Source organism: Podarcis liolepis (genome assembly GCF_965112155.1).
Source record: "Podarcis liolepis genome assembly, chromosome: 7".
Classification (NCBI taxonomy): domain Eukaryota; kingdom Metazoa; phylum Chordata; class Lepidosauria; order Squamata; family Lacertidae; genus Podarcis; species Podarcis liolepis.
This window is the reverse complement of record NC_139561.1, coordinates 84,290,302-84,431,791: the sequence shown is the minus strand read 5'-3', so window position 1 is coordinate 84,431,791 and position 141,490 is coordinate 84,290,302. Positions and strand designations below refer to the sequence as shown.

Sequence of the window (141,490 nt, the reverse complement as noted above, 5' to 3'; positions counted from 1 at the left end):
CTGGCAGACTAGGATTCTGATCCGCACTCCAGCAGTTCACTGGGTGACCTTGAACCAGACACAGCCTCTTAGCCTAGCCTATCTCACAGGGGCATAAAGGATCAGTACCACTAATGGCTTTTAAATCAGTACTGGACATTCAGACAGTGGGTCACCCCAGTCTCTCTCTCTTAGCTCTATAGGTAAAGGTAAAGGGACCCCTGACCATTAGGTCCAGTTGTGGACGACTCTGGGGTTGCGGCACTCATCTCACTTTATTGGCCAAGGGAGCCGGCGTACAGCTTCTGGCTCATGTGGCCAGCATGACTAAGCCGCTTTTGGCGAAACACAGCAGCGCACGGAAATGCCATTTACCTTCCCGCCGGAGCGGTACCTATTTATCTATTTGCACTTTGACGTGCTTTCAAACTGCTAGGTTGGCAGGAGCAGGGACCGAGCAACGGAAGCTCACCCTGTCATGGGGATTCGAACTGCCGTGAGAATAAAATGGGTTTAAGCAGGAAAACCAGTTGTGCCACCTTGAGCTCCATGCAGGAAAGGTGTAATATAAATGTAATAATAAATAAAGTAAATATGCACCTAGCTGGTGTGGAAAGTTTTACAGTCAAAACACAACTGCATGCTTGCTAGTTGGTATATGAAGGGGTTAAGGACCACAGAGTTTGAATTGATGGAGTAGGCTCAGTCGGGTAGGGAGGAAGTGAGGGAGGAAGTGATGTATTCCTTCTCTTCCTTTCCTCATTCTCCTCTTAGCAATGTGAGCCACGGAGGGAGGACATTCCTCACTATAAGCTCCCAACTTCAGACTCATGTCAGAAACTACATTGCTGTATTTCTACCCAATAATATTTTTGACTGCATTTTCTAGTGTTGCTCATAGGACAATGCATGATTGATAATCTTGCATTGCGGGGGGGTTGGACTAGATGACCCCCTTCCAGCTGTACAATTTCTATGAGACCTTAAATCTGCAAGTAAATCATTTTTAAACATACTTCAGTGTGTGGTCTATTCATGCAGAAGGGGTAGAAGGAACCTGACACAGGATAAAGAAAGGCCTATTCCTATGCCTCACGAAACTGCCTGATGATGAGAATTAAATTCTGCTGGGGCGCAGAGAGTCTGCTAAGCTCCATGCTTTGAATACAGGCTTGCAGCCATATTCCTTTGCTCATTGTTCCACACACATGGGCCTATAGAGGAGGAACTATAATGAATATATCTTCTTTCCAACTCCCATCAGTTGGGCCTATGGGTTACAAGATCAGACGGGCCTTTGGTCTGATCTCACAGAACCCTTCCAAAGTTTGTGTGTGGTTTTTAAATTCCTTCATTTTGTTTTAGCAACCCGCCTGCTGTCCTTGGCAAACTGAAGTTCAAGCTCTTTCAAATGTTACCTCTTCCTTTTCGTGCCAGTTGGACGTTGGGGCAATGACTCGAGGTGATGGAACAGGAAGCTCACCCAGCGCCCTGTGTTAATGAATTACAGAAGCCGAGGATGGAAGCAATAATTTATTCCCCTCAGAGCACCCCCTGCTCAGATAGTGAGCCCCTGCCTTCACCCTAGCAAGAGGAGACTCAGGACCCTCCGCCGAGCCACTATGAAGTTAATTGTCATCACACTGGTCTTGTACCTCTTCACAGGTGAGTGGGTGGTTACCTCAGTCTAGAGGGAAACTCTTAAGTCTCTTTTTTTTTGAGTGGGTGAGCTCCCTGCTTTCTCACGGACTTGGAACATGGAGGTATTATGATTTGGAAGAGCTAAAAGGAGTTGTGTCATGTTTTGGAACAATTTTGCTTAGCCCAAAGTTGCCTGGTTGGTTCTTCAAAGACTTTGGGCACATTCCAAATTGGTCCAGAGCTTACCTATCTCTTCTCGGATCAATAATATTGGCAGAAGTCTCAGGCTTTTGGGTTGCACAGGCTCTCTGAAGAACATGGTCCAACTCTGAAACCTGCCACAAACAAACAATATACTGAAAAACCAATGAGATGGAGACTATGGAGTTAGCTTCAGAAAGCTTGAGTGGGTTATCAGTTTGCATTCCCTTACTCAATAGGCAACCAGGAGAATAGCAAATAAACCTTTATAGGATTATTCCATTTTGTCTTTCCAATAAGGTATGTTAGGCTGAGAAACTGTGACGTGGCTAAGACCATTCCATGAACTTCATAGCTTAGAGAGGGGTTTGAAGTCCAATATATTACCCACTATAGCATGGGTGGGTGGTGCTGTGGTCTAAACCACAGAGCCTAGGGCTTGCCGATCAGAAGGTCGGCAGTTCGAATCCCCGTGACAGGGTGAGCTCCCATTGTTTGGTCCCAGATCCTGCCCGCCCAGCAGTTCAAAAGCACGTCAAAGTGCAAGTAGATAAATAGGTACCACTCCGGCAGGAAGGTAAACGGCATTTCCGTGCGCTGCTCTGGTTCGCCAGAAGCGGCTTAGTCATGCTGGCCACATGACCTGGAAGCTGTTTGTGGACAAACACCAGCTCCCTCGGCCTATAGAGCAAGATGAGTGCGCAACCCCAGAGTCATCCGCGACTGGACCTTACAGTCAGGGGTCCCTTTACCTTTATAGCATGGGCAAATATAGACATAATCTCCACACTCATGCCAGCACCATACCCAGTAGAAGCCACAGTGATCTATTTCCACTTTTCATTATTAGATATCTATTTCACGTGCAAAGGGTTCAAACAGCTACAGCGTAAGCAAGCCAGCCATTATGATCTCACTCCTTCATGTACCTGTGTTCAAATGAACATATGAAATGTGCTGAAATCTTCTTTTAACCTTAAGACTGGAGATACAGATCAGATCTGGGCCGAGGTGCAGAATAAGGTTATGCTGTTTTCAAGCATATCCCTTGTAATGTGTTGTTTGGCCTTGAGAGTAACTCACTTACGCAACTCAGAGTTCCTGGAAGGGAGGAAGAGGCACCAATATAGTGGTACCTCGGGTTACATACGCTTCAGGTTACACCCTCCACTAACCTAGAAACAGTGCTTCAGGTTAAGAACAGAAATCGGACTCCGGTGGTGCGGCGGCAGCAGGAGGCACCATTAGCTAAAGTGGTGCTTCAGGTTAAGAACAGTTTCAGGTTAAGTAGGGACCTCCGGAACGAATTAAGTACTTAACCCGAGGTACCACTGTATAAGAAAATGAGGAAACAATGTCAGCTTTGTAACACCACAACATTGCATCAGATGCAGAACACACAAGCTGATTAAAATAAATACTATTTTACGGTTGTCAACAGCTTTGTCTCATGCACCACAAAACAAATCCTTAAGCTGCTGGTCTAAGTCTGCATATATAGATGTTTAAAAACACAGGAATGTGGTGTGCGTTCAAAATCTGAAACATTACCAAGACAGATACAAAGATCCACTTCTCAGCATCAAGCAACAAATAATGCAGGAGATCCATAAGTCCTGAGTTTTTATAGAAGGCTAAAAAGTAGCTGAGAAGGGGGTTTGGTGAACTGGATCAGGGCCATGGCACTGGAAAGAAGGTGGGGTTAACAACAACAACAACCCCCACAACATATTAGCCCGGGGGGAGGGGGCTGAGGAGAGGCAGGCACAATATTTTAATTATGTTTTCTCAAATTAGGTAAAGGGAAAGGGTAAAGGGACCCCTGACAATTAAGTCCAGTCATGAACGACTCTGGAGTTGTGGTGCTCATCTCGCTTTACTGGCCGAGGGAGCCGGCGTACAGCTTCTGGGTCATGTGGCCAGCATGACTAAGCCGCTTCTGGCGAAACCAGAGCAGCGCATGGAAACGCCATTTACCTTCCCACCAGAGCGGTACCTATTTATCTACTTGCACTGGTGTGCTTTCGAACAGCTACGTTGGCAGGAGCTGGGACCGAACAACGGGAGCTCACCCCGTCGCAGGGATTCGAACCGCCGACTTTTCGATCGGCAAGCCCAAGCAGCACAGTGGTTTAACCCACAGCATAAATTGGGCCCCAAACTCATCACCTGAGGGTAGGTCTCCAACTCACCTCATGATCAAGCCAGGATTGCCCATTTCCTTCTTGCTGCTCCAGGCTCCAAAATTCTAGATTTGGGTTTGCTGAAGCAGAGTCCATTCTGTAAATCACGTTGTGTTTTTTTTAGGGTCAATAGCCTGGGCCTGTGTAGATCTAATCTCTTCCTTTGATGCTTTGGCAGCACAACTGTGTGAGGATGGCTGGTGGGGAAATAATCATGACGTCTTCGGTAGTAGTTATCTTGGTAACCTAAAGTACCCTTTCAGCTTAAATTTCTCTTAAGAAGAGCAGATTCCCCACAGGCCTGGATTCCTGTATGAATTCTGCAGCACACAGCAGGAACCACAGGCAAAATATTCAGAAAAAGCACAGGAACCTTTTTTTGATGTGACCTATGACAAAAGTCAAGGGACGCGGGTGGCGCTGTGGGTTAAACCACAGAGTCTAGGACTTGACGATCAGAAGGTCGGCGGTTCGAATCCCCGCGACAGGGTGAGCTCCCGTTGCTCGGTCCCTGCTCCTGCCAACCTAGCAGTTCGAAAGCACGTCAAAGTGCAAGTAGATAAATAGGTACCGCTCCGGCAGGAAGGTAAACGGCATTTCCGTGCACTGCTCTGGTTTCTCCAGAAGCAGCTTAGTCGTGCTGGCCACATGACCCGGAAGCTGTACACCGGCTCCCTCGGCCAGTAATGCGAGATGAGCGCCGCAACCCCAGAGTCGGTCACGGCTGGACCTAATGGTCAGGGGTCCCTTTACCTTATGCCAAAAGTCTAGTTACCCAGCCATTCCCACCCCCCACCCCTTGCAATGGGACTAGGAATTTGATTTGAAATAGTACCGTGTTAAAATAATATCACCATATGAGTTCTGGCTAACAGCTTGTATGCTTCTTTGAATCAGGCAATGAGAACGCATATGATTGGAGGAAATTGTAATGCTTTGTGTAAGAAACCTATAAAGAAACCCCCTCCCAGGGCGTTTGGGTGGGGTTCAGCCTTTGTAGAGCGATCCTCCTGGAACTCTTTACTGCAGTAAGCAAGTTTTTGGGATTCTTTCTTCAACCCAACTCACTAGCAGTTAATGGTGCAAGTTGTGGCAGCAGATTTGCCTTGCCACATTTTGGCGACCGCGGCAGGACAGAGGGGCCCAGGCAGCTACCTCCTTGGGCCACGAGGGTCGCAATCAGCCAAACGGCCGATATCTCAGATAGCCCAGGCCGTGCCATAGTTTACCAGAACCAAGGCTACCCCACCTTACTTCCTGCGCAACAAGACATGATGCAGATGTTCTGTTTCTTTCCCCAGGCCATCCGACTTTTGCCCAAACGGATAAACAGGTCTCCAAGTTGGAACAGTTAAAGCACGACCTCACTAAACTCCTGGGAAAGGTCAGCGAGAAAGCGTGGGATAAATTGAACTTTGTCAGAAGATCGAGGCTCGGACAAGAACTGAGGTAAGCAGATCCGCCTCCTTCCCCCCAATTTAGGGGATTGGGGACATTAACTAGGGACTTCACGGACTGCAGCTTTGAGAAGGCTGACAGGATTTCTTCTTTGCTAGATTTTCCTTTGCAAGGATGTGAAGCCTGGGAGCTAACTGTGGCCCTCCATACCTCTCTATCTGGCCCTTGGGGCACACTCTCTAGGTCACGTGTCTGCCCCAGTTACACCCTTTCCCCACAGGCCATACACTTCACCAACTTTGCATTGCTTCCTCCTGGTTGGAGAGCTTTTGCATGGCTGGAATAAGTGTCCTTGACTCTGCTAATGCCTCTTGCTTGCATTGCTGGGATATAGACCGCAAAGTCTGAGTGTGTGTAGAAATGGTAGCCTATTGCACAAAAGGGAAAATTTACATTCGTAGTTGGCACAAACTTTTGCCTCTGCCTCTGGCCACCACTGACAGGTGGTCCCAGAAAATTTGCCCAGAATGAAGCATATAGCTTTGGGGGCTGAAAAGGTTACCCCCACCCCACCTCCCCACTCTTACTTCCTCTTCTACTTTGTTAATTTTTTCATTCTAGGAATTTATGAAATGTGCTTAAAAGTGTAACATGAAGGCTGGCTCCCCAATTCTGGAATATCTCGCCCAGTGAGGGAAGTTTGCCTCCTTTGTTTGTTTGTTTATTATGCCAAACTTTCCTCTGAAGTGCAACTTCATGTGTGTAACTTTAATCCCACAACAATCTTGCGAGGTGGATTGGGTCCTTGTCTGGCCCAAGGTTACCCAGTGAGCTTCATGGCTGACTGGGGTTCTGACTCCTTGTGGAATAAATGAATGAAAATGAGTTTTATTCTTAGAGAAGGAATGGTGAGGATGACCATGCCTGTCTTAAGTCCGATTCTGTGAACAAAGAGGTTCAAAAACAGCCCAAAGGAAAGGCCCCTTTGCAGAACTGTTTTATCTGCACATTTTACATTGCTGGAAAAACTACAAATGAGACAAAGCAAATGTTTGACATGCTAGAACCCTCCCTATGAGGTTTCTTTCTGCTAGAAGGTACAATTAAGTAAGGAATGTATTAGAAGCAGATAGCCTATGCCAGGGGTGCTGAAAGAAACTCAGAGTCGCAAAGTGATTTCATGCTCTTTATTCAGCTCATAGTGGTGAGGAGGAATGAATGAATGTCCCCTCAAAGTATCTGCTTTATATGCATTATTTACACAATGGGCTGCACATGATTGGTTAATTCTGGAATTCTACTGTAAGCCAATCAGGTTGTGGATTCACTTATATCTGGAGCATGATTGGGTGGTTCCTGCCAACCAATCATACTGCTGCATTCTGAATCCTATTGTTCTAGGACCAATCAGACTGCTGCAATTTGGATCATATTGTTCTAGGACCAATCAGACTGCTGCAGTTTGGATCCTATTCAACTCAGTACATAACAGGTGCCTAAACATTTTTCAAAGGGGGCCAGATTTGATGAAGAGAACATGTATGAGGGCCGACCAAAGTTGTTGACCTTTTTTTAGGTTTTACCTCAGGAAATGAACTGCCGCCACACATGGGCCAGATTGAACCAACCGGCAGGCCGCATTAGGCCCCCAATACGGACTTTGGACTTACCTGCCTCCTGATTTATGAGGGCTGGATGACTTGAAAACACACCCCTGTTGACGAAACTGCTAATTTAGATGGGCGTGGGATGTATGTAAAGGAGGGGGGACATATTAGGGTAATATTAGGGAGTAGGCATGAAATGGGTGTTTAGGGAAACCTGTAAACTACAATTTCTTAACCAATACGGATATTCGAAGGGTTTTAGGGTATAAATTGTCTGTGATGAGAACTGGAATACGCAATCCCCTCTTTACAGCATGAGCTGGGGGCGGTTGTTGCCCACAGTAGTGTCGACCAGCTTATGCCTGATTGTGGTGTAGACTCCTTCTTTCAAAGAGAAATTTGAATCCATCTGGGAAAGGTCCCTGGGACAGATTTGTCCAACACTCCCCCCTCCCCGATCCTAATCCAGTATTCTAAACCAGGGGTCCCCAAACTAAGGCCTGCGGGACAGATAAGGCCCAAGGGACTCGTTTATCTGGCCCATGGCGACCCCCGCTGCCACCGCCCACTCTTACTGGCGCTGCGCGGCTGCCCACTTCTGGGTTGGAGGAGCACCGGAAATAGCTTGTGAGCATGCGCGTTATTTGCGCATGTGCAAGCATTATTCCCAATGCACATCCAGGTTGGAGGAGGCCCGTGCACATGCGCACAAGCTATTTCTGGTGCTCCTTCGACCCGGAAGTGCGCCAGAAATAGCATGTGTGCACACAGGCCCAAGGCGCAGTAAGTTTGCTGACCCCTGTTATAAACACTCTACCACACTGGCTCTGTATCCCACTCACAACGCTCTATGCCTTCTGAACCCCCACAGAATCTTGTTTCGTGATGATGTTGCAAAACTGCGCAAGTACATCCAGGACCTGCAGGCTGAGCTGCCCCCCGAAATCACACAGGCCTACCACGCGGCAGTTCAGTTGTCTGGGCACGCTCTGGTGGGTGCCAGCTGTAACCTAGCCGTGTTACGGTCTGCCACAGAAGAGCTCTACGAGGGGCTGGAATCCCTAGTGACTTTCTACACCAGCCCCGTCGCGGAGAAGTTGAGACCGCACACGCAGGTCCTGAAAAATATGGTCGTCCCCAAGGTGCAGGAGCTGGAGGAGAAGCTGAAGCAGCAAGTGGAAGAAAAGGGGCCTGAGCTGATCCCTTACGCGCGGAAGCTTCACCGCCAGTTGCACGAATACCAGAGGTCCCTAGAGCCTTATGCCAACCAGGCCCAGGAGAAGATCAAGCTGGGCATAGAGACATTCAGCCAGACCATGCAGCGCTACGTCACCCCACTTATGGAGGCAATCAAAAAACGCATCGCAGACTCTTAAGAGGTGGGGCTGACATACCCCCAGTGCTTTCCCCAGATCTCTGAAGCTTCTCATAAGCAATGGAGGGTGGAACCTTGGCCAAACTCTTTGAAACAGAAAAGGTCAAAAAAAGGGAAGCGACTGGATTGAGTGTTCTCAGCAATTTGGGGTGGGGAGCAGAGGCTGTTGGTGATATCTTCCCTCCCCCAAACCATGTAATAAAGGAGCTGTCCCTAAAGATGCTGATTTAGGGCTGTGTTTATGTCTTAATGTTTTCTGAAAATAATCTTATTGCATTTGTATATAATAATATAAATGGAGAAAATGTTGTTACTTGTTATAATATAAAATCATATTATAATATAATCAGGCTCAGCGATGCATGTAAAGTTCAATAAAATGGTCTTAATCCAGACTACTTAGCCCTAAATATGTCTTGGTGGGCTATGGCTATTTTGTTCTTAAGAGGCAAAGGTAATGAAGATGCCCTGTGTATCTTGAAATTTGTCCAATCCAGACCCTTTCCTCAGGATTCTCAAGTTTATGCATTAACTTTTCCTTTAGTGTTGTGTTCCAGACCTCTTGAAAAAGGTAAGGTGAGGACTATTTCCAATTTTGGGCATTCGCAAAGGCATGCTACAACAAGAAGGAAAGCCACAGGCTATTTGTGTAATACATTTCTTGGTTGTTCATCACAGATTAAGTGAGAAGATGAATAGTGGATCAAGGATTAAAGCCTGGGAAGTGATTTTACAAATCTCTTGAAAAACTGACATCCCACCCCCCACAATGATGTAATATCTGGGCACAACCACCACACATGGACTAAAGTACTCCACAATCTTTTTTTAACATAACGGTGGCAGCATGTGCTTTATTCTATGGAGGGTGCAGGGCATGAAAAATTATTTTAATAGCATTCTCTCTTTTTCTGGCAGAAGCAGATCAAAATGGTGCTTACTCCACAGAGCATTGCAGGATATGTGACAATGGTTGAACTACATGTTCTGTTAGCTACCTAGCTGTGCCTTTTAAGTGTAGAGTTTTCTTCCGCTTTTCCACAAAATTGCAAAAGCAGGGGGTGGCTGATTGGTTCAGGAACCAAGAATGGCAAGGCAAGTGGTGGTTTAACTCTTCTCCCCTCCCATAATCCTGAATTTCTGTTTGCTGCCTTGAGAGATTCAGCAGAAAGATGCCCTAGAAAACTTTAAATGATGCTATTCAGTCTATTGTGTATAAAGTACAGCCATACCTTGGGTACAGAAGCTTCGGGTTGTGTGTTTTCGGGTTGTGCACCATGCCGAACCCGGAAGTACCGGAAAAGGTTACCGTATTTTTCACTCCATAAGACACACCTGACCATAAGGCGCACCTAGTTTTTAGAGGGGGAATGCAAGAAAAAAATATTCTTTAAAGGGAGTGCTGAGCAGAGCCTGTTTGCATCCCAGGCGCTGCTCAGTGCTCCCTTTCACGCTCTGCGTGGCTCTTGCGGGCTTTTCCGGGAGGTGGGGGATGGGACAGAGCGCGGCTAAGCCAGAAGCTAGAACAGCAAGAGGGAGCGCAGTGATCCCTCTTGCTGTTCTGGCTTCTGGGATAGCTGTGCAGCCTCTTCAGGGCAGTGGGATGAAGGCTCCCCACTGCCCTGCGGAGGCTTTGCGCAGCTAAGCCAGAAGCTAGAACAGTGAGAGGGAGCACTGCGCAGCAATCCCTCTCGCTGTTCTGGCTTCTGGCTTAGCTGCGAGAAGCCTGCATTCACTCCATAAGACGTACACACATCTCCCCTTACTTTTTAGGAGGGAAAAGGTGTGTCTTATAGAGCGAAAAATATGGTACTTTTGGATTTTGGCGCTTGTGCATGTGCAGAAGCGCCGAATTGCAACCCGCACGTGTGCAGAACGCTGCGGGTTGCGAATGTGCCTCCCGCACGGATCACGTTCGCAACCCGAGCGTCCACTGTAGTGCAGAAATTCAGATATCTCATCCCTACCTCAGTTTAATGTCCATACTCCTTCCCTGCCTCTCCAACACACACACACACAATCCCCATGAAATTCACAAAGATAACAAGGGTAATTGAAGGCTAGGTCTTTTATTGCTCCATTAAGGGGATGTTTACAGGCATAAGGAGTCGTTGCGTCAGGAAGAGTGTGGCTCTTCGGCTGCTTCAACCTTTGCTAGGCGCCTGTCTGAGAATTTCTAGCACAAAGGCCAGACTCCCTCCATCCTTATCCTGCTGCTCACCCCCTCTTGGTTGCTAGACCGGGTTCTCACTCGGGCGGCAGCATAAACTTGGCCAGGCAACCCGGGAAGTCTTCAGCGCAGTCTTGCAAGCTTTTGTAGGTCTGCCTGAGATTGCCGTGAAGTCGCTGGATGACGGGGCGGAGCTCCTGGGTCTGCTGTTGGATTTTGGTCTGCAGGTCCTTCACAAGAGGCTCCAGCTGGGATCGAATAACCTCCACGTTCTGTGTCAGCTTCTCTCTGCCGGAGGCCAGGGTCTGCTGCAAGGTCTCCATCCGTTGCTCTGCCTGCTCCTGCAGCTTCTCGGTGTAAGGGGCTACGCGCTCCTGCACTTTGGTGATGCCACTCCGCAACTTCTCGTCCAGAGCTTCTGCGAAAGGTTGCACCTTCCGGTTCAGCTCCTGAAGGTCCTCTGTCACCTTTTGGAGGGCCGGAAGAAGCTGTTCCTTCAGTTCCGCCAGGTGGCCTTGGACTCTGTTGAATTTGTCGGCAGCCTGGGTGCTGCAGAGGAGAAATAGTTTATATATATATATATATATATATATATATATATATATATATATATGCAGGTTTTGGTGTCTTCGGGTGTCTTCCCGTGTAAGAGTTGGGGTGTCTAGGCGACGTTTCGACGAGGTCTCACTCGTCATCTTCAGGCTGGTGCTTTCGGCTTCTTGTTACTGGAACAGAGCAGGATCTCAGTGTTTGAGTTCCTATAAATACTGTTGAGGGGGTGTGGTGTATGGCCTCCAACGTTCTGGGCAGAGAGGAAGTTCCCAGGTTAGTGTGCCTTTTCTTCTTTTGTTCCTTAATTACTTGAGGGATATCTTGAGTGATTTCTTGAGTGATATTCTGAGTACCACTTAGGTGATCCACTTAGGAGATCCTGCTCTGTTCCAGTAACAAGAAGCCGAAAGCACCAGCCTGAAGATGACGAGTGAGACCTCGTCGAAACGTCGCCTAGACACCCCAACTCTTACACGGGAAGACACCCGAAGACACCAAAACCTGCATTCCTGTACCCGTGAAAATCTACGAAAGCATATATATATATATATATATATAAGTTTTTAACATATCATTTTCAACAGTAATTAAACATACTTTTACATCTTATTCAATATTTTTTTTACCTCCATCAGTCCTGTCTGAAAATTTTCCAATCTAATCTCTTAGTATGCATTTCTTATTTTCCGTATTACATTTCAAACTCATAACCAGTATCTCTATCTTTTTCTGCTTTGTAACACTTCTTATCTTTCTCCTTACAAAACTTATTGTAGTCCTACTAGCGTAATTTGTTGATTACAGTTGCTCTTCAAACAATTCATATGCTTCTTCCAACCTTCTGTAAATCTCTGGTCCCGCAGGTTTCGAACCCTTCCTGTCATTTTGTCCAATTCTACATAGTCCATTAATTTCGTCTGCCATTCTTCTTTCGTCAGAAGCAGAGGAGAAATAGTTTAGCCTGGGAGAAACCTACAGGCCAGTTGTCCTTCAAGGAGCATGTCGTATTGAGGCCAGTTATTCAAGCTGGCTTCTCTTTCTCCTTTTCAGGAGGAAAAGGCAAAAAAAAGCACTTAACACAACACACAGGTGAAACCTACCGCAAGCTGCGCTGATGCCTACCAACTAAGATAGCTTCAAAAGGGACTAGGCAAATTCATGGAATACGAGGGTAATTTTATTTATTTGCTTAACAACATTTATACCCTGTTTAATTGTAATAAAACCTCAAAGGGGTTTACAAAAATACTATTCTCAGGTAAAAGCAACTAAGAACGAGCAATGAAAGCCTTTTAAATATAGTTAAAATCAGCAGTAAGCTAAAAAGTAATAATATTTAAACACATTTGACATGTCTGGACAGGCTTGCGAAAACAAAAATGTTTTAAGCAGGTGTCAAAAAAGAAATACAGCGAACACGCCTGCCTGCGGTCAATAGGCAAAGATTGCCACTGTGTAGATGCTGTTACAATAATTATATGTGAAAATGGATGTTGTATGTGTCAGCTGTAACAGTTCCAGTGCCAGAAATCAAAGTGATCAAGTGGGCACTTGTGGGGTAAGGCAATCCCCACACGTAAAGTATTCCCATGCTGTTAAGGGCTTTATATACTTTTGCTTTTGCTATAAACTTGTTCTGAACATTTACTGGCAATTGTAATGTATATTATATATATACTTTTGTAAACCACATAGAGGCTTCATGGACAGTTAAGCAGCATACAAACGTTGATCAATAAATAGCAGGAGGGGAAATCCAGCTGGGCTCTTGCACTGACCATGTGCGTCTTTGCTTCGCTCTGCCACTGGTGTTCTGGCCTCCTTTGGGAGATAAATGTCACATCCCAAAGGAACCCTAAGTACATTTTAAACCTGCAGTTCCAAGGAAAGAGATGTACCTATGTCCCAGGATGCCCATTCTAAATTCCAGCTTCTTAGAGGATGTTGAAAGACCCTCGTCTCTGTGAAGCCCCTTTGAGTGAACCACGTTTGTATCTGCTGCATCGTAAGTCTAGTCACAGGGTAGAGATTTCAAATCACCCATGGAGATTTCTCTTATCAAATTCAACGTGGCATCCCGTGATGTCAGCCCTTGTCTGGGTCAGTACAACCTGTGCTTGGGAGGGTGATGTGGTTTGTGTGTTTATATAAAGATATTGTGTCACCTGATCTCCTCGGGTAGCTTGAAACTTTCAAAGGGGCTGAGGATCTGCTTCCAAGTCAGGACGGTGCTGACAGGTTCATCGCTTGAAGCAGAACCTGTGAGAAGGAAGGAAGGAAGGAAGGAAGGAAGGAAGGAAGGAAGGAAGGAAGGAAGGAAGGAAGGAAGCCACATATTATAGGGTTGCCATCAAAAAGTGAAAATCCAGAAACAAAAGTTGTTGAGCGTCTCCCTCCCCATTTTTTTTTGCAAAATCTCCAAAACAGGTAAAGTTTTTTAAAGCTATTTTATTGGGATAAAATAGCCTATAATTAAACATTTTTGATACGGGAAGCATTTTGGACTCGCAGCTGTCCATGGAGGCACAGGTCAAATCTGTGTCCAGGGCAGCTGTTTATCAGCTCCATCTGGTATGCAGGATGAGACCCTATCTGCTTGCGGACTGCCTCGCCAGAGTGGTGCATGCTCTGGTTATCTCCCGCATGGACTACTGCTATGTGCTCTACGTGGGGCTACCTTTGAAGGTGACCCGGAAACTACAACTAATCCAGAATGCGGCAGCTAGACTGGTGACTGGGAGCGGCCACCGGGACCACATAACACCGGTCTTAAAAGACCTACATTGGCTCCCAGTTTCCGGGCACAATTCAAAGTGTTGGTGCTGACCTTTAAAGCCGTAAACGGCCTCGGTCCAGTATACCTGAAGGAGCGTCTCCACCCCCATCGTTCAGCCCGAACACTGAGGTCCAGCTCCGAGGGCCTTCTGGCGGTTCCCTCATTGCGAGAAGCCAAGTTACAGGGAACCAGGCAGAGGGCCTTCTTGGTAGTGGCGCCCTCCCTGTGGAACGCCCTTCCAGCAGATGTCAAAGAGAACAACAACTACCAGAGTCAAAATTAAAAAATTCCTTCCAGTAGCACCTTAAAGACCAACTAAGTTAGTTCTTGGTATGAGCTTCTTCAGATATGGTATCTGAAGAAGTGTGCATGCACACGAAACCTCATACCAAGAACTAACTTAGTTGGTCTTTAAGGTGCTACTGGAAGGAATTTTTTTATTTTGACTATGGCAGACCAACACGGCTACCTATCTACAACAACAACTACCAGACTTTTAGAAGACATCTGAAGGCAGCCCTGTTCAGGGAAGCTTTTAATGTTTGATGTATTAGAGTATTTTAATATATATTTTTGGAAGCCGGCCAGAGTGGCTGGGGAAACCCAGCCAGATGGGCGGGGTACAAATAAATTTATTATTATTATTATTATTATTATTATTATTATTATTATTATTATTATTATATGCCTGGCTTTTCCCAGCCATTATAACCGATTTCTGAAAATTCCACCTGGACACCATTTTTGGATGGATGGATCCCGGACACATGGCAGCCCTAACTTTATAAGAATGTATCCTCACTATGGAATCGGCTTTGAGGCTCTCCTGCCTTGACACAAGTGTGAATTCTTTTACCTCAGAAAAACAGAGCGTGCCCACATTCACAGCACATTTCTACAGCACCGCTTTAAATCCTCCCAAAGAATCCTGGGAGCTGTAGTTTGTTAAGGGTGCAGAGCATTGTTAGGAGACCCCTATTCCCCTCGCAGAGCTACAGTTCCCAGAGTTTGCTGGAAATAAAGACTGGCCATTAAAGCTTTCAGGGAGAGGAATACCGGGGGGGGGGGCTCCTAACAGCTTTCAGCACCCTTAGCAAACTACAGCTCCCAGAATTCTTTTTTTTAATAACCTTTTTATTCAAAATTAAAACAAAACGTATTATCCAGAAACATATCATCCTTATTTTCCCCCATTTTTCCTCCCTCCCCCCACAGAACCCACCCACCCCCAACTTCCCTCAGTTCCGGTCTTTGATTTCTCTAAAAATGCTGTTTTCTGCACGTTACACAGTTGTATAGATCCTCAAACTATTTAGCTGATTATTATCAATAAAAAGTTTGTGAGTGTTTATTCAAAGCCAGCCTAGGAGTCCAGTTCGCTTTGTTGCCTCTTCAGATACTTTGTAAAGGGTTCCCATTCATCTTTAACGTCACAGTTATCCTTGTCCCGTAGCTTGTATGTCAGTTTTGCCAGAGCTCCCAGAATTCTTGGGGGGGAAGCCACAACTATTTGACGTGGCCTGTTTGGGCATCTCTGCGGTCTTTTGATTTTGGCAGGTCTCAAAGGATCACGAGGATCAGTGACCTTTGTGCCTGGTTATCACGAACATCTTCAGGGGTATGCCTTCTGAGGGAAAGAGGACGCCAGCCAGAAATGGTATTTTCAGTGGTTACTGCCCTGCCTATGGAACTGCAAGTCTCTCCTCACTCCAGAGAGGTTTGCCCAACGCCAAGTGAGGAACGGCTAAGGGAGCTGGGCATGTTTAGCCTGGAGAAGAGGAGGTTAAGGGGTGATATGATAGCCATGTTCAAATATATAAAAGGATGTCACATAGAGGAGGGAGAAAGGTTGTTTTCTGCTGCTCCAGAGAAGCGGACACGGAGCAATGGATCCAAACTACAAGAAAGAAGATTCCACCTAAACATTAGGAAGAACTTCCTGACAGTAAGAGCTGTTCGACAGTGGAATTTGCTGCCAAGGAGTGTGGTGGAGTCTCCTCCTTTGGAGGTCTTTAAGCAGAGGCTTGACAACCATATGTCAGGAGTGCTCTGATGGTGTTTCCTGCTTGGCAGGGGGTTGGACTCGATGGCCCTTGTGGTCTCTTCCAACTCTATGATTCTATGATTCTATGATTCTAAGTCCTTTATTATTTCCGTGCCAGGCAAGGGGTCTTTTTATTTTTCCACGCCTTCGCATTTTCCATCCTTTTACCTTCGCTCTTAGATCTGTTAATGCTGGGGATCTCCCCTGTTCCCCTTTTTACTGGCTTGCTGTTTTTAGTTATTGTTAGTCTATTGTAATTTTTAATATTTCATAGTCTTGTGGTTAGGTGCCCTGGGTGCCCTAGTTGAACTGAAGGGGCACATTTCATGAAATTGGGGAGGAAAGAGAGTTAAGCCACCATGTGATGGGTGAAGACCACCCAGGGACAACTGCAGGCACGATTCCTGCATTGCAGGGGGTTGAACTAGATGACCCTCAGGATCCCTTTCCAACTCTATAATTCTGTGATCTGGTGAAGATTCACATCAGTAATAATAAAATAATAATAACATTTTTATTTATATCCCGCCCTCCCCAGCCAAAGCCGGGCTCAGAGCAGTTAACAACAGTAAAAGTGACACAGTTTGCATAAAATCACAATCGATTACCGTATTTTTCGCTCTATAAGATGCATCAGACCACAGGACGCACCTAGTTTTTGGAGGAGGAAAGCAAGAAAAAAAATATTCTGAATTTCAGAAGCCGGAACAGCAAGAAGGATCACTGCGCAGTGAAAGCAGCAACCCCTCTTGCTGTTCTGGCTTCTGGGATAGCTGTGCAGCCTGCATTCGCTCCATAAGATGCACACACATTTCCCCTTACTTTTTAGGAGAGAAAAAGTGAGTCTTATAAAGCAAAAAATACGGTAATTGAAATGCATTCTAAAATCAACTCATTCTAAAATCAATTCATAATCAAATTAATCAAATTAATGGCAACCGTTCGGATGGAGTTCTATCAAGAGCTCCAGAAGACAAATGCTGAGGATAATTTTTACCAGAGACTTGTTTCTCATCTCTGTGAAACAGAACAGGGTGGGATATACCTTTATTACAGGCAGATGGGCCTTTTCTGCCTTTGGAATTGCCCAAACTGACATCAGCATTACACAGGCTTGCAAATCAAACTGCTGCTATTATTATTGGGTGGAATTCAATGCAGCGCTAAGGAGATAGTTCTGTCAACACAAGAATTTCTGCTTGCCCTGCGGAACAGCCTACCCTCTCCCCAGGAGCTGTTCTGGGGAGTTCACCTGAACCTCCGGAGATTTGGGGGAGGCATGGGGGTCCATGGGGGGAGAAAGCCCATTGTACCAGCTTCTGCCAGTGGGGTGGGTTAGCTGAATCCAGCCTGCCACTATTCACCTCCTGACTGAAGCGTGGCATCTTTCATTAATACACGACAGGTCAAAATACAACAGATAACATCTCACCCACTTTCTATGTGCCAGGAAGAGCCGCACCTGTGGGATTTCTGCTCCCAACGCAGCTGTTAAAAACCACAGGCCCTGTGTAGCGCCAGGTAAGAGGGGAATCAGGCAGGTCAGAGCCTAAACAGAGGGAACCCCACTTACCTATGATGGCGGCCAAGCTGAGGAAAACAGCAAGAAGCTTCATGGTGCAGTGGGCCCAGGGAGGCACTGGAAAGGCAGAATAATGGGGAATGTCAGAAAAGAGATGAAAGGCATCCATTTATGGGGTGGCAGGGCAGGCTGACCACTCTGACCCTGTCACTCATTAACTCGGGGCTCCAAAGCGGTTTGGCAAGAGAAGGGTCCGCTGGCCTCTCTCCCTCTCGCTACCCATCACCCTGCCCTCAAAAACACGGGGGGTGGGCAATAGCCCAGGAGAGGGTATTCTCTGGGGCAGCCCCTAAGTTGTGGAACCCCCCTTCCCACAGACGTGTGCCTGGTGTCTTCGTCAGACAGCTTTCTGCAAACGAGGAGGAGGCACCTCTTTAACTTTGGACCCCTTCTGTTTCAGTGGTTGCAAGCTGCCCTGGTTCCTCAGGGTGAAGGGTGTGAATGTCATCATATAAAAGGATTTGACTCCAGAACCAAAAGGTGGATGGGGGAATACTAGTAGTATTTTCCAGGGGGGTTCGGGCCTAAAGTTTAGGAATTTCTTTTAATTGCACAAAGTTAAAAGGTCATCAAGTTCCTACAGGGTTGCTCACTTTCCCTCTAGCTTTTGCTCCTGCACCTCACGAAGCAACTTGATCCACAGACATAGCCAGGCAGTTATGATGCAGATGGGACGCGGGTGCCGCTGTGGGTTAAACCACAGAGCCTAGGACTTGCCAGTCAGAAGGTTGGCGGTTCGAATCCCCGCAACGGGGTGAGCTCCCGCTGCTCGGTCCCTGCTCCTGCCAACTTAGCAGTTCAAAAGCACGTCAAAGTGCAAGTAGATAAATAGGTACCACTCCAGCGGGAAGGTAAATGGCGTTTCCATGCGCTGCTCTGGTTCGCCAGAAGCGGCTTAGTCATGCTGGCCACATGACCCAGAAGCTGTACACCGGCTCCCTCGGCCAATAAAGCAAGATGAGCGCCGCAACCCCAGAGTCAATCACGACTGGACCTAATGGCCAGGGGTCCCTTTACCTTTATGATGCAGATCCTCGCCTGCATTTTTCTTTTTAAGCTGATTTCTGCAGATCAGCTGTTGCTAGAGGCATGGGGCAGCTATCCATAACCTGGTGCCCTCCTGATTCTATGGGAATCCAACACTCATCAGCTCCCAGCCAGCATGGTCAATAATTAGCTGCCCATCCCTGACCGAAACTTTACAGCTTGATCCTATCACCAGCCAACCCCCACCTGCCTGCCTTCTTGCTTACAACCAGGGGGTGGCGCTGCCAGTCAGCTTCCTCCTTATTAGTCTCAGTGCTGCTCCTGAAGCAGGGATTAGGGCAGGGGCAAAACTAGAAAACGTTGGCTCTGCCAGTCATCGGCTCTGGCGCCACCTACTGTTGGCCTCCAGCCCTACATGCCTCAGTGGGCGCCAGGCCCTACTAGCAACAGTGATTTAACAGCCTGTGTGCCCCTAGGTCCTCTGTTCATGTGGCTTCAGTATTCCACTGCATTATTTGCCTGTGTGGGATTAGGGCAAAACTGCCATCCCCTCTAGAAATCTGCTTGTGTTAGTCTGAAATCCGCCACCTGACTTGAGGCAGGATCATCAACTCACTTCTTCAAACATTTGCACCGCTATTAAGAAACTGTTTACGAAGTTTGGTTACAAGTGACTTAAAACTTCTGAAACAATTCTAAGTATATGGATTATCTCTCCTCCCCCCGCCCCATTTGTCACTATAAATTGAAATGGCTATACTGTACACACACACATATATTTACCTCAGATGGCAGAGAAATCAGCAACCAGAGGAAATTTGAATTCTATCTGAGCAAACTCTGCTTCTATCCAGTTCCACACTGGTCTCAAACCCCACCCAAGCGGCTGCTCTCCTTACCTAGCTCTGCAGGCTATTGGCTCCTCTTGAGTAGGCCAGCTTCTCTGCCTGTGTCTATATTTATAGTTGGATCAGCAGGAGATAAGGATTTGGGAATCGCATCTGCAGACCTGGTGGCACGACTGCCACCCCACCAGGCCCCTCCCAGAGCCAGGGCACTGTCCCTGAATTACCTCCTGGGTGCTCAGTGAGCTAGGAAGGGTAGAGGTCATAGCATTAAAGCACGGTGGAATTGCAAGGGACACCGAAGGGTCATCTAGCCCAACCCTCTGGGGTTGAATGTTTGTGGACAGGAGCAAAAGGACAGCACAGGGTCCAAATGGTTGTTAGTTTCACAACCAGGCTGCCTCTTTTGATTCATTCCTCATGGCACAACAGCCATGACTCTGTGGTAGAACATGGGCTTTGTGTGCAGGTCACAGGTTCGATTCCTGAGTCTCTGGGCAGAGCTGGGAGAGTCCCTTGCCTGAACCCGCCCCCCCCCCCCGGAGAGCTGCCGGCAGTCGGTGCGGACAGTGCCGAACCAGGTGAATAGGATCGGTAGAAGGTAGTTTGCCACGTTCGTGCTGTGACCAAATTGAGCATACAGAGTTTTACCAGAGCAGAAGCAGGCCTAGTCTGGACTCTCTGGCGGTCCTTGTCTTCCCACCTTCATACACTGCCTTGCAGGTTTCAAATTTGCAAGATGACACAAGGGAAGGCATTAGGATGGAGCATCACTCCATCAATCTCAGTGTGGCCTCACCTGGTTAAAAAGTAAAGGGACCCCTGACCGTTAGGTCCAGTCATGGCCCACTCTGGGGTTGCGGTGCTCATCTCGCTTTATTGGCTGAGGTCATGTGAGGTCATGTGAGGTACAGCTTCTGGGTCATGTGGCCAGCATGACTAAGCCGCTTCTGGCGAACCAGAGCAGCACACGGAACGCCGTTTACCTTCCCACTGGAGCGGTACCTATTTATCTACTTGCACTTTGACGTGCTTTCGAACTGCTAGGTTGGCAGGAGCAGGGACCGAACAACGGGAGCTTACTCCGTCGTGGGGATTTGAACCACTGACCTTCTGATCGGCAAGTCCTAGGCTCTGTGGTTTAACCCACAGCACCACCCGCATCCCTGGTTACCTCCCTACATAAGCACCAGCCCAGGGCCTGTCGAATTCCTCCTCCTCCATCTCCTTGTTGCCCTTCCTTAGGGAAAAAGGAATTCCAGAAAACACGATTATTCCTTTAACATTTTATCACTACCACCTTCTCTGAGGGCTTCAAAGTATCATGTGTCCTAGCACTTGGCTTGCATCCCATGGCTCATCAGGGTGTTTTTTTAAATATAAAAATGTGACCAGCTGTCAGCCCAGATTTAGACTGCACCCCTCTTACCAAACTCTCCACCTGGAGTGGCCTCTGCCAGGAGTACACAAGGTCAGCTGCCTGGCCCACTTTTAACCATCCACGGTTGGCCACCTTTGAGCGGATCAATTCTTGCATCAGGTGGGAAAGGAGTGCTCAGGCACCTCTGCCGAGCCAGCGGGGAGATGAGTGAGCAAAGGAGAGGGCCCCCAGCAGCCCCTATTTTCAGGTGAGGAGGTGAAAGGCAGGAGGGCTCTCTAGACAGAGAGGTCTAGACTCTCCACAATCAGCCGTTTGGCTGCATCCCTCTTCCAACAGCTACTCCTCTTGCAAATCAGTCTTCATGTGCAAGGAGCGCAAAAGTCACGCTTACTCTCAGCCCGAGTCGGGTCACCCTGAGTGACTGGCTAGCCCCATTACTTTGGAAATGGAGCTTGCCTTTTTAAAAGCTCGTCCCCCACCAAATCGCTAGGGAATCTGCATGCGAGCCATACCAATGCAGCGTGCAGGAACCTCAGCGTTCCAATGAAACCTCCATTATTTGACAGATTTTACAGTTGGGGTGGGTAGGGGTACTTCTATTGGTCATCGAGGTTGCCCCAAATGCCCAGAGTGGCTGGGGCAACCCAGTCAGAGGGGTGTGGTAGAAATAATAAAATTACCATTACTGTATTATGGAAAAACCCAGCACAGCCCTTTGACCCTCCCAAATTCTGAACAATGCATTTTTTGCTGCTTGGGAAGCAGCCTTGCCGAATTGTAAATCATATTCAGCTAGACATCAGAGCTGGAAAATTGCTTATGATCTATATATTGCGCTTAATTCTCTACTCTGTCCCTGCACAATATTCTGTCCAGGCAAAGAGCTTTTTAATAATCTGTCCTCTTTTTCAAGCTGCCCTTTAAGCCATCGTCTTACAGATGAGCACCACTTCCAAGTGCGGAGGAAACCATAAAGTTACTGGACATGCCACTAAGCGTTAATTAAAACTTGTTATAAGTGGCCCTGATTGCTTTCAGGTGAAATGGCTGCATTTCATACACAGATGAGTCCCAGACCACCAGGGGACGGAGGCTCTGTGCTTCAGATTGCAAAGGTATACTTGCCCACCATTTTCATGTTCTGCCTTTTGAGTAATCCGAACTGCTTCACACTGCTCATCTCAGCAGCCCTTTCATGAGCTACTTGTGAAGCAGGTTAGAATCAAGTCTGTAGTTCAAACAGAAGACCAACACTGGCCTGGGTCTCACACCACTTTAAATCAAGGGTGGGGAACCTGTGACCCTGCAGATGTTGGGGAGCCAAAAACTGGTATCAGCTGCAGACAGCACGTCCCATGGCCTGGCCTGGGGGCATGCTATGTTGGCAATACCTGCATTAAACTTAAAGGTAAAGGGCCCCTGACCATTAGGTCCAGTCATGGCAGACTTTGTGGTTGCGGCGCTCATCTCGCTTTATTGGCTGAGGGAGCCGACGTACAGCTTCCGGGTCATGTGGCCAGCATGACTAAGCCGCTTCTGGCGAACCAGAGCAGCACACGGAAACGCCGTTTACCTTCCCGCTGGAGCGGTACCTATTTATCTACTTGCACTTTGATGTGCTTTCGAACTGCTAGGTTGGCAGGAGCAGGGACCGAGCAACGAAAGCTCACCCGTCACGGCGATTCGAACCGCCGACCTTCTGATCGGCAAGTCCTAGGCTCTGTGGTTTAACCCACAGCACCACCCGCATCCCTTCATTCAACTTAGAATTAAATGAATACACACTTTGCTGCTCAGCACACTGGCAAGGAAACAAAGCAGAGACTGGCTTCAGTGATACTTGCAAAGCAGCACACATATTTTGTTTTATCAAAACAAACCACAAGTTTCTTCTTGGCTCCATTGGTTTGGAGGTAACAACCCACCAATGTTAGTTTGCATGTATCATGGAGCCAGCCTTTGGTTCATCTCCTCTCTGGTGTGCTGCAGGAAGGAGCAGCAAAGTATACACTCACTTTTAAACCAAGTTATTTTATGTGGTTAAAGAGTGACATGCAAACAAGGCCACGGAAAGGAGCTCGTGGAATTCCCATCACCTCTTTAGTTTTTGTTCTCACGACAACCCTGCAAGGTAGGTTGGGACAGGCTCAGTTTAAGGGCAAGCAGAGAATTTTGTTGGCCGAGTGGGTGGGTATGTGAGCCCAGGTCAAAGTTCATTTATCTGTCCACTGCACTCCCACCAACTGACTTCCTGGCAGAGATGCACACTGACTGGGGACTTTCTAGCGCCCAGCTCAGGCCATGGTCATTGGACTCCACCACTGCCAATTCACAGGACTTATCACACTCCTGGGACCACACCAAGCGAGCACCGAAAAGCCTCAGTCGCGGATCTCCAACAGCTCCCTCCTCTATAATAATTTATTATTTATACCCTGCCCATCTGGCTGGGTTTCCCCAGCCACTCTGGGCGGCTTCCAACAGAACACTAAAATACAATAACCTATTAAACATTAAAAGCTTTCCTAAACAGGGCTGCCTTCAGATGTCTTCTAAATGTCAGGCAGTTGTTTATCTCTTTGACATCTGGTGGGAGGGCGTTCCACAGGGCGGGTGCCACTACCGAGAAGGCCCTCTGCCTGGTTCCCTATAACTTGGCTTCTCGCAGTGAGGGAACCGCCAGAAGGCCCTCAGCGCTGGACCTCAGCGTCCAGGCAGAACAGTGGAGGTGGAGACGCTCCTTCAGGTATACTGGACCAAGGCCGTTTAGGGCTTTAAAGGTCAGCACCAACGCTTTGAATTGTGCTCGGAAACCTACTGGGAGCCAGTGTAGGTCTTTCAAGACCGGTGGTGTTATGTGGTCTATGAGATCGGAAAGGGGGGGGGGGGGAGGAAAAGGAAGACAAACAGGAAGAGTGGCTGATGTTGGTTTTTTTTTGTTTTTTGTTTTAATAGGAACCAGATATTCCCAACTTTGCAGTGGAGGGAGGCAGCTTTTGCCTTGCAGATTCTTCTTCTTCTTCTGTAAAAGATCCTCTCATTCCCATTAACTTATAAACATGATTTACACTCAGTCTCTGGCGGCAGGAGGGGAGGAGGGCATGCAGAGATTTTCCCCGCCACCTCCGCAGAGGGCAGCAGCGGGAGGCACGTGGGGCAGGCGTCTTTCTCTCTCTCTTGCTATGGTCCCGTGGAGCTTCTCCGCGCAGAGGAGGCGAGGTTTGGGATGGCGAGGGGCAAGCGGCGCCGTGACATCCAGCAGACGCAGAAGCCATCAGAGGGCATTCTTCTTGCAAAACCCTTGATGGCAGGTGGAGAGGTGGAGGTGGAGGGAGGGAGGGGAGACTGAATGAGAAGCAGAAGGCAGCAGAACAAAAATGAAATCCTGGACTTTTAGGAGACTCGATTTGGGGGGTGGAATAATGTTAATAATAAAAAAGGGGGACAGCTTGTGAGCTCCCAAACATTCCCCAGACGCACTGCAGAAAAGTTTGAGGGAGTCCTGGTGGTGGGTTTTTAAAAGCCCTGAAGGCTAAAGACTAGGATACACTGACATTTTTTATATATAAAAAAATCTTCAAAAGTCCTGCCTCTGCGCTTCCAGGCTTTGGGGGGGTCAGGAAGAATTCTCGGAATAGAAAGGAAAAGCAGGGAAGGCAAAGGGGGAGAGAACTATCGCAAAGCACCCCGTCCTGGGTGCAGGAACCGTTGTGCCCCCCTCTTGCCGCGCCAGCAGCCGCAGATCCCCTTAGAAAGAAGAAGAGGCCTCCCCCCCCCATCCCCGAAGCAGCACCCCCCTCTAGTGGCAGCAGGCAGGCAGAGCAGCGATTGCAGCTGCTTATGTCACGGGCGCCTTTGGCTCTTGCAAAAAAACCGTACCTTGGGGGCAGAAGCCCAGAGGGGGAGCAGGGAAGAAGCCCCCCAAGCCCCACGCAGACCCCTGCCCCCAAGTTCCCTGAGAACCAGCTAGCTGCACCCTGACGCGTCCTGCTCCATCCCCTCGCGCCCATGCTCCCCGGGCCCCCCACGCCCACGGAGGCGACCCCTAGCCGAAGGAGGATGCAGGTGGCGGGGCAAAGTGGGTGCGAGCTGCACTGAATCGGTGGGGGTTGGAGGAGGAGGAGGAAGAGGAGGAGGAGGAAGGGCTGGCGGGCTTAGCCAATGGTCAGGCCGAAACCACACTGGAATTTGTTCTTGCGGTGGTTGAGGAAGGCGCCCATCGCCAACGTGAGGGGCAGGGGGAGGAGCTTCTTCTCCAGGGCTGCTCCTACGATCCAGTTGCTGTCAACGGAGCCTGAAGGGAGAAGGGGGAAAGCCGTGGTCAGAAGCGATGGAGGCTGGCTGGCAGAACGAGGCGGGCCTAAACTGTATTTTGTCTGCGTGGATTTGTGTGTCCCTCCCTCGCTCTCTCTGGTATCATATTCATACATTTATTTGCAGTCAGAGGCTGCCTGGGGTCCTTTCTGCCCAGAGCCATGCCATAATAATAATAATAATAATTTATACCCTGGCCATCTGGCTAGGTTTCCCCAGTCACTCTGGGCAGATCCCAACAGAATATGATAAAACCTCAAATATTAAAAACCTCCCTAAACAGGGCTGCCTTCAGAAGTCTTCTAAAAGTCGTATAATTGTTTATCTCCTTGACATCCGATGGGAGGGCGTTCCACACGTCGGGTGCCAGCTAGCCAGGAATCAGCATATTCAAAACGGAAGCAAAAAGGGAAACTCTCAAGAGGCAGGTCTCCCCACCACGCCTCATTATCCCTGGGTAGAAACATGCGGTCTAAACCGGGATGGAGACGGATGCCGTACCTCTGAAAAGCAGGTTGGCTTTGGGGAGGTCCAGCTGGTAGCCAAACGTCACGCTCGTGTCCTGCATGCGGGTGCTGGCTTCAAACTCCACCCCTACTTGCAACTGGAAGGACACAGAAAGGGAGGAGGATGAGGAGGTGGTCCAAGGAAGGAAGACTTCGTGGCAAGAGGTATTTCCTTGCTTTATTCTTGGCCCCACAAACCATCTCCAAGCGGCCACTAACCTGATCGCTGGCTTTGTGGTAATACGTGGCGTGTGCTCCAGCCTGCCCTAGCGTCAGAGTCCCAATCCAGTTAGGTGCTGAGGGGGGGGAAAGAGAGAAAGAATCGCTGAGAACCCAGGAACCCAGCCTCTCCTTCGGAAAACATCAGGCCTGTTCCTCCATGGATCTGTCACTGGTCCTTAGCAGCTGGAAAAACAGGAGTGGCAGGCCTGTGATCTCGTAGGTCATGGGTCGGCAAACTAAGTCCCATGGGCCGGATCAGGCCCAATTGCCTTCTGGATCTGGCCCACGGACAGTCCGGGAATCCCTGTGTGGATTGCCAGCGCGCGCTCTCTTTCCCTCTCCCTCAAACGATGATGGCGGCACCTCGTCCCTCCCTCCTCCTGCTTTCTCCCCGCCCTGCCTAGAGGAGGAAGGGGGCTGGGCTTTGTTGGTGCCGGCAGCAGCAGCGCTCGAGCAGCCGCCGCCATTTTAAGCAGCCCCTCTCCGGAGCCCTTTCACGTGCCGCTCATCATCCCACCGCCGTCAGCCTCTGCTGCTCGCAAGACACAGGTAAGTAGCCACCGGGGCTCATTGTGCTCTTGTATCATTCCCCCCCCCCAATATAGTCTGGCCCCACACAAGGTCTGAGGGTCAGTGGATCGGCCCCCTGCTGAAAAAGTTTGCTGACCCCTGTTGTAGGTGCTGCTGGGAGTAATTGGCCCCCAGCAGCACGGCCAAGTCAGGAATGGGGATCGGAATTGTGGTCTAGCAACACCCGGACGGCCAGAGGTTCCCCACCTCCAAGCTACAGGGAGCCACCATAGAATTGCAGAGTTGGAAGGGACCCCGTTGATCTTCTAGTCCACTGTTTCCCAAACTTGGGTCTCCGGATGTTTTCGGACTACAACTCCCATCATCCCTAGCTGGCAGGACCAGTCATCACGGATGATGGGAATTGTAGTCTGAAAACAGCTGGTGACCCAAGTCTGGGAAATACCAATCTAGTTTAACCCCCCTGCAACGCAGGAATACGCAGCTGTCCCATGCGGGGATCGAACCTGCAAACCTTGGCATTATCAGCACCACACTCTTTAACCAGAAAATAATGAGCCCTCTTGCCTTTGCACCCTGCTTATGGGCTTCCTGGCAGCGTTTGGTTTGTCACTGTTGGAAATAGGATACTAGACCTGGTGGGCGAGCAGAGTTCATCTGTCCTGACCCCGCCCTGACCCACAGCAAGATTAAAGACTTTGAGCATTAGGGGCCCAACAAGGCAGAAAGGGGGCATTTCAAATACATGATGCAGCATATTATGTTTTTTAAGCAACTGCATCAAAGCCACAGAGAGCACAATTTTCCTGCATTTGATCTCTCGGCATCATTCATGTAATAACTCCAAGGAAAAGCGTGGTGGACATAGTCTGGTTTTTATTTTCCAGTGCCCAGAATGTCAAAGGCTGAAGTCCTATGAGCTCTCCGGGTATAGGGCGGTATATAAATTCAATAAATGAGTAAAATAATTTTTTTAAAAGCTCCACAAAAATCAAACGTGGCTTATCTCTTTAAGTAAACCTGCAAAGGCTTAGGTCTTCAAGCTACCACTGGTCACCCCACCCCCAATCGCATGTTGAGAATCAGGAACGTTATCTTTCTTCTTTAAAAGAGTTGAAAACTGCAGCCTAATCCTTCCTGCCTCTGTTTTTGAGAGACAACCCTGCTCCTCTGTGTGTACACTGGTGCCGAGGAGAGCCAAGCAGTGAGATACGCAGAACACAGTTCAAATCGGCCCTAAATTCTGTATACCATTCCGCATCTGTGCTGCTTTTACGTATGAAACTGTTTTTACAGTGAAACTGCTTTGAGATGCTTTGCGAGAACTGTTTCGCGGGCGGATCTGGCAGACTGTGTTGGTACCTGTATACTTCCCAGCAAGCGACATGACGGTTCCCTCCTCTCCCGGGCGGCGATGGTATACCAGCTCCCCACCCAGCGCCAGGCAAGGTGTGATGCTCTGTAGGTAATGCGCTACCAGGATCCCTGTGGGGCGGAGAGGAGAGGGGATTGGTCAGGACCTGATAGGTAGAAATACAGCCATGTGGCTCACGCCCTCAGGACAGAGGGACCCACGCCAAAGGCCAGTCTAATAAAGAGAGGAGAATAGGAGCTTTCTCACCTGAACCCACTAAGATATCGGGGTTCCCTAGCGTGACGGCTGCAGTGAAGTCTGCGCCCCGGTATTCCCCATCCACCTGCCAGTTCACGAATTTTGATTGTTGCGTCTGGATGGCCGGGGGGAAGAGAAAAGAAACATTTATTTGGCACAAGGAATTTGACATGCAAGGGCCACACTGAACCACCACGTGCTGGGGCAAGAAGTCAGTTGCCGGTAGCCACTGTCAAGGCATTAAGACATCTCAAGTACACGGCCTGGCCTTGCATGCAGAGACACCTTCTCCGAGGAGACGCCGAGAGGCTGAATCGCTATCTAGTCATACAACAAGGAATCCCAGAGCCAATCCCTTCCCCATCCTTGCAAATCCCCAAATCAAAGAGGGACCGTGGAGAGAGCAGACTAAGAGGGGGAGACGCTGCAATTAAAATACAGTGGTGCCTCGCAAGACGAAAAGAATCCATTCTGTGATTCTCTTCGTCTAGCGGTTTTTTCGTCTTGCGAAGCAAGCCCATTGACGGATTAGCGGCTTTTAGTGGCTTATCTGCTGATCGGATCAGCTGATAAGCGGCTTAGAAAAAGGGGGGGGGGAGAAAAAAAAACCAGCAGGAACTCGCAAGACATTGTCGTCTTGCGAAGCAAGCCCATAGGAGATTCATTTTGCGAAGCACCTCCAAAACGGAAAACTCTTTTGTCTAGCGAGTTTTCCGTCTTGCGAGGCATTCGTCTTGCGGGGCACCACTGTATAAAAATAAAGTAAGAAAGTCTCCTCAACCAATCCTAAGCAATGGACAGGGATTATTAGTCCATTAGTCAGTTGGCAGTCATAAATTAAATGGGAATCTAGTTTTGCAGTGCAGGGCACCTCCCTGGTCACCTGAAGGCAATTGTGCTCGCCGTAGGTGATCAGGAAAAGAGGGATATTTACAAGCCTCAATCACAGGCCAGCAACATACCCCGTGATCCAAAGGGCCCAGGGCATATTGCAAGGCCTGGATTGGCAAGAAGATGGCAGCAGCAGGAGGACCTGTGGGAACGGAGAAGAGGAGGAGGAGGAGCTCAGCCAACAACTCAGTACCTGGAAGGCCACCTTGGAGCGAACTTTGTTTGTGAGCTGGTGAATGATCTGTGCATTGAGGCTGCCGCTGTTGTCCATGTCCCCTACCAGAACGGGGAAGGCCTGAGACAGAGAGAGGAGCAAAGGCACGTTCAAAGGCTAACCAATAAGTAACTTGTTTAGGTAGAGCACTTATGCCAAAACATTCGGGAACTAAGCTGTTCGAATTCTGTTCCAAGGTACAGTCTAAAGGGAGGCTATCATAATTACATGAAATACAACTCTGAGAACAAAGTAAAGTAGAAAGAATAAGAACAACAGGCACAAATTGTAGGGGGTTGGACTAGATGACCCATAAGGTCCCTCCAACAATTCTATGATTCTATTATCAAGAACCCTCAAATTACCAATCAATGAGTACCCAAATACAACTATTTTAACTTGAGGTATACATTTTGTTTGATTTCATTTTGTTTCAACTTTATTTTATTAAAATATTTATAACCCGTTCTCTAACCTTGAGTAACAAAAGTTATGGCCAGAAGGATCTCAGATTCGTGTTTCTATGTCGTGTAAAAGTTGTTCGTGCTTTTGCACGCCATCCCAAAACCTTTTGCTGCGGGTGATTAAATGGTATTTTAAATAAATAAAATGGGAGAAAGTGATCCTGACTGAGACAGATGAGAGACAGTCAGGATGACCCAATTATTCAGCTGCCTAATATGCACAGAAACAGCACCTATTGTTTCTCCCCACCACAATGCTTGCAAACTTACCTCTGTGGGGCTCAGCTGCTTTGTCCCTACATACGTCACCCCAAAGTGGTAATTGGAGTCGCCAACCGTACTGAGAGCCACCGTGTGATTGACCTGAAGAAGGCAACAAATGTGTGAAACAGCAACGTGAAACTAAGATGTAGGAACACAGCAAGCCAATGTATACCAGGTAAGTCCATTTAGCCCAACATTGACTACACTGACTGGTAGCAGCTCTCAAGTATTTCAGACAGGGGTCTCTCCCTAGTCCTATCTGTGCGTGCCAATAAATGAACCTGGGTCCTTCTGCATCCAAAGCAGATACTCTAGCACTGAGCCCTCGGCAACCGCTGGCCAGATCGCCTGTGGTGAGCAGTGACTGCTTCCAGGTGACCACACTTTGAAGCCATTGTCAGTTCAGAGTGTTCTCTCTCTCTCTCTCTCTCTCTCTCTCTCTCATATATATATTTTAGGCTGATGCATAACGAATACCAAGAACAGATAGGACTGGATAGGCAGTTAAATCAACATTTGCACAGGTTAATGCAAAATATTGCTTGCAAAAATTACTAAGGGCTAAAAACAGGCTTGTGTGCTGCAAAGCATGGTTTACTGTTAAGGTAAAGGGACCCCTGACCATTAGGTCCAGTCGTGGCCGACTCTGGGGTTGCGGCGCTCATCTTGCTTTATTGGCCAAGGGAGCCGGTGTACAGTTTCTGGGTCATGTGGCCAGCATGACTAAGCTGCTTCTGGCAAACCAGAGCAGCGCACAGAAACACCGTTTACCTTCCCTCCAGAGCGGTACCTATTTATCTACTTGCACTTTGACGTGCTTTCGAACTGCTAGGTTGGCAGGAGCAGGGAGCGAGCAATGGGAGCTCACCCCGTCGTGGGGATTTGAACCGCCGACAATCTGATCGGCAAGTGCTAGGCTCTGTGCTTCAACCCACAGCGCCACCCACGTCCCTGGTTTACTGTCACAATAGTTTTTATCCAACTCATTCGCTGAGTAAGCCCACTGAAATCAATACTTAGTTAGATGCAACCCAAAATCTCTAGAGTGACTCTCTCAAACTGCCTGCAAATTCAAAGGAGTCACTCTTACCTGGAAGTGGTTGCTGAGACCTTTGTTCACAGTCAATTTCACGCCCTCCATCTGGATGGGGAATAATTCTGAAACGGTGAGAAAAGAGGGTGTCAGATCATCAACACATTTTGTCCTTTCAAGCTTCCCTTGCTCAAAACAAGAGCTATTAGGGCCTCTCCCAGAGATGCCCAGTGTCTGATTACAGGAAATGTGTTCAAATTCCCACTTGGCCGCACTCTGGGCCTAGCCTACCTCTCATTGCGAGGCTAATGAAAGAGAACGCAGCACCTGCAACCCTGAGCTGCTTGAATGAAAGGCAGGACATGCTACAGGCAATCGGGAGAAAGTGTGGAAGTGTTTTCCATACTGGGTGTCGGCACGACAAGCAGGTAAAAACAAAAAGGGGTAAGCAGGCAGAACCATGAGATCCAACCTTCAGGCCTCTGGCAAGAAAGCCAACAGCTTTTGGAAAACAGAAGGTCTGATCTGCACCAGCTGAAGTCTGGTCTAGTGTACAGAATGAATTGGTAGAATACGCTGCACCACCTTCAGGCTGTGTCTCTCTGTGGAAACTGCTATTTTTGAGTGCTTCCCTTGCATTAAGGGGGAGGGGGGAACCTCCTGCAAATTGAATAACGAAATTTGGGTAGCCAATGTGATAACCTCCAGGTGTTATTGGACTGCAACTCCCATCATCCCTGACAACTGGCTATACTGGCTGGGCCTGATGGGAGTTGGAGGATACTACATTGGCTGTCCCTGAACTACAGTGGTGCCTCGCAAGATGGAAATAATCCGTTCTGCGAGTCTCTTTGTCTAGCGGTTTTTTTGTCTTGCGAAGCACGGCTATTAGCGGCTTAGCGTATTAGCGCTATTAGCGGTTTTGCGGCTATTAAAGGCTTAGCGGCTAAAAGGCTATTAGCGGCTTAGCGGCTTAGAAAAAGGGGGGGAAAGCAAAAAAAAATCGCAAGACTTGCAAGATGTTTTCGTCTTGCGAAGCAAGCCCATAGGGAAATTCGTCTTGCGAAGCGCATCGAAAAACCCTTTCATCTAGCGGGTTTTTCGTCTTGCGAGGCATTCGTCTTGCGGGGCACCACTGTAAATTATCATGGCAGGAAGAAAGGTTCCAAGCTAGCCCCACTCCCGGAATGTGCTCGTTTCTCGCTTGCAAGTTTTCCATGCCAGGGGTACACACACACAAAGTGATTCCCACACACCCTCTAGCGCAGTCTGTGTTGCTCTAACCACCTCGTTCCACAGCATGGGTGAGACCAGGCCTTAGACTGTTTAAATGAAGAGTTGGCACTCGGCATGGAAGGAAGCAAGGGGACCATCAACATTGACACTACATAAATGAATGAAACTAGTACCGATACATTGTGCCTACTGTTAGCCTTTTTCACAAGAAGTCAAAAGGAAACGGTCTCCCTAACTCTGGGCTAGAATCATTTTTTTAAAAGCGCATGCGAAGATGGGAAGCAGATTTGGGAAAGTGACAGCCCCTCCGAAACCTTCTGCCTAAGGAATGGAATTTTATGGCCAAGCTATCCTTGGCCATATCACAAGTAATATACATCCTGTGCTAGGGAAGGGGAACCAAAGGCACAGGGGCAAAATACAGCCTGTCTCTGGCCCCTGGAACAGTGGTGCACTCTCAAAAAGTGTCTGCAAGGTTTTTGGAATAATTATATGATAGCTATTTATATAAGTACTCTGCACAGCCGGAGGACATGACAGATTACAGGTGGAGGCCGTTTAGGCGTGCCCAATTGACATGCAACTGCTGACATGCCGGTCTTTTTGATCTGGAAGAGGGCAGAACGGGGGTGGGATGGGGGGGCAGGGCATGCTTATGCACACTCCATTGATGCGCACGGGGGCTGGGAACAGAACCCTTGCATGAAACGGTCACTGCCTGTACAGAGCCACGCTCCGGTGTCTGGTGTGACACCATAGCATATAGCAGCCTTGCTGAAGCCAAGCCTAGGCCTCGTCAGTGGCTGGATGGGAGATCAGATGGGAAAGGCACAGAAAGCCTCACCAATGCTCCATCATGAAAGAAAGGCAAGAAATGAACGCAAGAGGTCTAATAAAAAGAATTAAGCATTTAGCACAAAATAAAGGATTGTTAAAAAGTGCAAAACGGCATGCCATCATTACCTTCACACTTATACGTATGTCACTTTAAGCTACTCAAGCTACCCCGCGCCATAATATCCTCAGAAAGACCCTACACGGTAGATTAGGATGGCACTGTAACTAGCCCAAGATCACCCAGGAAGTCTCACAGCTGAATGGTCTCCCAGGTCTCAGTCCCACACACTAAACACTCTACTGCACAGATATACAACTGACAGCCAGCAAGGAATTTTCAGTTCTTCTTAGAAGAAGTTTACAAATAATGCCAGCGCTGCTATCCCCATATTGCACATTGAAATAAGGCAGGCATGGCTAAGGTCACGTGGGAAGTTCATGGCCAGGGGTCAGCAAACTTTTTCAGCAGGGGGCCGGTCCACTGTCCCTCAGACCTTGTGGGGGGCCGGACTATATTTTTTTGGGGGGGAGGGGGGAAATGAACGAATTCCTATGCCCTACAAATAATCCAGAGATGCATTTTAAATAAAAGGACACATTCTATTCATGTAAAAACATGCTGATTCCCAGACCATCTGCGGGCTGGATTTAGAAGGCGATTGGGCTGGATCCGGCCCCCGGGCCTTAGTTTGCCTACCCATGTTCATGGCCAAGGGGAGATTTGAACTGGCGTCTGCCTTGGCAGCTCCCTCTTAGCCACTGAGAAGAGATAACAGATCAGGGTCTCTGCCCGCCTTCTGGCTAACCAAGTCTAGCATCGCTGCTAGGTTATCGTGAAAACGTAGCAATGCAGCTTTTGCTTTCAGAAAAGAAACTGGGGTTCTCACTGATTTCATGGGAGCACTCTCAGAGCATGTCTTACTTCCATGCTCCCGGGATCCAATCCAAAGGCGCGTAACAGATCTGGGTCTGCTCAGTGCCTGGATGAAACACCACGTGGGAAGCCCTAAAGATACAGCTTTTATTTTACATGATGGAACATGCAATACGCATGAAATATATAAAATTCAAGAGAGGATCCCAGAGTCTGCACAGACCAGAAACACGAGAGACATGCTCTAAACAGGCAACTTGCATGGCAAAATATGAGCTCAATAAGCTGGAAATCTGACAACACGGAGAAACATGAGCTTCTTTTGTTTTAGGAGTACAAGAGTCCCGTGAGGTGGATGCTGCCTTCCTTTGCCATGTGCTGGTGGAGCATTTTACCTTTGCATTTGCGGTGACACTCCTCGAAGGTGCCTGGGTTGGGAAGCTGGTCACACTTGTCTTCTGTGGCACGATCTGCTGCTGGGGGAACCAGCCCACTGACAGGGGGCATGGAGAATCCCGGTGGAACCGATACGAGGCCAGAACCCGGCCCTGGCACGGCAGCAGGGGGCGCTGGGGAGCTGGCAGCCAGGACATTACCCATGGCGAGGAGCTAGGGAGAAGGAAAGAACTGCTCAAGCGGAAGGTTTTGTTCAGGGCCTTCAGAAATGGCCATTCTTCAATGTGACAGCCTATGCTTTGCAATGAGCAAAGCTTGGAATATGGCCACCAATTCCTAGTATCAGGTTCAAAGAAGCAGACCGATGGCCTGGGTCAATCTGCTTCCGCTGGTTGCTGACCAATGGCAGGACTCATCGACAGAAGAGACAGAGCAGTATCCTGGCTTAATATAGGACAGGGTTGTAGCTCAGTGGTAAGCTACATGCTCCGCATCAAAGAGTCCCCAGCATCTCTAGGAAGCAGCGGGGAAAACTCCTGCCTGAAACCCTGGCAGATCTGATGTGCGTGTAGCTGTAGACCACTCTAAAAGACACACCAACATCACACTCAGAACAAGTCTAGAAACAATCTTCTCCATGCTTCCCCACTTCAGGCTATGGGGCTACAGGCTATGTGGCTGTAGTACATCTGGGGACCCACAGTTGGGGGAAGGGAGGTTGAGGAGTGAGTGGAGAAATATCAGCAGCACAACCCAGTATAAAGCTCTTATAATAGTGGCCTAAAAGCCTGAGAGTATTTAGCTCAATACAGTGGTACCTCGGGTTAAGTACTTAACTCGTTCCGGAGGTCTGTACTTAACCTGAAACTGTTCTTAACCTGAAGCACCACTTTAGTTAATGGGGCCTCCTGCTGCCGCTGCATCACGATTTCTGTTCTCATCCTGAAGCAAAGTTCTTAACCTGAAGCACTATTTCTGGGTTAGCGGAGTCTGTAACCTGAAGCGTATGTAACCTGAGGTACCACTGTACTGTGTACATTGACTCACAAAAGCTCTCCAGGCTTTCAGGCAGGGGGCATTGACAGCCCTACTAAGAGATGCAGATGACCAAAACTGGGACGTATGCCCTACCACTGAGCCCCCTTCTCCTAAAAAGGGAGCACTTCTGAAGGAGCAGAGTATGCATGCCAAAAACCACCTGGCCTGAAATGCTTATACAGTAGAGTAAGAGCAAAAGAAGGGGAAGCTTGCGATATTCAAGACTGCTGTCCTGTGCAAGTGTTTGAGCTGACATTCCCAGTACAGTGGTGCCTCGCAAGACGAAAAGAATCCGTTCTGTGATTCTCTTCGTCTAGCGGTTTTTTCGTCTTGCGAAGCAAGCCCATTGGCGGATTAGCGGCTTATCAGCTTATCGGATCAGCTGATAAGCGGCTTAGTGGCTTAGAAAAGGGGGGAGGGGGGAAAACCCGCAGGAACTCGCAAGACATTTTCGTCTTGCGAAGCAAGCCCATAGGAGATTCGTTTTGCGAAGCACCTCCAAAACGGAAAACTCTTTCGTCTAGCAAGTTTTCCGTCTTGCGAGGCATTCATCTTGCGGGGCACCACTGTACTTGCAGTTAGGCTGCAGTCATAGGAAGGTGCCTTATACCAAGTGTGACCACGGGGATCCACCCAGTTCAGTCCAGTTCATACTGGCTGACAGTGGCTCTCCAGGGTTTCAGAAGTGTGTGTGTTTTTCCCCAGCCGTACCTGCAGTTGCCGGGAGACTGAACCTGTCCCCTTCCACATCCAAAGCAGATACTCTAGCCACTGGGTAATCGCTCACCAGGTCACCTGTGGTGAGTGGTGAGCACTTCCAGGCAACCACGCAATGAAACATTTGTAAATTCAGAGTCCTCCCTTCTATCCTATTCCAGGCTGATACACCACAAAGCTGGCAACAGCCCTCCAAGTTTTCAGCCAGGGCGTGTGGGAATCTCTCCCAATCCTACCTAGAGTTTCCGGGAGACTGAACCTGTGCCCTTCGTCATCCAAAGCAGATGCTGTATTACTTAGCGCTCGCCAGATCACCATTGGTGCTCGTAGGGCACTTCCAGGTGGCCCTGCGATGAGGCTTTACCCAATTCAGAATTCTCCCCAGCATCTCCAGGAAGTGGTGGGGGAAACTCCTGCCTGAAACCCTGGCAGATCTGATGTGCATGTAGCTGTAAGGCAAAGGGACCCCTGACCATTGGGTCCAGCCATGGCCGACTCGAGTTGCAGCGCTCATCTCGCTTTACTGGCCGAGGGAGCCGGCGTACAGCTTCCGGGTCATGTGGCCAGCATGACTAAGCCGCTTCTGGCGAACCAGAGCAGCGCAAGGAAATGCCATTTACCTTCCCACCGGAGTGGTAGCTATTTATCTACTTGCACTGTTTGGTGTGCTTTCGAACTGCTAGGTTGGCAGGAGCAGGGACCGAGCAACGGGAGCTCACCCCGTGGCGGGGATTCGAACCGCCGACCTTCTGATCGGCAAGCCCTGAGTGTAGCTGTAGACCACTCTAAAAGACACACCAACATCGCACTCAGAACAAGTCTAGAAACAATCTTCTCCATGATCCCCCACTTCAGGCTATGGGGCTACAGGCTGCTGCACCACCAGGGGCTCTCCGGAGTTTGAGGCAGGAGCTTTATACCTGGGGGGAGCGATGCTGCAGCTTGAACCTGGGACCTCCTGAGCGGAAGCCACATGCTCTGCCGACGAGCTGCGGCCATTCCCGTGAAAGCGGGAACCGGTGGCTTGGGCCGAGGGAGATCCTCTCGCAGCAGGAGGGATTCCCACCCCCTGGGCCCACCCCACCCCCCCAGCAGCACCCCTGGGCCCCCCCCTCCCCCACCCTTGGGCCCACCCTCTCCCAGAGCTCCTCCCTCCCACTCCCCTCACTGCAGAGTCCATTTTGGTTCCCCCTCCTTCCCCCCTCGCGTGCCTGCCTGCCGCCCTCCCTGCCTGCTTAGCTGCCCTGCCCTGCTTCTCCGCCCCGCGCGGCCTCCCCTCCCCTCCCGCCCCGCCGGAGCCCCGCCGCCCTCCGGCCCCGGACTCTCCTGCCCCGCTCCCAACTCACGCGGTGGCGGCGGCGGCAGGAAGAGCAGCAGCAGCAGCAGAGAGAGCCGGAGCCGGGGGACACCCGAACCCGCCTGTCCACAAGCCCCGCCCCCCCGGCGCCGCCATTGGCCAGCGCCGCCCGTGCTCGCCCTCCGCCGCGGCGCGACTGGCTGCTGCGCACACAAGCCTCGCCCCCTCAGGCAACCCCCCCCCTCGTGGCTCGCAGGCATGGCCGTGTCCCGCCGCTTCCGCTCCAAGCACGGACTCCCTATTGGTTGAGCTCGCCGTGCCGTCCGCCCCGATTGGGCCGGTTATGGGAATGAATCCGGGCTCCTCTCGGCCATTGGTCTCTCTTTCCGCGGGGCCGCCGCGTCCCCATTGGTTGTTTTTCGAACGGCGCTGGGGATAGGGTTCCCTGCCGCCTTGTCACTGGCTGCTTTTCTTAATGGAGAGGCGGAGCGACCCCCGCTAAGCCAGCAAGGTCAGCTGCGGAGAACAGGAGCAAGGTCAGGTGGCCACAGAGCTGAAGGGGCAAGAGTGGCCCGCAAAAAAAACCCATAGAGTTTGATAGGTGGGAGGAACTAAAGGGAAAAACCTCACGGGCGGCGCCATCTTTGTGAGCGTCGTTGGGTTCCGCGCGCCAAAGGTTTCCATAGTTACCCACAAGGGAGGCTTGTAGGATACTCGTCTTTCCTCAGCGTCAGGCCAACGCCCAGAATGTTGATATATTCCATATATATATATATATGGAGATATATACAATTCCCAGCACCCTGAGCGCAAACGGCACTTCCCAAGTCTTTGTGAGGAAGCCTCGTGCTTTCTATATATGTTGTGGGTGTGATCCAAGGCTCATTATTTATCTAGGCGTCAAATCAGTGGACGTCTCCGAACCCTCCCCAGGACACCTAGCCCACGGCAAGATAACAAATCAGGAACTGTTCAGGCCCTCCTCACCCACAAAGCATGATGCTGTCATTACAGGGTTTGAAAAACATTTATTTTTAAGAAACAACATCAGTAAAAAGTTTGTTTATTTAAAAAAGAAGAAAGTCCATCTGTGTTCCCACTGAGATCTGTCCATTCAGCGTCAAGCAAAGGCACGAAAAGGGCATTGAGGGGAAAAGGCATCTTGTGTTTCAATCATTCCTTCCCTCAGACCCTGAGATTCATGGCATTAGTGTTAAGATCAGTGAAGTTAAGAGGAACAGGTAGTAAAAAACATTCGTAATCACAATAAAAAATCCTGCAGCGCCAATCTGTACCTGCGCCCAGCGGAAACAGCAGCAGTGGCAAAAAGGCAACAACTAAAAACAGCAAACCTACAAAACAACCCTTCACATTTTCAGATCAGGAGCCCGGAAACCCGAGTGGCTCCTGAGCTCTTGGGGAACAGATTCACAATTCAAGTAGCAACCGGAGCCTGAGCTATAGGAAAATCATGCCAGCGGGAGTTTGTGGCACCAACCTCCCCACTCAAAAGTGGAAACTCTGAAACATGGAAAGATCCCCATGTATCCTCTTATGTGTGGGGCTGGGAGACCAGGGGACCTCCAGGCATTGCTGGACTACAACTCCCATCACCACCCCTTAGCGCTAGCAATGCTGGTAGAAGCTGTTGGGAGGCCAACAACAACTAAAGGTCTACCAAACTTCTGGACAGTGACTAAATCTAGATGGGAGGTTGATTGACTTACTGACTGACTGACTGATTGATTGATTGCCAGATGTGCTGCAGACACCTGAAGGCTTCACAGTGACGTCATACTGCAACAGTCCCTGCCAGCCTAACTGGTCCTTGTTGGGGTAACAGGCGAGATCAGGCACAGCACTCCAAACTTGAGCTTGTGGACAAAAGTGGCCTCTTGCCAGCAACACAGCAACAGTAACCTGCGCCTGGCAGCTTTTATAGGGAGCTGCCACATGACCTACTTTGCCCAACTGATGTGAAGATCCTTCCTTGCTGTTCTCCCTGCAGTCCCCTCCCTTGGCCAGAGCCAAGGGAGCTGCCTTGCCACCCTTCAGGTTCCAGGATTTGGCATGGGGTCGAGTCCTGATGACGTGCCACAGACCCAACGAGAGATCGTTATGCACAGATACCTGCGCAAGTCCGTCCCGTTTGCAACCCCCTTGCTAAAAAGGCTGTCACAGCTCATATCCCTGGCCTAGTGCTAAATTGGAACCTTCAACACTGCAGTTGGGAGGTAGCCCAAGCAGGGATGTCCTAGCCCCTTTTTAAAAAGCTCTCATTGCAGAGACCTGCCCAGTCACCCCTTGAATACTGCCGTAGAAGGAGATGCCACTCGTCCTTGGCTCTCTGCAGGAAGGCTACGAGGCGTATTCTGTTGCAGCCGAAACCTCCCGGGGTGTGTGCATATGGTTGTTTGGGGAAGAGAGTTCAGCTTTCAACAGCAAGAGACCCTATCTTTTGCACTCATTCACATGGGGAACCCCCAACTCCCTGGGGCTGGGAGTGTATTAGGGCAAGGAGGAAGCAATACTCTTGGGTGCTTGGTGGGAGACGCCATGCGCAGTCGGGAGCACATGCCGAGATTGTTTCGAGGACACAATGAGAAGCGGAGTACCCGCGACAAGTTGCCCACCCTGTGGCTGAGGAATCTAGCACGTCAAACCCCAAAGGTGGCTAACACTGTGGTGGTGGTTGCCAGGCACCTGGCAGACATTTCTTGTGCCTTCTGGAAGGAGCCTAAACATTCACCAAGGCGTGATCATGTCATGTGAAGATCCAATCGTACCTCGGAGTCTGGTCTAGAGAGAAAAAGCTCTCGTCTGGTGTTGTTCCGTTCCAGAGTGCAGACGGAACTGCGCGACCGAATCTCCCCCACCCCGACACACATGGAAAACTCTCCACCCAGAGAAAACTAGATGCTGGGGGAGTCTAGCCAAGACTTCTTCCCAGCATGCCCATTTTTTCTGTGTAGGATTCTTTTCCCTTTTGAGGGTGGCGGGGAGCAATCGGGCAACCTCCATCTGCAATACGAAGTGGCAAAGCCCAGGAGTCGTCATTTTACCAGGTGCCAGGCATCCTCCAGGCAGGACAGGTTAATACAGGGGCACCAAGAGAATGGGGGGGTACCTAAGGAGGTATAAAATCCCCCTCCCCAACTGGCTTTGGCAGGAGTCAATAGCTAGCTCCATGGGGGGAGCAGCTGCAAGAGGTACTTGGCCCCTGTATCCACGCATGGGAAGTGGTTCTGAGGACTCTGGATTCTACTGTCAACGTAGCATTTGTCCGACAGCCAGATGGCTCAGGGTCAGGGAAATCTGGCTCAGGAAGGCACACTAGACTTTAGGGGAGGCTGGGAGGGTATAAGCCGCCACCAGGCCCATTTCAAAAGACAAAAGATGAAGGCACTACGTATGTCTGGCATGGTGGGACAGCTCTGGCCTTGCTGGAGAAGGAACAGAAGGAATGAGAAGGCCTGCTTGGAGCAGGATGTGCTCCTGCCCATCTAAGGCACACGAGAAACCCGGGATTTTCAAGGGAACCACGCTGGGCATCTAACGGGATATAGCGTCAAAAGAAGCAGCATCTCTTCAGGACCAGCGCGAGATACAGCATCCTCATCTCTGGGCCTTGGGTGGAAATCCAGCTTAGACATACATAGCCCTGGACATGATAAAGGCCTTGTCGGTGGACATGGGAGCCATGGCAGCTTCTTCCTCCGTGGCTGCAAAGGAGAGCGCGTCATAAATGGGGTTGATCTGGTCCAGATATTCGTCCTCCATGCTGGGGCCAGCACCTGCCACCGCCTCTCGCTCTTCCAGCGTCGGCAGCTCGTGGTATCGCGGGGCCTCCTGCAGAGGGAAGGAATGAATTGGTGGTTTGGAGGGGGGATATTTACTTAACTGCTGCCCCCCCCCACATCCCTTGTTGCATCCCACTGTGTTTACACTGAGGTGGGCAGTAGGTTGTGATGGTGGACCAGGGTTCCTGAATTCGGTTCCCGGAGCTGGAGGCTTGGCTTGGAGACGGGAGCAGCCAAATCTCGACTGAAGTGGAAACCATGCTGCTCTGATGACCAAGCCAGGGCCTGATGTCCATGTTATGGCTTCCCCCATGGAATTCTGGGAGCTGTAGTTCACTAAGGGTGCTGAGCGTTGCTAGGAGACCCCCTATTCCCCTCCCAGAGCTGCAATTCCCAGGGTGATTTGGCAACCAATCCCTCTGCAAAGGGAACTCTGGGAAGTACCTATATGTGATGGGGGGAAAGGTCTCCTAACTACTCTCAGGACCTTTAACAAACTACAGCTCCCAGAATTCTTTGGGGGAAGCCATGACAGTTTAAAGTGGTATCATAGCTCTTTAAATGTATGGTGTGATGGTGGCCAGGCCAGGCCAACCCAGGGGCATCATCCTGGCTGCCATTCACAGGGGTCAACATTGCATGTTCTCTCTGTGCTGAGCTCAGCTAACGTGGCCAGGCCCGAGCCCCAGACTAGGAGGGCCCTAGCTAAAGCTGTGGGGGCTGGATAAACACGCCCCCTAAGGAGCCGTGCCACAAGGAACTTGTGTCACAGACTATGTTACACCTATTTCTTGTTCTTTTTTGTAATCAGGGCTGGCCCAAGACATTTTGCTGCCTGAGGCAGAGCAACAAATGCTGCCCCTCCCTCGCAAGTCAAGGCCTCCAAAGCTCACCAAGATATTTTGGGACTTAATACAATAATAAAATAAATAGCAGTTCATGGCCCCTTCAAAACATCGCAATTCAGCTGTCTGAGGTGAACATTTGACACTGCCCAATGGTTGGGCTGGCACTCGGTGTTACCTGTTGGTGTGCACAGAATTAGTATATTGATTCTGAAGGTAAAATAAAGGTACCCCTGACCGTTAGGCCCAGTTGCAGACGACTCTGGGGTTGCGGCGCCCATCTCGCTCTATAGGCCGAGGGAGCAGGCATTTGTCTGCAGACAGCTTCCGAGTCATGTGGCCAGCATGACTAAGCCGCTTCTGGCGAACCAGAGCAGCGCACGGAAACGCCGTTTACCTTCCCGTCAGAGCAGTACCTATGTATCTACTTGCACTTTGACATGTTTTCGAATTGCTAGGTTGGCAGGAGCTGGGACTGAGCAACGGGAGCTTACCCCGTTGCGGGGATTCGAACTGCCAACCTTCTGATCGGCAAGCCCTAGGCTCTGAGGTTTAGACCACAGCGCCACCTGTGTCCCCTCTTGATTCTGAAGAGTACCTGGCAAACAAACATATCTGCAACTCGCCCAATTGTGTTGGAAACACAGGTCACCGTTTGTGGGAGCAGCTAGTTTGAAGGGCAGATCTGTTGTGACCAGCACTATGAAGCACTGTGCAATCCAAGAGGCAAACGCCAGGATCCTAAGCAATGCTACTGAGAACCCAGAAGCACAACCTCAGATTATAGGCAGTGTAACGCTTTTGTGTCTGCAAAAGTGTGTAGAAAGGAGGGGTGCTGAAGCAGCCCCTTGCCCTCTGCTCCCTACTCATCTTGCTTGGTCCCCCTTTCTACATTGTAGAAAACTCACCAAGCCTTGCCCACAAGTTTGCAAATTAATTGCTACGTTTTGCAGCCATAAGGACTAGAAACTTTGAGGATTTTAAAAACAAAAAGGAAGCCATGAGTCTCAGGATTCTCTGGTGTGCACTCAACAACCAAATCCCACGCTCTGAGAGGCGCGTTTGCTTTAGAAAATTGCTACAGTTACGTTGTACTGGAGCTCTATATAAGCAGGCTGACTGAACCCTTCAGTTCAGTTCTGTTCTGGCCTGTGAATAAACAAGAATCACTGTGTCGTCTGATATGTTCACCCACAACTTAACAGGCTAGGTTTTCTCTCCAAGGCAAACCCGAGAAGCTGAATCTCAGGGTGTCAGAGCGGATCCCGTTTCAGAGGGCTCAGTCTCCTTGATTGCACCCCTTGTGCTCAACGCGGGCTCTTCTCTAGAGAAAACTCCTTGGCACGGGCTCCCCCTCACCTCCATTGCGGTGGCAGCGACCCCGCCAAAGAGATCGTCTGTGGTGCTGGGTTCATAAAAGGGTGCTTTGAGCGGGATACTCTCAGCCTCACTGGGAGTGGGGACCTGGAATAAACCAGAGATGTGGGATGAAGACGGGAGGGGGCAGACTGAACTGCTGGAGGAAGCCAAGAGAGAGAAAAAGCTCCCTTCCCAGAGTCAGAATAAATTCCAGGATACTCTCAGCCAGAGAGGGAGAGAGCCGCCAGCACACACAGAATTGCAGGTAGTTCCCTCCCCATCCATCCCTGGTCGCCTTTGCCTGTCTGAAGAGCTTCTTAAGACTGAGCCAGCCACCTCCTATCCAACTGCAGGAAGAAACTGCTGCAAGCAACCCTGCCCAAAAGCTTCACCAAAGCCTCCGGCGTCTCTTCGTCCTCAGCCAGCCATGGCAGGGCCATGCGTATCCTGCCATTTCATGCAAGCACCGCACAGATATTTGCTCTGGGAGCCAACGTTCATTGGAGACTCCCAGCGTTCTGGTTTTTATTTTCTAAAAAGCAAGTTGCTAGGCCTTATGGTTTGCAAAGAGAGCTTTGCCCGAGAGTGGGCAACGCCTGCTGAAATCACAGCCTAAGAAGCCCTGCTGGGTTAGGTCAGAGGCCCACTGAATCCAGCATCCTGTTCACACCGTTGCCAGTCAGGTGGCAAGCCCAGAAGCAGGATCTGAGCACAAGAGCAGCCAGAGGGAGTAAATAAGGCTTCCAGCGACAGAGAGAACATGCATTGCCCCACTGAGCTCTTGGCCTGGCCCCAGGAAGAGCAGAAACAGAAGGGAATAAGCAAAAAGCAACAGATATTGCACACACTTCAACAGTGAACAGGTACATTAAAACCCAGCTTTTCTCACTTCAAGGATTATTATTATTCTTCTAACCCAGTCAGATGGGAGATGATGGTGATGATTAACAGCATCCTCTTTCAGCACAGAGTACAGACAGCCCTGGAAATTAGTAGGCTGATGATTGCTAAGCATGCGAGGGACGGGTCTTGCCTGCGCAGGGGTGGCTTGGCCAGCGCCAAGGACGACATTGCCAGCTAGCTTCTGCTGAGTTCTGCAAGCTCTGCTCCCTGCATTCTCTGGCCATTTCCCACCACACCTGGGAGGGATCTTGGCCAACTCCAGCTACAAAGGCAGCTTCTGTGGCTCAGGATGCCTAGAGGCCATCGAGGTAGGTAGGACATCGTTTTGGGCAGTCTTCAACAACCGGGCATCCTCCAGAGGTTCTGTGCTGCAATTCCTATCAGTCCCAGGCAGCAACACCCCACTTTGCCCTGCAGCTCTTTGGGGGCAGGGGGGGGGCGGTCTATGTTGGGCCAGCCAGTGTCTATTAGCCTAAAGTACCTCATGCAGTTGGCAGGTAGGGCCAGGGGTGGTGAAGGACCATTTGTAGATACAGGGAAATGTGAGCCAACATTAACCCCAGGGTCAAATAGACAGAGCCTCCCTTGCCCAATGGCACCCAGTGAGTTTGACGGCTGAGCTGGGAAGGATTTGACTCCATCTCCCTTTGGTACAGGTCCTACCCACTTTTGTCCCGGGCCCCAGCTCTGCCCTAGAAGTTATCACCTGGGACCTGCAATTCGCATGGGGACACTGTTATAATTTTGTCCCCCCAAAAACCAGTCCAAGAGACTGAAAAAATAACCCCGTGTGTCAGGAGCATATCCTGGCTACTTCAAGCCACAGATACTTACCGGTTCTGTTTCGTCAGACAACTGGCAGGGTGGGGGCGGCTTGTAGGCAGGTGGTCCTTCCTGGCTGCAAAGACGGCAGGAAGGAAGACGGTCAGGTGAGGATGTAAACTGCCAAACTACTGACTACCAGGGCTGGCTGGCTGGCTGGAGATAATGTGCTTTAGGTGGGTCAAGGGAGCCATGGACTCAGAAAGGTTGAATACCACTGCTCTACGTAGTGGGTGTTAATCATGAGTTCAGATTTGCACCCCAATGGGTAAAGAGATGCCAGTGAAAAGGGCCACCTACTCAAAAGATGGTAGGCCAGATTTAAAGGGTTTGTTGATACCCAACCTCTGGTTCTCCAGATGTTGCTGACCTGTGTCTCCCAAAACAGCCCACCCAGCGCGGGACAATGGTCAATGGCTGGTGGCAGCTGAAGTCCAACAACATCTGGCAGGCCAGAGAGCCCCTGCGATAGAGAATCAAAATGGTAGGCCCATGATAAAGGAATAGCAAGGGACCTAGGCAAACAATGCAGACGGGAAAAGTGCAGAAATAATTACATCCATCACCAACCTGGTGGCTTCCAGATGTTTTGGACCGCAAAACATCTGGAAGCCATCAGGTTGGCAAAGGCTAAGCCAATCCCCTAGAAATTTGGATCGCTGTTCCTGCATTGTAGACCCACCATATTGATTCTCTGTTGGGGCCTTCTGGCGGTTCCCTCACTGCGAGAAGCCAGGTTACAGGGAACCAGGCAGAGGGCCTTCTCAGTAGTGGCACCTGCCCTGTGGAACGCCCTCCCACCAGATGTCAAAGAGAGCAACAACCACCAGACTTTTAGAAGACCTCTGAAGGCAGCCCTGTTTAGGGAAGCTTTTAATGTTTGATGAATCACTGTATTTTAATATTTTGTAGGAAAGCTGCATGTATGTCTAAATAAATAAATAAATAAATAAATATTATGATGATGGTTATTATTAATGAACTAAACCATTTTCATTTGTTTCAGTTAGAGTTGTACGAGCCTGCGGTGTTTGTCGCCAGCGACACTTCACCTGCCCGATCTGAACCCAGACCAACTGTGGCAGGAGGAGGAGGAGAGCTTATCCCTTTCTTGCCATGCCCTGTTGCCCACCTCCCTGGCCACCTGCACTCTATCTGGAATCCTGGCCCTTAGCCTTGAGCAAATTGAGCCACTCACTCATCCTCCTCGCGATCCATCCGGTTCTTCTGCTGCTGGCGGCAGATCAGGATGCCAGTGGCCACCACGGCCACGGCCACGATGGCTGCAATGAGGCCACCAATGATCCCTCCTGTGGTGCCTGCCCCTTCCATGTTGGGCTTATCTGGACAAAAGAAAGAAAGCAATGCTGTGAATCAGAGGCCCATGTGAACATGTGTTGCGCATCAGGCTGCTTCAGGAGTGGGGGCGCTTCGTTCCTGTAGGTGTTGTTGGGTGGCATGGCCAAGATCAGGGGTGATGTCTGGAGCCAGAGTCAGTCGTATGTCAGGAAAAAAAATACCCAGTGTCATTGAAGTTAACTCTTTATTCAAAGAAACCAAAACAGTGCAGGGTCATGTTGTGCGGATGCCTGATGATCGTCTCCCAAAGCAGCTACTCTACTCCGAACTTACAAATGGAAAGTATAATGCTGGAGGTCAACAAAAGAGGTTTAAAGACTCTCTCAAGGCAAATCTAAAAAAAAGTAGGATAAACACAGACAACTGGGAAACACTGGCCTGCGAGTGCTCCAATTGGAGAACAGCCTTTACCAAAGGTGTCGTGGGTTTTGAAGACGCTCAAACTCAGGACGAAAGGGAGAAACGAGTTAAGGGGAAGGCACGCTTGGCAAATCCACACTGTGATCAACTCCCGCCTGGAAACCAATGTCCCCATTGTGGAAGGACGTGTGGATCCAGAATTGGCCTCCACAGTCACTTACGGACTCACTGTTTTAACTGTGTTTATGGAAGACAATCTTACTCGGTTACGAGAGATCACCAAAGAAGAAGAAGAAGAAGAATGATCCCAGCAACTCTTCCCAGTAGGTCTTGCCCCAATGAGGCAGCTCTGAGGACTAAAGGTCCCTACCTTCCCACTCCTCTCCAAGGTTCCTTTCCCTGGTTCCTTCCCCAACAGCCTAAGGCTCCATCGTCTTGTCTCTCTTTGCTCTGCCCTCTTCTTTTCTCTGCATGTTCTGGGAGATCAGGCGGGAGGGGAGCTGGCTGAAGCAGGACAGAGGGACTCCCTGGATTCTCCAGCAGCCGGCCTCAACTCTGTCTCTTGGCCCTCTTCCTCTCCCACCTCTGATTCTGCACTGCTCTCTGCCCCAGTCTCTTCCTGCTCACGAAACCCTGTTGCCTCTTCAGCTTTGGGCAGCTCCTCCTCCCAGTCTGCACCCTTTGACCAGACACTGCCATCCCGCCGTCAAAAACTGGCTCTGGGCCTTCTTCCCCCGGGGGTTCCCCTGGGGGTTGCCCAGCTGGTGCCTCCCACCACTCATCTACATCCAGCCATGACAGGCGAAGGAAGTTGTAGTTCCACAAAATGTAGCAGGCTACAAGTTCCCCATTTCTGACGTACGCAAGACATCAAAACCCTCCTCAAACATTCAGAAAATCCACCGCTGTGGCACCCAGGGGCAGAGAAGCTGTAGCTCTCCAGATTCCGTCAGGCCACTAGTCTGATCCTGCAGGGATCTTCTTATGTTCTTAGGATTGATGGGAGTTGTAGTCCGACAACATCAAGAGGGCTGCAGCTTCCCTCCTCCTGGGCTCCTTCCCAGGTCAAAGGATAAGTCTGCGTGGAGCTGGCACCAAAACACATTTTTAAAAGCAGGCCTGAGGGTGATGGCCCCACAACTGTCATCTGTACCTGGAGTCACCCAATTCCACCAAGCAGCTCTCACAGATGAAAATCATTTTTTAAAAAAATAATAAATCCTGCACCAAGGTAATCCAAACTGTGCAACAGGAAAAGGCGAATTCAGCGACCTGTGTAACTTATGCAAAAAAAAGGAGAGAGAGCGCATTTGCATGGGTTTTTTTTAAAAAAAATTTTATTCAAAATTAAAACAAGACATATTATCCAAGAACATATCATCCTTGTCCGTCCCCCCCATTTTTCCTCCCTCCCCCCTCCCACACAGAACCCCCCCCCCGCCCCCACCCCCCGACTTCCCTCAGTTCCAGTCTTTGGTTTCTCTGAGACTGCTGTTTTCTGCATGTTACAAAGTTGTATAGATCCTCAAACTATTTAGCTGATTATTATCAATAAAAAGTTTGTGAATGTTTATTCACAAGCCAAGGAGTTCAGTTCACTTTGTTGCGCCTTCAGATACTTTGTAAATGGTTCCCATTCATCCTTAAAGTCACAGTTATCCTTGTCCCATCGCTTATATGTCAGTTTTGCCAGTTCTGCATAGTCCATCACTTTTTCTTGCCATGCTTCTTTAGTTGGGGTTTCTTCAGTCTTCCATCCTTGTGCTACCAGAACTCTCGCGGCCGTTGTCACATACATGAAGATGTTTTCCAGCTTTTTTGGCAGGTCTTTCCCTACAACCCCCAACAAAAATGCCTCGTTTTTTTAAACAAATGTTAAATGGAACATTTTCTTCAAGCATGGTTTTCTTTCCTTTTCACAATTTCCTACAAACATGGGGATGGGGCAAGGCCTCTGGTTATTGGAAGTCTCTTTCAGCAACTGCTGCTTCTGAGATTTCAGTTGGCCAAGTGGGGCTCACCTGTTTGCAAGCCTCCCCTCCAAGCAACTGTGGCTAGAAAAGGAACTCTGAGGTTTTCAGAGAGCTGGGTTTGGCAGACGCACAGCTCAAGCCTGTTTGGCTGTGAACGGGCACAGTGGTTTTCTGCTTCCACTACAGGGGTCAAATCTACTCAACAAATGCCAGGATGAATGTGTGGTCTCCAATTACTGATGCTGCAAATGGTCACCGTGCTGATTTTGCACAGGTTTTAAGCCGTAATTTAGTTCCTGGCCTGTAAATTTTTCATTTAATGGCATTTCATAACCCTCTCATCATTCCTGGCCATTGGCTACGCTAAACTGAGTCTGCGAGGAAGCTGGAGCTCTGCAACATCTGGAAAGCCAGGGGATCCCCACCTCTGCCCCTGTGCCTATACAGTGGTACCTCAGGTTACATATGCTTCAGGTTACATATGCTTTAGTTTACAAACGCTTCAGGTTACAGACTCCGCTAACCCAGAAATAGTACCTCGGGTTAAGAACTTTGCTTCAGGATGAGAACAGAAATCGTGTGGCGGCGGTGGGGCGGCAGCAGGAGGCCCCATTAGCTAAAGTGGTCTTTCAGGTTAAGAACAGTTTCAGGTTAAGAACAGACCTTCAGAACGAATTAAGTACGTAACCAGAGGTACCACTGTATATATTCCTCTCATCCAAAGATAACAATTCATGCAATACAGTCATACCTCAGGATGAATACACTTCAGGTTGAGCGTTTTCGGGTTGCGCTCTGCGGCGGCCCAGAAGTAATGGAACGCGTTACTTTCGGGATTCGCCCCTCACGCATGCGCAGAGGCTCAAAATAACGTCATACGCATGCGTGGAAGCGGTGAAACGCCACATGTAGATGCGCAGTCGCGTGTTGCGTTTGCTTCAGGATACGAACAGGGCTCCAGAACAGATCCCGTTCGCATCAAGAGGTACCACTATAGATGATGTGGATTGTAGTCCGCAAACCACCATGCCCCCAATACATGTCTAAATCTTTAAGGTGCCGCAAGACCTGTTATTGTTTCTGCTGAATTGTGAGAGTAGAATCGTAGAGTTGGAAGGAAGCATGAGGGTCATTCGGTCCAACCCTCTGCAATGCAGGGATCTTTCTGGCCAACGTGGGCCTTGAACACGCAGCCCTGAGATTAAGAGTCTCATTGTTCTTATAAACACACAGCCCTGCACCTCCTAGAGGAGAGGGCTCTCAGTGGCTGCCAGATGCAATGGCTGTGCTCTGCTTCCACAGCCAGAGGAAGCAAAGCTTCCGAATACCAGTGGAAATCGCAGGAGGGAAGGCTCTCTCTTGGGCTCAGGTCATAGAGAATCATAGAATCATAGAATCATAGAGTTGGAAGAGACCACAAGGGCCATCGAGTCCAACCCCCTGCCAAGCAGGAAACACCATCAGAGCACTCCTGACATATGGTTGTCAAGCCTCTGCTTAAAGACCTCCAAAGGAGGAGACTCCACCACACTCCTCGGCAGCAAATTCCACTGTCGAACAGCTCTTACTGTCAGGAAGTTCTTCCTAATATTTAGGTGGAATCTTCTTTCTTGTAGTTTGGATCCATTGCTCCGTGTCCGCTTCTCTGGAGCAGCAGAAAACAACCTTTCTCCCTCCTCTATATGACATCGTTTTATATATTTTAACATGGCTATCATATCACCCCTTAACCTCCTCTTCTCCAGGCTAAACATGCCCAGCTCCCTTAGCCGTTCCTCATAAGGCATCGTTTCCAGGCCTTTGACCATTTTGGTTGCCCTCCTCTGGACACGTTCCAGTTTGTCAGTGTCCCTCTTGAACTGTGGTGCCCAGAACTGGACACAGTACTCCAGGTGAGGTCTGACCAGAGCAGAACACAGTGGCACTATTACTTCCCTTGATCTAGATGCTATACTCCTATTGATGAGGCCCAGAATTGCATTGGCTTTTTTAGCTGCCGCGTCACACTGTTGGCTCATGTCAAGTTTGTGGTCAACCAAGACTCCTAGATCCTTTTCACATGTACTGCTCTCAAGCCAGGTGTCCCCCATCTTGTATTTGTGCCTCTCATTTTTTTTGCCCAAGTGCAATACTTTACATTTCTCCCTGTTAAAAGCTTGCAGATTTCCCTGGGTGATCCCACGTGAGAATAGGATGCTGGATTATATGGGCTGCAGGCCTGATCCAGCAGACTCTTTTTATGTTTTCGTGTAAACCCAGAACAGGGCTTTAACTGGCCGGGATTCTACATCGTGTTTTTTATTATTATTATTTCTCTTACTCTCCAATCTTCCACCACTAGGTGGCACCTTAATTCTACGCTGCAGATTAGCAATTGCAGGGGGTTTGTACTGGCAGATAGGAAGGTTGAATGGACTGTGATTCACACCACAGAGGGAAAGCAAGCAGCCCGGTTTCTGCTCTCCCCTGGCGCCCCCACCGCACCCATCCCGCTGCAGTTTCAGGGACTGGACGTTTGGGAAAGGATGAGGGCAAAGCATTCTTCCAAGCTGGAATCCCCGGCCGTGGGAGGGAACACACAAGACGCTCCCCCAAGACCCAAGTCTAGTTCTAGGGATGGCAATCTATTGATTAGAGAGGGCTGCACTGTTATTTATTATTCTATTACTTATTAGATTTATGCACCGTCCTCATCGCAAGATCTCAGGGCGGCTCACGAGATAAAACGCCAAGTAAAAGCACAAACAAAACAGCTAAAGCAAAAACGTTCAGGCCGACGTCATCCATCGCACAACTGCCCTGTGCAAAATCAGGCACATCGGCACCAGAAGAATCTCAGCCATCGTAGTTTTCAGCAAATACATATCTGCCACTCCCGCCCTGAATTGTTTGCGACGCAACAAATGCCTGCAAGCAATCAATATTTACCCGCCAAGTTTCTAGCCCTCAACACTCGGAAGCGTAGGGGTGAACCGCCGACGAAATCTCGGAAGGCGCAGATCAGGATTCCCGCTAGCCAGGTTGCCTTCCTTTCGCCGCGGTTAGCAAGGAGCGATATAAATTATGCAAAATAGAGATGTATGGAGGCGAATGAGCTCAGCGTGCATAATTCATACGGCCTGTAATGCGCAGCTTTTCTTCGGCACACAATTGATGTTTTAAGCATAAGGGTGAAGGCAGCCCTGAGAGGGGATGAATGCCGGGATTTTGCCTTTCATCTCTCCTCAGCGCTTTGAAGAGAGCGAGGCCTGATGGCTACAGTGTGTGAGTGTGAGTCTCTCTCCCTCCCTCCCTCTCTCTCTCTCTCTCTCTCTCTCTCTCTCTCTCTGTGTGTGTGTGTGCGTAGAGGTGCATGGGAGGTTTCTGGGTTACAGGCCCGTTATGGAAAAAAAAATAAAGAATGAGGTCCAGTGGTTAAGCTAAGGTCACTGACCTTTGTGGCCAGTAGGCGCGTTTACGATTTCAAGAGAGTGTTCCAACAACCCTTTGCGCTGTTCTCCCACCCGCCCAACCGCACATGCGTACACAAACACACTTTGCTTTTCTACAGAGTCTGGGTAAAAAGCATACCCTCCAACTTTTCTCCGATGAAAATAAGGGTGTCCATGCCTGTGGCACTGTGGGTTAAACCACAGAGCCTAGGGCTTGCCGATCAGAAGGTCGGTGGTTCGAATCCCTGTGACTGGGTGAGGTCCCGTTGCTCAGTCCCTGCTCCTGCCATCCTAGCAGTTTGAAAGCACCTCAAAGTGCAAGTAGATAAATAGGTACTGCTCCGGCGGGAAGGTAAACCGTGTTTCCATGCACTGCTCTGGTTTGCCAGAAGCGGCTTAGTCATGCTGGCCACATGACCCGGAAACTGTACGCCGGCTCCCTCAGCCAGTAAAGCGAGATGAGCGCAGCAACCCCAGAGTCGGTCACAACTGGACCTAATGGTCAGCGGTCCCTTTACCTTTATGCCTGAAAGCATGGACAGTCACTGCCAGTCAGGGCAGACAATACTGACTGAGATGGGTAAAAAAAGTAAAGGACCCCTGGACGGTTAAGTCCAGTCAAAGGCGACTATGGGGTTGCGGTGCTCATCTCGCTTTCAGGCCAAGGGAGCCGGTGTTTGTCCACAGACAGCATTTCCGGGTCATGTGGCCAGCATGACTAAACCGCTTCTGGCGCAACGGGACACCGTGACGGAAGCCAGAGCACACGGAAACGCCGTTTACCTTCCTGCTGCAGTGGTACCTATTTATCTACTTGCACCGGCGTGCTTTCAGACTGCTAGGTTGGAAGGAGCTGGGACAGAGCAACGGGAGCTCGCCCCATCTTGGAGATTCGAACCACCGACCTTCCGATCAGCAAGTCCAAGAGGCTCGGTGGTTTAGACCGCAGCGCCACCCGCGTCTGAGATGGGGCATTGGCCTGACTCACCATGGGTTACGTTCTTATGTGTTGGGTCTCTGCGACCGCACCTTTTTTACTGGTCTACCAGGGAGAAATGAAGCAAATGAAGGCATGTGTGTTTGTGTGTGCTTGCAGCACTTTTCCTTGCCAGGCAAAGCGCCCACTGCTCAATTTCCGCCTGCTTAAGAAGGCGACAACCCCTGTCATTTGTCACTGCTGTCAGACGCTCTGGGGCATTTCATGGCACAGGGCATCCCAGCTCTGCCCGTCACATGCCAGAAGCTTGCGCAAGGCCCATCAGGAAAGGAAACACAGCAAAACACACATACACACCCTCAACCCACAGAGAAAGTGTGCTCCTGTCCCCTCCTTTGCAGTGGAAACTTCATCAGGACTATAACGTTTGTCCTGGCTACCTGGGGCTCAATTTTTTTGTATGTTTCTCTCCTTCTGGTTCAGACTTTGTGCATTCTTTCACTGGGCGGCCTTGCACAAAATCGGCGTCGGCTCCCTTCTGCATTATGAGGATAATAACTACTACTTCACAGAGCTGTTAGAATAATGTACATAGGGATAATGAGGCAACGCATGAGGAGCACTTTTAAATGAAATTAGAGTCGACAGCAGGCTTAAAAAAAAAAGAAAAAAGCCCTGACCCATCTTGCTGCTGTCCCTTTAATAGCATCCCAAAGTGCAGAAACCTGAAAGCAAAGCTTTTCACGGCAGGACGATCGGCAGAATCACTTCAAAAGCCAGCGGATCAAGTGGCACTCACAGGCGCAGGAGCAGAGGCAAGGGGAAAAGTTGGCAGTCTTCAGCACTAACTAAAGGAGGGGTGAGGAACCTGAAGTGTATTGGTGAAATATGGCCCTGCAAACCTCTCCGCTTGGCTCTCAAAATACAATGGTACCTCTGGTTAAGAACGTAATTTGTTCTGGAGGTCCGTTCTTAACCCGAAACTGTTCTTAACCTGAAGCACCACTTTAGCTAATGGGGCCTCCCGTTGCTGCCCTGCCACCACCGCGCAATTTCTGTTCTCATCCTGAAGCAAAGTTCTTAACCCGAGGTACTATTTCTGGGTTAGCGGAGTCTGTAACCTGAAGCGTCTGTAACCTGAGGTACCACTGTACTCCCTAGGCCAGGCATGTCCAAAGTCCGTTTTGGGGGCCTAATCCGGCCCCCGTGGCAGTATCTGTCCTGGGGTAAAATCCTAAAAAAAAGCACAACGACCTTGGTCGGCCCTCACACATGTTCACTTCATCAAATCTGGCCCTCTTTGAAAAAAGTTTGGGCATCCATAAGCCAAACTCCTCAGAGGCCCTGCCCCACATTTCCCTCCAGTGCTTTTGTCTGCTTGGGATGTATAGAATCACAGAATCGTAGAATTGTAGAGTTGGAAGGGACCCTGAGGGTCATCTAGTCCAAACTCTTGCAATGCAGGAATATGCAGATGTCCCATGCCGGGATCAAACCTGCAACCTTGGCGTTATTAGCACCATACTCTAACCAACTGAGCTATCCAGGTATCTTTGGATGGTGATAAATACTCTTCATTGCCTGGGTGGAGAGAGGAATGCATGGTTGCATGCAGAAAGCTCTTGTCTTCGGGTCAAGACTCTTCTATCTGGCTTCCTTCAGAAGGAAGGGTAGGATATAAATGGACGAAATAGCAATGATAACCTGTTGCTCCACCCAGTTTTGGAATGTGGCCCCCAGGAGGCTAACATGGCCCTCAGGCAGAAAAGGCTTCCCCACCCTTGATACTGTATATTATTGTTGTTGTTATATATTTATTTCTACCCCACCATTTTCCCTGCCAGGAACATAAGGCAGCTTGCAGATTTAAAAAAATAATAATCTCATTCCTTCTAGACCTGGGCTGGGGAACCTTTGCCCTTCCAGGCATGGCTGGACTCCAACTCCCATCAGCTCCAACCGACAGCTGAGGCTTATGGGAGTTGTAGTTCCGCAACAGCTGGAGAGTCGCAGGCTTCTCTGCCCCCGCCGTCCCAGATCCAGGGCAACTGCGGCCAACTCCTTCCTTCCCAGCAAAGGCCATCTGTCGCCTTCCCTCCGTGTCGGGAGGCAAAAGCACCAGAGGTGCGAGATTGAGAGGTGAAAGGCAGACCTCCGCGTGCCATCTTTTCGCTGCCAGCTTGGCGTGTTCATCCACTAACTGATCCCCTCCTCGGCTCTCCTGGGACGACCCATAATTACCCACAGCCCCATCCATTATGCATGGGCCAGCTTGGAGCAAGTGCCGGCGCATGGATTTCTCTCGCGGCGGCTCGAAATTACTATTTTCAAGCTGAGGAGCAGGTTTCCAAAGGAATCCTTTCGACGCCGGCCCTGCTGGCAAGGAGCTGGGCGCTGCCAAGGATGCCGAAATCCAGGAGGGGAAGGAGAGAATCTGCAACATCCTGGCGCGGGTACAAAGAGGAGGAAGCCAGCCTGCAAGATCGGGGTTGCCCTCCCTCCCTTGGACCAGGCTTGGTCAACCTGGCGCTCTCCTGATGTTTTGGAGGGCAGCTTCGAAACATCTAGGGGGCACTGGGTTCACCAAGGCTGTGTTTTAAGAGCGTGGGGAGGAAGCAAGAAAACGGAGGAGAGAGAAGACGTGGGAAGATGGTGAAAAGGAGGAAATGTTTTCTCTTACTCGGGGAGGCTTAAAGGATTAGACTGTTCCGAGCTTAGAAATGCCTATGACTGCGGGGGAATATGACAGCCACACATCCGGAATATGAAATCAGAGGATCACAAAAAGCAGGGAGAGAGAGAAGATGCAATTTGATCAAGCCCACTCATCCACTCCCACCCAGCCGAAAGAATCTGTCACAGGCGTCTTGGCCACAGCCCAGCCGTGCAGTGATAACAACAACAACAACAATTTATTATTTACACCCAGTCCATCTGGCTGGGTTTCCCCAGCCACTCTGGGCGGCTTCCAACAAAATATTAAAAATACAATAAGACAGCAGACATTAAAAACTTCCCCAAACAGGGCTGCCTTCAGATGTCTTCTAAAAGTCAGATACAGTGGTACCTCTGGTTGCGAACAGGATCCGTTCCGGACCCCCGTTCACAACATGAGCAGAACGCAACCCGCGTCTGCGCGTGCGCGGGTCGCGATTCGCTGCTTCTGCGCATGTGTGTGATGTCATTTTGAGCGTCTGTGCATGCGCGAGTGGTGAAACCCTGAAGTATCTCTTTCAGGTACAGTGGTACCTCAGGTTACAGACACTTCAGGTTACAGACGCTTCAGGTTACAGACTCCGTTAACCCAGAAATAGTACCTCGGGTTAAGAACTTTGCTTCAGGATGAGAACAGAAATCGCGCGGCGGCAACAGGAGGCCCATTAGCTAAAGTGGTACCTCAGGTTAAGAACAGTTTCAGGTTAAGAACGGACCTCCAGAACGAATTAAGTTCTTAACCTGAGGTACCTCCGGGTCGCCGCGGGACGCAACCTGAAAAGACATAACCTGAACCGAACATAACAAGAGGTATGACTGTAGTTGTTTATTTCCTTGGCATCTTACGGGAGGGCGTTCCACAGGGCGGGTGCCACTACTGAGAAGGCCCTCTGCCTGGTTCCCTGTAGCCTCACTTCTTGCAGTGAGGGAACCACCAGAAGGCCCTCGGTACTGATTTCAGTGAACGATGGGGGTTCACTGAACGATGGGGTGGAGACACTCCTTCAGAGAGCAGGGCTGAGGTTTTCAAGGAGCCACAAGCAACCTAGCCTGGGGTCCCCTAAAATGTGTCCAATCGATGAAGGGCAGGTGGAGGGGAGCTTTGCACTGCCTCTGCCCAGCTAGGCCAGAGATGGTCTGTCTTCTGTTGTTGGCAGAACAGGAGGCCCGCAAGTCATATGTCCACAGTAACTTGGAATATGAACAGCAGCAGAAAATTGATAATATTTGAAATAGAAGAATATTTGAAATTAGAAGAATTCTGATTTATTAGAATGCAGTATATAAATGGGATTGGATGGGATCAGGAACAGCAGAAAAAGGCAGGAAGATAAAGAGAAATGTCTAACAAATTTGGAATCTGGAATTCATATGTAAAGATTAAGTTTAATGGGGGGAATTGACTTGCAAAAATAAATTTAAAAAATGGTATGTCCACAGGAAGTGCCCACAAGTGAAACTATCACCTGCCCTGACCAATGTGTAAGAGCGAAATTTTGGTGAACAACTGTGCAGTCATTTTTTAACCCTTTCTCCTTGTCATCGCTCATCGTTTTTTAGAGAGCGCCCCGCCTATCTGACTGGCATCACAAGGCACTATTAAACAGGAAGAACTGTGTTCGTTGCGCAAGCTGTCGCTCTTGCGGTAGGCATGGCATGCTATTTCACCATCGTTTTCTGCCGGGCGATTCCCCTCGGTGTCCCAGTATGAAAAATGGGTCTGTGTCGCAGCGCTCGGTCAGCACAAAACCCTGGGATGCTGGGCGTGCCCAAGTCATGCTGAGCACCTGTCAGGTATGAATCTGATGCCTGTGGGAAACCTGCAAACAGAACAACTCATCCCACCCTGCCGTTTCCAGTAACTGCTTCCAGCTGTGGCGGCAGAGCACGGCTAGCAGCCCCTGATGGTCTTATCCTGCACAAATTTGTCCAAGCCTCCTTTAAAGCTACCCAAGTTGGTGGTCATCACTTCTTCCTGTGGCAGAGAGTTCCACAGTTTTCACTATGCGCCGCATGAAGGAGGACTTCCTTTTATCCCTCTGGTATCTTCCACTGAATGTCCACGAGTTCTAGCGTTATGAGAGAGGGAGAAAAACTTTCCCCCAACGCCTGGCATACTTTAATAGCCTTCTCTCATGTCACCTAACAACAACAATTATTATTATTTATACCCTACCCTTCTTATTTGCCGTTTCTCTGAACCAAAAACTCCCTTTCCTCATACAGGAGTTGCTCTACAGCAGGGTTTCCCAAACTTGGGTCTCCAGCTGTTCTTGGACTACAATTCCCATCATCCATGGCCACTGGTCCTGCTAGCTAGGGATGATGGGAGTTGTAGTCCAAAAACAGCTAAAGAGCCAAAGTTTGGGAAACACTGCTCTATGATATACAGAGGCAAACTGAATACAGTGGTACCTCGGGTTACAAACACCTCGGGTTACAAACTCTGCTAACCCAGAAGTAGTACCTCAGGTGAAGAACTTTACCTCAGGATGAGAACAGAAATCATGCCCCAGCGGCAGGAGGCCCCATTAGCTAAAGTGGTACCTCAGGTTAAGAACGGTTTCAGGTTAAGAACGGACCTCCGGAACGAATTCCGTTCGTAACCAGAGGTACCACTGTACTTAAAACTGATAATTTGTCAGCTACTCTGGGGAATCTTTGGTGCGGTGGAAGGGTTGCAGAACAAGATAAAGACCTCCAGATCTTCCTAGCGATTCAAGTAGCTGTCTCTGTTTGTGGACGCCAGCTGGGCACGGATGCCAACCATTTTCACCATCCTGGAAGTGAGCAGCGAGGTTCAGGGATTTTATACATCTCCTATTGCATTGCAAGACGAAGTTTTGGGCAGCCAGTTCTTTCCAGGACAGATCCTTGGTAAGCTGTGGTTCAGACAGTCTTGTGTCAGAGCCGAAAGCAGGAGAGAAGGCCCTAGTTTTACCAGCCAAGCAGGTACAGCTGGGGCGGATCATCCCCCTTATCAGATATTGATATATACGAACTGAGGAAACCGATGCTGAAGCTGTTCCAAAGGCACAGTCAGAAGGACCTGTCTGGGGAGCTTGCTCATTATGTGATGATGCAGGGCAGAGGCAAGGGAAAGGATGAGTGAGTCAGGGCTGAGCTGTGATTTTGAAACGGTCACCCAGGAGGGGGCAGGGAGGATAGCCTGCATGAGAGTGAAACTTAGCCATTCAAGGAAGGAGAGTGGTTTTGAGAGAAGAGATGTGGGAGGGAGAACGCAGGCGCTTTTTCTTTCTAGCTGAGCACGGGAGGTTTCAAATTCCAGAGGGATGACGGCACATCTGAGCCACTCGGTTCCCGCTCGTGCCCCCACCCCCCCACCCCCGCCGCCCACAAAGACCCGGGCATCAGCCCACACCTCACAAAAGCCTGTTGGAAGAGTCACCCTCCCACTCTCGCTCTCTCCCTGCCCCCACTTTCTCCCAGGCTCTCTCATGCTCCAAAGAACTGGGAACAAAAGTTTTATCTTATCTGTTCCACCCGCCCCCATGCAAAGTCCAGTTTCGCTCTCAGCCGCCCCTGCTCGCTGCAGAGAAAGCCTAGTGGCATGTGCCCATCCCGACTGAAGGCCACAGTTTAGCCTCAGTGACCGGAGCCTTAGGGCAGCCACGTCCCACAGGTAGATCGTGAACTACTGGTAGATCACTGGAAGTCTGTGGTAGATCACTGGCTCCCTCCAAAAAAGCTCAACAACTTTGACCTAACCCCCCAAAAAACGGGGCTTTCCTCCTCCCTAAAACAAGCTCAACTACTTTGACCCAAACCCCCCAAAAGTAGGTAAAAAGGTAAAGGGACCCCTGACCATTAGGTCCAGTCGTGACCGACTCTGGGGTTGCGGCGCTCATCTCGCTTTATTGGCTGAGGGAGCCAGCGTACAGCTTCCGGGTCATGTGACCAGCATGACTAAGCCGCTTCTGGCGAACCAGAGCTGTGCATGGAAACGCCGCTTACCTTCCCGCTGGAGCGGTACCTATTTATCTACTTGCACTTTGACGTGCTTTCGAACTGCTAGGTTGGCAGGAGCAGGGACCGAGCAATGAGAGCTCACCCCGTCGCGGGGATTCGAACTGCCGACCTTCTGATCAGCAAGTCCTAGGCTCTGTGGTTTAACCCACAGTGCCACCCGCACCTGCTTGGTAGATCACTGGCTCTCCCCAAAAAGCTCAACAACTTCGACCTGAAGCCCCCCCAAAACGGCAGTGGCGTAGCGTGGGTTGTCAGCACCCGGGGCAAGGCAAGTAATTTGTGCCTCCTAACCCGTGGATTTGCGCCCCCTAACCCTAACCCTCAGATGTTGCGCCCGGTGCGACTGGCCCCCCCTGCACCCCCCACGCTACGCCACTGCAAAACGGGGCTTTCCTCCTCCCTAAAACAAGCTCAACAACTTTGACCCGAACCCCCAAAAGGGGGGTAGATCACTGCCAGTTTTTAACTCTGTTAGTAGATCACAGTCTCTTGGGAGTTGGCAACCCCTGCCTTAGGGGAAGCCCAGAGAGACCTGGCACCAGGAATCGCAGGCGTGAGTCTGTTCCACCACGGTTAATTAAATGGCAGGGTGGATAAGCACCACCTTTTCGAATCTGCATGCCAGTTTTGTTTTGCTTTCCCCGCCCCTGCCCCCCCCCCAGTAGGATTCCTGTGTGGTTGGCAGCTGCACAAGCAGAAATTCAACAGGGAAGGTTTTTGCAGCCCCACAGGTGTAGCACTGCAGGAGAGTGCCCCCACACCATAGATTTTTGGCGGCTGAGGGGTTGTTAAGGCCACCTGCCCCACTCATGGCATTGCTCTTAGTGGTGGCCTGTTCAGGAGAAAAGCGCAGGGGCCACGGGGAAGGGCTGTGGCAGAGATCTCCCAGTGCAGATGGTGTCAAGAAAAGAGGAGAAGCTAGAGCAGTGGTTCTCCAAGGGTGCGGCATATCACGCTGCGGTGGGCCGGAGAGGATGGCAAGTGTGGCGGGGAGATTCAAGGACAATCAAGGGAATAGTTCTGCGAGTGATTTCTCTTCTTACGCAGCTGCTTTGTTTTATACTATCTGCACGCCCCATGCAGTGGCGTAGCTTGGGTTCTCAGCACCCGGGGCAAGGCAATTAATTTGCGCCCCCTAACCCGGGGCAAGGCAAGTAATTTGCGCCCCCTAATCCGTGGATTTTAGCACTCGAGTCTCTTCCGCGCCCCCCCCCAGATGTTGCGCCAGGTGCAGCAGGCCCCCCTGCACCCCCCATGCTACGCCACTGCTCCCACCACAAGTCTTCAGGACAGCCATGCAAAGGCTGGTGCGGGGAGAAGGTCTCTCCGCCCCACCGCCAGGCTTCGGAGCATCCTTCCGAAGCCTGGCGGCGGGAGGAGGTCTCTCCGCCCCACCGCCAGCCTTTGGAGGAGGTCCGAGGACAGTGGGGTTCCTGCTTCCTCGAGGAGGGCCGGCCAAACGCGCCCCCCAAATGTTGCGCCCGGTGCGGCCGGCACCCCTGGCACCCCCCACGCTACGCCACTGGCCCCATGGTCATATTATGAAGTAGTTGTGTTCTGTGTTCCCATTCAAGCACTGGAATCACAGAATTGTAGAGTTGGAAGGGACCACAAGGAACCGGAATCTTTCAACCAACGCAGCGCTCGAACCCACAACCCCGGGATTACATGTCTCATGCTCAACCAGCTGAGCTATCCAGCTTGTGGGGAGGGGAAATAAACTTGGCTAGATGCCACAAAGTAAGTGGTAACGCCTTAACCACATGCGTGTTGTACAGGTCACTAGTACCTCTTCCATCCATATCAAGGGGAGAGCTAACCTTCGCACTTTTCTTTTTATGTTCCAATGCATTCCTTACCAATAAAATTTGGGGGGGAGTGGAGTGAGCAAATTTTCATTCTGAAAGTGTGGCCCAGAGAAAAACAGTTTGAGAACCCATGAGCTAGAGCCTAAGACGAGCGGTGCAGGATCAGGCCATCTGGTGCAGAATCCTGTTCTCCCAGCGGCCAGCCAGATATCCGTGGGAAGCACACAAGAGGACCCGGGCGTAAGAGCAACTCTCCGCTGCTGTGGTTTCCAGAAACTGGCATTAAGGAGCAAACTGACTCTGGCCACCACAGAGCAATAGCGCAGCAATAGTGGTTAGCAGCCGCTGACAGCCTTAACCCTGGTGAATTTGTCCAAGACCCTTTTAAAGGCCTCAGAGTTGACCCTCACTGCCACCTGGGGGAGCAAACTCCACTGCTGCTCTATGTAAACAGCCCTGCTGCCCTGCCTCTGTTTTCCCCGCTCTCCTTATTACAGTTTTGCAAGCTCGTTTCCACGGGTATAAACCAAAAAGAAGAAAAGGAAAAGAGGTGGGGGAAAGGCAAGAACCCAACCCGTACAGAGGAGCTAGCCATCTGGGCTGAGCTGTTGTTTGGGTCACCGGCCGCACCCTTTCTGGGTACACTTTGCCCTTTAAATAAAATCCCTCTCAGCTGCATTTCCTTAACAGGAAGGGCTCCCTGAGTATCAACCCCACCCTTGGGAATCTCTCCGCTGGTGTTTACATGAAACTAGACAAAAGAGGAGACTTAGCCGCACTTTCAGTCTCAGAGGAGCAGAGTTCGTCTTACTTCCCCAGAGTCGGTGCCCACATCCCTAGCAGGTTGGCTGAAGGGCGCCGGAGTAGCATAATAGCTCAAGGGAAACCTGAATTTTGAGAGCCGGGAAGGCGAGGTTTAAAAGCCTTTGCCTGGCCTCGGGAAAGGCATTTTGAAAGCCTCAGGCTGCTCATTTGCAATATGGGAATACTTACCGCCCTGCCCCACAAGCTACTGTAAGGAGGACTGAGACAATATATATGCATACCGTTTCTCTCATTATCATTATGATGCTTGCATTCCTCCTCCTCCTTGACTGAAGTCCTGTGCCTGTAATAGCTGTGCCACAAGCCAGGAGTGGGGCAGAGGTAAGAATAATAGAATCAGAGAATTGCAGAGTTGGAAGGGACCCCGAGGGTCATCTAGTCCAACCCCCCTGAAATGCAGGAATATGCCACTGTCCCATGCGGGGATCGGACCTGCAACCTTGGCATTATCAGCACCATGCCCTAAGTAACTGAGCTATCCTGCGTTTTCTCCATCAGATACCTGTAGGAAACCTGGAAACAGGACCCAGGCACAAGAGGGCTGTCCTCTCCTGCTATCTCCAGCCTCTGGTACAGTGGTACCTCGGGTTAAGTACTTAATTCGTTCCGGAGGTCCGTTCTTAACCTGAAACTGTTCTTAACCTGGAGCACCACTTTAGCTAATGGGGGCCTCCTGCTGCCGCCGCGCCGCTAGAGCCCAATTTCTGTTCTTATCCTGAAGCAAAGTTGTTAACCTGAAGCACTATTTCTGGGTTAGCGGAGTGTGTAACATGAAGCGTATGTAACCCGAGGTACCACTGTACTCAGAAATATATCTATGCAGAGACGACACTGACACCACACATAGCAGGATTTATCGATGGAACAAGCTGCAAAGGATTTTGATCTGAAGCCAAGGCATCCATGGAAACTTTCCCGCGAAATATGTAACCTGCGGCCTTCTGGATGTTGCCGCAGATAAGGTTTCCATCACCCTAAACCTTCAGCCACGCTGGCTGCGGGTGACGGGAGCTGACAGCCAACAACATTTCAAGGGTCAGCTACCCCGGTGTGGTATAGGAGGGTATGCTAACTGGCCAGAAAAATAATAACTGCCTAGGCCACAGCAGTGTTCAGAAAACGGGCAAAGCTTTTTACAAGGAGATAAAGCGTCGGCACTGCTTATGGCTTCATGCACAGTTGCCGTCAAAGGCACAGCAGCAGTGGCTGCTACGAAAGTTGGCAACACTAGGTGTTCATCTTCCCTCCTCTGCTGGCAACTTTTCTCAATATAGTGGTACCTCAGGTTAGGAACTTAATTTGTTCTGGAGGTCTGTTCTTAACCTGAAACTGTTCTTAACCTGAGGTACCACTTTAGCTAATGGGGCCTCCTGCTGCCACCACTGCACGATTTCTGTTCTCATCCTGAAGCAAAGTTCTTAACCCGAGATACTATTTCTGGGTTAGCAGAGTCTATAAGCTGAAAGTGTATGTAACCTGAGGTACCACTGTACTGCTGTTCCCAGCCAGGAGGGAACAAAGGTTGGGAACAGAAACTCTGCCAACCCAAAGGAACCTAACCTATCCTCCAGCTGAGTTTTATTGCAATGGGAGAAGAAGCAACGATGTCGCTGATCATCTCTGACTGCTAGCTCTGCTGGCTGGGTGTTGATGGGAGCCCAGCAGCACCCAGAGAGCCACTGGATTTCCAACCCCTGTTTTAGAGACTGTGGGAAAAGGCTACCACCAACTTTAACACCATTATTATTATTATTTGAACACTAGTCCCAGTACCAATTTTAGATTCCAATGCAGGGCCCCCTCAGGCCTGACTTGTGCAACAAGAAAACCAATAGCACATTTGCAAAGCTAAGCAGGGTCTGGTCTGGTTTCAAACTGGATGGGGGGCTGTGTGTTCTTGCATTGCAGGGAGTTGGCCCTCATGACCCCTTTGAAATCTACAATTCTATGATAGGCCTAACCACGTTTTAATTTTTTTTTAACTCTGCACTCACAGCCTGCTTCATGGGAGTGTCTCTGAGCATGTGCAGAGAGTCTTTCTACAAAATAACCACCTGCTATGTTCTGGGCTTCTAGGTACCTCTCATTCTTACAGATGAAACACTGGTTCTAGTCCGTTTCATTTCGTCACCAAAGCCCGGCCACCATCTCCTCTTGTGTCAACTGAGCCCTTTGTTTGTACATTCTTTTCAGGTGAAGGAAGTAAAACTTTAACTTCAAGCTGTCCTTTCTGCCACTTGCACAAATGTTCTGTCACTTATCTCTCTATGCCAGAAAACATCCAACACAGCTGAATGTTGTAATATTCAGAAGAGACAAAGAATTTTTTTCCACACAGTGCATAGCTGGGCTGTGGAACTCACTCCCACAAGAGGTAGCACTGCCTGATAACATGGGTGTTTGTTTTTTTAAAAAAAGGGTTTGTCAAATCTGTGGGGGCTAAAGGCTCTCAATGGCTACTGCCAAAGTTTAGTGCTGCCGACTGGAATTAATGGCAAGGGAGCGGGCCCTGTTTGCTTCTTTTAAAACGCAGGCAAAATCTGCACCCAGCTGTGGGGTATTCAGTCCACAAAAGGACAAGCAGCCCAGACATACAACGGGTCAGTTTCAGTTCCCTGTGTGGAATTTTTCCTACAATATCTGATAAGTTGCCAGGTTCTGTGACCGCACAAGGTTAATTATACCCTGCTATCTTGAGTCGTCTATTAATATCCCAAAACACAGCTATAAGGAAAACTGCCTGATTTCTCGTAAGAGGGCTGAGCATTGACAGCGAATCGGAGCTGTACAAAGTTAGGCAACGCCCTCAAATTCCAATGGGTCTACTCAGAACATTGGATACAATGCCCTGTGCCTCTGCATGTTTTTAAACTTCCCATAGATGGTAGATCTAGGTAGTTGAGATTCCTACATTGCAGGGGGTTGGACTAGATGACTCTTAGGGTCCCATCCAACTCTATGATTCTATAATAGATCTATTTGGATCTACTGACATCAGGCAGCCGCCATCACCGTACTCTTTTTGACACCTGTTTAAAACATACATTATTTGCTTAGGTAAGCTCATCCAAACATGCAGAAGTTACGTGTGTGTTATTTCTTTTTCAGATGCTGTTGATTTCAGTCATCTTTTGAAAAGTTGCAATTACCTGTTTCAAATCAACCATTTTAATATTTTATTTCATTTTTTTAAAAACCACTTTGCTGTTTCCTTTCCTTTTTTTTTCCCTTGGAAAGAAAATATTAAACTGGTTTTGTGAATAGGCTTAGAGGTTTTCCTAGAAACAATTTGCGTATACATTTTGTTAAATAAATAAAAATAAGTATTTCCCAGAAAGCAGGGTTTGGCAGAGAGAAAACAGAGCATTTCATTAATTTCGATTCAGGTAATATCAGGACAGAGGTTTTACTGGCATATACTTTTCCAGGTACATCTATTAGTACAAATTAAGCAACTTTAACTGACACTCCCACCTGCATTTTAGGAACTGTAATCTAGCAAGTGTGCGACAAATTCTTCATTGAAAGCAGAGGCTGTGGAACCTGAGGTCCACTCACTCTTTTGTTCTGGATTATTATTTATATTGGTTTTTATACTTTCGAAGCAAAAAATCCCCACAAAGCGGCTTACAATATAGCTAAAGCTAGTCTGATTACAAATTTAAACACAGCTAAAATTTGATTTTTAACAAAACAAACCCAAACAATCTCACGAGCCTCTTTCAGCTCAATGATTAAGGGTTTTGGTAAACAGACGGACATGTTAGACAAGTTTAGGAGAGGTGGAATCCTGATTTACAACTGGGCTCCAACTCCCACCAGCCCCAACCAGTGTGACCAATGGCCAATGATGATGGGAATTGGAGTCACTGTCTAGATCAGGCACAGGAGGACCATTGGCCATCCAGATGTTCCCAAATTTGTTGTTGTTGTTTAGTCGTTTAGTCATGTCCGACTCTTCGTGACCCTATGGACCAGAGCACACCAAGCACTCCTGTCTTTCACTGCCTCCTGCAGTTTGGTCAAACTCATGCTGGTAGCTTCGAGAACACTGTGCAACCATCTCGTCCTCTGTCATCCCCTTCTCCTTGTGCCCTCCCATCTTTCCCGACATCAGGGTCTTTCCCAGGGAGTCTTCTCTTCTCATGAGGTGGCCAAAGTATTGGAGCCTCAGCTTCAGGATCTGTCCTTCCAGTGAGTACTCAGGGTTGATTTCCTTCAGAATGGATCGGTTTGATCTTCTTGCGGTCCATGGGATTCTCCAGAGTCTTCTCCAGCACCATAATTCAAAAGCATCAATTCTTTGGCGATCAGCCTTCTTTATGGTCCAGCTCTCACTTCCATACATCACTAGTGGGAAAACCATAGCTTTACCTATACGGACCTTTGTCGGCAAGGTGATGTCTCTGCTTTTTAAGATGCTGTCTAGGTTTGTCATTGCTTTTCTCCCAAGAAGCAGGCGTCTTTTAATTTCGTGGCTGCTGTCACCATCATGGAGCCCAAGAAAGTAAAATCTCTCACTGCCTCCATTTCTTCCCCTTCTATTTGCCAGGAGGTGATGGGACCAGTGGCCATGATCTTCGTTTTTTTTGATGCTGAGCTTCAGACCATGTTCCCAAACTACAAGTGGCAATTGGCCACAGATGTTGTTCAGCAAAATCTGGAGGGCCAAAGGATCCCCATACATGGTTTGGACTCGAAAAGACCAGAAGCTGTGCCCATGGGCAATTCATAGTACTGCACGGTGACTGTTTCATCTGCAGCTGCCAGATCAGTCTTTGCCAAGCTGGTGCCCTCCGTACCATTTGGACTACAACTCCAATGGGAGTGCTGGTCCAAAACAAGTATAGAGATACATGTCCTTGGCTGGCGGCTTTCAGAACGTGGTCGAAGGAAACTCCAGCATCCTATGGAAGTTTATCAACCATTTCCCCGCGATCCTAAACAAGCGTCCCTGGATTTTCCTTTGAAATGCAGATCTGGAGGAGAGCAATGGGTATAATCTAGAGCAGTGGCTTCCAACTGGTGGTCTGCAGACCTCAGAAGGTCCACGTCACCCACCCAGGAGGTTCGTGGCTCCATTCACATAACAAAAACTACAGTGGTGCCCCGCAAGACGAATGCTTCGCAAGACGGAAAACTCGCTAGACGAAAGGGTTTTTCGTTTTTGAGCTGCTTCGCAAGACGAATTTCCCTATAGGCTTGCTTTGCAAGACGAAAACGTCTTGCAAGTTTGTTTCCTTTTTCTTAACACCGTTAATACAGTTGCGACTTGACTTCGAGTCACATAGAACGCAGTGTACATAGTAGCCTTTTTTGAGGTTTTTAAAGACTTTGGTGATTTTTGAAGCTTTTCCAAAGCTTCTTTTGCAGCCATTTGGTAAGTTAAGCTTTTAAAACTTTGGGGGGGGGTGGATTTTGGGTTGGGGTGTTTGGAATTCAAGGACTTGGTGTTGGGGAGGGGTTTGCAAGAATCTGGAAGCTTGTGGTTTTTTTCCTGCATTTTTATGATTTTCTGTGACCATTGGGCCACTCTGCTGTTTTTTTAAAAAAATTCTGGGTTTGAATTTTGAAATGCTCTTTACAGTATGTGTGACTTTAAAGAGCACTTAGTAAACTCTTGTTGTACCAAATTTGGCTCTGTTTGGACTTTTTTTGACCATAGGAACGCATTAATTGATTTTCAATGCATTCCTATGGGAAACCGTGCTTCGTAAGACGAAAACTTCGCTAGACGAAAAAATTCACGGAACGAATCAATTTCGTCTTGCGAGGCACCAGTGTACCATAGATATATAAAAATCTTCAAAAGTGGGGGGCCCATGGCTTGGCTTTTGAAAAACAGAGGGTCTGCAACCAGTGACCTCTAAAGCATTTCTCGAGTTCAACATGGACTGATGGTTAGGTTCCATAAGACTGGCTATCACCCCCGATATCAACTCAGCTGTAGACATCTGAAGGCAGCCCTGTCCCGGGAAGTTTTTAATGTGTGATGATCTGTTGTGTTTTTGTATATTTTGTTGGAAGCTGCTCAGACTGGCTGGGGCAACTCAGTCAGATGGGCCCAAAAAATAAATTATGAGTACAGTGGTACCTCAGGTTAAGAACTTAATTTGTTCTGGAGGTCCGTTCTTAACCTGAAACTGTTCTTAAGCTGAAGCACCACTTTAGCTAATGGGGCCTCCTGCTGCTGCCGCGCCGCCGCCAGGTGATTTCTGTTCTCATCCTGAAGCAAAGTTCTTAACCCGAGGTACTATTTCTGGGTTAGCGGAGTCTGTAACCTGAAGTGTCTGTAACCTGAAGCGTCTGTAACCCGAGGTACCACTGTACTGTATTCTCAAAATCCTTCTCATCAACTAGAGCAGTGCTTCCTAAATTTGGGTCTCCAGCTGTTTTCAGACTACAATTCCCATCATCCCTGACCACTGGTGCTGCTAGCCAGGGATGATGGGAGTTGTAGTCCAGAAACAGCTGGAGACCCAAGTTTGGGAAATCGTGATCTAGAGGTTCCTCACCAGCAGGGAAGTCTGAAAGCCAGCGCCTGACACGGCTTAAACCTCTCAAATTCATAAACAGGGCCTTGCTGACAGCAAACACCCGTTCCGAAACTCGAATTACACTATTTCTTTCATTTTTTTAAAGGGCTTTGGGGGTTTCGTGTGCCCAGCGGGGCCACACCCCAAAGCAGCCAAGGATCAGGAGCCGTCTCCAAGTGGCCTTCCTTTGACCTTTCTCCACAGAGTCCGACACTTGAGCACTTTTTATTGCCTAAGCAAAAACAGCTGCCGCCTCCTTCTTTCCCAGGCTGCAGCCTGGGTGGCGAAGAACCGGGAGAATCCGTCACGGGCTTCGGCGGCAGGCCCTGTCGGCGTGGAAGGACTTAGCCCGATATTCACGCTAGGCTTTAAGTGGACCAGGCCCCACGGCGATCCGAAAGTGGGTTGGGGCAACCAGTGGGCGAGAGATGAAAGCTGAAACCTAGAGCAGGGCCTTGCCAGCGGGCAAGAGATTAAAACATAATCTGGAGAAGACTTCGGCCACACTTTTGGCAGCTACCTCAGCGCTGCTACCGACACTTGGGAAACATGAATACGTTCTGTTTGCTAACATTCAAGCCATATTTCGCAGCTTGCTTTGAAACAGCTGTTTGAGGGTGGTTCTGAACAAGTGCAAATTAATAATATTATTACTGCATGCGGAGTAACTGCTAGGGACCCCCTTTCCCACGCAGTGTGGGCTAACCAAAAATATTACACAGTAGAGAACCTATAGTACTTCAGACAACGTGGCCAACGTTTAGGGGTAATGGGAGTTGGGAATCTACCAACCTCTGGAGGGCCAGAGTTTGCCCACCCCTAAACTAGTGCCTCCCATAAAGCTCGAACCCCAACATTTAATTTCTATCGCACATTTAGCATTTGCCCCTAAGTGCTTCAGTGAGCCTTTATGGTGTCTCCAGCAATGTGTTACAGACAAGGCCAAGACAGTTTGCGCCTTAGCAAAGGCCAGGCCTGTGAACGTGCAGCGAAACTCGTCTGTTTGAAACCAAGGGCTCATAGCTCGGGCTCGTAACCACCGTGCAAGCGCCAGATGAAGCGCCAGGCTTGCAGGTGAGCGAAAACGAGGCCAATGGCAGGTGTCCAACAGCCATGCTCCAATGAAGGGTGAAATAAAGATTTATAGGAAAGTGACAGGGAAGCGAAATTTCAGAACCCTACCCCAGCCTCTCCTTTTTTTAAGTGTCAGGGCTCTCCCTGGGTGTGTCAATCATACACATCCTGGTGTTACAAGATTGGCAGAACCACACCAGGGGTGAGGAATCCTAGGCAACTGAGTCAAATGCGGCCTTCTAGTCTTCTCTATGTGGCCCTCAAGATTCTCCCCAGGAAACATCCCTCCCTGGCTGTGATTCACACACCCTTTGAGTGTTTCTGCTTGGCAAACAGATTTTTTAAAAACTAAATCACTGACATCCCTCACAAATACAGTGGTACCTCAGGTTAAGTACTTAATTCGTTCCAGAGGTCCGTACTTAACCTGAAGCACCACTTTAGCTAATGGGGCCTCCTGCTGCCGCCACACTGCCGGATTTCTGTTCTCATCCTGAAGCAAAGTTCTTAACCTGAAGCACTATTTCTAGGTTAGCGGAGTCTGTAACCTGAAGCGTATGTAACCTGAGGTACCACTGTATCAGACTGAGAACGAAGTATGCTATATGAGCATTTACGCAAAGTGAGAAAGTTTGCACCTATCGGGATGCATACATTAAAAGCCCAGTGCTTTGATTTCTTTTTTAAATGCAGAGCGGCGAACAGCCCTGCTGCTTTTGAACACAGTATCCAGAGAGAGATCAGAGTTACAAGTTCAAGGAGGCAGCTTGGAGGGAAATAAAGATGCCAGAATCCTTGGAAGTTCAAGTAGTTGGGCTGTCAAACCTACGAGAAGTTCAGGGGCCCAACTTGCTAAAAGCCACTATTTCCCACTGTGCTATATGTGAGAGACCTTTCCGTTGGTTCTGGATAGACAAAAGTACTTCAGTCACAACACATAATATGAGATTTGCTGCCAGAACATGATGCAATGGTACCTTCTACCTCAGTTGTTTTTTTTTAGAATGGGGTTGAGAAAAGGTTAGGCCCCAGGATGGGAACCTATGGCCCTCCAGATGTTTATTGATTTCAACTGCCATCAGCCCCAGACAGCAGGACCCAGTTGTCAGGGATGATGGGAACTGTAGTCCAGCAATATCTAGTCATAGGTTAGGCCAGTGTTTCCAGCAGATTTTGGACTACAATTCCCATCGTCCCCGACCAGTGGTCTTGCTAGCTAGGGATGATGGGAGTTGTAGTCCAAAAAAACCACAAACAGCTGGAGACCCAAGTTTGGGAAACACTCGAGGTAGACCAAACTTTGCCAACCTGGTGCCTTCCAGACTTGGTAGGACTTCAAGTCCCATCAGCCCCCTGCCCAGCACCTGCTGGCTGGGGACTGAGGGGAGTTGTAGTCCAACAAGCAGGTTCATAAAGGCTAGGTTCGACAATGGTCTGGTTTGCATGACACCCTAAGCCAACCTGAGGCGTATCGAGACTGTGTAGTTCCAGGAGAGCAGCTTCCAATTACTTTATGCTTTTATTTACTGGTGTGCCAAGCCGGGATAAGCCAAGGTTCGGCGTGCCATGCCGTGCAAACCAGGCCCGAATTCAGGAAAGGCAGGCCTGTCAACCACCACTAGGCCTGCCAGATAAACAGGACCTCTGTGGTTCAGAGGCAGATGACAACAAGAGGGGTGTTGGTTGCTTTTATGCCTTGCTTGTGAGCTCCGCCTGGGCACTAAGGCTGGGTGGGGCTTTAAATCCAATCCGGCAAGGCTCTTCCTTTTGAGCTTAAGACCTCCCTTGCCAAGAGGATTAACCTGGGGTGGAGTTGGGGATGTCATGCACCCCTAAGCCCTGCTTGCATTATAGGCGCTGTGAATGTACACATGGAGAAGGAAGCACCCACTCCACAAGGCCATGCCTTGTTCCCGTGCTGTTCTTTCATGCTTTACGTACTTGAGTAGACAACTGCAACAAAATGTTGCAGCAGGGAGCACTCCTGTTAAGGATTTTCGGCTGGCCGGCCATGCCTATTTTCAGGATACTCCATTTTAACACCTTCCTACTCTAACCCTCTTATCGAGCTGTGGTTTCAGCGCATTCCCCTCCACACATCCTTAACATTTTTGTACTTCTGCAAACCTTGGGGTGAGGGACGCGGGTGGCGCTGTGGGTTAAACCACAGAGCCTCTTGGGCTTGCCGATCAGAAGGTCGGCGGTTCGAATCCCCGCAAAAGGGTGAGCTCCCGTTGCTTGGTTCCTGCTCCTGCCCACCTAGCAGTTCGAAAGCACGTCAAGTGCAAGTAGATAAATAGATTCCACTCCGGCGGGAAGGTAAACGGAGTTTCTGTGCGCTGCTCTGGTTCGCCAGAAGCAGCTTAGTCATGCTGGCCACATGACCCAGAAGCTGTATGCCGGCTCCCTCGGCCTATAGAGCAAGATGAGCGCTGTAACCCCAGAGTTGGCCACGACTGGACCTAATGGTCAGGGGTCCCTTAAAAGCTTGGGATTACCCTAGCCTACCGCTACTTCTCTTTCGCAGAGACCCTGCCGCTGTTATTTAAAGGATCTACACTTGTGAGAACGAGTTTCCTCTTAGTAGAGATGTTGCTTGATACTGCACCTCATCTTGGACTACTGGCTTGGCCATCCCTGCCTGGGACTGATTGGAGTTGGGAGCCCAATAACACCAGGAAGGCTTCAGGCCCACCCACCCCACTCCTGTCTGAGATCATGCCAAGGAACGCGGGGATGTCACAAAACACTCCTCGGCCCGTTCAGAGAAAGCTGCTCTCTCTGTCGTTGGGCAGAGGAATCCTGGGAAAGGGAAGATCAGGCCCAACTCTGGCAACAACCTGAAGGAGCGTCTCCACTCCCATTGTTCTGCCCGGACACTGAGGTCCAGTGCCGAGAGCCTTCTGGCGGTTCCCTTGCTGTGAGAAGCCAAGTTACAGGGAACCAGGCAGAGGGCCTTCTCGGTGGTGGCACCCGCCCTGTGGAACACCCTCCCACCAGATGTCAAAGAGAACAACAACTACCAGACTTTTAGAAGACATCTGAAGGCAGCCCTGTTTAGGGAAGCTTTTAATGGCAGTCCAGAAGATTTACACCTGCTTTCGTCTGACTTCCAACTCATTTTATCCCTGAAATAAGAGATAAAGTGACGGTTTGGAAAACTGTGTTGGTCTTTATGGGCATTTTAGCCTCCAATGAAATATTTCACCTGAGAAAAACACATGTATCCCCCCCCTTTTTAAAAAAGGGGAAAAATCACTTCAGTAGCGGTGCTTGTATCAAAATGGTCCTTAAACTGAACTCTCTGTGAGGGGGGAAAAACCCCCAAGCTGCTTACAAAGATAAAATTTTAGCCCACTTCCCTACAGAACTGGAGAAAAGCATTACATCAATAGGTTGTTTTTTTTATTCATTGGCACAGCCTCCTGTTCCTCTATTAGCAGCCACAGATGTTTAACTGGTGAGGCTTTTTTCCTGGCATGAGGATAAAGTGACCGAGAAAAATTCACAGCTCATATTTCAATGCATCAGGCTGCTGTGGGAAAAACATTGGCAGGGTCTTCTTTCGATTTTTTTTTTTTTTAAACACAGAAATCCTGCCCCAGAAGTGAATGCTACCATCGCTGTGGCCTGTATTCAAAGCAGTCTTTTCACTGCCTGCACCTGCAGTCACAGGTGCCTGTATACAGTGCAAGGCACCGTAAACTGCCCTGTTTCTCCAAAACAGCACCTGGGCTATACCTGCTGTTCCTGCTTTGAAGGAAACCCGATCTCCCTCCTGGGGCCGACAGGTGGTCATGGAGACGTACAAAAAAAGTTGACAGATCAGACCGGTTCTAAACAGCAGGCGCCTGCTGCCAAAGAACACCCTCACCCTGTCCAAAAAAATGGGGTGGTATTTTAGAGGCTGGTTTTAACAGTGCAATAAGAGCGAGGAGGTGCAAAACCCATGCACACTAACCAAACTATTTTTTTTTATTTATAGCACCGTAACGTACCTTTCCTAGCTGAAGGAGCATAGCTGTTTACAAAAGAACAACAAGCAGAGCTACTGATGCTATTCTCTTTTCTCCTCAGAGCCGTGAGGCCTAGGCAGTGAGTTTTTTTGACCGAATTCAGAGAGGAAGAGGGGGAAAGTGTCGATTAATGGGAGGCCAAAATAGGCCACTGATGACGGCAACATTGCCAACCATATTGACATTCAACATTATTAAGGAGTATTATTATTGATAATAACAACAGCAGGCAGGCAGACACACCGCCAGGACCTACTCCTGTGTCATCCCATAGGGCCAACAGACACAATTCTGCCCTGTGGTAAAGAAGAGGGGCTGGGAGACAGGGTTATTTGGGTGGGAGAGCTCAGAAACTGTAAACCGTCTTGGTGAAACGGCAGTACAGTGGTACCTCAGGTTACATACGCTTCAGGTTACACACTCCGCTAACCCAGAAATAGTGCTTCAGGTTAAGAACTTTGCTTCAGGATGAGAACAGAGATCGTGCTCCGGTGGCGCGGCAGCAGCAAGAGGCCCCATTAGCTAAAGTGGTGCTTCTGGTTAAGAACAGTTTCAGGTTAAGTACGGACCTCCGGAACGAATTAAGTACTTAACCTGAGGTACCACTGTATATAAATCCAGTACCGGTAAATAGGAAAACATGTATAAATTCATCTGCAGAAACCATTTAGAGCATGGACACCCCACCCTCCAACCTAGACTACAACTCCTATCATTCCTGACCAAAGGCCATGCTCCCTAGGGATGATGGGAGTTGGAGTCTGACAGCATCCAGAGAGACTAGGGACCTAAGCCACTTTTTATGGCTGTATTTGGGAAACTGCTCACAGTACGACAAGCAATTGGTGCCTCCCACTCTACTCTTCCTTTGAAAATACCTCAGTGGTACCTCAGGTTAAGTACTTATTTCTGGGTTAGCGAAGTGTGTAACCAGAAGCGTATGTAACCTGAGGTACCACTGTATATCAGGAAGTACCTTTTGCCTCTGTAGCAACGTTTTTTTTTTAAAAAATCACAATAGACAGCACTTCACAATAAGGAAGAATCCAGAGTTTTGATGCCCCTCCAGGACTGGGGGTGGAGAACGCCAGCATTGCTCTTTCTTCTGCGGATCAAATTCGGCTACGCGAAACTTCCTTTCCCCAATGCGCACTTCCTCTCCTACTCAGAGGAGACAGCCCAGTCACTCAGCCCGAGCCTCTAAGACATTTCGCTTGCAATTAATTTTATACCGAGCAAGGTGGCTTTAAATATTCATGCGGCCGCAAGAAGGCGAGGGATTTGGTGTCACCGTGGCAAGGATCCCTTCTGCTTCAGCAACGTAAGGGGTTCCTCGCCGCCATCAACCCCCAAACCTCCCCTTGTCAGACAAACCCCCAAACAGGAAGGCAAGGAGAGTTCGGTTTCAATACATCTTTTAATTACACTCAAATGCGGAGACAGAGCCCACCGGGGACACACAAAAACAAACAAACCAAAAGTACGAAAATAACTCTGTGCCTTTTTCACAAAGGCGGGGGGTATTTACAGACATTTGTGGGTTATGTATGAAGGAGGGGGAAACCTGCTGGTCCTCATTAAGGCACAGCATGGGGTAGTGCAGAAGAGAGGGGAAGAGGGACCCATCTCCTGACCCTCCAAACAACTCCACAGGAACCCCCCCCACCCCACCGAAAACAACGCACACAATGATGGTGAACGATTATGGGGAGTTTATGGGGAGGGGACGTGGGGCAGGCCAAACCGGGGGACGGACAGACCCCCGGCAAACAGATGAGCAAGTCTTTTGGAATAAAGCAAGGCCCGGGGGCTGGCAGTGCGAGTGGTGCTGCGCCCCCTCTCTCCTTCCCCCACCCCTGGCCTTGTTCCCTGATGAAAGAAGGGGGGTGATCCGAAGAGCAGGAAGGCCTTTACCTGTTGAGACAGGCAGGGTGGAGGATATGCAGAGAAGGGGAAGGAAGAGACAGCACTTTTAGACAGGAGCCTGGTCTTTTCCTCCCAAGCACCAGGCTGGGGGGGTGGGATTCAGCACCAGCCAAGACCACCCAGTTAAGAGCACCAAAAAGAAACCAGAGAGCGCCATTGGGGGGGAGAGAGAGAGAGATTAAAGATGGCCAAAACCTGGGGGGTGTCACGCAAGGCATGCTGAGCCCAAAGGTCTTTTACACCAGCGCCAGGAGAAGCTAGGTGCGTTCCCTTCCCAAGCTGCCCCATGCCCAGTTTTCAGTCAGCTCTACATCTCCTCTAACACGTACTACAAAAAAAGGAAGAAGTCGAATCCTCTTAAGGCAGCAGCACGCAAAATGTCTCCTGGTGGTCGAAGAAGAGGGAAGTCTTCGGGGTAAAGAGTGTCCCGTCCCTGTCCCCCCCCCCCCTTGTTAAAAAAGAAAGCAAAAACAAGTTTCCCCTTTTCGGCAACCCCCAACTTCATGGGGCGCCGACAAATCTCCCCCTGGGATGTCTCTTGCGGCTGCCTCACCTCTCGAAGTCGAGGGAGGCTTCGCTGCCCCACCGACAGAGTCTGGCCACGCAGGGCCCATAAATTAAATCAAAAACCAGAACTTTGTAGAGTCTCTCTTAAGCGTGTCTTTTGCGAAGGCCAAAGTTCTCTTCCTGGCATCCTCCTGGCGACGACGCTGAGGCCGGGCTCACACATAGACAGCTGTCTTGGATATGATGGAACCGTCGTGCTGGGACTCCATGTCGTCGAAATCGTAGCCGTGGTGGGGAGAGCTGAGCCGCAACATGGGGCCCAACTGGTCGTACTGCTCCTCGTCGCCCTCCAGGCGGTGGGACGGGTAGCCGTAGGGCGGGAGGCGCTCCTCGCGTTCATCTTCCTCGTCGTACTCGTCATCGTCCTCCTGGCCCTTCCCCGGGGCGGCTTTGAGGGGCCGGTCGAGTTCGGTGAAGTCGCGGGCTGGGGGAGGAGCTGTCCCGTTGCCAAAGACCCGGGTCTTGGGGTCGTAAGAGCCTTTGGTGCCCCGGTGACGGCGGCGACGCACAGCAAAGAAGACTATGGCTCCCAGGAGAGCCAAGGCTAGGATCACCCCCACGATGGACCCGGCCAAAGCTCCAGCGCTGCTGCTCTGCCTCTTCGCCGGCTGGTCTGAGTAAAAAAAGGAAGACGAGGGGTGTCACTCAGAGAAAAGTGCATCACTAGGCTTTGCCAGCGCTGGGGAAGGGGCAGAGCTGCAGGTGGAGCCGTGGAAGAGCACACGGGCGGGGTCTCTGGGACCCCCCGCCTCCCCTATCCATCTGGAAGGGTCCTCCTGTAAAGGAGCCCCTTTGCTGTCCGAGGAGAATTGGGACATTAGAGGGTCCAGGGAGTGCCTCTTCCATGCAGGCCTGCCCGAGCATGACGCGGCCTAGCATGTCGCTTCTGTACCTAAAACACACCCAGCCGGAGGAACAGCCTGTGCCACAACTTACACCCACAATGTGCCCAGCCGATTAGGCCCCATGGCGCTCCTTGCTTTCCCGTTTCCACAATGCATTCGGCTTTCGGGACATGCACAGTAAGCCCGCAACTTACACAGGAGTTAACATCCCGCGGATCGCGCCTAAAGCCAAAATCGCGTGGGCTCAACCCTGGGTGGGATTGCCAAAGTTGTTTTTCCTGGAACCCTGACTCCTCTTTCCATCCTCTGTTTTTTGGCGGAATGCACACGGTTTAAATGCATGTAAGTTGCGGGCTTGCTGCATTCCCAAGACGTGAGCCATGTATCGAACCATTTACAATACCAGGAGAAGGACGTCATATGGTGTGGAGGCCCAGATTTGCGACTTCCACTTCTTGTTCAGCTCCACCCAGCACGGCCATGATAGGAGTTGCAGTCCAACAACATCTCAAATTTCAGCAAATCTGGTGTCCCCCACCCCGAGTCTAAAGATTTCTCCCTGACATGTTAGTATCATGTATACAAGGATTGGGGGTGGGAGGGGGGGGGACAGAAGCACTCTAAATATCACATCCTCCATCTCAAACTGAACATGGTGCAGCCCAGTAATCAAGTTCCAAAGAGTTTCAGCTCTCAGCCCAGAGAAGCACATATTGTATATAAACAGCTGGCCCCCAAAGCTGTTTTGCTTTTTGTTTGGGGTTTTTTTTTTAAAAAAGGCAGCAAGATTCCCCATATGTACAAAACACCAGGCCACCAGATCCAAGTCCTTTCACCCAAAAGCTCCACACACACTCAAGACCATCGACTCCCCACGATACTCACCTCGGACATAGACGGGTTGATCTGTCGAAACCTGTCCCACGCGATTGGTGGCCTGGCATCTGAAAGTGGTGTTCACTGAAGCATCCACGTTGCGCACTAAGAGTATGTCGCCCTGGACCTCCACAGTCTTTGGGAGAGGCCCATTGGCCCTAAATGGGAGCGAGAGAGAGAGAGAGAGAGAGAGAGAGAGAGAGAGAGAGAGAAGACTTAGCTAGGAAACAGAATCTGGGAGACTCCAATAGTCCCTTGTAAGAACCCATTACACATGCCGTGTCTTTTGAATTGAAGGATGCAAGACACCTGCGCGTATACAACAGTATACAAATTTAATAAATTATAATGATAATGATAATAAATGTATTCTGCTGCTGTGTGAGCTTTTCTCCACAAGCCACGACAATCAGAAACTTTTCTTTTTTAAAAAAGAAAGAAGAGAATGCTACAAATTTCATACTATACATACCATAGATTCCGGCGTATAAGATGACTTTTTAACCCTGGAAAAGAGGTTAAAAAGTCGGGGTATGGCTTCAGTGTGTGGTGGGCTCCGCTCTGTGCCAGGAGGAAGCTGCCTGGCAAAGCTGCCCAGTGATGCTAAGCTGGCTTCGCTGGGCGGCTTCCTCCCAGCACGGAACCCACTGCCCACTGCTGCTTCGGAAGCTGCCACCGCAGCAGCAATGGGCGGCGCGCTCCGCTTTGTGCCAGGAGGAAGCCACCCAGCGAAGCCGGCTTAGCATCACTGGACAGCTTCCTCCCGGCGTGGAGCCTGCCACCCACTGCCCAGCGAAGCTGCCAAAGCGTATAAGACGACCCCCACAAAATTGGCAGTGTCATCTTATACGCCCAGTCGCCTAATACGCCGGAATCTACGATAAGTGTTTCTTAACCTTGGGTCTCCGGCTGTTGTTGGACTACAACTCCCATCAACCCTAGCTAGCAGAACCAGTGGTCTAGGATGATGGGAGTTTTAGTCCAACAGCAGCTGGAGACCCAAGGCAGAGAAACCAGTCTGGGACAGTCTGAATGAATGGTACAGGGAAGGAGAAAAAGGGCCATACCAATGAAACTTAAATAGGAAATCATCCCAGAGAAGATAGATGAGGACCCTGCAGAGCCCCAGATATTGCTGGACTACAACTCCCATCAGCCTTGACCAATGGCTGGACTGCCCTGGGGCTGATGGGAGTACAAAAACGTCGATAATACCGCAGGCGCCTCATCCCTGCTATAAAGGTTTATATCATTTTATATGCATGTAAGCTGAAGACATGGAGTAGCAACACATGAGTGAACTTTTTCCTGGTGCCACTTTGAGCTTAATTTGGCACTCACTGTTTATAGTATCTTATCAGTACAAACAGGATACCCTTTTTTCCAATGCATGCCATGCCATGTGTACTGCTCTGGACTAAACCACAAACGTAAGCTCCCTCCTCTTTGCAACGCTTCTCTGCTTTGATCCCCTCGTCCCAAGGTGCTCTACAGAAGGTCAGGCAGAACTCGGGAGCCCTGTTTTCCTGGCCCTCCCCTGCCCATAGCCAGAGTCATCTGGGGAGGATTGTTTTTCCTTTGGCGAGCCAGAAGAACCGGCTCAGCCTCATTCTGTGCCGAAAGGGGAAGCCGTCTCCCACAGGCTGGAGGAAGAGGCTTAACACAGCCTACGAGTTCCTTGGAGCAGACTGTGCAACGTTCAACCCACTGAACTGAAAGAAAGCCACCAATCCCACACATTTTGAAAATGTTTTTGTCTTCTTGCAGCCCGAGGCAGGCAGAAAACCCCTGGTGGTTTTTCAAATTAATAATAATAATAATAATATTCCTAGGGGCAGATGGGGCTGGTCAACCTGGGAAGGTAAGCTCATCTAGAAGAAGGAAAACTCTGATCCTAAACCTCCGGCTGAGGAGTAAACCCTACACAAATCTGGAGTGGAGTTCCTAAGATGGTAGGATGGCGCCTTGCACGCCTCCTTCCGGAACTCTTACACCCAAGCCAATGCCAAATGTACTGTGGTACCTCGGGTTACATACGCTTCAGGTTACAGACGTCGCTAACCCAGAAATAGTGCTTCAGGTTAAGAACTTTGCTTCAGGATAAGAACAGAAATTGTGCTCCTGCAGCACGGCAGCAGCAGGAGGCCCCATTATCTAAAGTGGTGCTTCAGGTTAAGTATAGTTTCAGGTTAAGAACGGACCTCCGGAACGAATTAAGTACTTAACCTGAGGTACCACTGTATTGCTCTGCCTTCCTTTGGACCACATCAAAAAGGGCAAGAGTGGGGTCTTGTCATCTAGGCAGCCCAGGACCCCCATACACGCTGCCCAGTCTTGCACCCCGGGGAGGTCACTTTGCTACTGCAAATGCAGCAGTTAGACTTCACCCCCGGAGGCGCACTCCATTGTCTCTCAAGGCCAACAATAGGCTTCCATTCGTGGCTGCGTTTTGCTTAGTGGGTCACAAGCTATTCAGGCCTATCATAAAATACAATGGTACCTTGATTCTCAAATGCCTTGGTACTCAAACATCATGGAACCCTAACACTGCAAACCTGGAAGTAAGTGTTCCGGTTTGCAAACTTATTTTGGAAACCAAACGTGCTCCGTTTTGAGTTTTACGCTTCCATTTTGAGTGCCAGGCTTCCGTTTTGAGTGTTACACTGAGGTCTATCTGTTTTTGCCATTTATTTTGCGTTTTTGTTTTTGCGGCTCTTTCTGTTTCGTTTTCGTGACTGCGTGGAACCCAGTTCAGCTACTGATTGACTGACAGTGTGACTGCAGTGCATTGTTTATTGCTTTCATTGCATGCATCAATGGTCTCATTAGAGAGTAAAATTCATGTTAAATTGCTGTTTTAGGGGTTGTTTTCAAAAGTCTGGAACGGATTAATCCATTTTGCATTACTTTCTATGGGAAAGCGCGCCTTGGTTTTGGAACGCTTTGGTTTTGGAATGGACTTCCAGAACGGATTAAGTTTGAGAACCAAGGAACCACTGTAGATGTCATTGCCAGGAACAGCTTGCATTGAAAAACAAAAGGCGGCAAGTTTCTAGTTCTCGTGGACACAGAAGTGAAGCCTGGGGGGAGGGCGGGAAGCCAACATTCACTGGGCATCTTCTAAAGAAGGCTTCTCCAGCCAGGTGCTTTGGATCACAACTCCTTGCACACACACACACACACACACACACACCCCACCTGCTGGTGGTTGTGCTGGGTGGGGCTCAAAACATCTGGGGAGCTGAGATGACCCTCCCAGGCAGACTTTCAAATTCTGAACGTCCCAAACAGTGCCGAGAGAATGTAAGGTCACACAGTGCAGATCTTCCCTCTTCAAATCAGGAACTGCGGCACATGGAAAAGCCTTTCATCAGCACCACTCCTGAGAAAGTGCAGGGATGCACTTCAAAGCTCATCAAAGTGCAGAAGTCCTAATTGGCCGGCTTCAGGTGAATGCCTCCGCAGAAGGGCACACTCGAGGGGGGGGGCGTGTTTACTGGCTGATGGTGGGAGGGAAGAGAGAAAGAAAGAGGTGTCGGACTCACGTGCTCCAGATGAACTCGGTGGGCGGAGGGTTCCCCTTGGCGGTGCATTTGAGCATGGCCTCATTGCGGCTCAAATACCAGTTGTCGTCATATCCCTCTATGGTGACCTCAGGAGGATCTGCAAGGAGAAACCAGATAGGATACTCCTGTCTTTCTTGGTGGCAGGCACTGAGAAGACGCACAAATCCCTGCTTCTTCTTTCTCTCCCAGCCAACATTGCCTTCCTGCGAATATCCCCACAAGCTCTGCCTGAAACAGCATCTGCTATCTCCCCAGGTCCTTTTCTCAGTTTTTTCACCTCCCGAAGAGCCTTTTATTAGCTATAGCTCTTTCCCAACCTACTCCTGCATCAGAATTGCCTTTGGGCGTTTTAAATGGTTTCATCGTCTGCGGGTTTGCAGCTCTGGGCAGCTTGGGGAGAAAAGGTGGGATACAAAACACACCCTCCAGGTATCATTCCCCTACCCCCTTCAACGTGCCTCCAAACTTGTGCTCCAACCACTAGGCGCCACTCCGCTACCCAAAGCTAGTGATGGAACCCAGGCATCCTAGTTTCCCACAGCTTGCAAAGCAATGCCTAACTTCAACTGCTCCCCATTCCACCCCCCCACTCTCAGGGTGGTAGCGAATAATAACAAAAATAATTTCCAAGATTGTTCAAACCAGCATTCAAAGACCAATCCTCATTCACCTTCCCTTCCACATCCCAGGCCACTCAAAGCAGGCATAGGCCAACTCCGGCCCTCCAGATGTTTGGGACTACAATTCCCATGATCCCTGACCACTGGTCCTGTTAGCTAGGGATGATGGGAGTTGTAGTCCCCAAACATCTGGAGGGCTGAGTTTGCCTATGCCTGACTAAAAGTATAGGATTGTAAGTTTTCCCAGGGCCAGGAAATAAGAGCAGAGAAGCGAAGGCTGTGTACACACCAAACATTTAAAGCACATTCTGCACCCCCTCCAGAAAAAAGAACCCTGGGAACCACAGGTTACTGTCAGCATCGCCCTAGAGCCAGTGCACCAACTGGACTCATGCACCTCAACCCCGACTGGGCTAGGTGAGCTGGGTAGCACCGCCAGAGACCTCCTTTCCCCACAGGAACAGGTCACGGTGCTGTGGACTCACAGCTTAGAGCTGAGAGCACCGGATTCACTGTCTCAATAATACAGTCGTTGCGCAGCAGAGTTTTGCAGAGTCTTGCAGAGTATAAACCACTCGGAGAGCAGCTCTGTAGAATATCTTCCTTTTATTCTGTAACTACAACTATGATACAAAACTATATACAGAGCTGAATATTCTAAGCATAAATCAATGCTACACTGAGAGTCTGCAGCTGCACTTAGCAGCAATCTTATCTCTAGGATCTCCAACACTCTCACTTTCTCCGATACACTGACTGACTGACTCTCTCTCACACACAGAGATATGTTGCTGGGCAGAATAAGTAGATAGGCAGGACACGCCTCCTCCTCTCTGGAGAGTCAGCAGAGACCATCAGGAGATCATCAGGAGATTCTTGGGTATGGGAGGGGTGAAATCTCCTCAGTTACTCCTCACAAGAGCTACAATTCCCGGCCCCCTTAAACTGCAGTTCCCAGGGGTCTTGATGAAAGGGGGGAAAGAACAGCCTTTAAATGAAAGGGGGGGGGGGTTGCACAGTCAACGTCTCCTGGGCTCTCTGAGCATTTTCCTCCGCAGGAGCCCACCTCGAGACCCTAGCCACCTCCAACCCCAAAGACAGGCCACACCACTCACACAATATCGAAAGCACCACTGGAAGAGCTTCTGGCTGCGGTTGCGTCTTGTGCTCCACAATGCAGGTGATGCGCTGCCCGTTGGCTTCCTTGGTGGGCACCATGCGGTAGTAGCTGGTGACGGTGACCGTGCCGTCCGCGTTGGTCACCTCCGAGACGGTGGCGTTGCCGTTCAGCCCCGACTGCCACGTGATGCGGGCCGGGGGCTTCCCCCGGTCGGAGATGCAGACAGCCACAGGGAGTTCGAGGTTGCTAACCTTGACCTCCTGGGCTTCGGCCGTGTTTGTGGGCTTGGCTGGAAGAGAGGCAGAGGTTTGGGGTGAAACAGAGCGGAGGGCTGGACTGTGCCACTTTTGAATTGCGGGGAGAAAGAAAGCTGAGTGCATGTGCTTGAAACTCCCTGGTGGCGGAAAAAACTACCCTCCACGTAGAAAGCTAGCGTGTCAAGGATCAAATCTTCTCCGCCAACTGGGGTTTTTTTTTGGGGGGGGGGAAAGGGGGTTCTCCCCAGTTAAGGAAGGTTGAAACATGCACTCCTTCCCCCCGCAGCCGAAGAAAACGGTGACGTAATGGTTAGAGTGATGGACTAGGACCTGGGAGAGAAGGGTTCGAATCCCCACTCAGCCCTGAAGCTCACTGGGTGATCTCAGAGTGTAGACAATAGTGGTAGACAATGGTAACACAATAAAAATGATAAAAAAATAAAAGCTCTCCCTGTTGATTTGACTGTACGAACTGGCGTAGTGCAGTAAACAGGGTTAATAAAAGGAGTGACTCCGAAGCTAATTGTTCTCTATCTAGACGCCTGGTTGCATGCAAGGGAGACAGAATTGAAGCGCCCTTTGCCTGTGCCTGGAAACGCAATGAACTGCCTAATAATAGGACGGCTCTGTCAAGGCTTCTGCTATTCATACGGGAGAAAGGGATTTGAAAGAGTCTTTTCCCACGTCCTGATTGGCGCAGATCAAGGGGAGGAGCTGCTGTTGCTGGCTCTCATCACCCTTTGCTCAGTTCAAAAGCGTGCCCTCTATTAAGGCCTATTTGCATCGAGTAAACATGAAAGCTCCGTTCCGGCCACATTTCGAACCTTAGCTATTGCATCGGAAGAACTGCCGCTACCTGTAGATTCCCTGCAATTGAGGGTCATTTCCTCAGTGTTCACCAGCTACTCCACTGCAACACTTTCAAGCTGTTTCTCTTCTTCCGGTAAAGAAGAAGGAGAAATCTGTGCGAGCGGGGAAAGTTATGCAGATCTACCCATGGCCTGATTGGCGCAAATTTCCAAGGTTTCCCCATCATCACAGGGGCTAGAATCTCTGTAATCTTTAAAGGCTTTTTTTTTTTTTTTAATGGACTCTTCAGTGCTCCAGGCAGAAAGCATGCATGCCTGGTTTATAGCTGTGCAGATTCCTGCACTAGAACATTAGAATTATGATGCCTTTATGCAGTCGTACCTTGGAAGTCGAACAGCCGAGTTCTCGGATGTTTTGGCTCCCGAACGCCGCAAACCTGGAAGTGAGTGTTCTGGTTTGCAAACTATTTTTGGAAGCTGAACATCCAATGGGGCTTCCATGACTTCCGGTTGGCTGCAGCTTCCTGCCATGCTTTGGTTTCCGAACATTTTGGAAGTCGAAATGTACTTCCGGAACGGATTCCATTCAACTTCCGAGGTATGACTGTATATACAGTTCAGCACTCTAATTGGTGTAACTTATTCTGGTCTTGCTGCTCACGAGGAGGGGCAAGGCAATAAAGCCCCCACAACCCCCCCCTCCAAAAAATATCCCATTACAGTGGTACCTCCAGTTAAGAACTTACCGTATTTTTTGCTCTATAAGACTCACTTTTTCCCTCCTAAAAAGTAAGGGGAAATGTGTGTGGGTCTTATGGAGTGAATGCAGGCTGCGCAGCTATCCCAGAAGACAGAACAGCAAGAGGGATCGCTGCTTTCACTGCGCAGTGATCCCTCTTGTTGTTCTGGCTTCTGAGATTCAGGATATATTTTTTTTCTTGTTTTCCTCCTCCAAAAACTAGGTGTGTCTTATGGTCTGGTGCGTCTTATAGAGCGAAAAATGCGGTGCGTCTTATAGAGCGAAAAATGCGGTAGTTCATTCTGGAGGTCCATTCTTAGCCTGAGGTGCCACTTTAGCTAATAGGGCCTCCCGCTACCGCCGCCACACGATTTCTGTTCTCATCCTAAAGCAAAAAGTTCTTAACCTGAGGTACTATTTCTGGGTTAGCGGAGTCTGTAACCTGAAGCTTCTATAACCTGAGGTACCACTGTATTCTGCCACCTCGAACCACCGTCAGCTTTATGCCTCCACGTAGATTTTGAGGCTGCAGCATCTACAAAAACGGTGCCCCCACCCCACCCCGGTCTTTTAAAAATGCAAACCAAGAGCTTTTGTAAGCAGGATTTGTCACCCAGCTCCACACTGCGCTGCTGCAGAAATCACAGAACACACAGCCCTTGCTTTTTAAAAGGAAAAACCCCTCAGAGATAGGTCATCCAAGGAGCTCTCAATCTAATGAGACCTCAAGGTAGAAAAGATGGGGGGGAGTGGGAATCCCCCACCCCCAGGAGGTCCGTCCATGCTCAGATTAAAGGCAAAGAGAGTCCTAAATGACAGTCCAGCGACTTTATTGCTGAGCCATGCAAGAAAACTGCAGTAATTTGAGCACGAAGCCCTGTTGGGTCTCCGTTGCCCAAAGCCCTTTTGGGTTTGTTTGTTTTTTCTCCCTGCTGCAAAGCAGCCTATTAGGTAGGGACTTATTACCGCTGTTATTACGCTCCCTGGTTGCGGAACATTACAACGAATTGCCCATAATTAATTCGAGGAATCGGGACACGGCGCTACCTCGCAACACAGGGGCGCGCGAGCCGGGGAAAGCGTTTAAGAGGCTCGGTTCAGAAATGGCCCCGAGGAAGCAATTTAAACATGTGCAGATTCCCCCCCCCCCCCCGGTCAGAATACTGCCAGATGCAGGCAATTTGCATCTCCAAAAATAACAGGCAGAATGAGCCAGAGTCCTACTTCCCAGTTCTGGGAAGGACAGATCGAGGGGGGGGGGGAGCACGACTCCACAGGCCTAACCAGCACCCTGCACAACATCACCCAGAATATTCTTCAGTTTGGTGGTTAGAGGGTTGGGCTAGGAGCCTAACGAAGGGGGAGGCTCTGGGCCCTGCTTAGGTCACAAAGCTCGCTGATTGACCCCTATCCAGGACTAAACTTCCTTACAGGGGGAAAGGCATGCAGAAGGAAGCAGCCCATTGCAAACTCTGAACTCACCAAACATCCCGTATACAGTCGTACCTCGGAAGTCAAACGGAATCCGTTCCAGAAGTCCATTTGGCTTCCAAAACGTTCAGAAACCAAGGCACAGCTTCCGATTGGCTGCAGGAAGCTTCAGTTGGCTGCAGGAAGTTTCTGCAGCCAATCGGAAGCCGCGGACGTTCAGGTTCCAAAGAACATTCACAAACCAGAACACTCATTTCCGGGTTTGTGGCGTTCGGGAGCCCAAACGTTCGACTCGCAAGTCGTTCGCGAACCAAGGTACGACCGTAGATGCTAAGTAAGATGAGTTTAAGTTCTTTCTACCATTTAAGACATTTTTATACCATCTTCCCGTTGAAAATATCCAGGGCAGCGTAGAATTGGGCTGTTTGCCAAGGGTGGGGAATCTGTGGCCGCCCCAATGTTGCCGGACTGCAACTCCCATCATCCCTCACTGCTGACCCTTGTTGGCTGTGGCTGATGGGAGTTGGAGTCCAACAGCACCCCAAGGATCACAGGCTCTCCACCTCCAGCTTAAACAGGCATGGAAGCTCCCCGGTGGGATGTGCTCTCTCTCACCCCAGGGTAGCCTGATCAGCTGCAGGGGTCTGCAGCCTCACCAAGCGAGGTTCGTAACAGGGGGTCCCACATTCGCCTTTCTGCAGATGGGTTTGCCCTTACCCAGTATGACCAGGTTGGTGATGCCGCCTTCGTTGCCCGAGGGGTATGTAGCGAACTCGCAGAAGTAGGTGCCCTCGTCGGCCATGCGCAGGGGGCCGATGATCAGCGTAGCGTCCTCCAGGGTCCGGGTCTTGAAGCGCATCCGCCCGCGCTCCGTCTCCAACGGGTAGCTGGGCTCGTGGTCCGGGTGGAAGACGGCCACATTCTGCTTCCTGCCCGCGGCTTCCTGCATCCAGGTGACCTGGCTGACCTTGATCTCGTTGCCCGTCGGCGCAAAGGTGCACGGCAGGGTGACTTCCTGCCCCAGGTAGCCCGTGACCTCATCCAGGACTTTCACCCTCTGGGTGATGGCAGCTGAAAGAAGGGAAACGGCTAGTTAAGTAACGGGCCCAGCCACGGTTTTAAAGCAGGCTAGCGAACATCCCCTTGCCTTGATAGTCTCTTTGCTCCTCCCTCTTCACACCTCTTTGGGTTCTGGGAGACCAGTGGGGAAGGGAGCTGGTTGCAGCAGCAGGACTCATCTATGCCTCTTGGCCCCTACTCCTTTCCAGCCTCCTCATCTGCCTCTAATTCTGGACTGCTCTCTGCCACAGACTCTTCCTGCTCACTAAACCCTGTTACCTCTTCAGCTTCCGACACCACCTCCTCCCAGTCTTCTCCCTCTGACCACTCAGCGTCGTCCCACCACCACCACCACCCGGGCTCTGAGCCTTCTACCCTTGGGGGTTCCCTAGCTGGTGCCTCCCACCGCTCTCTGGCCTCCTGCCAATCCATGAGACCTTCAGGTATAGGGCGGTATAGAAATAAAATACCGTATTTTTCACTCTATAACACGCACCAGACCATAACACGCACATAGTTTTTAGAGGAAAAAAACAAGGAAAAAATATTCTAAACAAAATAGTGGATATATGATTTTTGTGGTTCATGCTGTGGCCACAGACATGTGATCTGACAGTGAGTTTGGAGTAGCCCAATGCAAAAATCCTGAGGATCCATGTGGATCCATGCTTCGTAACCACAGAGGAGGAAAGGAAGGGGAACCATGGATCCTCTGCTCACGACTGCAGCAGATCCCCCCCGCCACCCGCAGGCATTCGCTCCATAACACGCACAGACATTTCCCCTTACTTTCTAGGAGGAAAAAAGTGAGTGTTATGGTGCAAAAAATACGGTAAATAATATCATGGTAACGAATGAGAACTAAAGAAGCTGAAGCCCAGTGCATATGAGACAGAAATTCTGTTGGTGAGAGGCTCTTGAACTCAGATAAAGTGTGTCCGGCCAGCTGTGGAAGGAGCTGCAATTCCCCGTCCCCAAAGGATCACGTTTGCAGCTTGGAGCAGGGTGGGTTTCTCTTGGATCCAGTTCTGTCACTGGAAGCCCAAGTGGCCATCCAGATGCCCAGCTACACCCCTATCTGGACACAGATAACCTGGCTTGCATACCTTTCAAATGTTTAAAGTGTCTGCTCGCATTGCATTGTCTAGTTACAGCTTTGTTAGGCAGGGATGGGGAACTAGATATTGCTGGAGTCCAACTTAGGGTTACCAGACATCCCCGGTTCCTGGGAACAGTACGCGATTTGCAATTCTGTCCCCGGAAAAATTCCATCCCCAGATTTGCAAATCTGTTCTCGGGAAACGTGGCCGTGGCAGCCGCAGCAGTCCAGAACCAGTCTGTTAGCGCAGTTGCTTCTGGCTGGCTTTAGGAGCTGCTGGCTGCTCTCTGCCGTGGCACCCACCATTTTTCCTGTGCCACGGCAGTGAGCAGCTCCTGAAGCCAGCCAGAGCCAACTGCACTACCAGGCTGGCCCCTCCTGGGCAACGGCCGCCCGCCCGTGACTTCCAAGCCTCCCCTGATCTGTCAAAACAAAGGGGAAAGGGGAAGGAGATCGGGGAAGGCTTGGGAGTCATCGGCACATGGTGCGCCGTTGCCCAGTTTTTTAAAAAAACTGCACATTTATGTTTTGCAGGGTGCGAATGAAGGGCTTTGCACCTTTATACAATATGCATGTGTGCTTGGGCCCAGGGTCTTTTGCCTCACCATCCCCACTACTGACTCCCTGTTGCTACTCAGCTTTAAAAAAAAAGTGTCCCCGGATTCACTGAAAAAAATCTGGTAACCATAGTCCCAATCCCATCAGCACCTGCCAGCATGGCCCACGGTGAGGAATGATGGGAGCTGGGAGTCCAGCAACTCTGTAGACTCACAGGTTTCCCAGTCTTTGCACCATATTCCCTCTGCTGCAGAGAGTAGCAACTCAGGCTGAGAGCCTCGCCTAACGCCTCCTTGGTGAGTGACTAGCAGAGACGAGATTCGAACCGGGGTGAGATTCGAACCGGGGGTTTCCTTGCCATCTGGAAAGCATGTGAAAATTGACAATGCAATAAAGGAAGCCCAACGCCTTCCTGTCATTATCTAGAGGGGAAGGAGAAGCGGTGATGCAGATTTCAGGCAGTCCCCGGGAAGGGGGAGCAGCAAGCTGATCGGCAAACAGATGGAGGAGAAGCTCCGGCATCTGCAGACTGGCTTGTGGTTCTGCCTACAGTGAAATACTGCTGCATAATGCAGAACAAGCGGAGCTCGGCGGCAAAGAGAGGGAGAAAAAGAGCAAATGTGGTATCAGGTGCAGGATTCAGCTCCAAGGATTTCAAGCCTTAGTTTGAAGTGATAAAAGAGGCCTCACGGCTGCAAGACAGAGCCTGGGAGCATGTAGGTCGTGCCTGTGCAAAAGCCTCAGAAGGGAGTGGGACTGTGCATAATTTTGGGGGAGAGGAATTGGATTTTAGTTCCTTTCCCCTTTCCACAAAGCAAAATTACGCAAGGGAAAATTCCAAGTTTTGCTGGTTCGTATACAGTGGACACTCTGGTTGCGAACGTGATCCATGCGAGATGCACATTCGCAACCCACAGCATCCGCAACCCGCAGCAGCACGTTTGCGCACACGCAGGTTGCGATTTGACGCTTCTACGCATGCGCGACCGCTGAAACCTGGAAGTAACCTGTTCCGGTACTTCCGGGATTCGGCAGTCCGTAACCCGAAAAAACACAACCTGAAGCGTGTGTAACCCGAGGTATGACTGTACTTTCGACCAGCTTCTCTCAACGTGGTGCCCTTCTGGTTTTTTTTGGACTGCAACCCCCATCAGTGGGGTATAATTGCTTTTTTAAAAAGATACAGCAAAACAGAACAAAAAAATTCTGCTCCAAGAAAATCTGGATTCTGCAATCTGTCTCAAGTAGTCTATCCCAGCCTGATGCCCTCCTTGCGTTTTGGACTACAACTCCCATCAGCCCCAGCTGGAGAGGAGGGGAGGCAGGAGACAGAGATGAGGCCGACTGCTGGAGAATCCAGGGAGTCTCCCCCTCCTGCTGTGACCAGCTCCCCTTCCTCTGGTCTCGCAGAACACACAGAGAAGTGAAAAGAGCAGAGGAGGGATTTGTGGCACACAGACACAGTCTCAGATTGCTTGGTGGGTGAACCTTGGAGACTTAGGAATTCAAGGACCTTCAGTCCTCGCAACTGCCTCATAGGGGCGAGACCTCCTGAGAAGAGCTCTAGGCCTGTGATGTTTTGGTTTCTCTGAATAAAGAGTTAAACTTCACTGACACGTGATTCCTACTTCTGACACTAACTCCAGGTTTGTCCTCATCATCAGGGGAGGCTAAAGGCTCAAAGGGGCATGGAGGATCTGTTCCAGGCTGAAAGTATTGCCATTACAGTGTTACCTCGGGTTAAGTACTTAATTCGTTCCGGAGGTCCGTTCTTAACCTGAAACTGTTCGTAACCTGAAGCACCACTTTAGCTAATGGGGCCTCTTGCTGCCGCTGTGCCGCTGCTGCACGATTTCTGTTCTCATCCTGAAGCAAAGTTCTTAACCCAAGGTACTATTTCTGGGTTAGCAGAGTCTGTAACTTGAAGTGTATGTAACCTGAAGCGTATGTAACCCGAGGTACCACTGAATATCGCCTCTGGTCATTATGTGGCCACAGGAACAGCCACATTCAATGCCAGGGCAAGGCATGCCAGAGCATGGCTCAGCGTCTCAGGCCCATGTGACAGAGGCCCGCGCCAAACAGCTGCCACATCCACCCAACCAACCCAAAAGCACTTTGCGCACCGCATAAAAAAATCTGTGAGTAATATCTGATAGCCACCTCTTAATCATGGGGTTGCAATGGAAAGCCAGACAAGTTGGGCGGACTTGACTCACCCTTCCAGAACAAGGTGGTGCTGCAGCAGCTACCTCTGGCAGAACCACACGCACTGGGCCCACATGTGCAGGAAATGTGCCAACATTTTCACCAGCTTGAGAGTTCTTCGCACTCAAAAAGTCTCATTTCCTGACGCAAGTCCAGAGGTAGCGTTAGTATCAATCTACGATGGGGTGGAAGGTTTGCAGGCTACGAAGGACTTGATCACAAATTTATTGACAGCTGCACGAATTATGATAGCTAGGAAGTGGAAACGGCAAGGTGAATATAAAATGGAAGAATGGTATAAAGAGGTGTGGCATATAAGCTATTAACGATAATTTAACATGCGCCGTTAAGGTAAGATGGGGAATACGCAGGAGAAATTATTTTGAGGAGATATGGAAGGTGTTTGTAGAATTTGTACTGTTAAAACGGAAAGGGGTCAAACCATCGCAAGAGGTGTTGAAATTTTGGGAGGTCGGATAGTTACAATGGAATGGTCTCGGTGGTGGGGTGCACATTTTTATTTTTATTCATTTATGATTATTACTTTGTCAAAACAGAGGTTCATTTCACAACAGTCTAGGTCTGCATGCCAAACGCACAGATTCCTTTACCTGAAAATTAATGTTATAAAGAGAGGAGGAGGGAGGACGGAACTGTGCTGATAACATCACTACAAGCATTAGACACTGAAGAGATAATCGCAACAAACACTCTTAAAAGCACCGTTGTTCTTTCCAGGAGTGGAAATATCCTAACCTTGCCAAGAATCCTGTCCCATCCTCCCTTTAGAACGGGGTTGCTCAAGTCTCCAAGAGGCTAATTTATTAAGCAGCAGCCCGGCTCCTGGCGGAGGAAGGATGGGATAGCGATTTTTTTTTAAAAAAAAAGTCTCTCAAACTTTTCCCAACACAGCCAGGGAGGTTAAAAATAAATAAATAAGGAGCTAAAAGAAGTTTGACAACAGTATGTAAACACATACAATATTCCTGCTGCTATATACAACATTTAAGGCCGGGATGGTGAAGCTGTGACCCTCCAGATCAGGGGTCAGCAACCTTTTTCAGCCGTGGGCCGGTCCACCGTCCCTCAGACCGTGTGGTGGACTGGACTTTATTTTGGTGGAAAAAATCAACGAATTCCTATGCCCCACAAATAACCCAGAGATGCATTTTAAATAAAATCACACAACAAGAACAATCTTTATTACGGTCCAGAGACCCAACAAATCGTTACAAAGCAATACACAATTCATACAGCCTACCTCCAGGTTAAACAAGCATTTTGTTCGGAATATAGGGATCATTGGTTCTTGCAACCACTGATAAAAACTTTGCCACTGCTAATGTTCTAGCATTTGACACATTCTACTCATGTAAAAACACACTGATTCCTGGACCGTCCATGGGCCGTATTGAGAAGGCAATTGGGCCGCATCCGGCCCACAGGCCTTAGGTTGCCTACCCTACCCCTGCTCTAGATCCTGCCATGTATGGGAACGGGGCCTTTTCTGTGGTGGCTTCCTATTTGTGGAATTCTCTCCCCAGAGAGGCTCGACTGGCGCCATCACTACATCTTTAGGCACCAGGCAAAAACATTCCTATTTACCCGGGACTTTGGCCATTAAACAATCTATGACTGTTGGTATGGTCCACCCCACCCCACCCCACCCCGGTTGTTGTATTGCATTTTATTATCATACTATGCAAATTATGTTTTTAATGTTAATATCTTGGGCTAAGGAGTGGTATATAAATCAAATTAAGAGCAACAACATCTGGCGGCGTGCATGTGGTTGGGAAGATTTAAAAAACTTGAACAGATCTGTCCCCTCCCACCCACTGAACATTTCCAAGGAACGTTCATAAAAATCCCAATTTGTAATCTTGCTGGCATCTGTCTGCCTCAACAGACAATGGAGTGCACCTCCGAGGGTGAAGACAAATAGCTGCATTAGTAGCACTGGAGTGACTCCCTGGGGCGAAAGTCTGGGCAGTGTGTATAGAGGTCCTGGCCTGCCCTGATGACAAGACCACCACCCTTGGCTCTGCTGATGGGGTCACAAATAATTCACTAACAGGGAAGGTTAGGGAAGCTTTTACTGTTTGACGGACTATTGTATTTTAATACAGTGGTACCTCGGGTTAAGTACTTAATTCGTTCCGGAGGTGCGTTCTTAACCTCAAACTGTTCTTAACCTGAAGCACCACTTTAGCTAATGGGGCCTCCCGCTGCCGCCGTGCTGCCGGAGCACAATTTCTGTTCTCATCCTGAAGCAAAGTTCTTAACCCGAGGTACTATTTCTGGGTTAGCGGAGTGTGTAACCTGAAGCGTATGTAACCTGAAGCGTATGTAACCCAAGGTACCACTGTATACTGTTGTAAGCTGCCCAGAGTGGCTGGGGAAACCCAGCCAGATGGGTGGGGTGTAAATAATTAACTATTATTATTATTATTATTATTATTATTATTATTATTGGGAGTGGAACACTTTGACCGTGTATATACAGCCCAGCTGTAAGGCCCAAACTTGTGTGGCTGCACCACAGTGCCTCAACGCACATCCATGATTGGACAAAATGGAATCATCCCACAATACACTGCTCCGATGCAGGTTCAAAAAACCAGGAACACTGCAGACCAGGGGTCAGGAAGCTGCGTCCCTTCGGACCTGGTTGATTACAACTTCTGCAATCCTTGACCAATGGAGAGTTGGTGGCTCCCCATCGCGGCTCCAGGAAGGATGCAAAACGGGGATTAAGCATGGAGAAAGGATGCTTCTGCAAGAAGGGACAACTCTAAACCACTGCAAAACTAGCAAAAAGGGGGTTGCTTCTGTTCTCTGCGCCGAAGCAGCGCTGCTGAATCACTGACTGTCAGATTCAGGTTAGCAGGAACCTTTTGAGAATCCCAGGCTGTCCAAGCACCACTCGGCAGACGAGGATCTCTTCCGACGGGCAGGCCATGAATAAGTAAAAGGAGGAGAGTGTGCAGTTTGCAAAGTGCTGCCACACTCTGCCCCTGGAGGGTGAAGCACACTCGAACGCCACACGCAGGCCAAGCAAGCCGCAGATGCACGCAGAGAGGGGACTCTTAGCACCAGCATTTGGGCTGCCCGGGTTACAATAGCAAATCGAGACATGCTCCATTTAACACACACTCCTGCGCCCATTTTGTTCAATGCACTCACTGGCTAAATGGCGAAAATGGATGCTTCCCCCAGGATGCAGTCACCAGAGAGAGAGAGAGAAATATAAGCAAACTTACAGACCCTTAAGGTTGCAATGTGTGCTTCAGCCCTCTGCACCCCGGGAGTGCTGCACAGATGTGTATGAATGTGAACTTTGCACTAATTCACCCAAAAAGCTAAACATCTGCCTCAAGAGCACCTGTTGCAAAAGACCTAACTCCAGCGCTCTTCTCACCGAAAGCCATGCACAACCAAATGAAGTCTGCATTTTGCTGTTCATGTTTTGATTCTGCTTCTGGAGCGAAAGAGCTATACAGTAGTACCTTGGTTCTCAAACTTAATCCGTACCGGGAGTCCGTTCGATTCCGGAAACCATTCAAAAACCAAGGCATAGCTTCCAATCAGCTGCAGGAGCTTCCTGCACTCAAGCGGAAGTGTGTCAGACGTTCAGCTTCCGAAAAATGTTTGCAAACCGGAACACTTACTTCTGGGTTTGCAGCATTTGGGAGCTGATTTGTTCGGGAGCCAAGCCATTCGAGTATCAAGGTACCACTGTACAAGGCTTTGAATCCCTGTAAACACACACGTACCACACAAAATCACGAAATGTCCCAACCGTAGGGCTGGGCGATATCTGGTTTGCAACATCGCGACATATCACCAGCTAAACATCACAATATACTGATATATCACAATGCCTGAAATAAGGATGGAGCTATGTAGAAGCATTTGCTGACTTCACGGTTTTCCCCACATTGTGATTTTTACATAGCACGCACACGTACATCATGATTCGCAATACATTGCCGGATCGAAAAATTAGGAAACTGATACTACGATACGGATTTCAAACAGGTTTTTGGACAACCTATTGATACATCGCCCAGACCTTCCCAACACAAGTGGCAAGTAGATTCCACCAGACGGCGTTCACACACTTTCGAAACTCAGCACACACACACACACACACACACACCACAGCCACAGGGACTAGAAACTTTAAAAAAAAAATAATGAAGCAGAGTAAAGAATACCAAGTTCATCATCAGGTAGCAAAACCTAGCTCTGGCAGGTGACATGGGATCAACACAGCCCTGCTTATTCCCTTTCGAGGCACACAGCTCTCCCAAACTAAAATTAATCCCATAAAACTGGCTACCCTTGAATTACTCAGCACAACCTTTTGTCTCAAAAGAGTGAGATGAGCTATTCCAGGGAGGCTAGGGAAGAGAGACCCAGGCTGCATTCGCAGTAATAATAGAAGCACTTAGTATTTACATTGCTCAAAGCACTTTGCATATATTATTATCTCCATAATCCTCACAATAAGCCTGTAGATAATACTGACCTATCATCCCCATATTGCAGTGGGGAGGGAGTGGGGGGGGGCGGACACCAAGGACCAGAAATGGCAGCTTCCCTAAGGTTACCCAGAGAGAGTTCATGGCCAGGCTGAGATTTCAACCGGGGACTTCCAGCTCATAACCATTATGGCTCAAACTAATGCTTAGCTTAGGTGTGCTTCACGTTATTGTTTATGAAAGGATTTGACCGGAACGCTTTGTGTGTTTCCTTAATAATATACTGGCAGGAACGAAGTGCAACTCAACAGTTCGCATCTGCTGCCCGCAAATGCTAAAATACCCATTTTTATAAGCTTCACCTGCCGCCACGGCCACTCGCTCCCCACCACCACCGACATGCCCAGCAGCGGACATGACACTTCTTTCTCTGCCCCCCACAACAGACCATAAGCAGCGACAGGCCAGATGGAGAGTGTCTGGCTACAGCCGAACCACAAGAACAGCATGGCACACATTGCAGACTAAAGGTGGAGGGGGGTGGGAAGAGTTAAGGTGACCCAGTTTTAGGGCAATCTAAAAGAGGGATGGGGCCTGCGCCACATAATGGCCATATTCACATCAGGGCAGCAGATTTGGGAGGGACCGTTTCAGAGCGGCAAACTGTTTGGCATGTTATGTTTGCTGCCTCAAGACGCCAAAATGTCTTAAGCTATCGCACACAGGCAGGATTAAGCAAGGGTATCGGCTGGATACTTCAAACCAGTGTTAGAAACTCACAGCGCTATTTTTCTTTTCTAGAAAAAGATACACTACGAATAAGAGAAATTCCCTGTTCTCTTATAAAGGCAGTGGTGCCCACCTGAGAGGTGTCGGAACAGAGTTCAGTCAACTTCCGGCTGAAAATAAGCCCTGGAAACTCATAGATATAGAAGGTGATAATCACTAAAGGGCACCATAATTGCTGAACATGGCACCCTAAACGTAGGTTATGGTGCTTACGCAACAATTCCCCTCCCCAGCAAGGTTTATTCTTACTCTTATTAATTTCATTTCTATACCACTTAATATTTTAAAGGGGAAAAAATCTCAAAGCGGCTCACAACACATTAAAACATCAAATAAAACAATCCAGAATAAATCAAATTCAAGCTTCAGATCCTTCTCCAAGTGCTATGTTGCTTTCTCCCTATTTATTTAACTACTTAGTTTACAGAGCTGGCTCATAGCAAAAGTACTCTAGGAAGGCAGTGTGGGCTAGTGGTTAAGAGTGTCGGACGCGAACCTGGGGAATCAGGGTTCAAATCCCCACTCAGTCCTGACGCTCACGGGGTGACCTTGGAGTCAGTCACAGCCTCTTAACCTACCTCGCAGGGTCGTTGTGGGGATTAACTGAGGAAGGGGGCCTGAATCATGTGCTTCTTGGGAGAAAGGTGGGGTACGTGTGCAATAAATGAGCTCTTCTGCTGACCTGCTTAAGAAAGCTGGAGGGACCAGCCAGATGGAGATGTCCATTGTCAGCCTGGCCCACCCAGAGTTCTCCACGTGGTTGCAATTGGACCCGTGCCAGTCACAAAATGCTCCTGGCTAATTTCTAACACTGCTCCCAATACCTAATAGAGCACCATAGAGAAGGACGACAAAGCCATCCCCTCCCTCTCCAAACCGGTGTTGTGTGTCCTTGAAATCCAAGCCTTCCAGGGGCGCAGGACTCTGCCCGTCTGGCAGGCTGCCTCCTGGGGAACTTTGCTTACATCTTGTACTACAACGTCCCACGTGGCTCAGGTATGTTGCAACACACATCCCGTTTTTGACCGTGAGGTGGGGGGGACGACAAGCAACATGGAAGTGTTCACCCCAGAGGCGGCGCGAGATGCGTGTGTTGGAGAAGGGGAGTTTGGTATGGAACATTTCAACTAATAAGCTCTTCACACTTCACAGCCCAGCAGAAACAGGTTAGGGAAGCCATTTCCCACTCGTGCGGCTGTTATTAATCCCCCATTGCTTCCCTTCTAAATGCAGACTGCAACCGGAACCCCGCAGTCCTGGGTCCAAAAGCCATCCATCTCCCCACAGCCTGCCAGCCAAAAGATTTCAGCTCCATTTTGTGCCAGGGGGTGGGGAGGCACATAGAGCCCCTGTTGACAAAAGCTGCTGGCGCGGTACATTTACCAGGGTCATATTTTATCAGTTTAGAACAATGGTTCGCATTATGGAGCTTTGTTACAAAGCAGTCTGGAGGGAGGGAGAGGCGAGAGGAAAGGCAGGCGATGGAACAGTTCACAGTCACACAGATCAAGCCGGGGGGCAGGGGACGGGGTACCGCACCAGAACCTGCTGGCCGGATCCTGAGCATCAGCCAAAACAAAAACAAAAAAGGCACAAATTAGAAGGAAGCAAGAGAACCTGGTTTTTCCATTTTAGCTGAAAGATAGTGGCTGGAATCCAGAGAGCTACTTGAAAAAAGTCGCCGAGTTTCAAAAACAGATGACAGCAGCTACTCTGCTAAAAAAAGAGAGAGAAAGTTTTGAAAGTGCTTCAAACCTGCAACAGTTCCTTCTCTCCACCTCCACCAAGCTGGCCTTATGCACACATCACTTCAAAAGGAAAACTAAGGTTTAAAATGTGACACGCAGCACTGAAATCGCAGGCGATTTTTGCTCTTCCCGCAGTCCTGCCATGCTGCGAGCCCAGCCACAGTCTAACTTAGTGTTGCCTCGAAACCTGGGATTGTGCTTGGTTTCCTTCGAACAAACCATGAGCAGTAAGCCGGGAACTAACCTTGGCTCCTCCTTATGGTTTGTTCAGAGCGAAAAAACCATGAGCTTGGGGTTGTGGGCATAATACTAAAGGAAGACAGTAGCTTAGTTCCCAGCAGTGTGACAGCACCTGAGATTTCACAAACAAACACCTGGCAAGCTGAAAGTTCACATTTAAGCCATAATTTGGTTTCATGGTGGTTTAAAAAATGATGTGCAAACCAGGCTCTGGCTGCCCCGTAGGATATAATGCAAGGGGAGATGTGGAAATGGGAGAGCAATGGGGATTGGGGAAAGATAAAAGATATTTGGGGGCAAGTCAGAACATACTGGTCCCATCACCTCCTGGCAAACAGAAGGGGAAGAAATGGAGGCAGCGAGAGATTTTACTTTCTTGGGCTCCATGATCACTGCAGATGGTGACAGCAGTCACAAAATTAAAAGACGCCTGCTTCTTGGGAGAAACGCAATGACAAACCTAGACAGCATCTTAAAAAGCAGAGACATCACCTTGCCAACAAAGGCCCGTATAGTTAAAGCTATGGTCTTCCCAGTAGTGATGTATGGAAGTGAGAGCTGGACCATAAAGAAGGCTGATCATCGAAGAACTGATGCTTTTGAATTATGGTGCTGGAGGAGACTCTTGAGAGTGCCATGGACTGCAAGAAGATCCAACCTCTCCATTCTTAGGGAAATCAGCCCTGCGTGCTCACTGGAAGGACAGATCCTGAAGCTGAGGCTCCAATACTTTGGCCACCTCATGAGAAGAGAAGACTCTCTGGAAAAGACCCTGATGTTGGGAAAGATGGAGGGCACAAGGAGAAGGGGACGACAGAGGACGAGATGGTTGGACAATGTTCTCGAAGCTACCAGCATGAGTTTGACCAAACTGTGGGAGGCAGTGGAAGACAGGAGTGCCTGGCGTGCTCTGGTCCAGGGTGTCACGAAGAGTCGGACACGACTAAACGACTAAACAACAATAACGACAGAACATACTGTAGTTACTTGTGGACTCAATTATCAGCTTTTGCACCTGCAAAAGAACAGCTTGTATGGGGAGGGCTTTTTTTGGAGGGGGAGGCATAGAAGCAAAAGACACAAGTTCAAGGCCTCATGGAATGAGGGAGGGATGTGGCAGAAAAACAGAAGTACCACAAGACCCACCCACCCCAGTTTTGAAGTTCCTTTTTCCTGCATGCACATTCAGACACAGAAATTCAGGAAGCCCCGTCAATCAGCGACAAGAGACAATGAGCTCAGGGTCTGAAAACACCTGTACCACAGAACAGATAAGCTCAGAGGTTAACTTGCCGAGTTTCCCACAGTCTGTCTGCCCCCACCATTCAGACTGTCCTTTCTTCTTTTCTTTCTTTTTTTTTAAAAAACACACACACATTTATTGTTCTTCTCCCTGCTACCCGCAAACCATATCAGATGGTTTCCTGTTTGGCTTAGAAGATGCTTTTCAAAGCAGAGGGAAAGAGAGAAGGGGGAGGGAGGGAGGGAGGGCACACAATGTGAAAAGCAATGGTTTTTTTATTAACAAAAAAAAAAGGGAGCAGGCAGAGAGAAATCAGAAACACATCAAGGACAGCTGCTCTGGTGCAGCACCAGCCTCCATCATTTGAAGATGGGGAGAAATGAAAAAGGGAGGCCAATGCTGACCTATGAACTGTGTCATGATGTATGCTGTTGAGATTGTTCTTTCTGAGAACTCACATAAACCCCGCTGGTTGGAGGGTGGGGTTCTGTGCAGGGGGAAAAATAAAAATCAGTTTGCATATTCAGTGCTTTGGCTGCACCTCCTAATCCAGGAAGAGTGACAGCATTCTTATGCATACCTACATAGGAGAAAGTCCTAAAAAAAAAAAATAATTCAGAAGATATACATTTTGCAGCACTCTTTAAAAAGGGAAAGAAAGAAATCCCACCATCGTTTAAATTAGGGTAGCCTTGAATGTGCAAGACAAAATCCCTGGTTCCAGTCTCACCTCTGCCGCAAATTGCATTACTTGCAGGCCTTGAGATAAGCCACAGTGTTCTCACTTCCATCGCCTCATCTGCATTATGCAAATGCTGGTCTTGCACACAGGATTTTGTAAGGATTACCGAAATAGTGCATGTTAAAGCACTTTGAACAATTTTTTTAAAAAAAGAGAGAGAGATGGGGGGAGCAAGTGGGTACCGTGGTCAACTCAAGCCTTTCTGAACGAAATCAAATCCACTCGGGTTTTACATGCAGATGCCTTGGGAGCTAAGCATGTCCACCAGCCCCATAGGCCATGGCGACCCAACCAGATGTCAAACAGAGCTTCCGCAGCTGCTGGGCATCTGCCGCCGCCCTGCACCCCAGATGTGTGGTTGGCAGTTTGCAGGTTTCAGCCCCCAGCCCAAGCAGCTAAGAGAGACTGGGGCAAGACGAGATAACATCAGAAAGAGGTGGTTGCAGGAGGAAGTGTGTTAAGTGTGTGTGTGTGTGTAAAAAGCATGCACGTGCAAAGTAATATGGATTCATAACCTTGTCAAAGATGCCCCCACGGCTAACAGTTGGCCTTAAGAATAAATAACCTTTTAAAGTTTTATACAAATCCACATCAGAAACATGATGGCAGATTGCACCAAGGGGAGAGAAAGATACCAATTTTGCTCACAGCGCTGCGATAAAGGGGCGGGGGGGAGTTGCAAAATGAAGTATTTCACACTGCTCAGACTTCCTTAGACTATATTCCCTGAACATGTGTGCAGGGAGACAGAGAGGGAACCCAAATTATTGGATTCCCTATCCGGCCTCAAACGCCCATGCAACCCAATGCCAGTTTCGCTCCTGCTTCTTTAAAGGTTGTTTGCCCAGCATTTTTTAAAAAATGTTCCCAAGGCCTTTTGGATTAATGAGATGGTTGTGTAATTGCGTGCCAGTTCCTCTCGAACCTGACCTGCCTTTAGGATGTTGAGCGGTTGCAGAAGCTCACAGACGGCAAAGCGGGGAAAAGGAAGGATTGGGAGAATGGGCATGAACCTGGGGCCTGCAAGGAAATCAACGTTGCCATCGGTGTTAGAAATTAGCCAGGCGCCAGGCGCGTTTTCCGACTGGTGCGGGTCCAATCATGACCATATGGAGAGCTCTGGATGCCGGGTTGATGATTGGGGAAAGCAAAACGTCCCTTAGAGAAAGATCTGAAATATTTTTCCTTGAAGCTTGAAATTTGTTTTGTTCTGGATTGCTTCGTTTGATGTTTTGATGCGTTGTAAACCGCATTGAGATTTGTTCTTTGAAATACAGTGGTACCTCAGGTTAAGTACTTAATTTGTTCCGGAGGTCCGTACTTAACCTGAAACTGTTCTTAACTTGAAGCACCACTTTAGCTAATGGGGCCTCCCGCTGCTGCTGCTGCGCTGCCGGAGCATGATTTCTGTTCTCATCCTGAAGCAAAGTTCTTAACCTGAAGCAATATTTCTGGGTTAGCGGAGTCTGTAACCTGAAGCATATGTAACCCGAGGTACAAAGCAGTATACAAATGAAATGAAAAAATAAAATAAAATAAATTCCACTGTGGAGAAAAACAGTGCCTAGCCATTCCATTGTGGCAACCGTAACCTAGGTTTGGCAGTTACAGATAGGTAGCCGTGTTGGTCTGCCATAGTCAAAATAAAAAAATTCCTTCCAGTAGCACCTTAAAGACCAACTAAGTTAGTTCTTGGTATGAGCTTTCGTGTGCATGCACACTTCTTCAGATACACTGAAACAGAAGTTGCCAGATCCTGGAGAGACCTGGAGAGACCTGGTTTGAACAAAGACATTGGATTCTTATCTCATTATACATGACTAAGCCATTTTTCACCTTCTCACCCCTTGCCTTTTCCTGTAAGACCTATTGCAGACCTATTGCAGTCATTAAGAGTCGTCAACAGGCTCATCTCAGCTATCTGCCAATCTCCCATTCCCACCACCCTTCTGAGTAATACCCCTCCCCACCTTCTCACTATATAGAAGGATCTGGCAACTTCTGTTTCAGTGTATCTGAAGAAGTGTGCATGCACACGAAAGCTCATACCAAGAACTAACTTAGTTGGTCTTTAAGGTGCTACTGGAAGGAATTTTTTTATTTTGACTAGGTTTGGCAATTAGATTATATATCTGAGTTTCTAACCCTGGTTGTCAGTATACCATGGTCGTCTTTCTTGGCCCACTGAGAGAGAGAAGGTGGGCAGCCATTGTTAGTTTTGCAATTCTTCTTCGTGTAAGGAAAGGAAAGGCAGTCAGTGAAGGAAGGAGTTGGGAACGCCTAGGGCTCGATAAAGTATAGCGGATGAAAGTGCAACGCCCTACAAGACAGGACGTCCTGGGTTCGAATCCCCACTCAACCACAAAGCCTGCTGTGTGACCTTTGGCCGGCCACCATTTCTCAGCCTAACCTACCACGCACATTCGTGGTGAGAAACGTGGGGTGAGAGGTTCCGGGTGGCCGCCACCGTCGCTAAATGCCGGCTATGACTAAAAGGCCTTTTCCCATACGGAAAAGGCCGGGACGAAAAATAAATATATATCGAAACAGGATTTTAGCTTAGTCACCACCACCTCTGCTGCCATCTGCCTGGCTCTTTCTCTCTCATCTTTCCATCCACACTGTCCTGCCTAGCCAAGCAAGTTAAGCAGAAGGGAAGGAAGCTCTAAAAAGAGAAAGGAGGACGAACGAGAGAAAGAAAAGGGAGGCAAGAGGTCACACGCAGCAGACACAGCTGCCCGACAAGAGGCCTCCAATTCCCAGAATCCCTGCAGAACAGCATTGTCTGTTAAACCGAGCCTTGCCTCAATTTGGAGGGGCCTGTGCTGCAATTCCCCCCCTGGCTGGCCAAGAAAGCCTCTTTACTGCCTCCGTTTTGATGGGCAGAGTCGCTCATTTAGGGTGGGGGGAATTTGTGGCGGTGCAGTGGTTAGAGCGCCGGACACTGGCTGACCTGTGAGGGTTCAAATCCCCACTCGGCTGCAAAGTTCACGAGGCGAGCCGTGTTAGAATTGAGCCCGGTGCATTTTGCGACTGGCGCGGGTCCACAATTGCGACCACAATGTGGAGATCTCTGGGTGCCGGGCTGGCGACGGCCATCTCCATCTGGCTGGCCCCTCCGGCAGAAGAGCTCATTTATATTCCACCTTTATTTCCAAGAAGTGCAGGGTTCAGGCCCCCTTCCTTAGTTAACCCCCACAACGACCCTGTGAGGTAGCTTCAAAGGCTGTGACTGACTCCAAGGTCACCCCATCAGCGTCAGGACTGAGTGGGGGTTTGAACCCTGATCTGCCAGGTCTGAGCTCAACACTCTAACCACCACCCCACACTGGCTCCCTAGAGTCCTTCTGCTATGGGGAAGCTATATAAGTGAAGTTAGTAAATATATACAGGGAAAGCAAGATGGATTGTTTTATTTGATGCTTTAACGTGTTACAAACTGTTTTGAATTTTTTTATTTAAAATATAAAGCAGTATATAAACAACAACAATAATAATAATAATAATAGTAATTGCAGGTGGGGGGCGGGGGGGGGCGCGTAGACATTCCTCTGTGGTGACCATAACATTTAAGGTGCCTTTTGTTGAATACAGTGGTACCTCGGGTTACAGATGCTTCAGGTTACAGATTACAGACTCCGCTAACCCAGAAATAGTACCTCGGGTTAAGAACTTTGCTTCAGGATGAGAACAGAAATCGCGTGGTGGTGGCGCGAGGCCCCATTAGCTAAAGTGGTACCTCAGGTTAAGAACAGTTTCAGGTTAAGAACAGACCTCCAGAACGAATTAAGTTCTTAGCCTGACATACCACTGTATCTGATATATGAGAGTTTCTAACACTGTGGGCGAATCACTGCCTCTCAGGGTTGCAGTGGGGATTAAATGAGTGGGAGAACCATGTACACACCACTTTGGGCTCCTAGGAGAAAAAGCGTGGGATATAAATTCAATAAATGAAATAAAATAAAACCTATGCAGCCTGGGACCAGGATACCTGAAAGATCGCCTCTCCCTTTATGTGCCCAGTCGATCCCTGCTCTCTGCAGGCGACGGCCTCCTGCAAAGGCCTTCTTACCAGGAGGTCTGTTCTTGCACGTCGCATGAATTCCAACCCTCTGGAATTCCTTCCCCTTCAATGTTCGACAGACTCCGTTGTCTTTTCAGCACCTGCCAAGACCTTCCTCTTTTAACAAGCCTTAGAAGCTGAGGTCTTTCGCAGTCTGCATTCTGTACTGGAAGTGTTTGTTTTTTTTAAAAAAAATATGTTGTTACTCTTTCATCACTTGTTGTTTGCTGCCCTGGGCCACATTTGGAGGGGAAGGCTGGTGTATAAATTCAACACATAAATCAAATCTTACCCCCACTACACCCCAGTGCTCCTGCGTGGCATAGTTTGACACAAGGGATCTTTCCGAACCCAAAATGTGAAAAATGAGGTACTGTATTTTCTGGAGTATAAGACTATTTTTTAACCCAGGAAAATCTTCTCAAAAGTCGGGGGTCGTCTTATACGCCAGCTGCAGCAGCAGCTCCTGCAGCAACTCCCCACCAAAGGATAAAACGACAACAAATTAAATCAGAGGACACCAAGCTCTCTAGATGAAGCAGAAATACGCTTGAAAAGTAACCCCAGAAGCTCCCGGCCACTGGGAAGTGGAGCGGATTTCCGAGCCGGACAGGAGACTGTTTTTTTAATTTTTATTTGGTGTGCGTTGGAAGAAGGGTAGTCTTATATGGCGAGTATATCCCAAACTCTATATTTTAACTGGAAAAGTTGGGAGGTCATCTTATACGCCCAGTCGTCTTATACGCCGGAAAATACGGTAGTTGCTGTCCTGCAAAAAAAGGGGCTCTGTCACCTGAAGAGTTTGTTCCACCAGCTCCGGGGAGAAGTGGTGCTGACATGTGCCATTAACTGTACTTTGGGGTTCCTAAAACACCAGAGCCGTGTTAAAAAGAAACATCAGAAACTTCCACACCGCTGAGGTAACTTTGGAAAAGGCCCTCTGTCAGTGCAGGTTCATAGAATCATAGAATCATAGAGTTGGAAGAGACCACAAGGGCCATCGAGTCCAACCCCCTGCCAAGCAGGAAACACCATCAGAGCACTCCTGACATATGGTTGTCAAGCCTCTGCTTAAAGACCTCCAAAGTAGGAGACTCCACCACACTCCTTGGCAGCAAATTCCACTGTCAAACAGCTCTTACTGTCAGGAAGTTCTTCCTAATGTTTAGGTGGAATCTTCTTTCTTGTAGTTTGGATCCATTGCTCCGTGTCCGCTTCTCTGGAGCAGCAGAAAACAACCTTTCTCCCTCCTCTATGTGACATCCTTTTATATATTTGAACATGGCTATCATATCACCCCTTAACCTCCTCTTCTCCAGGCTAAACATGCCCAGCTCCCTTAGCCGTTCCTCATAAGGCATCGTTTCCAGGCCTTTGACCATTTTGGTTGCCCTCCTCCACGTTCCAGTTTGTCACTGTCCTTCTTGAACTGTGGTGCCCAGAACTGGACACAGTACTCCAGGTGAGGTCTGACCAGGTGAGGTCTGACCAGGTTCAAAATGGCTCCAATGGTTCAACTTGATCAATTCTATTACTAAGAATGCTGTGCGATGAACACATTTCTGGCTTCAAACAGGAAAATTATAGGCAACCCCAAAACCTTGACCTCACCTTTTTCCCTAAGCAGGCTGTGTTCATATGCAGCTGCCCTTCCAAAAGTCTGCACCTAATTAAGTCCAGATTTTAATCCAGCACCTGCGCCACAAAAATCTGAATCCTAAAACCTTGAGTTAAATATTCAAATAAGTAACTCTGCATTGAAGTGGGATAAATTCATGCAAAATAAGTACTCCCCCCCCCCAAGAGTCACAGGCAGAGCCAATGTGCTACTGGGGTCCTTCACATCCTCCTAAGCCCTCCTTCTGGGTTTGATTTTTTGTTTAAGCAGACTTTTAGAAAGGGAAAGCTTTTGTAAGCATTTCTGAACCACTCCTCTGTTTGTCGGCCCTTCAAGGTAGCAAAATTTATATATAGGCTGCAGCACGAAACAATAAAGAACAGGATGAATTAGTGAGCACAACACGGAACAAAGCAAACCTCAAGTGAAAATGGAGAGAGAGAGCCAGGAACAAACAAAAGTCAAAGCCAAAAGCCTGGCGGAATAACATAATTGTAACCGCACAGCGAAATAATAATAATAACCTAAGCCAGGGGTGTCCAACCAGTTGATTGCGATCTACTGGTTGATCGCTGGGCACTCCTGGGTCAATCGTGTGATCCTGATGGATCGCCAAAAAGAAGAAAAAAGCTCAACAACTTTGGTCAATCCAATGGGTAGATCACTGCCAGTGTTTTTATAGTGGGGGTAGATCACAGTCTCTTGGAAGTTGGACATCCCTGACCTAAGCCTTTGGGGTTCAACCAGACCTGGTATTGACAGTAGCGCTACCGCCATGCAAACACATGGGGAGAGAGCAGTGTTCGAAATTAGCCAGGCGCCAGGCGCATTTTGCACCTAGCTTTTGACCACTTGCAACCAAGTGAAGATGCCTGGGAGCCAGCATGGATGGTGTCTGATATGTCCACCATCTGGAGGATCATTGGATCTGGCCTGTTTTCACACACTAACACCCCATCCTGTAGAATTCTATCCGTTATATTTCATCTGCACAATCGGAATGAATTTCTGGAACCAAAATGCCTTTCCTGTGCAGCCTGAGCAGGAGAAGTCACCTTTAAGAAAAGGAGGCCGGAAAAGGCCAATATATATGTGGACTGTCCCTGGATCAAGTGACTTTTCTTCTTTAAGTTCCCAAAGTTCTTAAACTAGCTCAAGGCTGTCATCTGAACTAGCCAGATACTTAACTGATAGTCAATCATAGTCAATCTACCATTTGAAAGATAAGACTTTAGAGCTGTCTTGCCCCAAAATGGCAACTAGACATTCCGTTTCGGCCACTGTAACCTTGGTTCAAGGAGCCATTTGGCACCTAGCTTATATATCTGAGTTTCTAACACTGGTTAAAGCCTGGCATCAATAGCAACGCCATCGCCATGCAAACACAGAGAGAGAGATGGGTTGCCAAGCATTTTTGGGTTAAAGTGAGGTCGTGGCCTGGAAATTGGGTATTGGTGCCATAAGCCATACTGCCAATGTGCTCCTGGTTCTGTGTCACCAACAACTGCACTTCTAACATTGGGGTGACATGAAACCAAAGCCTCTCTGATAAAGACCTTAACAAGCAGGCATGTTGTGTCTACTCTACACCCACCCAAAAAAATACCCCAAAGGGAACACGTTTTCAAGGCCACTGAAATTATACCTTTCGAAACCAAATTCTGCATTTTTGCAAAACGTTGAAATACACACCTAGCCTATCAGTTCACATCTCTGCAAGCATGGCTAGGTTTCTGAAGTGAAGCAACGATCTTCCAGAGGTCACACACTGTGCCAAATCGTAAAAAAAAAATCCCTGCTGTACATGGAACACAAACTTCTTTAAGAGACAGCTTTGATTTGTTGAGGTGGGTACACAATGCACTCATGTTCAAAGTGGACTTCTTAGGCTTCTTAAAGAGGGAAAGGGGTGGGGGTGGGATGCAACTAAGGCTGAACCTAAACTCATCATTATTTGGGAACTTTTCTGCAGTGCTGAAAAAGGGACACCTCCTTTTTGGCACCCCTTGCTAAAAGAAAATTTAAAAAGTGTTTCCCTATTAATTTTAAAATTGTCCCTGTAGCCAAACCTTACTGGATGTGGTGAACCACACAATTAAAAAAAAAGAATTCTGGTCAAGCTGTCACATGAGCAGTACCAAAGCATCATCTTAGAATCAGAGTCAGAAGGGACCCCGAGGGTCATCTAGCCGAACCCCCTGCAATGTAGGAATCTTTCGCCCCACACGGGGCTCGAACCCACAACCCTGAAACTGAGAGTCTCGTGCTCTATTGACTGAGCTAGCTTGTTTGTGAAATGTGTGGCAAACTCATCAATTAAGCAGGATAGCCCACAGAACCTATTCAAGAAGGAAAAAGCAGCAGCTACAACAGCCCTGGGCAATACTGAACTAGGTGACGGTACACAACACACACACACACACACACACACACACACACACGAGCCAAACCTGGCAAATATTCCATGCAACACTACTACGCGCATCTTCTGGCAAATAGATAAAGTCATAATCAGATGCAGAATGGTAGGCAAGATGGACCAAAGCTTTGCCCCGATGTGGCAGCCCTTGTGTCCTTACTCGAAGGATAGTTTTAAAAATAGACCGTAATTATGTTCCTCTGTGTTCCAGTATAAAGCCAGAGAAGAAAGCTCCGGGCTGGTTTCGCCAGACAATTCCACTCTGAAAGAAAGATTTTGCTAAGGAAACAGACAAGCCACAGTTCGGCTTTTATAAAAATAGTCGCAGGGTAACAAAGCCCCCACTCCTCCGTGCTCTCCTCCCGGCTGGCTGATATGATAGCCATGTTCAAATATATAAAAGGATGTCACATAGAGGAGGGAGAAAGGTTGTTTTCTGCTGCTCCAGAGAAGCGGACACGGAGCAATGGATCCAAACTACAAGAAAGAAGATTCCACCTAAACATTAGGAAGAACTTCCTGACAGTAAGAGCTGTTTGACAGTGGAATTTGCTGCCAAGGAGTGTGGTGGAGTCTCCTACTTTGGAGGTCTTTAAGCAGAGGCTTGACAACCATATGTCAGGAGTGCTCGGAAGGTGTTTCCTGCTTGGCAGGGGGTTGGACTCGATGGCCCTTGTGGTCTCTTCCAACTCTATGATTCTATGATTCTAAGCCTCATCCCTTCTCCCCATGCCCCACTGCCCACCACACACCCTGAATCGGCCAAACATTGCTTTGCAACAACTTTGAGACCAACCATTTGATGAATTTCGCAGGAGTAACCACATAATATACTTGGGCATCTCAGCCCATATTTTTCAGTTTTGCTATTCAAATCATAGAATTGTAGAGTTGGAAGGGACCCTGAGGGTCATCTAATCCAACCCCGTGCTATGCAGGAATATGCAGCTGTCCCGTACGGGAATCGAACCTGCAACCTTGGCATCATCAGTGGCACGTTCTAACCAACTGAGCTATCCAAGCTTTGTTGTTTTTTAGTTGTTTAGTCGTGTTCAACTCTTCGTGACCCCATGGACCAGAGCACGCCAGGCACTCCTGTCTTCCACTGCCTCCCGCAGTTTGGTCAAACTCATGCTGGTAGCTTCGAGAACACTGTCCAGCCATCTTGTCCTCTGTCGTCCCCTTCTCCTTGTGCCCTCCATCTTTCCCAACATCAGGGTCTTTCCCAGGGAGTCTTCTCGTCTCATGAGGTGGCCAAAGTATTGGAGTCTCAGCTTCAGGATCTGTCCTTCCAGTGAGCACTCAGGGCTGATTTCCCTAAGAATGGATAGGTTTGATCTTCCTGCAGTCCATGGGACTCTCAAGAGTCTCCAAGCTACATTCCCTCAGTTTCAGGAATCCAGATCAACAGCATGTTATCATGCGTATGGAAGTGGGGTGAGAGTTATGATTCTGTCTTCCCTTTCCCATCTTGCAGACTAACCTAATATCTGTCCCTGTGGGGTGAAGCCACAGCATGCCACGCTGGAAGTAGCAGGGGCACGCCAAAAGGTGAAGTTGCTTACAAGACTGGGCAATGCGTATTCTGCAATTCAAAACACACACACACAGTGCTAGGTACACAATACATCTTCCAGAGAATCCAAACCTTCATGTTGGAAATGCATCAGGTTTTAATCCTTAAGGCTACAAAAGATGGGCTTGAAAGTATTGCACCTAACGTCTGGTGCAATCTCAGAAACCAGATAAGACTGCCAGCGATTGGGGTGGGTGTGGAAAGGGCACAACACACACAGCATTTCCAAGCGTATCTTGCAAACTTAGCTCATATTCTCAGCGTGTGGAATTCTAGATGCGTTCTGCACTTGCACAGAACAGCAATGTGCTATGAAATGTCCTCTGCCTCTAGCCAACAGCTGCCTGTTCACCAGAGCCCAGAGAGCCCCCTGAGACAGCATCTTCTGCAAAACCCAAGTCCCCACAGTGCTCAAGCCAAATACAAATCCAGCATCACCCACCAGACTCCCCTGGTTATCTTAACTCAAAGATTTAATCAGGCTGTTTAAGAGGTATTCGAGACCAATACCTCTACTGTCAGAAATCATGCTCTTCTAAATGCCAGCTGCTGTGAATCACAAGCAGGGAGAATACTCATGAACTGCTTATTATGGGCTTCCCAAAGGCATCTATCTGGTCAGCCACTGGACTGTGCGGACGTTTAGTCTGATCTCGCACACTATTCATGTCCTTAGAAGCTGCACAATATGTCAATATATCAGCCGCACAAAATTTGCGCAGGGGCCAAATTTAATAGGCAGGTTTGTGTAACAGAGGAAGCTTCCTTATAACAAGTCATGTCACTGGTGCATCTAACTCAGTACTGTCAACACAGACTGGCAGCAGCTCTCCAGCCTTCCCATGGGGATTCCTTCCCAGGGATTACACCTGGGGCATTTTGCAGGCTAAGTACAGTCGTACCTTGGTTCTCGAACACCTTGATACTTGTATGTTTTGGCTCCTGAACACTGCAAACCTGGAAATAAGTGTTCCGGTTTGCGAACATTTTTCAGAAGCCGAACATCCGACGCGGCTTCTGCTTGAGTGCAGGAAGCTCCTGCAGCTGATCGGAAGCCATGCCTTGGTTTTCGAACGGTTTCAGGAGTCGAACAGACTCCCGGAATGGTTTAAGCTTGACAAGCAAGGTACCACTGTATATTGTTCTGCCACTGAGCTATGGTCTTTCCTAATGAGAACATTCATTTATCTTTGGTGACATTTCATATGTCATGCTATTGTAATAAGGAACAATAAAGAGAACTGAGGAAATGTTAAAGCTTATCTCTCTCCTGGAACGAACAGCAGGGTTTTATCTCAATTGTTTCCTCATTGTGTCCAGAAAAGGCGAATATATCGGTGATGTGCAAACCCATTTAAACTCGATAGAAAAATAAGATTCAGAAAGTAAAGAACTTCCAATTCTTCATCTGTCCGCTGTATAAAAACAATATTCACTTCGTCCAATTTAATATAACACTCCTCTTTTCTATTCTTTCTTTCTCTTTCCTTCTATTATTTTTCTCCCCCCACCTTTTTGTGTTTTTATGGTGTGTGTGTGTGTGTGTGTGTGTGTGTGTGTGTGTGTATATATATATATATATATATATATATGTGTCTTGGTTTGGTTTAAAAAGGGGAAGTTATTAAGTTTTTTATTTTTCTCTATAAACCTTACTAAAAAATTAAAATGCAAACCTATTTAAACTTAACGATTCTGATCAATTTGTTTTGCACGGCAAAACAATGAGTCAAGTGGAAATGAATAAATAGTGGGCCAATAGAATGTTAGAATGATGTTGGTTTAGAAATTAAGTGGATTACAGTTGTAAGGATTAAGCTAAAAGAAAAGAAAGGTTAAAAATTAGATAAATTTAAGGGTGAGGATTTGCTGAATTAAAATTTGAAATTGGAATGCAGAAAGGGGAGGTATGAGGAGGTCGGAGAAGTAAGTTATAAGAAAATAAGGGCTTGAAATTATACTTGTTCTTTTTTTGTTTGTGTTTGTCTGTATTGTTGTGTTTGTCTGTATAATTTGTGAAACTTTAATAAATATTTTATAAAAAAAAATAGTGGGCCAATAGCACCCACTCTAAGCACAATGCTGACCCCCCAAAAAAATCTTAAGTGTTCCCACAAGTCTAGGACAAGCAGACACATCCAGGACTGCGCGGAGATGCTCAGGAACACGAAGCGTCAAGCCAGCATCTCCCCCTCCCCAGAGGAGTCAGATCTTTCTGAGCTGACTGGAGAGGACAGGAGCCATGGCTGCAAAGTGAACAAGCCACTTCCAGCTGAGTTCCGCAGCGCCTCGGCAAAGCAGCAGTCAGCCGCCTTGGTGCTGCTGCCCCCACCGCCCACCCAAAGCCAGCATGTGGCAGCTGCCACGGGAGCGCGGCGGAGGGTGGCGAACGAGGGCAGCAGCCTGACGGAGTCGCGAGCGTCGGGCAAGCGGACAGCGAGCGGCTCGCTTCGTGTCCCGGGGCAGGATGGAGACGAACGGCCGGTGCGAAGACAGGGCTGCAACTTGGTTCGGGATCAAGAGTTCAAGCACGCCTGGGACAAACGAAGCTCTGGACTGAGCTAGGAAACAGGAGCCCTGCTTTAGCACAAGTCAAGATCATAGCTACTGGAAACAAGAGAGACGAAGAGTAGATGGGTGGAACAAAAAAAACAACAATGGAGGGAAGCTGTCAAAACCCAAGCGCTGCCAGACTTGTTCTTAGTTCTGCTCTGCACCCAGTCTCCAAAAATCCTTTGCCAATTCACCGCTTGACAGCAGGACGCAGCTCCTCCTCCCTGTCTCTTGACTCCATACCTCAGCATGACAAAAAGGCAAGGGAGTAAAGTGTGGTTTTTTTAAGAAAAACCCAAATCATTCAGCATTTTTTTACATGCCGCGCAGCGCAGACGTGGGGTATCGCATTAAGTGGCCGTGCAAAACACTGTAAGGTCGTCAAACTCACAAGATCGTTATTGCTTTAAATAGTTTATAATTCTTTAAAACAACAACAGCCAGGAATTCCTGTAGTGGATCACTCTTTCTGCAGAATGGCCACAAAGCTTCAGTGTCCTTTAAGGCAATAGAAAAATATAAACCCATCTCTCCCAGGTGGGAAATGTTTTTGTCTCCAATCGGTGTAAATCGGTGTAAATCAGGAGTGGGGAATCTCTGCTCCCTGAGCCATTTCTGGCCTGTCACAGAGTCCAATTTGGCTTGTAAGGCCATTTTCCCCAAATCATGTCCACTTGCCCATCAGCTGACATCACTGGTGGACGGAGAGGGTTTAATACTGCATTGGTTGCAAACCCTGTTCCCAGTAGGAGGGGCAGGGATTAAAGCCTTTTGCAAAAGTGCTGTTTGAAGCAGCTGGCGCTTCTCAAGTGCGCAGTGGCAGCAGCCGGCATGCCAACTCACTTAAAGGAGAAAAGCAAGCTGCTTCAAATTGCACTTTTGCAAAGCGCTTTGAGGCAGCCCCTGCATTCCCATTTCAGCCTCTAGAGGGCTCTCTTAAAACCTGCACTGCCCTTTTAAATCCCCAAGAACACGGGTGTCAAACACAAGGCCCGCGGGCCGAATCCGGCCCGCCAGACCTCGTCATGTGGCCCGTGTAGCCGCCGCCGGCCGCCAGCCTTCACCTTTTATTCTCGCTTTTTTTTTTTTTGACACAAGCATGCGCGACAGCCTACAAGCCAGAGAACGTCTACCCTCTAGCGGCGCCGACTGTTCTACACAGGAAACCTCCACTTTACATGCATTCAGGAAACCTCTGCTTGTTTTTATATTGAGCGCATGCCATCCTGTGATGTGACAGATCCAACGGCTGCCTGAACCCTTCTCTCCTGTACTGTAAGTACATATGATGTATAGTCCTACAGATACAACCGGCCCTTTGAGGGTGACCAAACTGCTGATGCGGCCCCCCGATGAATTTGAGTTTGACACCCCTGCCCAAGAATGAGGACTTGAAACAGAGTAGAGGGGGTGAGACTTGGAAAACCACACAAGGGATTTTGACAGACGGACTCCCCTATCCATTTCCATTCGGTATTGTCTAGCTTTACAAAATGGGAATAAAAGAGAACAAGTTGGATGAAACTACCAGCTCGCCATCCCACTTAGATTAGAACACAACACTTTTACCAATGCTAGCCGTTTCCCCAGCTTTAAGGAAAGCGGACGGTGGTACGTAAACGTCAAAAATGGAGCCATCTCTTCTCCATCACTGCCATGCATTTCTTTGCCCAGAAGCTGGGGAAGGAAAAAAGGAGCAGGGTGTGAAGCTACAAGTCAAATGAATCACAATTCTGAGTTGTCTAAGAACAGCGTCCTAATCGCAGAAGACGTCACGGGGGTGGAAGACAGCAGCCTGACAACGCTGATCTACTTTGGCGGGCTAGCTGAAGCACCGAAGACTTGCACCAAAAGGTGAAAAGGAAAAGGCAGGGGGAAATTCCAAGAGTTATTGCAGAGCAGGCATGTCCAAAGTCTATTTCGGCCCACCAGTCGGTTTCATCTGGCCCCTGTGGCAGTTTATTTCCTGAGGTAAAATCTTAAAAAAAGCTCAACTACTTTGGACGGTCCTTTGGATGGCCCTCATGCATGTTCACTTCATCAAATCTGGCCCTCTTTGAAAAAAGTTTGGACACCCCTGTTGTAGAGCATATACAGAGCCAGAAAAGGTCTTTATGTTAATTTCAGCCTGATCTCCCTCAAGGCCTTCGTGCCTGAGAAGGTCCACTACCCCTGATGGCAGTAAGTGTCCAAGCCAAATGTTCTCACCCAGCAAGCTACTGCATCTGAAAGAGTCGTCTTCTGCAGAAGGGAACTGCTAACACAAGCATGAAGGGCAAATATGCCAGCCCCTTCAGCTTCAACACATGCCTGCCCAGCTGCCAAGACAGAGGCAGCTGTCACTTCTGCCAGAAAGGAGAAAAGGACCCCCCAACTTGGCAGGTGCTGCCAAGACAAGATTCCTGCTGCTCCGAACATAAGCAGCGGTGTTGACCCTCTCCTAGCGAAGGAACAGCGTGGGGCAAGGCTTAACCCAAGGCTTGCTAAGTACCAAAAGCCTTCACAGGTGACAAGATGTCAATGGGAACCAGCTTGGTGACCGCTAAACTTCAGTAATTGAAGGTACCGTATTTTTAGCTCTATAAGGCACAGTTTTCCTCGTCCAAAAATTAAGGGGAAATGTGTGTACATCTTATGGAGCGAAGGCAGGCTCCATGGCTTCAGCAATAGCAACACGAAGCCTCCGAAGCGCAGTGGGAGTGCTCCCGCCACGCTCTGGAGGCTTTGGGTTGCGGTCACTGAAGCCAGGAGAGCAAGAGGGATCGGTGCACACCGATCCCTCTTGCTTTCCTGGCTTCGCTTTGCTGGAGAGGCGCTGCACAACTTTCCCTCTCTGCCCAGCGCCCCTTCAGCGAAGCAGGAGAAGAAATGGAAGGGGCTCCTTTTCTACTGCCGCTTTGCTAAAGGGCCACTGCGCAGAGGGGGAGAGAATTTTGTTTACTTGTTCTCCCCCTCTAAAACTAGGTGCGTCCTATGGTCAGGTGCGTCCTATAGAGCGAAAAATACGGTGCATTTCCTCACATTCATCCTGTTACCTGTGTCTTTTCTACCTCTCTACGCCAACCTCCCAACCTGTCATCGTCCAGATGTTGCTGGACTCCAATTCCCATCAGCCCCAGCCAGCACGGCCAATGGTCAGGGATGATGGGAGACGGAGTCCAACAACAACAAAATCTGGAGGGAATGACACTGTCTACCCCAACTTTATACTGTAAGGCCTAATTCCACCTCCCTCCCATTCCTTTTCAGATTGCTCCCCATCTCATTCCTGCTCCAGCTCCATCTTCCCTCTCTCTTCCAGCTTTTGTCTGTGGATTAAGAAATATTTCTTCAGCCACAAATCCCCTTCGCGGGGGAAGGCCTCGCAGACCACAGGTTTAATCAATTTGCATCCACACAAGAGCTGCAGATTTATCATCCCAAAGGTCAGCGTGAGTAGGAGTGCAACCATGGTCCTCAAAGCTCGGACCCCTGAAATTTGCAAGATCATTCTGTCGGGGAAACCGACCTTTTGCTTATGGGAGAGAAACCGGGCTAGATGCTGCTGCGAAGAAGAACACGGGCGTCAAGAGACGATCAATACGGCTTAGCCACAGACCAAGCGTCCCTTGAGGGGATGGATTTTTACATATCTTAATATACATGCAAATTATCTGGGAGAATTAACTAGGTCACCCTACCACCATTTCCGTTGCAGGCTGAAATAAAGAAAGACTTTGCGTGCACGTGTGTACAAACAACAGGAGACATATACAGGAGAAATCTGGAGCTGGGGGCAGGGAGGGAGGGAGGGAGCCAAGGGCAGAGCCTAAAGTGCTGTTTGATGTTCAGCAGCATGCAAACAAAGCGGTTAAATGGAGCAAGCTGCAGGGAGGGTATTTTAGAGGGCAGGAGCACAGAACAACCTCCCAGCTATCAAGCCCCACGTCCAGGGGAAAAACGGTAAACAACCCAAGCAAGGAGTAGCCAAGGCAGATCTTAAATGACAACCAAAGAACTAGGCAGGTGAGAGAAAGAGGCTGAGGGGGCAGGTGTCCTTCAGGGTCTGGGAAGGAACGTACGGAGAGCTCTCAAGCTTGTGCCTCTCTGTCTCCCCGCCTCCCTCAGGACCTCCAGTCCTCCTACCCACCCACCCAGACCCTGGAAAAGAGCAGAGGAAACCGATCAGATCAGCGGAAGAAAAGAGGCTTCGCAAGGTCACGCCTCCAGAACGCCCGAGTCAATCTTTCTGCAGATCGCACGGAGCGCGAACAAGCTGCCGTTTCTGGAAAACCTGAGGCCGTTTTGCTTTATTAAATGCCTTTTTCAGATTTTAAAGATGATAAGCTGGTGTACTGTTGCAAAGAGAACAGAGGCATCCGTTTGGCCAATGAGGGTGGGATCTGTAGCCCAACAATACCTGGAGGGTCACAGGTCCGCCACCCCAAACCTTTAGCTATGTGCCCCATCTTTACGGAGTTACAAATACAGAGAGAATGAGAATAAGTTTCCTTGTCTGCTTAGCAACTTCAGCCGCAGTCCGCATACTTGAAGGAGTGAGGCTCTTGTGTGGGGCAACATTCTGAGAACACAATCCGAAACACCTTCTTTAGGCTTTCGAAAACGTATAGCAATACTCCTGAACCACCGCTAACACCTCGTTCAGATCACAAACAGAGCATACAGTGGTACCTCGGGTTACATACGCATCAGGTTACATACTCTGCAGGTTACAGACTCCGCTAACCCAGAAATAGTACCTCGGGTTAAGAACTCTGCTTCAGGACGAGAACAGAAATCGTGCTTCGGCAGCACGGCAACAGCAGGAGGCCCCATTAGCTAAAGTGGTGCTTCAGGTTAAGAACAGTTTCAGGTTAAGAACGGACCTCCGGAACGAATTAAGTACTTAACCCGAGGTACCACTGTACTTGGCACATGAAAGGGAAGAAAATAAAGTAGGGTTACGGTGGCAGGGCCTCCCATACTTCCCTATGTTCAGCCAAAGGGCTGTGCAGTGGTTCATCATTTCTGCTTTTGCAAGCCTCTAAGTGGACTCCCATTCATGAACTTGAATATTAAAACAAGCGCTGCCTCTGTTGTCTTTTGGGTGCCTCCCGAAGACTTTCCCCTTTCAACAACAAGCCTTTTAAGTTGAGGCCCTTCTCTGTCTGCATCTGCGCCAGAATGGTTTTCAAGATGCTTCATCACTAGTTGTCTGCTGCCCTGGGCCCTTTCAGGAGGGAGGGAGGGATATAAATTTAATTAATAATCACCATGCCGTAATAACATGCTGGTGTTTGAAGCCCTAAATGACTCAGGCACCAAATACTTGAAAGAGTGTCTCCCTCCCTAAAGACCCCCTTGGGTGCCACGATTGGTCAAGTGGTTCGGAGTGATGGTTGCCCAGGACAGGGGCATTGTTTGTGGCAGCCCAGACGTTGTGGAACTCCTTCCTCACTGAAGTGTACCTGACACCTTCTTTACACAGCTTTGGGCTGAATGCTGATGACACACTTCTTCATCCTGACTTTTAACAACTGAGGTGTATATTTCTGGGACCCGCATCATTTCTGTGGTTACGAGTTGTTTTGGGCTGTTTTAACATTTTGCTTTAATTGTTGTAAGCTGCCCTGGTAACTTTAAAGGTAAAGGGACCCCTGACCATTAGGTCCAGTCGTGGCCGACTCTGGGGTTGTGGTGCTCATCTCGCTTTATTGGCCGAGGGAGCTGGCGTACAGCTTCCGGGTCATGTGGCGAGCAGGACTAAGCCACTTCTGGCGAACCAGAGCAGCGCACAGAAACGCCGTTTACCTTCCCGCCAGAGTGGTACCTATTTATCTACTTGCACTTTGACATGCTTTCGAACTGCTAGGTCGGCAGGAGCAGGGACCGAGCAACGGGAGCTCACCCGTCGCGGGGATTCGAACCGCCAACCTTCTGATCAGCAAGTCCTAGGCTCTGTGGTTTAACCCACAGCGCCACCCGCCTCCCCTCTGGTAACTTTAGGGGTAAATAATAACCACCATCCTGATGTAAACAGGGTTCAGGTCTTATGTCAGTGCTAAATATCGAACCATGCCACTTCACAGTCGCCTCTACAACAGGCACCAGTTGTGTTGGCTCGCACCACTGTCCATTGGTTTGGCACCAATATGGAAGCCCAAGCAAGTCTCCAAGAGGAACAAGCATTAGCTCAGTGCAGGGAGTGTGTGGAATGGAAAGGAAGCTTAGCTCATCCACGTCCATTAAGATTACTCTTCTCCTAATCCCACTGGGCCCAAGGCAATGCAGAGTCCACGGGGAGATTTCGACAAGCAGAGACAGCGCTTCACAGCTCATCTTTTCAGCTCTCGCTATCGAGCAGCCAGCTCCTTCTCTGTCCTTTGTATTCTGCTCTTTCAACCACCCCTCCCCTCCTCTTCCACCCGGCAAAGTCTGAAAGTTGTGGGCGAGCAGGAGCAAAGCTTAGGAGGAATGAAGCAGCAGCATTTCCACCTTTTCCAGCAAGGAACTCGGAACACAATAACCTCTACTGATAATAATAATAATAATAATAATAATAATAATAATAATAATAATAATAATAATAATTTATTTGTACCCCGCCCATCTGGCTGGGTTTCCCCAGCCACTCTGGGCGGCTTCCACAGAAACCAAAAATACACTAAAATCACACATTAAAAACTTCCCTGAACAGGGCTGCCTTCAGATGTCTTCTGAATGTCAGGTAGTTGTTTATCGCTTTGACATCTGATGGGAGGGCGTTCCACAGGGAGGGCGCCACTACCGAGAAGGCCCTCTGCCTGGTTCCCTGTAACTTGGCCTCTCGCAGTGAGGGAACCGCCAGAAGGCCCTCGGTGCTGGACCTCAGTGTCTGGGCAGAACGATGGGGGTGGAGACGCTCCTTCAGGTATACTGGACCGAGGCCGTTTAGGGCTTTAAAGGTCAGCACCAACACTTTGAATTGTGCTCGGAAACGTACTGAGAATAGAATACAGGAATAGGAAGCCCAGTTGCCCCATCAGCTAAGTCATCTGCTGTGTAGGGAACTCAATAAATTTCAAAGCAGTCATTTCACCTCCTGTTGTCCCCACACACTTTGCACAGGGAGGAGCCGCTGGCTGCATAAACACAGAGATAACTGGGAAGGGGTGTGGAGAGGTCCATTTTCAACCATTCCTTAGCATCTCAGTACAAAAGGATAATGGCAATGGCATTTCAGGAGAGGAGAGTTCAGTTCCAGGCAAGAAGGCCTCCAAGCACAGAACCTTCCACAAACCTCTCAATGGCCTCATCATCTCAAACTGGACCTAGGTGAAAGGAAGCTCAGACTGAATCTTACTTCCAAGACTGGTGATGGGATAGCAGCCTCCATGGCACCTGAAGGCAAGAGGCCAGCTTAGCAGGTACAGGGCAGGCCATGCGACACAAACCGCTCTGTCCTTACACATCTTGCTGCTCTCCTCCCCATCCCCCGCAGTGTCAAGCGGCCGCTCCACTCTGCCTAATGGTAGAGCCGGCAATCCAGTTCACAGGAACTGAGTAGATGGGCCCTCGGATGACTTTTCCATTCCTTTTCATGCACCACAGCAACTTTCTCCTACACAAGCACACAGGGCTCTGTAAGCCCCTCTTCTCCAGCATAAACAGAAACAGAGGCCTCCATCCCTGTCTGCATTTGCTCATGCGTACGAATGTGCAGCCCAGGTACATAGAGGGAGGATTCTTACAGGACCCCCATTGCTGGAGAAGGGAATCAGAAGAGCCTCTGCTGAACTAGCAGCGAGTGCCAATGCTCCTGGCTTTTCGGCCCCTGCTCAGCTGAAAACATGCTCTCCCATCTTAAAGATTAGTTGCACCTGACCTGGGCTGAAGATTACTTGCACCTGACCCACTAATGGCAGTTTTATGCTTTTTAAGGTGTTGTTTTGCTCCATAAAGCATCTGTAAAAGTGCAAGTGGATATTTGGAGCCCACCCCCCCAAGCTCTCTCTGCTTTGTGGACTTTTTCAACCTTGCAAGCCAGCTTGCTGTGTAGAAGTGTGAGAGTCAAGTCCTGATTCCTAAACTAGGGCAGATGCAGATGGTTTTTTTGTTTTCGGGCAGGGAAAGCATGTTAACTAAACAAGAGTCTTTGGGCTACATAAAATCAACATATCAGTCTCATACAATAAATAAATTTATATTGAAAATCATTGTGTCGTTTGTGCCCTCGCAGTATTTCAGTGGAAAATTAAAAAGGGCAGTGCCTGCATATAACCTCTCCATAAAAAATCTGAGTCAGTGGTGGATGTATCAGGATTCCACCCCTAGTTATGGTCAACAGAAAAGTCCTCCATATGCTTTCACAATTGACTGTTTTAGCAGTTCCTCTAAGTACGCAATGCAGTGGACGCTTGGGCTGCAAATGTGATCCGTGCGGGAGGCACATTTGCAACCCACAGCGCCACGTCTGCGCACGCACGGGTTGTGATTCGGTGCTTCTGCGCATGTGCAAAGCATGATTTAGTGCTTCTGTGCATACGCGACCGCCGAAACCTGGAAGTAACCTGTTCCGGTACTTCCAGTTTTGGCGGGTCCATAACCCGAAAAAACACAACCTGAAGCATCTGTAACCCGAGGTATGACTGTACTGATAATGCTATAAACATTCAGATAAAGCCATGTCCCATATTTTGTCTAACCAGCCACTCATGGTGAGTCCTGATGTTTCCCAACGGCCGGCCAATTCCAAACAGCACTGCCACAAGGAATGCAGAGACAAATTCCCCATAAATTAGGATGACACTGTGGTCTGCTTATCCAGAAGTCTCGAAACCACTCCTTGTCCCTACTGGAAAAGCCTGGCTTCTGTAGTCACAGCCAGAACACAGTCGCTCCAGGACTCAGCCAAAGCCTCCCCTCTTGCTTGTTGTCAGGCCTGACAACTGGAGCCGCACCTCTGTTTATATCTCAGAGCCCATCAAACAGAAATGGAAGACTGGCTCAGGAATGTTATCTGCAGTTGAGAGAAAGCCATGGCCTGAGCTGGGATTAAGCTTGGTTTGTGGAAAAAGCAAAACAGTGGCGAAGGGGAAGAGTTGAGGGGAAGGCCAGTGAAGGAAGAATAAGCACAAGTTTCATTAAGGTCTGTTGGTAATGGGGTAGATGCCTCTGGTCTTGTTTAAACTGAAGAATACACATACAGGCATGCCAAACTGGTCACTCCAGATAGAGCACCAGGGCCGTCTTAAGCATATGTGGCGCCGGGGTGCAACGATCCGCCCAGCGCCCCTCCCCCAGGTTGCCCAGAGTTGTTGACTTTCCTTTAGGGGGGGAAACCCTAAAGTTGTTGACTTTTTTTAGGGCGAGCCAGTGAGGCGTGCATGGCAGAGCTGGCCTGGCCAGCCAACTCAGCAGCAACAGAGGAGCTCGAGGTGGTAGCGGCAGCAGAGCAAGGCTGGGCCTGGGCAACTGGGGGTGGGGGCAAGCAGAGCCCAGCGCAACAATGGTCAAGCCCAAGGCAGCAGCTGAATGCCTCGTGTGAGCAGCATGTGCTGGACAGGCCTCTCGGCGGCCCGACAATCCCAGGCGTGCAGGAGGGCGGAGCCGGCTGGCTGCCTCAGCGCCTCACTTGCCCGCAGTAGAAGAGCTGTGGCGCTTCGATGGGCTCTGCTCCAATCAGAACTGGCTGCCAGCTCTTCCCAATCCCCAGACTCCAAATCTTGGCCCCGGATTCTCAGCCTGGTGCCCCTGAGACCCAGGCGCCCGGGTGCCCCACACCCCTAGCACCTATGGATAAGACGGCCCTGTGGAGCACAAATAATCTGAACCTCTGCACCAGAAAGAACTGAATACAGTGGTACCTTGGGTCACAGATGCTTCAGTTACAGACGCTTCAGGTTACAGACTCTGATAACCCAGAAACAGTACCTCAGGTTAAGAACTTTGCTTCAGGATGAGAACCTCCAGAACAAATTAAGTTCTTAACCCGAGGTACCACTATACACAGGTCGGGGGGGGGGCTCCCCCACATCTTTTGGGATGCCAGTTTACATTCAAGTCCAGGCTTGACACCACATATCCCCCCCCCCCGATCACAGCTGGAAGAAAGAGGAAAGCCAATGGCAGTCTGGTTCCTAGCAAGGCCAAAGAATGCTAAATAAGCAAAGAACAGAGCAAAGGAAAGCAAGCAAAGACGTCAAGTGTATTGGCCCAAAATCTCAAGCAATGGAGGAGGTTCAATGGATCAATGGAGGAGGTTCAAATTGAGGATCAATGGATGGGTTGGCTAAGGACCCCCTAGCAAACACATCCTAGTGAGCTCACACATTTTTTCATATGTGGGAGAAGGGCCTGTTCAGGGAATTACGAAACCTAGAACAACAGAAAACCTCTGTGCACTGCCTGGCTTACAGATGGGTCAGCAAGCATAGCAACCCCTGAACCCCACTTTCCCAACTTCTTCCCAAGATTGCTAACCTGCAACAACTACCCTTGATCAGGGATGGGCCAATCAAGGATAAGCCAACCAGGGCTGCCCCTCCAGATAAATAGTGGACTACAGCTCCCATCATTCCTGACCGTTTACCATTGTGGCTGGGGCTGATGGAAGTTGGAGCCCCCCAAAAAACACCTGGAGATAATAATCCTTCCTGGAAATTGCGGGGTTCCTTCATACGCAGCAAATATATGTGTAGCTTGGTACTTCGCCCAATTCTGTGGAGGCTACACAATCACTTGGCACAGCACAAAAAGTAAAAATAAGTGGGGGGAGAGGGAGAGAAGGAAGCAAGGTGAATCAATCAACAGCATCATATCTGTGTCAAGAATTGGCTTGGGGCTTTCTTCAGCATCCACTAATGCCTTGAATGTAAAAACACACACATTCTGGGCGTAATAGCTCTGGAATTGCCTAGCCTACCTGGCACGGTTGTTGTGAAGTTAAAATAAAGAGGGAGGCATAAATGCCACCTTGAGCTCCTTATATGAAAGGTGGGATAGAACTGTAATAATAATGATGGTGGTGATAATAATAATAATAATAATAATAATAATAATAATAATAATAATTGCATCTTGTATCCTTCATCCAAAACAGGGTCCACCCCTGAAGACCTCACAGGGTGTTCAGATCCCCTGTAGGTCTACTAGAAGAAGAAAAGAGCTTGTCTCTGCCTCACAGAGAAGTATGGAAAGAGAAGGCGAATGAGAAAGCCTCCAGTTGCCATAGCAATAGGGAGCCGGACGCTGCCGGCTTGGCTCCTGGGACAAAATTGACACAACTCATTTGTCTGTCTCCCAGCCTAACAAAGAGATGGGCTGGAACAAGGCTGACTGGGTTGGATCCCAGCCTGAACTCATCGACAGGCACCTGTCCTGGAAGTCCCGACATATTGAGGCTATGTGAACAAATAGAGAGGGTGCTCTCAGGTGTGTACAGAGTGAATTGGAGGTCTCCTCTGCAACAACAGCAGCTGCAACACCTGCAGAATGGACACCAACAGGTGAAGACTCTCCCCAAACCTGAATAAGGGCTGTTCAGTGGCAGAGGAAGATCTGCCTTACCTAGGGCTGCCCTATTTCAAAAAGTAAAAACCAGGACATCCTGACAGTTGCTGAGTTGTTTTAGGAAACCCCGAAAATTTTTGAGCTATTTTTTTCGTTTGACAAAGCGGAAATTCCCCCTGGACAAAACTTCTGCCTTTGAAATCCCGGTAATGCCCCCCAAAAATTCCAGACATATGGCAGCCCTAGCTATACTTGCAAAACGTCCCAGATGTGTCCTCCCCCCTGCCACACCCCCAAAGTAAGGTTCGGAAAACCAGGAAAGTCAATGCCACCATTCCTATGCGCAGGTTAAAAATCACCGAAGCCACATCTGCAGAATACAGTGTTACCTCGGGTTAAGAACTTAATTCGTTCCGGAGGTCCATTCTTAACCTGAAACTGTTCTTAATCTGAATCACCACTTTAGCTAATGGGGCCTCCTGCTGTCACTGCACCGCCGGAGCCCGATTTCTGTTCTCATCCTGAAGCAAAGTTCTTAACCTGAAGCAATATTTCTGGGTTAGCAGAGTCTGTAACCTGAAGCGTATGTAACCCAAGGCACCACTGTATATTCAAAGTATTCCCCGCCAAAAAAAGGAACCTGGGAGCTGTAGTTTGTTAAGTGTGCTGTGTGAGGGGTGAACTACAGTTCCCGGGATTCTTTGTGGGGAGAGGGAAGCCATGACTGCTAAATTAGTGCTCCAAATGTGCTTTAAAGGAGGTTCCCGGCACATTTATCCAAGGCACCTGCATATTCAAAAAACCTCTGGGTAGCAACAGGGACACAGAAGACGAAGCTCTCTCTCCTTGTTAAATTTCATGCACAAAGCTGCACAGCACAACATGCCAGCCACGTCCTGGCATACTGAGACTCTTGTGCATAGGAATGTTAGATACCTAAGGAACCCTGCCAAGATATCGTAGCTCGTTGGGGCAAGGGTGAGTCAACAAGCAGGAGACAGCGGATTCAAGAAACACAAGGGTGTGGGGATGTTGAGGTGTGGGCAAGGGCAGAGAGGGGCCAGAATCACCCTGTGGGTGCCAACCGGGCTTCTAAAATAAAAAATCCTCCCCAAAGCCAACCCCCCCCCCCACCAGCACTCTCCCCAGGGTGAGCAAGCCTCAACTCAGCAGGGGCAGGAGAGGGTTAACCCCGTCCTTGCTGCAGTCGCCTCCTCAGGGGCATGGCTTGCAGACGGCTTTTCTCATGCTAATGATGAGTTCTGGCTCTTGGGCAGACAAGGAGAGGGAGGAAGAAAGGGGTGGGGGATGGGAGCAAAGAGGGGAAATATTATTTTCAGACCTATCTGGGGGCGGGCGGGGGGGGGGTGTTGTGAGTGAGCTCGCAGCACTGCGGGGGAAGAGAGACAGCAAAGAGGATTCTGCATCAGTCATAGTTTTGAGCATTTATAGGAGGGTGCATGTATGTGATTAAAAGATGCTCTCTGCAACATGAGAGGAGGAAGCCGAATGATGCACATGGTTCAAAGTTTTAACTTAATTACAAACAAAGCAGCGTCTCTGCGCAGCTTAAGAGGCACACAAGTCTAGTAAAGAGGTGCCATTAGTTTCACCATGCAAGTCTTTCCCTCCATTGTTGCGAAGGAACAAGATGGGTTAGAACAAACTAATCAGGAACTGGTGTGCTTGGGCCTCGCTATGGCCACACTCACACCATACTTTCCCTCCAAAGAACCCTGAGATCTATAGTTTGTCCAAGGTGCTGAGAGGTGTCAGGAGGCCCCAGTTCCCCTCCCAGAGCTACAATTCCCAGAGTTAAGAGGGACCCAATAGTTAAACCACTCTGGGAACTGTAGCACTGAGAGGGGAATGGGGGGGGGAGTCTCCTATCAACTCTCAGACCCTTTAACGAACTACAGATCCCAGAATCCTCCAGTGGAAGCCATAAGTGGTATCATAGTGCTTTAAAAGAATGTGTGAATGGGGCCGCTGTATAGCATCATTGGAGAACTTGGGGAAGGGTTAGCACAGAGGAAGAGCATCCATGTGTCTTACATGCAAAAAGTCCCAGGTTCAACGCTCCAATACTTTGGCTACCTCATGAGAAGAGAAGACTCCCTGGAAAAGACCCTGATGTTGGGAAAGATGGAGGGCACAAGGAGAAGAGGACGACAGAGGACGAGATGGTTGGACAGTGTTCTCGAAGCTACCAGCAGGAGTTTGACCAAACTGCGGGAGGCAGTGGAAGACAGAAGTGCCTGGCGCGCTCTGGTCTATGGGGTCATGAAGAGTCGGACATGATTAAACGACTAAACAACAACAACAATGGTCCATTTTCACCATGTAAGCAAAGTGATGCCTTTGGCTTAAAATGTCTCTGTTAGAAGGATGGCATCTCCACTGAATACTGCAACACAGGAACGGCGTCTGGTGTGCAACGTGCAGGACACTATTTCTACATTTCAAGTCCAAATGCAAGGTCACCTCACCCACACACATATGCCAGTTTTCAAGAGCAGGAAGAAGAAAAATGCGGGAATAAAGTGGAAAGCACTGCACACAAAGCCTCACCGAGTAGCACTGTGCTTTGCAAGTGTGTGTGTGTGTGTGTGTGTGTGTGTGTGTGTGCGTGCACTTACACCCACCCACACCCCATTTGGGAAATCTACTTCTTCGTCACAGGTGAATTTTGCACACATACTTTTACTGCTGACCTCTCCCCGCCAAATAACAGGAACTACTAGAAGCTATTTAGTCTGAAATATGTCGCAATACTCTGTGACACACTACTGCACTTCCTTAACGCTAACAGCAAACACAAAATATGGAGTACAGACTGGACTGTAGCCAAAATAGGAGAGTGATCGGGAGAGCTCTGAGATTTGAAGTAGCGCCCCACCACCACCCTGCAAAAAAAAAAAAAAAAAACCTTTCGAAAAAGAAAAACACAGAGGCAATAACACAGTCCACTGAAGATGGAGTATGCTCTGGCAGCTATGGCATGTTGGCCATGAGTTGGGAAAATAAAACAGAAAAGGGTTGCGAGAAGCAGAATGCCCTGCTTCAGTTCCTTACGGCTCAGCACCCTAGAGGAAGGCATGATTTGAGGGCACAGAAGCAACATGGTTTGGGAAGGCATATGGCACTGATTTTGGCTATAGCAGCTGCCCATTAGTTTCCGGGCCCAATTCAAAGAGCTGGTTTGGACCTCTACAGCCTTCAGTGACTCATGACAATACCTCCAGGACGGCCTCTCCCCATATGAACCAACCCAGGCCCTGCGATGATCATCTGAGGCCTTTCCTCGTGTGCCTCCTCCACGAGAGGCCCAGAGGGTGGCAATACAAGAACGGGGCCTTTTCTGCAGTGGCTCCCCGTTTGCGGAATGCTCTCCCCAGAGAGGCTCGCCTAGTGCCTTCGTTATATATCCTTCCTCTTCAACCGGACCTTTGGCTGACTAATATCTTATACCACCCCCCCCCTTTTAAATGTGTTTGTGGGTTTGTTGTTGTTAATCATGCACTTTGTGCTTTTATGTTAATAAAAGGGCTGTTAATAAAGGGCTGTTAATGCAAATATAATAATAAATAATAACCTGTTGCACGTCCCACCTGTCTCCTTTTGCTCTCAAACCCTTTCAGGTTGAAAGAATGGCCTTTTATCCAACGTAAGTTCATAGCCAAGTAGTAATTGAGACACTCCCCACGCCACCCCCATTTCAAAAGTCTGCACCCCTCCAGCAGCAAACTCAAGATACTGAGCACAGACAGGACTGCAGTCAAAATGGAAGGCTGCGGATTCATGGGACATAAGGGCCTTATTGTGCAGAATGAAGAGATAAGGTTCCTTCCTAGGGGGCCAGGCTTCTGTACACATTAGCAGAAGGTGCATGTCTTTTGATGGCTGGTGGCGCCTACTCCAAGCTACTGAAATATGCATGCCGCCCTAAGGGTGCTGGTGAAAACAGTTTTGAACAGAGCCAGAAAAAGAAGCCCCAATTCCTATACCAGCAGCCTTGGACAGATGCAACAGTGTGCTGCTGCTGCTGCTGTTTTGCAGGACTTGAGAGGTTTAAAACCCAAACTAGAACGGCTTGTGCCCTGTCTGCTCGCCCTGCATATTTTAAAAATTCAACCAAAACTGCATAAAAGGGTCCGCAGCACACTTGCAAGGACGCAGACCCTGTAAAAAGTTGCCACGAACCGTTTTACTGCTGGGCCGGGGCAGTAGGGTAGGGAAGTGAGGAACAGGAAACATGCTTATCGTTTTATACACCCGTTAGATGACAGGCATTTGGAATTACCCCTGTATGTGAGCTAAGCACATTTGTGACGCTTTTATGTACACACACAACAGTTTTCACACACGCACACACACAAAGCCAGCTGGTAATGCTCAAGGAATAAGCATTTCCACTTGTTTGGTCTTACAGTTTTATAAGCTTGCCTCGTTGTGGAGGAGTCTCCCGGGATTAGAAGGGCTCTTGAAGATGCTATAGAAATACCTCTACAAAAGCACTATTTTTGTACAAAAGTTACTACTACAACTTTGATTCCCCTTCGTGGAAGGAGCCCACCAGTTTAAGCCTGCCCTTCCCCCTCAGTTTACGTTTTTGTACTTGTTAATAGGATTGCTATCATTTTACTGTTACAGCTTCTGTTAACTCAGACCCTCTGAGCATGCGCAGAGTGCGTTCCCCTCTCCAGTAAAAAAATCAAGCTCTTTGGGGGACAGGAACTGAGGGGAAAGTACCGAGCACAGAGTGCCCCTTTTGGAAAGCTTTGAAATAGGCCTCAGTCCTCCCTCAGAAGACGCTGAAGCAAATTCACTTCAGAGCAGCTGAAGTGAGAAGGAGATAAAAAGCATGTGCATATGAGGCCTTCTCTGCACTGTACATTTAGAGCACTGTTGTTTAGTCATGTCCGGCTCTTCGTGACCCCCTGGACCACAGCACGCCAGGCACTCCTGTCTTCCACTGCCTCCCGCAGTTTGGTCAGACTCATGTTTGTAGCTTCGAGAACACTATCCAACCATCTCGTCCTCTGTCGTCCCCTTCTCCTTGTGCCCTCCATCTTTCCCAGCATCAGGGTCTTTTCCATGGAGTCTTCTCTTCTCATGAGGTGGCCAAAGTCTTGGAGCCTCAGCTTCAGGATCTGACCTTTCAGTGAGCACTCAGGGCTGATTTCCTTCAGAATGGAGAGGTTTGATCTTCTTGCAGTCCATGGGACTCTCAAGAGTCTCCTCCAGCACCATAGTTCAAAAGCATCAATTCTTCAGCGATCAGCCTTCTTCATGGTCCAGCTCTCACTTCCAGCACTATGGTCCAGCACTATTACACTGCTTTTACAGTCATGGCTTCCCTCAAAGAAACCTGGGAACTGTAGTTTGCTAAGGGTGCTTAGAGTTGTTAGGAGACCGCTATTCCTCACCCTGAGCTACAATTCCCAGAGTGTCTGAATGCCTCGCTCCAGGGACCTCGGGGAAATTGTAGCCCTGAGAGGGGAATAAGGTGTCCCACAAAAACTCTCGGCACCCATAATGGCACCCCAGGATTCTCTGGGGGAAACCATGGCTGTTAAAGTGGTATCATACTGCTTTAAATGTATAGTGCAGATGCCCCCAGTCCAGAGTCAAAAAAAGGCATACAAGTGTAGGAGAAAAGTCTCCAGAGCGATGGTCACTGTTTGATGCAGCACTACTTGGCACTAAAACATAAAACAGAGTGATGACTATCAGACGCGTCACTTTCTAAGGCGTAGGCAAAGGTAAATGTTTCCTCAAGGGGCCGGGCAGGTGAAATGAAGGCTGTTATTTACGGGCAGCCGCATCAGGATCTTTTGTCAAGTTTTGCCAACTTAAAAACAGCCAGAGGGTTTTCCTCCTGTGGAAATAGGATATTGTTTCTGTGTGGGGGGGGTGCCCACTGAGGGCCTTCCTCCCAGAAGGTTCCAGAAGAACCTGAGGAGACTCCTTCGCCTTTGGAAAGGGAAGGCAAATAATACCTCATGATTACCTCACAAATTACCTCATGATTACCATCCCAAGTTCAGCATCAAGGGAAGGCGTGTACAGACACACCGGATGTCCCACAACAGACACAATTGCTAAATAACAACTGTGCTCTCAAACCAAGCGCATCTTGATGTGGAGAAAAAGCCTCAAGCTCCAGAAAACCTCCAAAAAATAACACATACACCCCCCCCCCAAAAAAAACCCCAGTAGCCAAGTTTGCGTTCATATGATACATGCTAGTTTGTCGATAGACCCCACATAGTCCCAAAAGCACCTCATCCACAGATGATAGCGGGAAGTGGCATGTCTCGCCGCCTCACAAAACAACGTATTTGGGCGCTTGGGAGAAATGAGAAAAGGGAAGTCTACATCACAGCCTGCAAATTTATTACTTTCCTCAGAGGTAGGAGAGCTGGTGCGGTTAAGTGAAGTCAGCTTAGAAGAACAGGGAAACGCAGATTCAAATCCCTACTTAAAACTGATTGAAGCCAGGTTTTAAAATTTCAAATCAGATCTCTGGAAAACAGAACGTCAGTTATGTTTCCATTAATATCTTTCTATCTGTCCCTGCGAGCGCTCCAATTGGAAAATAGCCTTTACCAAAGGCGTCATGGACTTTAAAGAAGCACAAACTCAGAGAGAAACGACCGAAAAGGAAGGCACATTTGGCAAACCCCTCATCGTGACTAACTTCTGCCCAGAAACCTATGTCCCCACTGTGGAAGGATCTGTGGACGCAGAATTGGCCTCCACAGTCACTTAAGGACACACCGTTAATACCACGTTCATGGAAGACAATCTTGTGAGGGATCACAACTTTTTCAGCAGGAGTCTGTCCCTCAGACCTTGGGGGGGGGGACTATATTTTGGAAAAAATAATAATGAACGAATTCCTATGCCCCACAAATAACCCAGGAATGCATTTTAAATAAAAGGGCACATTCTATTCATGTAAAAACACGCTGATTCCTGGACCGCTTGCAGGCTGGATTTAGAAGGCGATTGGGCCGGATCCAGCCCCCGGGCCTTAGTTTGCCTACCCATGAAATAGAAGATCTGTCCCTGCTATAAAATAACCCTGGCTGTTAATTCATGGAGCATCCATATCAACACAGGGTGCATCTTATTTATACTTTCCTGCGAGTAAGTCCCATTGAACTCAATGGGGCTTACAAGCAGAACTACATAATCTACACGTTGAAACCATGACTCAACATACTGAGAGCAAAGCCTGCTTTTCTGTGGGAAACAAATTGGTGGGGAAAGCATGAAGTACTCTGAAATGATATATTGTGTTTATTTTTGTCCAAATTATGATTTCAGATTGCCAGCCAGAAATGAATGGACATTTAATTTCCATGGCCCAAAGATAAGCAGAACGATTTTCAAGGAAATGATGTCGCTTAGTATCCTTATATGCGCACAGAAAACTCAAAGCAGATACTGTTAATTCACAACTGAACTTCTAAGCAAATGCATATACGTGCACAGCACAAAAGACATGTGAGCTGCATGACTCCAGGTTTTGGAATATTCCTCTGCATAAATATAAAAATTTCTTATGTGCTTCATAAGCACACAGGTTTTATTTGTTATAGCAACCAATTAATATGCATGCTTGCCCAGGGTATGCCTGAATCAGAAGATGAGAAAGCTAGTTTAAATGAATGGTTTTGAACTGGGCCTTTTTCTGGCCAACTTAAGTTACCTGTTTTAAAAACCAACCCTCAAGGATGTATTTCTACCTAACAAAATGGTACAACGGAATTGTGGGCAAAGGAAAAGTTTTCCACAGAGAAACACATTCAGTACCCAATACACAATGGTCAGGGCATTAATCCTTAAAAAACAACAACCAGAGGCTTGAAACACTGGCATGGCCAACAGCCGAACAACAGTTCACCCCCCAAAATCCTACAATAATGCACCTACTGAAAGGGTTAACATTACCCAGCTATCATCCCGGCTTTTTAACTGTTTTATATCAGGATTATGAACCATTTCACGCTGCCTCTATGCAAACAACACTTTTCTTTGGATTGTTGTCACTTTTGCATGATGGTTGCGTTATTTTATCTAATATTTCGTTCTGACCCACCCAAAGAATGTGGAAAGATGGATTGCTGTATAAATCCCCGAAAAAGCATGGCAATAGGTCAGCCATACTGGTAATAGATCAGGCCACAGAGTAACAAAGGGAAACTGAGGTCGCCCAGGAACTTAGAACATTTGAACATAAGAAGAGGCTATTGGATCAGGCCAATGGCCTATCTAGTCCAGCACACTGTTCTCACACCCAGAATAGGAAACCAGCAAGCAGGACTGGCGCACATGAGCTCTCTCCTCTCCTGTAAAGGTAAAAGGACCCCTGACCATTAGGTCCAGTCGTAGCGGACTCTGGGGTTGCGGCGCTCATCTCGCTTTACTGGCCGAGGGAGCCGGCGTACAGCTTCTGGGTCATGTGGCCAGCATGACTAAGCCGCTTCTGGCGAACCAGAGCAGCACACGGAAATGCCATTTACCTTCCCGCCGGAGTGGTACCTATTTATCTACTTGCACTATGACGTGCTCTCGAACTGCTAGGTTGGCAGGAGCAGACGGGAGCTCACCCCGTCGCGGGGATTCGAACCGCCAACCTTCTGATCGGCAAGCCTTAGGCTCTGTGGTTTAACCCACAGCGCCACCCGTGTCCCCTCCTGTGCTTTACAGCAACTGGTCTTCAGAAGCAATCCTGAAGGCAGAGTATAGCCATTATGGCTAGAAGCCATTGATGGCCTTCTGCTCATGAACTCATATCCAGTCCGCCATTGAAATATTTGTTTAGCTGGGCTTTTTAGGCCCATGAAGAAGTCCGGATTTTTGAGCAAGTGCTGTAGGCTACTTCTTTCCTCTCCTCCTCTGCATGCTGCTCCCCAAGAGGGCCAGAAAGAGCATGTTCACATGCACATTCTCTGCTTTTCCAAGGGATAAAGATAAAAAGCTAGATTCAGTGCAACTAATCCAACTGGTCTTGAAAAGGCACATAGAGCTGAAAGACGAAGCAGGGAAGAAATTCCCTCTTCCAGCTTCCTGCTCCAGAATGCTATGCATTTTCCAAGCCTTCCTTTTTCTTCAAGGTAGAAAAGGGTAACCCAGCTTGGCATCTCATCACAAGGCGGCGGGGGGGGGGGGGCAGTTCAGAGGCTTTGTGGGTGCCAGGAAAAGGTCTCAAGGGTACCACTGCACCCACAGGAACCGTGATGGCAGTAGTCACCTCCTGCCTGCCCTAAACATCTGACAGCAGCTCCTAACAAACAAATGCAGAAGTGCCCCGTCCCGTTGTCTTTTTCTCACATTTTTTCAGACTGTGGTCGTTCCATGGAACTTCCTCCTCAATGAGAAGATGCGTCACGGCAGACAAAATTCCCTTAACAGTGATTTGTGCCCATCTTCCTCATCCAGCCACAGAAAAGCAACGGATTGTGTCCTGGTGTAATAAAAGAGGGCTTGTATTCTGCCCTTGCAAACCAATTGTGCACCTGAGGACACGCCTCTGAATCCTCTGCCATGATCAAGGACTCGGCAGTCGACAAGGTTCCCCAAACGAAACGGGGTTTAAAAACCCAATGGAACATCAGAAGGTGCCTTATGCCAGCTCAGGCTGTCCACTGTCTCCTCAAGATTGGCAGAACCTCCTCAGAGAAGGGCCTTCCTCCATCACTGGCCCTTGAACCCAATGCCTGCTGCATCCAAGGCACCACCTGAGGCACCGTCTTCTCCATCAAAGGACTCCGGTCACAGCAGCTAGGAACAGGGGGACCGAGGCAGTAAAGCTTCTGAATGCCAGCTGCCGGAAGCCATAAAAGAGAACAGTGCTCTTGTGCTCAGGTCCTGCTTAAGGGTTTGCCACCAGCATCTGCTGGGCCACTGGGATCACAGGATGCTGGACAAGATGGCCCTGTGGCCTGATCCATCGGGGCTCATCTTACTCCTTATGACCTCTTTCGGAAGCGACACGTCTCTAATCACCAAGCGCCAAGGACAAACAACAAGCGATGGAACCCACCATCTTGTCCTGTCGCTGGCAAGCCCCTTGGCCGAATCCCTGCTAGACGTGGAGGTCTGAGTTAGGAGGATGGTACCTCTCCGTGTGATCTATCATCTAGACATTGCAGTTCTTAATTGTCTTTGCAAACGGGAGTCCTCTGTTCCTTCGCAAAGCTGCTTTCAAGAAGCAGCCAATGAAGGTGAGAAGGGAACTTCCCCCTAGCAACTACCTGCACAGATGCTCAGCTCAGCTACACCAAGCTGCGCAAGGCAGCCTTTCATCACGACCAGAGAACAGCAGGGAGCGCACAGCAAATCCTTCCAGGCATCACTGCTGGATACAAAATAATAAGCAACAGAGCTATGCTGGGGTGTGTGTGTGTGTGTGTGTGTGTGTGTGACAAATACTAGTCACAAGCAGATCCTACCAGAAACACATTACAGTCCAGGCTTGGGTGGAGATCTGGGCAACTAATCATTTCAGGGGTGAGATCTACAGGTTGCAGTGATGATCATGCAACCAGTTACATTATGTGTGCAAGTCCCCAAGGAGCTCATTCAGATCTGCCCATCAGAAACTCAGCAAAGGTTCCCGCTATTCCCACCCCAAGCATGAAAAGAAAACAAGCTAACAGAGCTAAATCAACCAAGATCACACCGAATACTAAGCGCCATGGATTCATTGGGAGACTAAACATTCCGGGGCGCTGCAGCTGTGGAATAGCTGGAGGAGAGACTGGGGGCGCAGAAGGAAGGCTGGTCCTCGCTTTCCCCACCGCCCCTGAAATTCTCCGGATTCCTGCGGGGAGGGGGCGAGGGAGGATCCCAGAGGAAGGGGGAGTGGTGGGGCTGGCGGATCCTCAAGGCAGAGAGCCCTCCACCTTGCGGCCCCGCCCCGCCGGCTTCGGCCAGGTGAGGAAGTGTTCCGGGGCGTCTCCTCCCGCCCCGCCTTTCCCAGGGCGCCCAGCCAGAGAAACAGGTTCCCTGGGCCTCGCCATCTTGGGAGGGAGGGGGCGGAGAAAGAAACTTTATCCGGCAACTGGGCTGCTGCGGAGGAAAGCGGTTTGGGAGAGCCATGGGGCGGAGGCGGGAGGGAGAAATCGAATTCGGAGCGAGGAGGGTCGCCAGCAGCCAGAATCGGGAGAAAGCAAAGGGTGCGCCGGCGGCGCCGGGAAGGAACCGGCGAGCGGGGAGTTCGCTCCGCGCTGGAGGAGGCGCAGACCTGCGCTTTTGGGGAGGAGGAATCCCCTCCCCAAGGAGACCAGATCCTGGCACTCCGGATCCAGGGGAGCCGAAGGAGAGTCCAGCCGGGAGGAGAGCGAGGGAAGCGGGAGGGCATTGGGCGGCTGGAGACGGCGCCGGGCTTACCGGAGAGCAGGCAGAAGAGGAGGCTCGCGAAGGCGCACGAACTCCAAGGCGCGCCCATGGGGCGGTGGAGGGTCCGGGCAGCAGATCAAGCGGCGGCTGGGACTCCGCTCTGGCTCCTCGGGGCGTCCGTCCGTCCGTCCGGCGCTGGATCGGCTTCAGCCTTAGAATCAGTCCCGTCTCTTTCGGGGAAAGAAGCGGCTCCTCGCGCTCCGTGGCGACAACTGCTGCGTCTCCGCAGCTTGCGCGTTGCTACTGCTGCAATCGCCCGGTGCGCCTTTGGCGCCGCCCCTCGAGGGGAGGAGGGAAGGAGTGGCCACGCCCAGTCGGGGCTTCGCCCCCGGTTTACCGAACCCCCGCCTTCCCACCTCAACCCGGCGCAAGCTCACCTGTCTGGCTGGCACTACCGAGGTTTCCCTCGTTTAGAGCTCACCTTATGCGGGGAACCTCACAGGGATGAATGGGTCGCGCCCTTTAAGGAAAGGTGTGTGCAGGATCTTGACCTCTCTGTGCCTTAGAAATATTTATTGTTAGGGTTTTTTGTATCCTTATTATAGCTCTCATTGTGATTGATGTGGAAATTGTTCAGTTTGGTTGAGTATTTGTTTAATTTCTCATGTATTGTTCATGGCTACTTTTGTTAAGTTGTAATTCTGAATTCTTTTCATACTGTAAGCTGCCTTGAGCGTGGTTTGAACTGTGGAAAGGCGGCATACAAATAAAATTATGTATGTATGTGTGGAATCACATTTGGGCAAGAGGAGGGAAGATCATCACATCAATTTCACGTTTTTGGGAGATTCGGGCAAGCAGCTTGCTTCCTCTTTGGGAGGGTTTAGGATAGGGGGCAGCAAACTTTTTCAGCAGGGGTCTGTCCCTCAGACCTTGGGGGGGGGGGCGGACTATATTTTGGAAAAAATAATAATGAACGAATTCCTATGCCCCACAAATAACCCAGAGATGCATTTTAAATAAAAGCACACATTCTACTCATTTAGAAACACGCTGATTCCTGGACCGTCTGTGGGCCAGATTTAGAAGGTCATTGGGCTGGATCCGGCCCCCGGGCCTTAGTTTGCCTACCCATGGTTTGGGTCTTGCTGGTCGCCATTACAGTGGTACCTCTGGTTAAGTACTTAATTCGTTCCAGAGGTCCATTCTTAACCTGAAACTGTTCTTAACCTGAAGCACCACTTTAGCTAATGGGGCCTCCTGCTGTTGCTGCGCCGCTGGAGCCTGATTTCTGTTCTCATCCTGAAGCAAAGTTCTTAACCTGAAGCAGTATTTCTGGGTTAGTGGAGTGTGTAACCTGAAGTGTGTGTAACCTGAAGCGTATGTAACCTGAAGTACCACTGTATATGATTGCAGCCTCCAGTGAGTAATCTGATCAATTAATGAAACGTTGCCACCATAATATCACTCTCTTGAATGCAAAGGGAATGTGATGGGCCTTGCTTACTAATAAAAGTAGGTGGGGTTGTAGGCTAAATCCCTGTCCTGCCCCACAGTGTTTTGTTTTTTTAACTCTCCATCTTTTTAACTCTCCATAACCATTGCCTGTCCTGACTCTCCATGATACCTTAGAGAGGGCAATCCTCTGATGTTTACTTGCAAGTAAAACCTGGTGCTGATACCTTACCCCCATTCCTGCCCCTTAGAAATCAAGCACTGCTTTTCTCTGAATTACCGTATTTTTTGCTCTGTAAGACTCACTTTTCCCCTCCTAAAAAGCAAGGGGAAATGTGTGTGCGTCTTATGGAGCGAATGCAGGCTGCGCAGCTATCCCAGAAGCCAGAACAGCAAGAGGGATTGCTGCTTTCACTGCGCAGCGATCCCTCTTGTTGTTCTGGCTTCTGAGATTCAGAATATTATTTTTCTTGTTTTCCTCCTCCAAAAACTAGGTGCGTCTTGTGGTCTGGTGCATCTTATAGAGCGAAAAATGCGGTACTTCTATGGCACAAGTGAGCAATCATTTCGAGGAATCACTTCTCACTGGGTGTACTTCCTTATCTGTGAGATGTTGCAGAGCAAATGTCTTCCTTTTGGAACAGCAGATTCTCTGGGCTGCGCTCACTGTGCAATCTCATTTAGCTCCTTGGGATTGTGGTGGAGGAGGAGGCAGGACACCAATGAGCTATGGGGGAAGAAACCTGCGGCTCAATTTTGCCCTGCAAATCTTCACAGCTCCCCCTCTCCCAATGATCTCACCCCTTGTTGATTTCCTGGATGAGGTTGACCATGGGTGAGGTTTCTTTGAAATGTTAGCACAGGGGATTTCTAGAGGTGTCTCAAGACAGTTAGGAACATCCCAGCGCGTTCCTTTAAAAAGTCCCCAGTTCTTACAGCATCTGTCTTCCTGTTCTCCTGTACAGCCTAAAAACGGCATCTATTCTCACGGTGTGAGATCAGTGGGGTGCTCGCCAACTTAACACTGAAGGGGTTTTTTCCACAGGCAACCGGTACGCATTCAACAGCATTAAGTCGACAGAGAAGGCTGTGTGCCGCTTATGTGGTGTGCTTCCTGTGTGTATATTTTAAAGAAAACCCTGCAAGTAGAAAGCTCTCCCAGCAGGAATGTGGCCTTTCTCCCTGATGAGCTAGCTTTATACTTGCATGGAGGGGTTTTGTTGTCTTACATGGGGAGCATCTGCCAACCTGGAGTCTGGAGTGATAACGTCTGTTCTATCGGCTCAGGAGAACTATTTCCTATTGAATGTGCAGAAGCTCAGTCGCCTCTCTACCCGAACCTTGCTTGGTCTCCGTCTGACGGCTGCTATAAACCGACACACCTCCTCTTGACAATTTTTTGTGAGCATCGCTCACCCCCTGGTGGTTGCTGTCGTGCAATCGCACAAATAACTTGGGGGGGTTCATCTCCATATTGCTGCATCTTACAGTACTACATCTAAAAATGAGCTCCAGATTATATTTTTGTCTGTCAAGCCACGCTGTGGAAATTAATATAAATTAATTATCAGCTGCTGAAAGAGGTTTTTCTTTTCATCCATCACAAACCTATGATTTAACGCTGAGAGTAATGTAGCACATTTCAGGTGTTCAAAGTGTTCCACGTACATTATAGCAGTTATACTTTTATTACAGGCCTGCAAATTAGGCCAGAACAATTTCCCCATATTACAGATTGGTGACGGGGGGGGGGGGGAATACCAAGGCTAAAAGAACAGTGACTCAGCTAAGTTAGTCTAGTGGGTGTGCAACAGAACTGAAATTTTAAGTGGGGATTCCCCAGCTCCCAGTCATCAGCACTGTCACTTTTCAGATCTACAAAAAATGTCAACATTGCTATAGAGTTGAGGAAGAGCAAATGATTTTCCAGAGGAAGAAAAATAGGCCAATATTGCCTAAGTTTTCAGACTGACAAAAGCGTCAACATTGCTATAGAGTTGAGGAAGAGCAAATAATTTTTCTGTCTTAAAAAATCGAGGCTTGCAGAATCGGAAAAAACGAAGCCTGCAATCCCACTTACTTGGGAGTAAGGCCCACTGAAATCAATAGGACTTACTTACGAGTAGGCATATATATGTTGGAGGGGGGGTCATTGCACTTAAGTCTATTGCATTTATCGTTTTTAACTATCTGAAAAGTGATTGATGCTGTTTACGCATAACGATAATCATTTTAGGGGGTGGGAATGCAGAACAACAGTTGTTCACATTACACTGTGTGTGTTCTGATGTTTTCTCAGTCTCCCTAAAGTATATTTTATACTTAAGAGGAGCGGGTTGTAAAATTCTGAAAACTGGGATGGGTGGGAAATGAATTGTAAATTGAACTGGAAAGGAATTACAGTGGTACCTCGGGTTACAGACGCTTCAGGTTACAGACTCCGCTAACCCAGAAATAGTGCTTCAGGTTAAGAACTTTGCTTCAGGATGAGAACAGAAATCATGCTCCGGCGGCGCGGTGGCAGCAGCAGGAGGCCCCATTAGCTAAAGTGGTGCTTCAGGTTAAGAACAGTTTCAAGTTAAGTACGGACCTCCGGAACGAATTAAGTACTTAACCTGAGGTACCACTGTAGCTGCTTTTTAGAGTGAGCAAACCTGAAGTGGATCCAGTTCTTTTCCAAGCACTGATGTTCACTATGAAGGAGAGTGGGCAACTGAGTGTGTAATATTCATGCCTATGATAATGTAAATGTACATGTAAATGTAGGCCTTTTGTGGGTTCTACAATACTGTATTCTTGGTTGCTTTTGCAGAAACAGACTAACGCATCCGGGTTTTTTTTTTTTACTCCAAGCCTTTTCTCTCTCCAAGATTATATTGCGCCTCAGTCATGCACCCCTTGGTCATCTCTAATCAGACCTGAAAAACTTGAAATGCTACCCTGTCGCCGCCCTGCATTTCCTGAACCTTCTCCAGGTCCTGGTAGGAAGGCGGAATTAAAAAGGCAAGATTTATAGGGGGCATGAACATGAACCACAACCCCAGACCTTTGGAGTTTCAGGTTACACATTGGTGAAACCATGAGATCTCCCCAGGCTCCTTTGACCAAATGGATTTATAGCATTTTTCCCATGGAAGGTTGCGGTGGGTGGTCTATTGTATCCTTTACAATCTGCCATTCTTTAAGGGGGCAACTCCCAAACCCTCCCACCTCTTATCAGTGCTTGCTAACCATTGTTCCAACGGAGCACCAGGGGAGAAAACCATGAGGAAGAGAAACTATTTGCTCCAAAGAGAGGGAAGTTATAAAGACTAAATTATGCTGCAGGGTGAGGCAGGGAAACTGCAGAGCATTCCAGGTCTAGCTGTGGTTGCTCAGAAGTACGTCCCACTCTCAAGTGCGAAGGGGATGTGGCTGAGTGGGACAGCATCTGCTCTGCATGCGGAAGAACACAGGTTTTCAATTCCTGGAATCTCCAAGGAGGGCTGGGAATGTCCTCTGCCTGATACCAGGGAGACCCGCTGCCAGTGTCCTCTTCCAGTCCTCACTAACCTCACTTCTTACTTGTACCCCGTCCTGGGGTGAGGAGAGCAGTCGAGGAGCTTGGGGCCTCAAATTTCAGTGGCACCCTGTGCGACATCAAAATTTGGCGCACGCACCCGCCTCTCACGCTCCATTCTAAATAATATATCGAATTTATATACCGCTGCAAAATAAAATAAAGAAAGGTTTAAAAAGGTAAAGGTACCCCTGGCCATTAGGTCCAGTCGCTGATGACTCTGGGGTTGCGGCACTCATCTCACTCTATAGGCCTAGGGAGCTGGCGTTTGTCCGCAGACAGCTTCTGGCTCATGTGGCCAGCATGACTAAGCTGCTTCTGGTGAACCAGAACAGTGCACGGAAACGCCGTTTACCTTCCCACCAAAGTGGTACCTATTTATCTACTTGCACTTGATGTGCTTTCAAACTGTTAGGTGGGTAGGAACAGGGACCGAGCAATGGGAGCTCACCCTCTCGCAGGGATTCAAACCGCCAACCTTCTGATCAGCAAGCCCTAGGTTCTGTGGTTTAGACCCCAGTGCCAACTGCGTCCCTGGACAGTTAAGTCCAGTCAAGGGCGACTATGGGGT

The 141,490-nt window shown here is 49.0% G+C and overlaps 4 protein-coding genes across 10 annotated transcripts; 1 reads left to right on the top strand and 3 right to left on the bottom strand.

The window, feature by feature from the left end:
* Positions 1 to 1,490: 1,490 nt before the first annotated feature.
* LOC310712688 (uncharacterized protein) lies at positions 1,491 to 8,794 on the top strand. Of its 2 annotated transcripts, none has more exons than XM_083515994.1 (3): positions 1,491 to 1,644; positions 5,306 to 5,453; positions 7,881 to 8,794. In XM_083515994.1, the coding sequence occupies exons 1-3, from the start codon at positions 1,602 to 1,604 to the stop codon at positions 8,383 to 8,385; spliced, it is 696 nt and encodes a 231-aa protein (XP_083372120.1). In that variant the 5' UTR covers positions 1,491 to 1,601; the 3' UTR covers positions 8,386 to 8,794. The 2 variants fall into 2 exon arrangements, with proteins under 2 accessions (XP_083372120.1, XP_083372119.1); XM_083515993.1 differs by having other exon boundaries at positions 1,546 to 1,644; positions 5,306 to 6,547; positions 6,895 to 8,794.
* A 1,643-nt stretch (positions 8,795 to 10,437) lies between these two features.
* Positions 10,438 to 19,481, bottom strand: LOC310712700 (uncharacterized protein). Of its 3 annotated transcripts, none has more exons than XM_083516013.1 (4): positions 19,395 to 19,481; positions 17,500 to 17,565; positions 13,272 to 13,365; positions 10,438 to 11,103 (listed from the first exon to the last, which is right to left on the bottom strand). In XM_083516013.1, the coding sequence occupies exons 2-4, from the start codon at positions 17,540 to 17,542 to the stop codon at positions 10,632 to 10,634; spliced, it is 609 nt and encodes a 202-aa protein (XP_083372139.1). In that variant the 5' UTR covers positions 17,543 to 17,565; positions 19,395 to 19,481; the 3' UTR covers positions 10,438 to 10,631. The 3 variants fall into 3 exon arrangements, with proteins under 3 accessions (XP_083372139.1, XP_083372140.1, XP_083372138.1); XM_083516014.1 differs by having other exon boundaries at positions 19,279 to 19,425; XM_083516012.1 differs by lacking the exon at positions 19,395 to 19,481 and having other exon boundaries at positions 17,500 to 17,642.
* A 4,160-nt stretch (positions 19,482 to 23,641) lies between these two features.
* TOMM40 (translocase of outer mitochondrial membrane 40) lies at positions 23,642 to 37,389 on the bottom strand. 2 transcript variants are annotated; one of them, XM_083515953.1, is made up of 10 exons: positions 37,217 to 37,389; positions 34,115 to 34,328; positions 30,830 to 30,897; positions 29,746 to 29,838; positions 28,991 to 29,092; positions 27,916 to 28,021; positions 27,657 to 27,779; positions 25,761 to 25,837; positions 25,537 to 25,639; positions 23,642 to 25,015 (listed from the first exon to the last, which is right to left on the bottom strand). In XM_083515953.1, the coding sequence occupies exons 2-10, from the start codon at positions 34,317 to 34,319 to the stop codon at positions 24,876 to 24,878; spliced, it is 1,017 nt and encodes a 338-aa protein (XP_083372079.1). In that variant the 5' UTR covers positions 34,320 to 34,328; positions 37,217 to 37,389; the 3' UTR covers positions 23,642 to 24,875. The 2 variants fall into 2 exon arrangements, with proteins under 2 accessions (XP_083372079.1, XP_083372078.1); XM_083515952.1 differs by lacking the exon at positions 37,217 to 37,389 and adding an exon at positions 35,865 to 35,918.
* A 786-nt stretch (positions 37,390 to 38,175) lies between these two features.
* On the bottom strand, positions 38,176 to 136,744 carry NECTIN2 (nectin cell adhesion molecule 2). Of its 3 annotated transcripts, XM_083515914.1 has the most exons (9): positions 135,957 to 136,744; positions 87,394 to 87,747; positions 83,436 to 83,729; positions 81,680 to 81,797; positions 78,144 to 78,292; positions 46,095 to 46,239; positions 44,909 to 44,972; positions 43,172 to 43,276; positions 38,176 to 41,016 (listed from the first exon to the last, which is right to left on the bottom strand). In XM_083515914.1, the coding sequence occupies exons 1-9, from the start codon at positions 136,012 to 136,014 to the stop codon at positions 40,813 to 40,815; spliced, it is 1,491 nt and encodes a 496-aa protein (XP_083372040.1). In that variant the 5' UTR covers positions 136,015 to 136,744; the 3' UTR covers positions 38,176 to 40,812. The 3 variants fall into 3 exon arrangements, with proteins under 3 accessions (XP_083372040.1, XP_083372042.1, XP_083372041.1); XM_083515916.1 differs by lacking the exon at positions 43,172 to 43,276 and having other exon boundaries at positions 135,957 to 136,743; XM_083515915.1 differs by lacking the exons at positions 38,176 to 41,016; positions 43,172 to 43,276; positions 44,909 to 44,972; positions 46,095 to 46,239 and adding an exon at positions 75,319 to 77,026 and having other exon boundaries at positions 135,957 to 136,733.
* Positions 136,745 to 141,490: the final 4,746 nt, after the last annotated feature.

Excerpts from the sequence above, each read along its gene's own strand:
- LOC310712688 (XM_083515993.1), top strand. The coding sequence starts at position 7,552 with ATGGCGACCCCCGCTGCCACCGCCCACTCTTACTGGCGCTGCGCGGCT.
- LOC310712700 (XM_083516012.1), bottom strand. The coding sequence starts at position 17,617 with ATGGATGCCTTTCATCTCTTTTCTGACATTCCCCATTATTCTGCCTTT. Across the intron at positions 13,366-17,499 it reads CAGCTTGGCCGCCATCATAG|GTTCTGCTTCAAGCGATGAA; the intron begins GTAAGTGGGGTT and ends TCCTTCTCACAG. Across the intron at positions 11,104-13,271 it reads AAGCTACCCGAGGAGATCAG|CACCCAGGCTGCCGACAAAT; the intron begins GTGACACAATAT and ends TCTCCTCTGCAG.
- TOMM40 (XM_083515952.1), bottom strand. The coding sequence starts at position 35,903 with ATGTGGAAGGGGACAGGTTCAGTCTCCCGGCAACTGCAG. Across the intron at positions 25,838-27,656 it reads GCTTGCTGGGAAGTATACAG|CACCTAACTGGATTGGGACT; the intron begins GTACCAACACAG and ends CCCCCCCCTCAG. Across the intron at positions 25,640-25,760 it reads ACCACAAAGCCAGCGATCAG|TTGCAAGTAGGGGTGGAGTT; the intron begins GTTAGTGGCCGC and ends GTGTCCTTCCAG.
- NECTIN2 (XM_083515914.1), bottom strand. The coding sequence starts at position 136,014 with ATGGGCGCGCCTTGGAGTTCGTGCGCCTTCGCGAGCCTCCTCTTCTGC. Across the intron at positions 87,748-135,956 it reads CCTCTTCTGCCTGCTCTCCG|CTGCCATCACCCAGAGGGTG; the intron begins GTAAGCCCGGCG and ends CCCTTCTTTCAG. Across the intron at positions 41,017-43,171 it reads TCGCTGCCACCGCAATGGAG|GAGGCCCCGCGATACCACGA; the intron begins GTGAGGGGGAGC and ends TTCCCTCTGCAG.